The sequence below is a fragment of the Equus asinus genome, chromosome 4 (genome assembly GCF_041296235.1).
Source record: "Equus asinus isolate D_3611 breed Donkey chromosome 4, EquAss-T2T_v2, whole genome shotgun sequence".
Lineage (NCBI taxonomy): Eukaryota > Metazoa > Chordata > Mammalia > Perissodactyla > Equidae > Equus > Equus asinus.
Genome location: NC_091793.1, coordinates 71,213,030 through 71,334,925, shown reverse-complemented (window position 1 = coordinate 71,334,925; position 121,896 = coordinate 71,213,030). Strand labels below are relative to the sequence as shown.

The 121,896-nt window shown below is 46.5% G+C and overlaps 2 protein-coding genes across 11 annotated transcripts; both read left to right on the top strand.

The window, feature by feature from the left end:
• Nucleotides 1-325: 325 nt before the first annotated feature.
• CFAP221 (cilia and flagella associated protein 221) lies at nt 326-92,276 on the top strand. Of its 9 annotated transcripts, none has more exons than XM_070507506.1 (25): nt 326-455; nt 1,975-2,160; nt 4,511-4,611; nt 13,128-13,214; nt 13,371-13,469; nt 15,264-15,364; nt 36,295-36,398; nt 48,041-48,200; nt 51,925-52,045; nt 52,128-52,239; nt 52,434-52,542; nt 55,105-55,192; nt 59,236-59,325; nt 60,671-60,769; nt 63,709-63,814; nt 65,735-65,865; nt 67,850-67,930; nt 68,033-68,080; nt 68,580-68,687; nt 68,777-68,911; nt 77,795-77,953; nt 79,360-79,451; nt 84,574-84,666; nt 87,257-87,352; nt 90,033-90,329. In XM_070507506.1, the coding sequence occupies exons 2-25, from the start codon at nt 2,022-2,024 to the stop codon at nt 90,139-90,141; spliced, it is 2,568 nt and encodes an 855-aa protein (XP_070363607.1). In that variant the 5' UTR covers nt 326-455; nt 1,975-2,021; the 3' UTR covers nt 90,142-90,329. The 9 variants fall into 9 exon arrangements, with proteins under 9 accessions (XP_070363607.1, XP_070363608.1, XP_070363605.1 ...); XM_070507507.1 differs by lacking the exon at nt 90,033-90,329 and adding an exon at nt 92,121-92,276 and having other exon boundaries at nt 377-578; XM_070507504.1 differs by having other exon boundaries at nt 377-578.
• An 18,893-nt stretch (nt 92,277-111,169) lies between these two features.
• Nucleotides 111,170-114,479, top strand: LOC123285308 (transmembrane protein 177-like). 2 transcript variants are annotated; one of them, XR_011502764.1, is made up of 2 exons: nt 111,170-111,286; nt 111,929-112,931. XR_011502764.1 is itself a non-coding variant. In XM_044769100.2 (2 exons), the coding sequence occupies exon 2, from the start codon at nt 113,216-113,218 to the stop codon at nt 114,149-114,151; it is 936 nt and encodes a 311-aa protein (XP_044625035.1). In that variant the 5' UTR covers nt 111,186-111,286; nt 113,194-113,215; the 3' UTR covers nt 114,152-114,479. The 2 variants fall into 2 exon arrangements, 1 of the variants encoding a protein (XP_044625035.1); XM_044769100.2 differs by lacking the exon at nt 111,929-112,931 and adding an exon at nt 113,194-114,479 and having other exon boundaries at nt 111,186-111,286.
• The last annotated feature ends 7,417 nt before the right edge of the window (nt 114,480-121,896 follow it).

The window sequence follows — 121,896 nt, the reverse complement described above, 5'->3', positions numbered from 1 at the left end:
TTGCAAGTGGGTGTTGAAGGTTCATTATACTATCCTGTCCAGCTTTGTACATGTTTGAAACTTACCACAACAGGCAATGTAAAAAAAACTACTTACGCTGAAGTCTGGCGTCCGGAGAAGCTCCACCCCCTGCTCTTGGCTGGCCCCGCCCCTCTGGGTGCGCGCAGGTTTCCAGTTCCCGGTATCTCCCGACTTTCTCATCTCCCCTCGGGAATCCCTTCGCCTCCCACCTCCTAAGTCGCGCTCTGTCTTCTCCTGCAGGCCCCGCAGACTGCTCCGAGTCCCCAGAAGTCACCCATGGCCTCCGGACCTCGAGCCGCGGTCCCGACTTCCCCTCGTGCCCGGGGAGTTTGGTCTCGTCCTGGCGCAGACCCTGGGAGCGCGTCCGCGTCGTCATGGCGACGGGCAGAGCGGGCGCTGGCTCCGGCGAATCCAGCCCGGGAACCAGCTCCAGTGTGAGCCGCCTGGGACCTGGGGCCCAGGGTGGCCCCCTTGGCCGCCGTCGAGCTGCTGAGGCCGCCTGACCTCCAGGCGGGTGTCCAGCTGCAAATCAGCCTGGCCCCGGGGTCGGAGGAGAGGTCGGGCCTAAAGGGTTAAATGGGGCTGCGGGCGGTGCGTGGGTCTGGGGTCGACCCCGGCCCCTGCCAGGGGATGGAGTAACGGCCGCCAAGGGGAGCAGGCGTTTGGCAAGGGTGAGAGGGCCTGCCCCGTGGTGGATTCCGCAAGGGGACCGAGGATGTGGGGGTGTGAAAAGGGAGAAAAGTTCACCCTGGGGGTGAGCGAACTGGAATAGGAGCGTGTGTGAGAACGTTCAGCTGTTGTACCTGCCTGAAGAGGGCAGGGAGTTTGAGGGACCCAGAGAAGGGGCCGGAGAGTGAGCTTGGCGCAGGTGTCTAGGGGCTGGAGGGGAATGGAGCAGGCGGGTGGAGGCTGAGCTGGGAAGGGGGAATCCTCAGCCATGCCAGTGAGAGCAATGGCGAGGGGTGGGGATGACGCAGAAACTTCTTTCAGAAAGTGCTTATTAAGCACTTCCTTCAGTCCAGTCACTCTATTTTGCTTGTTGCTGTAGACTGTTCTGGGAATCTAAAGCTATGAGCATTCTCAGACGAACAGAAAGCAAGCACATAAAGACCCATGCATGATTTTACATTCAATCTGGGGCTTCACAGAGCAGCCCCCAGCCTGTACCAGGGCCCCAAGTTAAGAGACTCAGCTGTGGAAGATATAAAGAGTGTGGGATCTGTAAAGCGCCCTTACAGGGCACTAAATTATTAACACCAGATGAGCAGTAGAGGCAGTAACTGCTAAAGAACCTTAAAGGACGTTGCAATCAGTGTGAACTTTATGAAGAGGGTCAACTTAAAATGAGTGTGTTAGGGGGAGGCAAGTCTGACAAGGGTCCCACGTGACCCAGGACCCTAGATCCTAGGAGAGCCTCCAGGGGGTGGAGGAGCTCTGTGGCTTTCCACCTCTCACCCTGTTAGGAGAGGGGCCCAGGAAGGTGACACATAAATGCCATGTCCTGTAAAGTGTTTCCACATGTTAAGGGGTGTTATGGTCACAGGCATCTAAGAAACTGATTTGGAGAAATCTCAAAGAAGAGGCCTGTTTCACTGTTTCCTTTAACACTTTCCAAACTTACTCAACTGTGAGAGCCTTTCTTTTTCCCTCCACGTGCCCCTATTAACAGCTAAGAAGCACCAGGACCACATTTTGGGAAAAGCTCTTGAAAAGAATTAAGGACCATGGAAGGGTTTTTAGCAATGGCACAATATTGGGTCGTGATGTGTGATGCAAGGAGTTGAATGGGACAGCCATGTCTGGGAATGGAGTGGCCAGCAGAGAGGCCAGAGGCAGGGCAGGCCTGAGCCACAGTAAACCAGGCAGTGACAAGAGGTGCATTTGTCCAGGATTGAGAAAAAGAACGTGTGTGGTTTCCCACGGATGACTAGACTGCTACTGTTTCCTTCCCAGGAAATGACCCTTGGCTCTAAAAAGAGGACCCCATTTTTCATGATAAAATGGCAGCAGTGAAAACCCCCAGCAGAGAACTAAAGAATGCTGAGGAACCGTTTAATAACGTCTCGCCCGTCCTTTTGAAGAGTCTAGTGGAGGAGCCCAAGAGAAGAACAGAAGTACCTAATCACCTCCTAGAATCGAGTAAGTGGTTAGAAAACAGATTTGCTTTACAGCTCACGTCTTCCCAGAGGATCCAAAGTCCAGAAAGCGAAATGGAATTTTTGGTGCTGATTTATCTGTGTTGTTTCATAGGCTCATAATAGTTTTTCTTATTAAGAGCAGTGGTTCTATTTAGGTCCATCCACTTCACTGATAGATTTTTGTGGTGCAGATTATTCACCAGGTTCTGTTGCTTCCACATCCTCAGATATCTTTCCATCTGTCCCCAGTGCCTGTTCCTCATCCTCAGCAGGTCACTAGACTATTGTAGTGCCCTCTTCCCTGGCCACACTCTCCTCGGGACCCCCTTTCACACCCCAGTCAGTTTCCTTTGCAGAGTCCTGGCTCTCTCCTGTCCCTGTCCTGCTCAGATGCGCTCAGCGGTTCCCCTTGCACACAGAATAAAGTTGCAATTCCTTCTCTGGGCATTTGGTCCCCTTTGCTGTTGATCTGAACCGGCCCGCCCAGTGCCATCCCCGTGCCGTCCCCTCTATCCTCAGCTCCAGCCACGCCATCTTACTCCTGCTCCTTCGAGACCACATGCATTTCAGATCTTCTTGCCTTTTTCCAAGCACGTTCCTTAGTGTGAAAAGCCTGGTAAATCCTGTAGCTATTATGTAAAAGCGAATCATTTTGCCTCATTATTCTCACTTAAGCCACATAACCTCATGAGATACGCTCTCCTTCCATTTTACTGTTGGGGAAGCTGAGACTCAGGTCAGATGAGTTCCCCAAGGTGGTGCAGCTAGGTGGCGAGTTGGTGTTCAGCTGATGCCGCGTGATGTCCAGCCGGTCTTCAAGGCCCACCGCAAATGCTGGAAATGTAGTGTTTCGGTGTCGTTCTTTCGTCTCTGTAGAACTTGAGTGCAAGTTAGTATGCTTGACTGTTTCTGGGCATTAACAGAAAAATGCCTGTTTTACATCTATTTTGTGGCCCTAAAAACAAAACCTTCAGCATTAAAAAAAAATTACCAAATACTGTTAATTTCAATACTTAAAAAATTACCAAATAACCTACAGAGATTGTCAGTCCCCCTGAAACACCATCCTTACCCTGTTCCAGCCCTTCAGTTGGGCCCAAAGCTGATGACAGTGACAGCTCAGCTGGTGAGGAGTGGAAACCCCAAACGCTTCACACCCACTTCAGATGTATGCTGGGATCACAGCTAAGGGATGGTGTAAGGCTGTCCGTGCCTCACAGGATTTGGGTACAGCCAAGGCTGAAAGGTTATCATTCGTTAGAAATTGGGCAGTGCTTTCATACTGAGGGAGGCTGCTTGGGGGGGAGTCAGACAGACCTTGGCTTGGTTTTTAACTGCGAGCTGTGGGTGTGTTGCTTAACCTTGTTGAGTCTCAACGTCCTCATCTGCAGAGTGGAAGTGATACCTACCCCGTAGCATAGGACTGGGGACAACAAACAAATGCCTGGTGTAAAGCACTGATGGTGCAGAAACGAGCGTGTAGCGGGTTCTCAGTGCCTGCTCTGCATGGCTCAGCACCTGTTGAGTGAAGAGCTGGGGGGTTTGTAGACCCAGACACTTGTGAGCTCAGCTGTGTTAACCGTGTTCTCAAAACTGGGGGAAAAAAAAGACGTTCATGTTACAACAATAGCAGTTGGAGACTTTCCTGTCCAGAGCAATAATTATTCAGAGCTGTCAGACTACTCTATATCACACTGTAATTCTATTCAGAGGAAATCAGATAATGACAGTTACATAAAGAGTACAGTTGTGCATCGCTTAACACTGGGGATACGTTCTGAGAAATGCGTTGGTAGGCCATGTTCTCTTTGTGTGAACATCACAGAACGTACTTACACAAGGCTGGATGGTATAGCCTACTACACACCTGTGTGTTAGGCTGTGTGGTACTAATCTTGTGAGACCACCATCATATATGTGGTCCGTTGTTGACTGAAACGTCGTTATGCGGCACTTGACGGTAATAAAATTAAACTCTGGTGTTTGGAGTCTTTGAACTGGGTCCTCATTTCGTAGTAAATGATGGCAGTGCTGGAGCAAAGGCAGGGCTTGCGCTCTTCTCGAGCTCGTGTTCTATACGAAGACTCGTATAAAATGTGTGAAGAGCCAATTATTTTAACAGGTAATAAACAGTCGATGTGAGTTTGTATTGTGATGATAATATCTCCAGCTGATGGGTGCAAGTCGAGAGCGAGAAGCAGAACATGCGTTTGGAACTGACCGTTAATCTTGTTGACAGCTGTATCCTCTGTCTGAAAACTTCATATGCTTAAAATATCCTAAATTAAATATCCCTTTCATTTAATATTTTTTTATGTCTCATCTCAGACTTATCTACATTGTTTTTTTAGAGATTTATGCAAAGCTTCTGAATAATAAGGTCATCCAGGCAAAACCTGGCATCCTGCACTTTGGAGGCTATCAAGTAGGAAAACAACACCACCAGGCTCTGGTAAGCACTTTTTAAGTGGGATAATTAATCATCGTAATGAAATGACATGACTGCTCTGCGTTTATGTTATTTGTTCATCTAAAGAGCAGCGTACTCAGCGGAAGGGCAGGTATAAATTGAGCCAGAAAGGCAGTTCTAGAATGAGAAATTTTGAAGTTGCACCAGTGTCCTTGGGCAAATTACTTCCCCTGCCAAGGGCTCCTCCTCTTTCCAAACGGATACCGTTGCTGAGTGACTCTTAGGGGCCAGGAACCGTGCTTGTGTCTCATATGATTCATTTGGGCTTCTACTAGCTCTGTGGAGGTTGTATTATTACTCTCATTATATAGATGAGGAAACCGAGATTCCAAAAGGTTGAATAGTTGGCTCAAGAACGCAGAGCTCCTAAGTGACGGAGACAGACTGACCCCTGGGTTGCCTTCCTCCAGACCAGTGTACCCTTCTCCGTGCCTACATCACCAGGGAGAGGGTGTCCGTTTCCTAGGAGGCTCGAGCGAGGGTTCCATTTCACCTGCTTGGGTCAGATGCTCATGGTTATATCAGTCATCCTGGCCAGAGAGATTCTGGCCAGATCTGGGGCGGCAGGAGTCAGCGCCACTGAACAGGCTCCAGAAGGGACAGATGAAGGGATGGACCGCAAAGCAGCCGAATCCTATAGTGACTGCAGTCCACCCCTGAGCCACACAGAGGTCCAGTCCTTCCTGGGTCCCCTTCAGTGACCTGGATGTTCAGACCATGGTGGGCTCTGGGTGGCTACAGCATTCCTGACTCCCATGCTAAAGGGGACCTGAACATTTAAATCAGCTCTACAACCCCAGTGACCTCACCATGATCCTCTAAAGTCACACTGAGCAGGGCACCAGAGTTACTCCAACAGGGCGCTAGATCTGAGAGCCAAACTGGCCTCTGAGTGTGGACTGGATTCTCTTCACATGGGCCCTGAGACTCTGGCTTTATGTGAGGTCCCCCTCTGGCCCTGTGCCCACATAAAGTCTCGACTTTTAGATGTAGTGCATTCTTAGAAGCCGTGGCTCAAAGTGGATCATTTTAAGGTAGGATTCCGGCTATTGTGTTAGACTGCTCAGGGTGAGAAGAACCACTGGAGGAAACTGACAAATGATAGAGCCGTCAGGAAGTGGAGTTGGGTCTTATCAAGTGTCCCCAACAGCAGAGAATGCCGTTTCCATGAGTCCTGACACACTCAAGTGGGCAGAAAGAGAGTAGATCAAGAGAGGAAGCTGTCAGGTGCCAAGTGTTCCCTCTCAGGAAAGGGTCAGGATCTAAAACTGGTTGGGAACTTCCCTGTCAACTGACAAGGACGCATTTCCTAGAGCGTGGTGTCAAAGACCAAGGTTGATAATTCACCTGGGAGCTTACTTTTCCTGGGTATGAGGTATGCTGTCTAGATTACGGTAGGAAAGATCTAAATAATTATCATTCATAATGTTCATTGTTCATAATGAATAAACAATTCACTCCCCAGCCCCCTCACTCTCCTCATGCCCCCACTCACCCCACCCCCACCCTCAGCAACCACTAATCCACTTTCCATTGGTGTAGATTTGCCTATTCTGGACATTTCATATGAATGGAATCATGTAATACGTGGTCTTTTGTACTAGCTTCTTTCATTTGGCATGATGTTTTCCAGGCTCATTCAATTTGCAGCATCTATCGGTACTTCATTCCTTTTTACGGCTGAATAGTCTTCCGTTGTCTGGGTGTACTGCATTCTGTTTATCTGTTCAGCGGTTGATGGACATTTGGGTTTCTACTTTGGGGCTATCATGAAAAATGCCACTCTTTTTTTTTTTAAAGACTTTATTTTTTTTTCCTTTTTCTCCCCAAAGCCCCCCGGTACATAGTTGTACATTCTTCATTGTGGGTCCTCCTAGTTCTGGCATGTGGGACGCCGCCTCAGCATAGTTTGATGAGCAGTGTCACGTCTGCGCCCAGGATTCAAACCAACGAAACACTGGGCCGCCTGCAGCGGAGCGTGCAAACTTAACCACTCGGCCATGGGGCCAGCCCCATGAATAATGCCACTCTGAACATTTCTGTGCATGTTGTTGTATGGACATATTTTCAGTTCTCTTGGATATATATCAAGGAGTGGAATCATTGGGTTGTATGTTATGTTAGTTTTCTGTGGCTGCCATAGCAAATTACCACAAATTTAGGGCCTTAAAAAGACAGAAATTTATTCTGGAGGCCAGAGACCAAACTCAAGGTGTCGGCAGGGCCATGCCACCTCTGAAGGCTCTTGGGAAGAAGCTTTCCTTGCCTCTTCCAGCTTCTGGTGGCTCCAGGTGTTCTTTGGCTTTATGGCTGCATAACTCCAATCTCTGCCTCCATCTTCACATGGCCTTCTCCTCTGACCCCCTGTATCTTTCCCTCTTCTGTCTCTTAAAAGGACACCTGTCATTGGACTTAGGGCTCATCTGAGTAATCCAGGATGATCTCATCTCAAGGTCCTTAACTAGTAACATCTGCAATGACCCTTTTCCCAAATAAGATCACATTCACACATTTCAGGTCTTAGGATGCAGACATATCTTTTTGAGCCCACCATTCAACTCACTGTTGTTTTGTTTGCATTTCCCTAAAGGCTAATGATATTGAGCGTCTTTTCATGAGCTTACTGGTCATGATGTAAAAAAGCCCTGTGGAAGAGAAGGCATTTGGGGAGAAGGCATTCAAGGCGTAGAGGAAGACATGGAGAGAGGTGCAGGGGGAGCAAGCACGTGGCGTATTTGGAGACCAGCGTGCAGCCTGGTTTACCTGTTGTAGGGTTTGGGAGGGAGATAAAGCTTCATTCTGCTGAAGACGGGAGGCCATCCCTGTTTTCTGTGTAGCACAATGCCTGACGCACAGAGGGCACTCTATAAACATTTGTGGCTGATACTGAACTCACTTTATAGGAAGAGAATAAATTGGCAGACTCACTAATTCCAAGTAAATGCAGGGTAAAGTCTAAATAATGATGCTGCTCCTCTCAGACATTAAAACAGACGGATAGATAAAAGTACAAAATGATTTCATCTTAATAACATCCTGAGAGATCTTGGGCGAGCCAGCCTCCTGTTTCCATCAGCAAAGTTAGCGGAAGCCTAAGGTAATTACCTTGAGATTCTTGCCAAACAAGGGGAAAATCTCCGCTTTTATCTTGGTTTTGCTACAGGAAACTAAGCAAATTGCCCAAGAATGGAATGATTGAATGTGGGTTTAAAACCACAATAACTTGTTCATTAACGTTGGAGATTGATGCAGACCTGGTTAAAGGATTTAAAGCCTTTTACTTGAATTCGTATTGCAATCAATGTTTCGATTTACTTTGAAACTGGAAATAATAGTTCCCAGTTTTCTCAAAACCAAGACCTCTTAAATTCTTTTTGCCTCTGCAGAAAGATTTTGTTTGGGAAACTATACTATTAGGTGAATAATTAATCCATGTTTCCATGGAATAACCAGTGTTACTGCTGCCAGCCCAGAGCAAAGTTGTCAGCCCACACAGCCTTATCTCGCATAAATTAACTGTTCCTCCGGGCTCAGAAATAATAGTATTAGTTTTTAATTCCCTCTTGCAGCCTTTAGAGACCCCCAGCCCCCAGGATCTTGATTCTCAAAATTGGGGCCATGAATCCCACAGCTTCTCAGTGTGTGAACGAGGGTGGGGAGAGTTGGGGCCACAGTATAAACATGGTGCATCTTTCTGGAGCATCAATTTTACTCTCACATTTTGGAGAAATGCATTATAGAGCAAAATTTTAGAGTAAAATGTATAACCAATATGCATTTTAAGATAAAACACTTTAAAGAACTTATGGGGCTGCTTGAATTTTGTCCGCAGATCTCTTGTATTAGGTACTCACCTCTGAGGAGCTATGCCGCTAAGGGAGGCATTAAAAGATTCCAACCTGGAGGCTGAAATGTTGTGTTAGGCAAATACTGTGATAAGTGCTTGGGGTTGAAGGTTAGCCCCTCCCCACCTCAAGCCAAGCCTTCACTAGAGGGTGGGTTTCGCTCTGCCCTGTGGAAGGAGAAGACTAGTTATCTCCTGAGGGGGTGCAGATGGGGGTGTGAGGAGGTATGGGAGGGGGTGGAGAGAGCTGTGAGAATCCTTGGGAAACCCCTGCAGATCTTGAGGAAAAGCTGTTAACCCATGACTACCTCATGTGTGGTTGGTGGTTTTGCTGTGTGTTTACTGTGGGGAGCAGTTCTGAAAAACCGAAGCAGGGGCTGAATTTCATGTTACAGTCAATATGGTGCCCTGTGGAGGTCACGTCAAAGTCACAAGGACCCACAGGGCCAGGACGAGATCAGCTCTCAGGCGAACAGAGAGCTTGGAGGGCCTGGGGCTATCTACTGACCCCAAACGGGAAGGCAGGGTAGGATTTTAGGCAATTTTATCTTGCCTCCCTCAAGGGCCATGCTGGGTTATTCATGTTTTCTTACGCTTTCAAATGAACTTTTAATATTAATTTAAAATACACTTTCTAAACACTTCCTTCATCTTCTCAAGCCTGTTTTTCTTTGAATGATTTTTTTCCCCAGTTTGAATTATAAATGGAAAGGCAGGAATGCCATTTTAGCCCTGAAAGGATATCACTTTTAACAATTTAAGAAATAAAACTCAGGGCCAGCCCAGTGGTATAGTGGTTAAGTTTGCATGCTCTGCTTTGGTGGCCCGGGGTTCACGGGTTCGGATCCCAGGCACAGACCTACACACTGCTGTTCAAGCCATGCTGTTGTGGTGTCCCACATACAAAATAAGGAAGATTGGCACAGATATTAGCTAGTGACAGTTTTCCTCAAGCAAAAAGAGGAAGATTGACAACAGATGTTAGCTCAGGGCCAATCTTCCTAACCAAATAAATAAATAAATAAATAAAACTGACCTGCTGAGAAAGTATGAAAATAAAGATAGGAATGCAGTTTGGGCACCGAGGTTTGCTGAGCTATGAGACAGCAGGACGTAGTGGGAAGAGCCCTAGACCAAGGCTGGAGACCAGGATCCTGGCCCAGCTCTGCCCTTAACCCGTGTGCTGTGAGCAGGACCAACCTCTGCGTCTTCATACAGCAAGGGGACTGTGCTAAATGCCCTCGGTGTCCTTCTAGGGCTCAGACAACAGTCTTCAGCAGCACAAAGAACATGGGTTATGACAGCATGCCGTATATGCAAGCAAAACCTGAGAACTGCACAATTAATTGAATCTCCAGTCTTCCCGATAGATCTTGAAAGTCGGCCTCTTGCATGTTGACTTTCTTTTCTAAAATGTAGAGAGCAAGCTGTTCTTTTTTCGCTTTAATCTGTTAAGTTTTGTTGTTGTTTTGAGTTTATTTTAAAAGCTCATTGGCAAACACGCTCCCTGGGGTTGTCTTAGGCAACGTTTGGTTTAAACGTCCCTGTGAGGAGAAGGATGTTTCCCCCCGCGGCCCCCCGCCCCAACCCAGTCTGTGGACTGCCCTCTCGCATGTCTGCCGCCTGCCAAGCCAGGCAGGGGGGGCGCCCAGCACTTAGTCTCATTTCACTTCAGTTCTCAAGGAAAAGCTGAACGTTTCGTTTTCTTCCTCTTTCCGCACTCCCTTTACCTAAATATCTAAATTTTGTTTGAGTCTGTTGTTTCTTATTTCTCTATTGATCCAAGTGAGTAATTCCAGATCAAGAATCTTTTAAAAGTGAATATGGGAACTGTAGCCAAATAATATGTCTTTTTTTTTTTAAAGATTGGCACCTGAGCTAACATCTGTTACCAATCTTCCTCCTCTTCTTTTGCCCCCAAAGCACCCCAGTACACAGTTGTATATTCTAGTTATAGGTCCTTCTAGTTGTGGCATGTGGGACACCACCTCAGCATGGCTGGATGAACGGTGCCATTGTCCGCACCCAGGGTCCAAACTGGCAAAACCCCAGGCTCCCGAAGCAGAGTGTGTGAATGTAACCGCTCGGCCACAGGGCCGGCCTCTAATATATCTTTGATTATCATGAATGGGATCTTTACTGTTTTATTCTCTAAGAAAATCATTCCATATTTTCTCATTGCTAATTTTCCACTCCCTTGACAATGTAGCCGTCATCTGAAGCCCGGCCTTCATATGGGAGGGTCGTGCGCAGGTTTGCATTTCCTCTGCCACTCTGAGGGGGGAGGAAGCACTGGGTTTCATTATTTTTTTAAATCAAAATCTGGCTCAGCCCCTCCCCTTCAGGCGCTGGCTGGATCTCCAGTCTCAGAGGTTCCAGCTCCTGTTGGACCATTCTGGAATACTGGAGCAACTGAGCCAGCCCAGCAGCTGTGAGGACAGACCTTTTGTCTCTAGCCTGTGAAGCTGCTTGTTGCAAACTAACCTAGACCAGTGAAGTTCTTTCTAACTGTCAGATAGATAATTGAAAATCTGACGGTACTGGGAGCTGGGAGCCATAGGTCCCCTGCCCGACAGCCTTGCTGCTAGGTGGTCTGCTGCAAGGAAAACAGGTCTGAGAAGAGATTCGGCTGTGCATATAAACACATATTAGCAAGCAGGCAAAAAAGACTCATCGAACTTACAATCCCCGAGAAGCCCCAGCCGGAGCTCCTTGCAAGGACACTCTGCTGGCAGCAGATGCCGCAGCTTTCCCTCGGTAGGACTGGCGACCTTCCGACAGGCAGACAGGATTTTTTTGTGAAGTGCAAAACTCGGGATCTAAGGGAGTCCTGGGCCTTTGAATGTCATTCTAAAGGATAATGGCTTCTGGGCTCCCCAGATTCCCATAGCCCTTTTGTTCAAGAGCGGAGATGCCTGCATGATATTCCAGTTAGTCCACATCTCCCAAGTGTCCTCGACGCTCATGTGGAAGAGCCCTGGTGTGATCCAGGGGAGCGTTACTGGAGTGCTCTTAGTGGCCGCCTCTGGAGCGTGGAGTCTGGATGGGGCTTTCAGTGCCCTGGGCCCTCCTGGGGTGCAGATTACTGATTCCTTCTAGGGTAACCACCCCCTGGATGTACGTTAAAACCAGTCCATGCACCCTGTTGGTTGCGCTGTCCTTACTGAATTATTTTACAGTAAATGACAGACAGTATAACCGCTTCTGCTCCCAGGTCTTCCTGCACTCCAGCTCGAGGCCGTCAAGGTCCTCCCTCCACAACAAGCCTAGGGAGAGAGCTCTGTGTCGAGGTTCCAGGCCTGGGGCCGAGTGGTCACCTCACCCTCTCCAGGCAGATCCCACCACCCCAGAGCTCAGATGGCGATGGGCACAGGCTCCAGGCGTCCTGGGTCCCAGCATCCCTGCCCTCCCGGTCTCTCCTGGAAGGACTGCTCTTGTGGATAATGCCCCAGGAGCCCACACCTTCACCAGGACGGCCCCTGTGTAGGGCCCTTGGAGGTTGAGAGAGGCCTGGGCAATATTTGGGTTTTTTTTTTTTTAGGCTTTTAGCATATTAAAAAAGAGAAGAGGGGCCAGCCCTGTGGCCTAGTGGTTAAGTTCAATGCCCTGCTTCGGCGGCCCAGCTTTGGTTCCCGGGCACAGACCTACACCACCTGTCAGTGGCCGTGCTGTGGTGGCAGCCCGCATACAAAATAGAGGAAGACTGGCACAGATGTTAGCTCAGTGAGAATCTTCCTCAGCCAAAAACCAAGAAAAAGAGAAGACATGCCAAAACAGGGTCACAAACACTGTGGTGCTTTAAGAAGGTTCACAGGTGACAAATGAGAACTATTAACAAATGCCAACACCAGTGAGACCTTATCAGGCAATAATGTCTGAAGTCTAATTTAGGGCTTTGATGATCATGAGACCTCGGGCAGTGGGCCCCACGACAGGCCCAGGCTCTGGCCTAGACTTTGGAAACCAAAGGCCTCTTAATGGTCCCCTGGCCCAGGTGAAACCCAGATCCCCAGAACCCAAAGTCCTTGCTCTGCTCCCAGCAGAGGGAGGAAACCCCTCTCCTCAGAGACCTGGGTTCATCCAGCACGTTGTCCTGCCTCACGGGGACAGCCCTCGCTGCCACCGTCAGAGAACTCCTGGCCTCCAGTCCTTTTAGTCTGTCCCTGGATGAATTGGAGGCTGTCCCGGCCACACTCTTCCTGATATTTTGACTGCCTAAGTGTCGCCAGTCTCCAGGACCAGTGGCATTAATCAGAGAAACTATTGGGGTTGGTGGGTGGCTGGCTTCCTAGCTCAGTTGAATCACAGGACTAAGTGAGTTCAACCGAGAGCCTCATGGGGTAGCTGGTCAGGACTGGGAGGAGCGGGTGTGAGGGGACAGTGCGTGCTGGGGCGACCCTGGGGTGCAGGCTCTGCTGAAGCCCCTAAGCCGGGCACAGGGCACATGGCGTATTATTCTTTAGATGGTGATTGTTGTGTTTATTATTCTTTAAATGGTGTAGGATGGATTTTGAATCTTTTAAAAAGTTAAGAAGTGCATTCTATCCCCTCAAATCCCTTTTGGAACAAGATGAGCTGTAAATAAATGAGGAGATGAATATGCAAATGGGTGAGACAGCGTGTATTTTTCTGAATGCTTCTTTTTCTCTCCCAGCATCTGGTTAACGTCTCGAATGAAGACATAGATGTTCATATCTTACCCCCACAAACCAAATACTTTCAGATCAAGTATGTGAAAAAGGTAGGCAGCGGGTGCCAGTTCCTGCCCTGTGTTCCCTGTTGGGTCGAGGCTCTCTGTCCCGGGTCTGCTGGGGCGGCTGTGTGGTGTGTTGTCACCACAGTCCCATGCTCTGTGTGCTCTGGGGCTTGTCCGGACAACAGCCCGCTTGTCTTCTAGGAACACCGCCTTGTCCCTGGCTTGTCCCTCACGGTCACCGTTACATTTTCTCCAGACGAGTGGCGATACTATTATGATTGCATCCGTGTTCACTGTAAGGTAAGCTTCTTCAAATTGCTTTTAGGGGGAGGGGAGGGAGTCAAAACTTACATCCTCCAGGGAGGAAGACAGAGAGAGAGTGACGAGTGTGAATCCTCAGCCCAGGGACTGGGATGCCTCGGGCAGCCGTCTGAGTGGCATGGAGGGTCCTTGTCCAGTGGCGTGGGTCCCAGTTGGGAAAGCATTAGGCCACCGAGGACAGGGCAGAGCCACGAGACCCTGCTTGCTGCGGGTTTTCCGCCAGCCCTGGCCTGAGACCTCATTTATCGTATGGTGCCGGGAGACGACGAAGGCTTTTACAAATAAATTAAACACACTCCTTTAAGTGCGAGGTTAGAAAATTAACAACAGCCTCGAGTTGTGATTATAAACCTCGGAGACTGGACGGTGTCTTGTGCGGGGATTCCCCAGGGGCAGCCCGGGGGTCTGCAGGGAGGTGGCAGCCTGTGGGGCCTGCCCCCAGACGGCTGTGCTGTGCGAGTTCCTGTGAGCCTTTCCTGGGTCACCTAGTCCACCCCTGGGCCTCCAGCCAGAGCCAGCTCCACGTGCTGTCAGTCCTTCTCTTAACACTGTCGCCTCCACCCTTCCCTTTGCTCTGTATTCCAGGCCCAACTCTTGCAAGTTGAGAAGCCTTAAGGTTAACTAAATTTAATTTTTCAAAACTAAAATGGAAGAGTATGTTTTAGTAACAAACACAATTCAAAAGAAAAAAACAAACACAAAAACTGAAAATGAAACTGGAGTACTGCTTTCAGGAGGAACATTCTGTACCAAGAAGAAAGATCCTGGGACAGGATGGCACAGAGGGCCGGGGCCCAGCTCCCGCCACTGAAGAGGATGCTGATGATCCTGGGACAGGACGGCACAGAGGGCCGGGGCCTGGCTCCCCTCACTGAAGAGGATGCTGATGATCCTGGGACAGGACAGCACAGAGGGCCGGGGCCCGGCTCCCGCCACTGAAGAGGATGCTGATGATCCTGGACAGGACGGCACAGAGGGCCGGGGCCTGGCTCCCGCCACTGAAGAGGGTGCTGATGATCCTGGGACGGGATGGCACAGAGGGCCAGGGCCTGGCTCCCGTCACTGAAGAGGATGCTGATGATCCTGGGACAGGACGGCACAGAGGGCCGGGGCCTGGCTCCCGTCACTGAAGAGGATGCTGATGATCCTGGGACAGGACGGCACAGAGGGCCGGGGCCCGGCTCCCGCCACTGAAGAGGATGCTGATGATTCCCGGCCTTCATGAAGGACTTATCACTTTCCAAGGCCATCATCTTCTTGGTTCTTACAGAGCCTATAAGGAAAGGCAGAATTATCCCCATTTTGCAAAGGAAGAAACGAGGCCTGGGGAGGTTAAAGATCTTGAGCCAGGTCACACATTACGCGGGACCAGGAGCAGGCTCTGCGCCCTCTGCCCAGTTCATTGTTTACTGTGCGGCGTTGTCGGGCTCAGCTGACTCTGTGCTGGTTTCTCTCTCTTGGGCCACTGAAGACTGTGTTTCCATATAATTTCCTGAAATAGGAGCAGATAGATTTCTGTCTTTGTATCTACATGAGAGCATCATTATCTTTAGCTTTCCTGGATAAAAATGAATGAAATGTGCTTAAGTGTGTTTCCTACACTTTGTTTATAGCTAAGAAAACTCAGTATTTCTAATGTTGTACTTAAGCACTCAGGTTTCTTAAGGAAATGTTTTTAATGATAGAAAACAAGAAATAAAGCATCTACAAGTTCATCTTTGAACATTATAGTCTTCAATCTGGTAAACTTGACTTTTCTCCCATTAATTTTAGGGAGACGAGACTTTGATTGTTCCCATCCATGCCTATCCTGTCATGAACACACTGGACTTTCCCTCATTTATAAATCTGTCAAATGTTCTCCTTGGTGAAAGGTGAGTTACCAAAATGAACTATCAAAATGTCACAGGATGTGAAAAGTTAAGAGATACGTATGAAAAAACTTAGGTTTGTATTTTTCCTAATAGAAGGCTATCCTTCTAGCTGAATTAGCCTGGACTTGCAAGGTGGACTTGCAAGACTGTGGTTGCAAAGGGACAAAAAACCAAGTCAAAATATCATAAACAAGAAAGGGAGTTTATTAGGCCCTTTAATTGGAAAGGTGCAAGATGGGTCTTCAGGCGTGGCCGGGTCTAAGGGTTTAAGTCAGGTTGCAGAATCTGCCTCTCCCCGTGTCTTGGTTTTGCTGGCCTGTGCAACAGACAGTTCCTCCTCAACAGGCTCCCCGTCATGGGGGCGAGACAGCTGCCAGAAGCCCCGGATACTCCTGGCAACAGGGGAAGTGGATACGGGGAAGGCAAAGACAGGAGAAAGTCACTGTAGAAACCAAATCTCAGCTTCCCTCTTCCTTCTTGTTGGGAAAATAGTTAATAATTCCAATTGTAATTTAAGATATGTCTTGTTTTTTCAGTAAATAGTTGTTAAATACCTACTGCCAGGCATAGTGCTGTTGCCACTAGGGTTACAAAGAAGATGGATATTGAGCTGCTAGATGTTGATATATAATGGGCATGCCAATCATTAAAATCCTAAAATGCTTTTGTGCTTCTTGGGAAATATATCCCATCCTGAGTCCTTCATCCCTGCATCCCAGCTGCCTGGCCCCTCTCCGCCTTCCCCTCGTCTCCCGGTGACTCAGTAACTAAGTTGTTAATACCTAGCAGTTTGCCCCTGCAGGACCTGGCTCCAGCCTTCCATCCATTCTAATTGAGCAGTGCTTGGGAAGTCCCAGTGGATGGATATTTTGAATATCACCCACGGTAAAAAGAATAGACATGAATAGACAAAGATTCTGATTCTGAAGGTCTTCGAGTGTAATTGTGATGGAACCACGTCATCAATTAATTACACCAATTGCTAAGTGCTGTAATAGAGGCGCACAGGGTCCCATGTAGGCCCCGAAGAGGGAGCACGAAACTGCCTGGAGAGATGGGGAAACTCCTCACCCATTTGGGGGTGACATCTGGTTATCCTAAGAGGACACCATGGGATGGAAGGTGACAGTGGCATTCCAGGCATGGAGATACATGTGAAATGTGAAATGGCACAGCACGTCCAGGCCTGTCTAGAACATTCCTGTGACTGGATGTGGGTCACAGGAGCTATGGCAGGGGAAATAGGGAGAAGACTGAGCCAGAAGGCCTCATAGGCTTTGCTGGAATGGTAGATTTTACCCTGAGGCCATCACTGAAAGATTTAAGCAGAGAAATGGCGCAGTCAGATCCAGCTCTGGCGGCCTGTGCAGAGAATCGGAGGGGGCGTGGCCAGGGCACTGTGGTGAGCCAGGCACGAGACAGGAGAGGGCCTGGGACCCTTCAAAAATGGAGAGTAACTGCAAATATTTAAATGTAGCAGTAGTGTCTTAGGTCAGGTCCCTTAGAAGCAGAAACGAGGACACATTGCACATGATTCATTAAGGCATAACCCATAAAGGAGTGAAGAATAGGGATGGGGGCCCAGTCGCCCAGCCAAGGGCACCTTCCTGGAGAAGGTCAAGGTGAGAGTCATCAGCCACAGCACTCTAGAGCACGTGGTGCGTGCAACAGCCGGGGAAGAAGAGTCGACAGCATCCGCTGCAGACCTGCGGCAGCAGACTGTCCTTGATTTACACACCCACTTGTCAGCACTCCGCCTGGCTTCCTCTGGCTCTGCACTTAGACTTTTCTGGAGTGATGGTGTGGATTCCATGAGCAATCGAGCTGATGCGAGCTGTCACCTGGCAGAGGTGATCGTCTCCCAGAGGATTTTGTCATGAATGGATACTGCAGGGCTGACTACGCCAGGCGACCATGTCCAGGCTGCCTTCCCTCCCCAGGACAGACCGGGGCCTGGGAAGGAGGCCCTGGCAGCCTCCCAGGACCCCCATCAGTGGCACACCAAGAGGTGGGTGGTGGGAGTGGTCTGGCCCACATGCAAGCATTAACGGGAGTTCATTGTCTGTAGAAAATTTTAAAAAGGCAGCAAAACCTACTAGAAGTCCTACTGCAAGTCTAAATATTATCAGTGGGAAAATATTCCTCCCTACGAGGGTGGACTTGCTCCCAGCCTTTGCTCTGACGCATCAGAAGCGCTGCCTCATTCGTGATGTCCAGGTTCACTGTGGTCTCCAAGCTTGCCACTCTCAGTTTCATTCCTGTCACAGCGTTTCCTTACCTGTGAGTCCCGTTGGGGCATCTCCCTCAGTGCTGAGCGGCCCTGCCTCCGGCTCCTGCTCTTCCTCTGGCTCAGTGTGAGGCCCTCACCCCCGTATGCACAGGACACCCCCAGCGCTGCTCCATTTATTTCTCGGGCTGCTCGTGAGCTCAGCCTGTGGACAGAAGCAGATGCCCCTCCAGTGCTGCCGCTCTGCGCCTGCCCCGGCTGCTTGGCAGCTTCTGTGCCCGACCTCACCCGGTTTTCCTACCTGCCCCACCCAGAGGGCACCTCCTGGTCAGCGCCTCCTTCAGCTCCACCATCCACTTGTCACTGTGTCTGGGAGATGGGGCATCTGACTCAGCTTTGCCACTGCCTCGTTCCACTCGCCTCTCAACCCCTCAACCTCACTCTTTCCGTTTGTGGCTCCTTATGGAAAACCTAAAGCCCAGGATGGTTTTCTAAGGAATTTTGAGATCATTGGAAGGGAATGAAGAAGTGGTCCATGAATCGTCAAATCTTGTCTGTTGAAGACTGCTTTTAATGCTCAACTTGTCATCACTTCATTCATTCATGCATTCACCCATTCTGAATTTGGCCTGCCTGGCCCCCAGCTTGTGGCTTCTGATTTAATTAAACTGCTGACCTGCTTGGTTTGGTCCACATGGTGGTGGCCCACACAGTTTATTTTTTAAAAACCTTTGAATTAGCGGTCAACATTTAAAAATCAAAAGATTTCAAATGAAAATTAAGTTGCCACTTTTCTTTAAAAAAGAAAAAAGGAAGATCCAGCAATACTGGGCCCACATTTCTGCATGATCACAGTCAGTTCAGCTGGGCCAGAATGGAAGCTGCCTCTTTAGAGGACTATGCCTTTGTCAGCTCACCACAGTCCCCACCACTCCCTATTGCTCACACTCAGCCCTCCACTCATTTTTGTTACCTGCCTGGCCTATGAGGACTTTCAATAAGGAAACTGAAAAGGAGACAAGGCAATGCAGTGTCATGTTTAACAGCATAGACCACTAAGGCTCTGGGGCCATTCTGTCTGGATTCCAATCCAGGCTCTGCTTCAAGATGGCTGTGTGACCCTGAAAAATGACAACCTCTCTGTGCCTCTCAGAACCGTCATCTGTAAAATGCAGCTTATAAGAGTACCTGCCTCATAGAATTGTTCCGAGGATTAAATGAATTAAAATAGAATTTATGAATAGTTAACAATAATAGTTGAAAATTTTTAATACTTAATAGTACTAAGAACAGTGCTTAGCATATAGTTAATGATTTGTATTAGCTATCATCATCATCTTCATCATCATCATCATCACCATCACCAAAGAGATCTTTACCTGGGGAAGGCACAAATGAGACCCAGCCCGTTTGGCTCACACTTTAACAAAGGTAGACAACATACAGAGAAATGGGAGGGAGAGGCTTGGAGTGGGAAGGCTGGCGGCCAGGTTGAAGGTGGGCTTCCAACAATGAGGGACTGGGCTGACAGCCGAGGGGGATGCATGAAGCCCCCAAAAGAGCCTGTCAGGGACTGTGCACAAGCCGGCCCAGTGGCAGCTCCACAGAGGGAGGGGCGGGGCGGGGATTGAGGTGAGGGTGCGGCTGCAGGTCTAGAATGGAGAGCTGCTTTCTTGGCATTTATCCTTAAAACAAAAAATAGTTTTGTTGAGATATAATTCACATATCATAAAATTTACTAATTTAAAATGTGCAAGTCAATGGTTTTTACCATATGCAACCACCACCACAATCAATGTTAGGACATTGTCATCACCCCAAAAAGAAAGCCCATACCCACTCCTCACTCCCCCTCCCAACTTCCCAGCCTCAGGCAAACTCTAACTGACTTTCTGTCTCTATCAGTTTGTCTGTTCTGGACGTTTCATATACATGGAATCATTCATTTTGTGGTCTTCTGTGACTGATCTCTTTCACTTGGCATAATGTTTTCAAGGTTCATGCAACTTGTTGCACATGTCAGGACTTCCTTCCTTTTCATTGCTGAATAGTTGTCCATTGTGTGATGGACTGTGTTCTATTTATCCATTCATCAGCTGATGGACATTGGGTTGTTTCCGCTATTTGGCTATTTTGAATAATGCTGCTGTGAACCTTTGTAAATATGTTTCTATGTGGATATGCGTGTTCATTGCTGTTGAGTGGAATTGCTGTGTTATATGGTAACTCTGTGTTTAACATTTTGAGGAACTGCCAAACTGCTTCCCAAAGTGGCTGTTCATGTCCATTCCTAGCAGCAGTGCATGAAGGTTCTAAGGGCACTGATATTTTTTTTTTATTGAGTTAATGATAGGTTACAATCTTGTGAAATTTCAGTTGTACGCTAATGTTTGTCAGTCACATTGTAGGTGCACCACTTCACCCTTTGTGCCCACCCCCCACCCTACCTTTCCCCTGGTATCCACTAAACTGTTCTTAGTCCATAATTTAAAATTCCTCATATGAGTGGAGTCATACACAGATTATCCTTCTCTCGCTGGCTTATTTCACTTAACATAATTCCCTCAAGGTCCATCCACGCTATTGCAAAGGGAATGATTTTGTTCTGTTTTGCAGCTGAGTAGTATTCCATTGTATATATGTACCACATCTTCTTTATCCATTCGTCTGTTGCTGGGCACTTAGGTTGCTTCCACGTCTTGGCTATTGTAAATAATGCTGCAGTGAACATTGGGGTGCATGGGACTTTTGGAATTGCTGACTTCAAGCTCTTTGGATAGATACCCAGTAGTGGGATAGATGGGTCGTATGGTAGTTCTATTTTTAATTTTTTCAGGAATCTCCAAACTGTTTTCCATAGTGGCTGCGCCAGTTTGCATTCCCACCAGCAGTGCATGAGGCTTCCTTTTCCTCCACAACTTCTCCAACATTTGTTACTTTTTGTTTTGGTTATTTTTGTCATTCTAATGTGTGTAAGGTAATATCTTAGTGTAGTTTTGATTTGCATTTTCCTGATGATCAGCCATGATGAACATCTTTTCATGTGCCTATTGGCCATCCGTATATCTTCTTTGGAGAAATGTCTGTTCATGTCTCCTGCCCATTTTTGGATCGGGTTGTTTCATTTTTGTTGTTGAGTTCTTTATATATTGTGGATATTAAGCCTTTGTTGGATGTATGACTTGCAAATATTTTTTCCCAGTTAGTGGGTTGTTTTTTTGTTTCAATCCTGTTTTCCTTTGCCTTGAAGAAGCTCTTTAGTCTGATGAAGTCCCATTTGTTATTCTTTCTATTGTTTCCCTTGTCTGAGAAGACATGGTGTCTGAAAAGATCCTTTTAATACTGATGTCAAAGAGTGTACTACCTACATTTTCTTCTAGAAGCCTTATGGTTTCAGGTCTCACCTTTAGGTCTTTGATCCATTTTGAGTTTATTTTGGTGAATGGTGAAAAAGAATGGTCAATTTTCATTCTTTTACATGTGGCTTTCCAGTTTTCCCAGCACCATTTGTTGAAAAGACTTTCTTTTCTCCATTGTATGCCCTCAGCTCCTTTGTCAAAGATAAGCTGTCCATAGATGTGTGGTTTGATTTCTGGGCTTTCAATTCTGTTGCATTGATCTGTGCACCTGTTTTTGTACCAGTACCATGCTGTTTTGATTACTGTAGCTTTGTAGTATGTTTTGAAGTCAGGGATTGTGATGCCTCCTGTTTTGTTCTTTTTTCTCTGGATTGCTTTAGCAATTCGGGGTCTTTTGTTGCCCCATATGAATTTTAGGATTCTTTGTTCTAATTCTGTAAAGAATGTCATTGGGATTCTGATTGGGATGGCGTTGAATCTGTAGATTGCTTTAGGTAGAAAGGACATTTTAACTATGTTTATTCTTCCAATCCATGTACATGGAATGCCTTTCCATCTCCTTATGTCATCATCCAATTCTCTCAGAAAGGCCTTGTAATTTTCATTATATAGGTCCTTCACTTCCTTAGTTAAATTTACCCCAAGGTATTTTATTCTTTTTGTTGCGATTGTAAATGGTATTGTATTCTTGAGTTCTTTTTCTGTTGGTTCATTACTGGAGTATAGAAATGCTACTGATTTATGCAAATTGATTTTATACCCTGCAACTTTGCTGTAGTTGTTGATTACTTCTAACAGTTTTCCAATGGATTCTTTGGGGTTTTCTATATATAAGATCATGTCGTCTGCAAACAGCAAGAGTTTCACTTCTTCCCTCCCTATTTGGATTCCTTTTATTCCTTTTTCTTGCCTGATTGCTCTGGCCAGGACCTCCAGTACTATGTTGAATAAGAGTGGTGATAGAGGGCATCCTTGTCTCGTTCCTGTTTTCAGGGGGATGGGGTTCAGTTTTTGCCCATTGAGTACGATGTTGGCTATGGGTTTGTCATATATGGCCTTTATTATGTTGAGGTAGTTTCCTTCTATGCCCATTTTGTTCAGAGTTTTTGTCATAAATGGCTGTTGGATCTTGTCAAATGCCTTCTCTGCATCTATTGAGATGATCATGTGGTTTTTATTCCTCAGTTTGTTGATGTAGTGTATCACGTTGATTGATTTGTGGATGTTGAACCATCCCTGTGTCCCTGGTATGAATCCCACCCGATCCTGATGTATGATTCTTTTGATGAATTGCTGAATTCTGGTTGCCAAAATTTTGTTGAGAATTTTTGCATCTATGTTCATCAGTGATATTGGCCTGTAGTTCTCTTTTTTCGTGGTGTCCTTGTCAGGTTTTGGTATCAGCGTGATGTTGGCCTCATAGAATGTGTTAGGAAGTGTTCCGTCTTCCCTAATTTTTTGGAATAGCTTGAAAAGGATAGGTATTAAATCCTCTCTGAAATTTTGGTAGAATTCCCCAGGAAAGCCATCTGGTCCTGGGGTTTTATTCTTTGGGATGTTTTTTATTGCTGTTTCAATCTCTTTCCTTGTGATTGGTCTGTTCAAATTGTCTGCCTCTTCTTGAGTGAGCTTTGGGAGATTGTAGGAGTCCAAGAATTTATCCATTTCCTCTAGGTTATTCATTCTGTTGGCATATAGTTTTTTGTAGTATTCTCTTATAATCCGTTGTATTTCGGCAGAGTCTGTTGTTATTTCTCCTCGCTCATTTCTGATTTTGTTTATTTGAGCTTTCTCCCTTTTTTCCTTTGTAAGTCTGGCTAGTGGTTTGTCAATTTTATTTATCTTCTCAAAAAACCAGCTCTTTGTCTCATTGATCCTTTCTACTGCCTTTTTCGTTTCAATAGTATTTATTTCTGCTCTGATTTTTATTATTTCTCTCCTTCTGCTGACTTTGGGCTTCATTTGTTCTTTTTTCTCTAGTTCAGTTAGGTGTGCTTTAAGGTTGCTTATTTGGGATTTTTCTTGTTTGTTAAGATGTGCCTGTATTGCGATGAATTTTCCTCTTAATACAGCTTTTGCTGTATCCCAAATGAGTTGGTATGGCATGCTATCATTTTCATTTGTTTCCAGGTATTTTTTAATTTCTTCTTCAATTTCTTCAATGATCCGTTGCTTGTTCAGTAGTGTGTTGTTTAGTCTCCACATCTTTGTGCCTTTCTCAGCTTTTTTCTTGTAATTAATTTCTAGCCTTATAGCACTATGATCTGAGAAGATGCTTGTTATTATTTCCATTTTTTTAAATTTGTAGAGCCTTGCCTTGTTTCCCAACATATGGTCTATCCTAGAGAATGTTCCATGTAAGGGCACTGATATTTTTAAATGGCAGAGTAAAGCAACATTTTCTACAGCTAAAGAAAAATTGCCATACCTTATAGAGAGGTTAGAGGTGAGGGGAGAACACAAATTCAGTGGAAGGTCGATTCAGAAGGATATTTTTTCTCTTTGCATATAGAATTGATTTAGGCAAAATTGCCAGAAGTTGTAGAATCTGCCTTTAATAAATTGCACTGTTTGCTTTCTTACTGCGAGGTTGCTTCCGGGGAGAAGGCCTGGTCTGGGCTGAGCCTCCTTGAGGACTGGGTAGCACCTTGGTACATTTTCCACAAGGTCGTGAGGTGGACTTGTGTATATTCATCACCTGCATTTTCATTGGCTGGATTTGCTGGTTGTACATTCTCCTTGCTGTGATAAAACTCCATGTGGACATTTGCCAACTACTTATAAACAACCTCGGTGGCTTAAGATCTGGTACAATGTATTTTGACAGCTTCTGTAAATAAGAAAAGTTGCATCCAGTTCCGTCCAACATCTCTAAATCGAACGCCATGGGGTGCAGAGGACTGGCAGCTCACTCTCCTTTCCGTGGGTGGAAACTGTGCTTGATAACTAGGTAAACCCAACCATCAGGGCCAGTTAGATTATTTAATCACTTCACATCTTAGAGAACATTGTAGATAAAATACCATCTTACCCTTCCCATATATGCAATAAGAATATGCTTATGTTAGGTACTGAAATTTTTTATCTTTCCATTTCCGTGGTTCTAAAAAGATTTGTGTTAATTCATCATGCTCTGCGGTTTCACCAGCTGTGTCTACCTGGCAGCAAATAACTGGCTGAAATCTAGAGCAAATCCATTCAGTTGAGCGGTTGTTCTCTCCATGTGCATGGACTGATCCTCCTTGCACCAAGCTGACTCCGTTGACCAGCTGGTTAGTGTGCTATCAATAAGCTTACGTGAAAGTCACCCGGGGCCTCCCCTGGATTCCCCTCCCTTCCCCATTTTCCACTCTGGACCTGGTCCCATGGGCAAGGCCGCCATGTTGCTCTCACAGCAAGTGGAACCGTGTGTTCATCTCAGGGCTCCAGGGCGTTCGTAGACCGCGGGGCCATGTGCACAGCCCTGTGAGGAAAGGTCCCCGGCTGCTCCGTTCCAAAGCCGGGATAGTTCAGTCTCTGGAACTTTTACGTCACAAGTTCAGTAATTTACTAAAGGATGCTTTCCTTAAGTGGGGAACCTCATGGCTCATTTCAGAAAGTGGGGGAATAACCAAGGTCAGAATAGGATGTCCGAATAAAATCAAATTCTCTCGCTGCCCCTGGAGTTGAAAGCATCTGGGCCACAGGAGAATGTGCATTCTTGAACCAGTGCTGAGAGGGAAAGACTGACGGTGAGAACTGGCCCCAGCAGAGACAACATCCAGGTCCTGCCTGGCATTGTACCGATAAAGAAAGTCCTTACCGGTGGAGAGGGGCCCGAGAACCAGCTGTCACTGGCTGAGAATGAGGGTGTCAGGATAAAATTAGAAAACTGATCTTCAGAAGGATTTTGTGCAGCCTTCAAAGAGAATAAATTCACCTTTTCCAGCTCAGCAAGGGAAGCAGGCTCCTTACTCTCACTAGGGTCTTGCTCTGTGCGTCCCAAACTCAAGGTTGATTTGAAGGAGCAGGAGCATTTTATGGAAACTTTCTGACAAGGGTGACTGGAGCACGCTGACCCGCTTGTTCTTTACCTCAGCTCTTACGTGGGTATGTGGAGCGGTAGTGAACTTGTGTTTTAAAACTGCTTCAAAACTGATATTCAGACAAAACGACTACAGCCACTCAACAACAGCCTTAATTTTTACTGTATGAAAAATTCTCCCATGTTTTGTAGTTAACATTGCTTTGATTTGATATCCCTTTGCTGACCTGGTTACTCATCTTGGCCCAGTCTGTTTTTATAAATTTTAGCAGGAAAAGAAAATCATCCAACCCCTAAACCACAGGGATCTGTATTAAAAATGAAAAGGCATAAATGCACCCTCCTTCCATTTAGCAGAAGCAAGTGCCAACTTGAGACAGTCAACAAAGGGAACTTTCAATAGAAGACTTACTTTTTATTTTTTTAAGTTTTTCTCACAAAATGGTGAATTCTAGACTTTTGACTCCTGGAGAAAGTGGTCAAAAGGCTGAAAATCCTAAAATGGAGGCAGCGATATTGACCTTATGAAAGCTGAGCTTGAAAATTGTAATACTCTACTTTCTCCCTTTGATTTTGTGCAAATTTGATTTGGAAAATTGCTCGGTTGGTTTGTGTGGGGCTGAGGGATGGAGCAGCACGAATTTGTGATCAGCGTCCAGAGCAGGTGGATGTGTGTATCAGGAGCAGTAATTAAAGGTGGAATAGTTTTCTTATTTAGGGTCTTCTAGTCTTTGTATAAATTCTTGGAATGTTTCGTTAAACACAACAGCATATACATTTTGTGGCTTCTATGAAACTACCACCCTGGTGTCATGGACTAAGCAGTAAGAACCCTAAAATATTTCTTCCGAGAGAAGGAAAGGCCATCAGCAGTGTGTAGTGTCTCCTCTTCTCTTCTCCCAGGAAATGCTGTATTTTCCTCAACAAAAAAAGAAACCAGGAGGCTTTTCATCTACCGTCTCGACTCGCTTTAGCTGCTTCCTTTCCCTGTGAGGTGACTTTCTTCCCACGCCAGACCTCCCTGGTCTCTGCACATGGGCCCTGCTCTGACCCACAGGAGCCACCCTGAATTTCATTCTTTCCCCCATTATCCCACTTTCTCTGCAACTCTGGGGGGTTGTAAGGTGCTATTTTCTATAAAATGTATTGTTTATATCAATACTTTTCATTTATAACTGAAGTTAATATTTAACTTTTAAAAGGCCTTTTATACTGTGTGACTCCACTCGTGTGAGGTAGCTGGAGTCGTCAAATTCAGAGACGGAAAGCAGAATGGCAGTTTTGAGAGACCGGGTGAGGGGGCGGGGGGGTATTGTTTAAAGTGTAGAGAGTTCCAGTTTTGCAAGATGATAAAGGTTCTGTGGATAGATGGTGATGTTTGCACAGTGTGAACGTACTTAATGCCGCTAAACTGTACACTTAAAAATGGTTAAAGTGGGGCCGGCTCCGTGGCCGAGTGGTCAAGTTCGTGCGCTCCGCTGCGGCGGCCCAGGGTTCGGATCCTGGGCGCGGACATGGCACTGCTCGTCAGGCCACGTTGAGGCGGCGTCCCACATCCCACAACTTGAAGGACCTGCAACTAAGATATACAGCTGTGTACGGGGGGGTGGGGGGGTGGCTTTGAGGAGATAAAGCAGAAAAAAAAAAGATTGGCAATGGTTGTTAGCCCAGGTGCCAAAAAAAAAATGGTTAAAATGTTAAATTTTATGTTATGTACATTTATCACAATTTTTAAAGAAGTGACTAGGGTACATATTATCTCTACAGATGACAGGGAACATGTCCTCTGGTCATCTCTAACTTCTCCTGAATTCAGTTCCTTTCCAGCCCCCAGAGAAATGCCGTAATTTCTTTTCCCGAGTATGCAGAGGTGACCTCATTTCATTCCAGTTGTTCCCTAGTGTTTTCGCCAGAATTCCACCTTTTCCTCAACTACAGGAGAGGGTGAGGGTAAGAGGTGGGGTGGTTTCACCAGCAGGGAGGACTCAGTAAGGCTGGGGAGGAACTGAACCACGGGCGAGAAAGGAGCGCGAAGCCCAGGCCAGCTAGAGGGAAAACGTCAGATCTCCCGGACTCTGCCGCTTTATTGGCTTTGCCTTAATCCTGGGGTGAGCTGGGTCTCAAGTTGGGGTGTGGTTTCATTCTCTAGGTGTGTACAATAATTAGATGCCTGTTCCTTGAACATTTCTTTATGTAATTTTGTGTTTAGCTTTGACTGTATCAATAAGGATCATGGGTCACTGTGTTTCTAGTTTGAGGCCCCACTCCCAGTGAGATTGATTGTGTCTTTGAAAATAAGATTTAAAAAAATATGAAATTCATTGGGACATAAATTATCTTAGATAAAAGGGCATCCTTGAAATCTGAAATATAATTTACCTCAACTCTTTATGTCTTTTCAAATTGTTGCCGATCTGTTTGGGGGGTTGGGGGTCTGGCTTATCAGGCAACTAATCATTATGTCTGATTTCTTTTTGTTTTTGTTGGACATTATGAATACAGCAACTACAGCCAAAGCTCAAGGGAAACTCACCAGCCAGTGCCCAGATTTCCTCCTTCCTCTCCATGTGCAGGCTGTTCTTGAGAGGAGGTTGGTAACATTTGAGTAAAGGTCTTGGGATCTTATAGGCCTTTCTTGTTGGTCGGCTAGTTAAAGGAAATGCCTTCTAAAAAGCTCAACAAGTAAGGCACAGAGGATCCGTTTCACAGAGAATGTCAACAGAGAAGAAGACTACAGTGCAAACAATGAAATGTCATTCGCTGTTCCTTAATGTCAGAGATTAGCAGCGGTAACAGTGAAGCAGTTAAGAGGCAGGTTCTAGAGACTTGGTATGAATTTCCACCTCACCCCTTATCAACTGTGTGACCTTGGACCACCCCAAAGGTCAGTTTACTTATCCACAAAATGAGCAAAGTAATAGTACTGAACTCATAGGGATGTTAAGGGGGTTAACTGAAATACAAGCACAATGATTGGTACACATTAAGGGCTAGTAAAAAAAAAAAAGACATTAAAATTGCCAAATTAAGTTGCAACCAGAAATGGGGTTAGGTAATCATTCACTAAAAGGGGCAATGAGGTCAGAGAGAATGCTGTTTGGGCCAGTTTTTCTAATGCTGTGTAACAAACCAACCTAGAAGTAGTGGCTTAAAATAACAACCATCATTTACTTTGCTCCTGGATCTACAGCTTGGACGTGGCTCCACGGAGAAGGCTCGGCTCTGCTTCCTGTAGAGTCAGCTTGGGCTGCTCGGCTGGGGGCTGAAAGTTCTACTTCCAACATGGTCCACTCACGTGCTGGTTATTATCTGGGAGCTCAGCTGGGCTGAGGACTGGGAGCTTTTTCTCTCCATGTAGATCTCTCCACAGGCTGCTTGGGCTTCCTTACAACATGATGGCTAGGTTCTGGAATGAGTATCCCAAGAGAAGCGGGAGATGCCAGTATTTCAGGCTCGGTCTTAAGAAATGGGTACAGCATGATTTGCACTGTATTCTAGTAGTTAAGTAATTATAGAGCCCAGATTCCAGGGAAGAAGACACGACTCCACCTCTCCGTGGAAGGACTGTCAAAGAGTTTATCGGCTTGTTTTAAAACTGTCATAATGTGTGTCCCAAAGCTGGCTCAGCCTCAGTTCTTTCATGAGTCTTCTGTACATTTGGAAGAGAAAGAATGTCACACAGATACATCATTGCTGTTCACATCTTTTGATCTGCAAATGATTTCTATATCAATGAGCAGTTGACAAAGGAAAAGTCCTACTAAATTCATGTTATAGTCTATGTCGTAGTTTAAATTACCCGTACATCTCTGTGGGGAGGCTTCTCATTATCTCGATGGTGTTTCCCTCAAATTTTATACAAGCATAATAGCTAATGGTTAATTTACTGTGCCGCCTGATTCCAGCATCTTGTAGTAAGTGAGCATTTGTCATGCTCGTTGTCAGTTCCCCTTCATTCTCCAACACAGAGTAAAATCATATTTATGGCAAGCTGGCTTGCTCATTCCACTCTGTAGACATTGAGATTTTTGAATTAGGGAGGAAATTTGATTTTATGGTATCTACAATAAGTTCACAAGATCATTCATTCTCTCAAAAAATCCTTGATTACTCTTTTGACAAACACAATGTTAAATTTTAGGGTAAACGATAAAAATAACATCTGAGTAAGGTAAAAACAAATGTTTAGTGGGTTAAATGGAAATTAATGTGATGTCTGGCCCTCTACTAGTATTTATTTAGAGAAGGGACAAGAAAGAAATTTGAATTTATATATTATTTTATGTTTACTTTCTGTAAGGTAAATTTGTACTCTCTTCTAATAGGTGCACAGTTTGTACACGATAATACATGTCTTGTATTTAAAAGGTGTGGACTGGATTTTATTCAAGATAGGGAATAATTCTTTTAAAGTACTTAATATATTTTTGTACATGGCCTTAGCATAATTGATAAGCTGTTTAAATAATAAAGTAACAGAGATAAGCATTATGGTTACCTCCCAAAGTACTAATTTCTGTCTGCTTTAATATTTTAATTGGTTGCTTCCTGTAAGTTATAGAAGAACTCTAATTCAGGCTCCTATTTGCATTTGAGGAATACTAGATGTAAGATATGAATTAATAGGCCTCAGATATGTATATTTATGCATGTTTCTTCATTGTGGATCCGTTTAAATGGTATTTAGCAATGGGAATTTTGTTTAGAATTTTTAAGTCCCGCCCCCCCCCCCCCCCCACCGCCGAGGCTGATGGGATTCTGTTTCTTCAAATATGAAAAACTTCTGTATAAACTAAACTTTATATTTGGCAAAATTCCTTTTGGCCCAAATGAATCTAGACTGCCCTTGATTTATGATTATGGCGGCCATCTACACTAATTTGACATCCATAATACGAACAGCAGCCATGAAAGCAAAGTTCAGTGATTCCACTGAAATGTATTTTACTTGCACTGCTGTGTCTGCTTCTGAATCAAGGTGCTTGGAATACTGTGCCGTTAAGGAATTGTTTGTTTCTCCAGACTGACTAATGCATCAGGAATTTGGCTTCATGTAATCATCATTAAAGAAATACCCTGACACCTTTTCTATGGGAATTATCAAAGCTCTGAAATTAGTTGAAAATTGGGCATATATAAAAAGCCCTAGCAGGTTTTTGTTTTAGTTCAGGAAAATGCAAACGTGCAGCTTTCAGCAGAGGATTCCTGAGCAGCAGACTTTCCCTCGCTGGGGCAGCAGTGAGCAGACCCCTCGGGTTACTGACTGGAGGGCCGTTCAGCCCGTGTGGCTGTAGGAGTCACTGGCCTGATCTTCAGAGACTGGGCATTTGGGGCAGTTTAACGCTTCACATTGACCATTACCCAAGGCTACTTACGTCTTGAGGGGCGAACACAACTTGTAATGTTAGTTTTCTCTACCCAGTGCTGTAGAGTAGCTGATGTTCAGTGGGGCCTGAGTGTCCGTTGTGCTGAATTGCCTTGAAGAGGTAATGACCTTTGTGAACCCTGTGTTTCAGAATTAGGACCCGTCTCAGAGAGTTAAGATGGACTGCATGCTTCTAGTGGAGGCTTATTTAGGACAGGATTTATGATTTTGGTAAAAAACCTGTGAAGTGTTCATCTCACTGTTGGCTGAAGAGATTATTCTGCATTATGACCCTTCTGTAGAATTTATATCAATAGATATAATTGACAAAGTTAATATCTAGAATTTACAAATTAATGAGAGAATAGAAAACCTCATAGAAAAATAGGCAAAGGATATGCACACGCATAGAAGAGGAAACCCAAATGGTTATATATGGATAGAAGCTCAACCTCAAAGAAATGAAAATGAAAATAAAATGAAATACCATTCCACCTCTGTCGGGTTGGAAGCAGTTAAAATGCCTGAAAATCCCGTGTTGGTAAGCAACAGTAACTCGCACACGCTGCTGGTGCAAGTATAAAGCGGTCAAACGGCTTTGCAGAGCATTTTGGCCATATCTAGTAAAGTTGATAGTTTTACTCTGCTGCTAACTAGCAATTCCATTTCTTGGTTATACCTGGAGTAGCTCTGGCGCAGATGCGTAAGGAATCACATACAAAGATTGTCGTTGCCACTTTGCAATGGTGAAAAAGTGCGAACAGCCTAAATGCCCTTCAGCAAGAGAGTCATAAATAAGGAAGATATAGTCATATAGTGGAATACTCATCACTGGTTAAAATGAATGAATCGTTTTATTTATAGTCATTTATCAATGTATCCTCATGCATCAATCTCAAAAGCATAGTGGTGAGCAAAGCTAGCAAGTTTTAGAACAATATTGTTGAAAACAAATAATACAATATTATATATTTTATGGGTACATGTCTATGTGGTGATATTATAAAAATGCATGGGAATGACAGACAGTGACAGGATGGGGTCCCCCCTGGGGAGACAGGAAGGAGCAGAGGACAAGGGAGAGGAGTACAGGGAGTTTGAACTGTTCTGCAATGTTTTATTTCTTTAAAAATAAAACACTGATTACCCAAAGCAAAAAGATTTGCTTGAGCTTGGTAGTGGACAAAGGGATCTTTATTTTATCAGTCTCTGTATTTTTCTTTACATTTGGAATATTTCAGAAATTTTAAAAAGGTAGTGAATTGAAAGCCAAATAAAAATGCTCTTGGCATAATTTTTAAAGCCACATTTGAACCACACTACATCCCCAAAATTGCTACCGAAAGAGTTATTTCGCTTTGCTCCAACAAATATTTACTGAGTGTTCAGTCTTTGTGGGACGCTGGGGTTTTGCTGAGGTGACCCCGGAGAAGCAAGTAGACTCAGCGCTGCCTTCGTGGGGCTCAGAGTCTCCCAAGTAGACAGGTGCTGGGCTGTAAGGAGTGGGGCATCATGGGAAACAGACCCACTGGGTCTGATGCCCAGAAGGCAGCAGACGAGCTGACCCGGCAACTCTGCTCTAAGTGTTACCTCACGAAATTGGGGTTCTCTTGCCCAGTGCTCATAATAAAAAGCCAATTATTACAGCATCAGCTTTTGGGAAAAGAAATGTAGCTTTATTTTGCGAGATCTGCAAGGAGACAGGAGGCATGTGCCCTCAGATCTGTCTCCCTGATCCAGGGCTTGGGTGCTACTTACGGGATGAGGGGCAGGGCAGTCTGAACTGCGGGAATAGACGATTGGAGGCAGGGAGAAGTGAGGTGATTGATAATCTGCGCAGGCGTAGTCAAGCTTCACGGCTCTTCACAGGATGCGTGTTCACAAAACGGAGGCCTGACCGTGATCCGAGGGTGGAATTTTTAGCTCCTTGACACCAAAAAGATCACTTATTGAGCATTTGCAAAGTCCCAGTTGATGAGTTGGTGATCTCAACTGGCCTCAAGTGGACAAGGGGTCTCAATTCCTGAAAGACAACTCTTAATTTTTTTAAAAGATTATTTTATTGAAGTCATATTGGTTTATAACGTTGTGTAGTTTCAAGAGGACATTACCATCTGTCAGTTTCTGTATAGACTGCATAGTGCCCACCACCAATAGTCTACTTTTTTTTTTAAGATTTTATTTTTTCCTTTTTCTCCCCAAAGACCCCTGATACATAGGTGTATATTCTGAGTTTTGGGTCCTTCTAGTTGTGGCATATGGCATGCCACCTCAGCATGGCCTGATGAGCAGTGCCATGTCCATGCCCAGGATTCGAACCAGGGAAACCCCGGGCCACTGCAGCAGAACACATGAACTTAACCACTCAGCCACAGGGCTGGCCCCACCAATAGTCTACTTTTTATCTTTCATCATACATATGTGCCCCTTTACCCCTTTTGTCTACCTCCCCACCCCATTCCTCTCTGGTAATTATTAATCTGTTCTCTTTATCCATGTGTTTGTTTATCTTCCACATATGAGTGAAATCATACAGTGTTTGTCTTTCTCTGTTTCTCTTATTTCACTTAGCATCATACCCTCAAGATCCATCCATGTTGTCACAAATGGCATGATTTTGTCATTTTTTATGGCTGAGTAGTATTCCATTGTATATATATATATACCGCATCTTCTTGATTCATTCATCCAACAATGGGCACTCGAGTTGCTTCCACGTCTTAGCTGTTGTGAATAATGCTGCAACGAACATAGGGCTGCATAAATCTCATTGTATTGTTGATTTCATGCTCTTTGGATAAATACCCAGTAGTAGGATAGCTGGATTGTGTGGTATTTCAATTTTTTTTTTTTTGAGAAATCTCTATACTGTTTTCCATAGTGACTGCTCCAGTTTGCATCCCACCGGCAGTATGTGAGGGTTCCCTTTTCTCCTCATCCTCTCCAACACCTGTTATTTCTTGTCTTGTTAATTATAGTCATTCTGAGGAGTGTGAGGTGGTATCTCATTGTAGTTTTGATTTGTGTTTCCCTAATACTTAGTGATGCTCAGCATCTTTTCATGTGCCTGTTGGCCATCAGTAGATCTTCTTTGGAAAACTGTCTGTTCATATACTATCCATTTTTTGATCAGGTTGTTTCTTTTTTTGTTGTTGAGTTGTATGAGTTCTTTATATATTTTGGAAATTAACCCCTTGTCAGATATATGATTTGCAAACATTTTCTCCCAGTTGGTGGGTTGTCTTTTTGTTTTGTTCATGATTTTATTTGCCTTGAAGAAGATTTTTAGTCTGATGTAGTCCCATTTTTAAATTTTTTCTTCTATTTCCCTTGCCTGAGTAGACATGGTATTTGAAAAGAGGCTGCTAAGCCTGATGTCAAAGAGTGGACTGTCTCTATTTTCTTCTAGGAGTTTTATGGTTTCAGGTCTTACCTTCAAGTCTTTGGTCCCTTTTGAGTTTATTTTTGTGTGTGGTGTAAGATAATGGCCTACTTTCATTCTTTTGCACATGGCTGCCCAGCTTTCCCAGCACCATTTGTTGGAGAGACTTTCCTTTCTCCATTTTATGTTCTTGGCTCCTGTGTCAAAGATTAGCGGTCCACAGATGTATGGTTTTACTTCTGGGCTTTCAATTCTGTTCCATTATCTGTGTGTCTGTTTTTGTGCCAGTACCATGCTGTTTTGATTACTGTAGCTTTGTAGTATGTTTTGAAGTCACGGATTGTGATGCCTCCAGCTTTGTTCTTTTTTCTCAGCATAGCTTTGGTTATTTGGTTTCTTTGGTTGTTCCATATAAATTTTAGGATTCTTTGTTCTATTTCTGTGAAGGATGTCTTTGGGATTCTGACTGGGATTGCATTGAATCTGTAGATTGCTCTAGGTAATATGGACATTTTAACTATATTTATTCTTCCAATCCATGTGCATGGAATGTCTTTCCATTTCTTTATGTCATCATTGATTTCTTTCAATAATGTCTTACAGTTTTCAGGGTATAGGTCTTTCACCTCCTTGGTTAAATTTATTCCCAGATATTTTATTCTTTTTGTTATGATTGTAAATGGGATTGTATTCTCGACTTCTCTTTCTGCTAGTTTGTTATTAGTGTATGGAAATGCAACTGATTTTCATAAGCTGATTTTGTACCCTGAAATTTTGCTGTAGTTGTTGATTATTTCTACTAGTTTTCTGATGGATTCTTTAGGGTTTTCCATATGTAGAATCATGTCATCAACAAAGAGCAAGAGTTTGACTTCTTCCTTTCCAATTTGGATACCTTTTATTTCTATTTCTTGCCTAATTGCTTTGTCCAAAACCTCCAGTACTATATTGAAAAGGAGTGGCAAGAGCAGGCACTCTTGTTCCTGTTCTCAGAGGAATGGCTTTCAATTTTTCACCATTAAGTATGATGTTGGCTGTGGGTTTGTCATATATGGGCTTTATTATGTTGAGGTACTTTCCTTCTATACCCATTTTGTTGAGAGTTTTTATCACAAATGGATGTTGGATCTTGTCAAATGCTTTCTCTACATCTATTGTGATGATCATGTGATTTTTATTCCTCATTTTGTTAATGTGGTGTATCACATGGATTGATTTGTGAATGTTGAACCATCTCTGTGTCCCTGGTATAAATCCCACTTGATCATGGTGTATGATCCTTTTACTGTATTGCTGTATTCACTTCGGCAATATTTTGTTGAGGATTCTTGCATCTATGTTTATCAGTGATGTTGGCCTGTAATTTTGCTTCTTTGTGTTGTCCCTGCTGAAAGACAACTCTAAATTACTCTCTTGATAAGATGGGGTCAGTTGAACTGATCCTGGAGGGCTAGCGATTACACAAGTGATTACAATTGTGTTCTCCCAGGAGTATGAACTGGGAAATGTGAGGGAGGAGAGCAGATGACAGGGAGGGCCCCACCTGAAGTGTTAAGAGTTAGGAACCAGCCTCTGTCTAGGAGGACATGATTGGCCATGAGAGCACAGGAGTTATGAGGTGGAGAGGAGACGCACAGCCCCAAGGAGAAGGGAGGAAGCGCAAGGAAAAGCAGGGACAGAGGGTGTGGCTGAGTCACTTCAAAGAGGAGCTCAATGTCCATCTGATGAAAGGAGCCCAGATAACCTGCCCCAGCTCTGCACAGGATGCCAAGTGACAGCTGGAGAGCTCTGCTTCTCCAGGCCTCGCTCATCCTGCAAACTCTGGCTGACCTGGGCTTGGTCTGATGGAAGGAGGGACATTAGGAGAAGCTCAGGGCTCTCTGAGAGATGCCACTGCTGCGGCAGCTCCTGTGGTGCCGTAAGCAACAACCTCAGACTCACTCAGAAGTCAGCCTTGCCTCGGGTGGGAGCACATTTCTGGATGCACAGACCCTCTCCGGGTCCTCTACTGGTTGTTGGACTTCTAACCAAATAAAGAATCTCTCGCATATTTCAAACACAACCCAAAGTGTGGTTTCTTCGAATCAGCCTAGTTCCAGCTCTGTAACGGCCAGGGCTCCCCAGGCTTTCCGGAGCGCCTGTTTGTTCAGCGTGTCCTGGGTTCTCTGGGGCCTGCTGTGCGGCAGAGACACCTTTTCCCTGTGACTGTGAGTGTCCAACAGGACAAACCTGACAGTCCTCGAGTGGCAGCAAGGACAGAGGTGTTGGAGTGTGGACGCTCGGGACAGTTGCCGTGCATTAAATCTGGCTCTGCACCTTGGGCAGGACACGGACCCTCTCTTGTGCCTCAGCTTCCTCTTCTTCAGGTGAGGAAGTCATAGCACCCCTCACAGGAGCAGAGGAGTTAGTATCTGGGAGGTGTGTAGGATGGCTGACACCCAGGAATTATTGCTTTGGTGTTGACTGTCATCATTGTTGTGGTTTTCATCACATAACATGAATCTGTATTCCTTGATACCAAAAGAGCTAGTCTATAAAGAAAAATAATATTTTCTTCCTCTTTCTTTTTGCAGCAAAAATTATGTTATACCTTTGCAGTGCAGTAGCCCTGTAGATTTCGAGTTTCATATCACTTTGATTCAGTCTCATGAAGCCTTTACTATCGAGCCAACATCAGGTAAGGAGAGTCAATATTTCAAGTTTCCAATCTCTCAGATCAGAGGATTTGGAAGATAGGTCTCAGATTATAAAAAAGAATAAGCCACATTTGAATATGTTATTTTCCAATGTACAACAGTAACAAATTTTACATATCTAACATAATGTAAGTTGTAATTAGACACTTGGTGATAAGGACACTTTGGGATAATTTTGTATCATGCTGATAATTTATAATCTCCAGGTCACTTTCTTCCAAGGTCAAAACTTGGAATCAGAAGTTAATCTGTTCTAATTCTAGTTTTGGCTCTTGGTACATCTTTGGTTTTGTATTCACCTTTTAATTCAAGTAAAATGGGGATGTTATTTCTTCCCAAGCCTTCAGAGTCTTAGTGAAGAGTGTAATGAATTTGTCCTGCACATGGGGAGGACAGTCTGTCTTTGCGTGCCCCGAAGGATAGAGAGCCCAATGAGGCTGAGGACCTTTGAAGGTGGAATCTCCGCCTCGAGTAATTGCTGCTTCCCGGTTTCTGTCTCTTGATTCTGGGTTTGGGATTTAAATATCTGTCCACAGTGGTCTGCAGTGAATGCTAAAGTAGTTTTGTTTTTATTTATGTTTTCAGATTTATTGATGTATCATTGACATATAAGATTATAAGATATTTTAAGTGTACAATGTGATGATTTGACATATGTGTACATTGTGAAAGGATTCCCTCATCAAGTTCATTAACACATCCATCATCTGACATGGTTTTTTTTTTTTTTTTTTGGTAAGAACATTTAAGTTCTACTCTCTTAGCAAATTTCAGTTATACAGTACAGTGTTATCAACTATAGTCACCATGTTATACGTTAGATCCTCAGACCTTATTCATCTTATAACTGAAAGTTTGTACCCTTTTTCCAACCCCCTAAAACCCTGGCAACCAGTTTTCTACTCTCTGTTTCTGTGAGTTCAGCTCTTTTTTCCTTCTAGATTCCACATGTAACTGACACCATGCAGTATTTGCCTTTCTCTGGCTAGATTATTTCACTTAGCATAATGCCCTCCAGGATCCGACACGTTGTTGCAAATGGCAGGATTTCCTTCTTTTTAAGGCTGCACACTACTCCGTTGTGTGTGTGTGTGTGTATATATATATACACACAATTGTTGATTTTTGCGTGTGGTATAAGATAGTGGTTTAATTTCCTTCTGTTGCACGTGGCTGTCCAGTTTTCACAACACCGTTTATTAAAGAGACTACCCTTTTCCCATTGTATTTTCTTGGCTGCTTTGTTGTAAATTAATTAACCATATATGCATGAGTTTATTTCTGGGCTCTTTATTCTGTTCCATGGATCTAAGTGTCTGTTTTTATGCCACTGCCATACTGTTTTTATTACTATAGCTTTGTAATATCGTTTGAAATCAAGAAGTGTGAAGCCTCCAGCTTTGTTCTTCTATCTCAAGATTGCTATAGATATTCTGAGTCTTTCGTGGCTCCATACAAATCTTAAGATTTTTGTTCTATTTCTGTGAAAAAGCCCATTAGAATTTTGATAGGGATTGCATTAAATCTGTATATTGCTTTGGGTAGTATGGACATTTAACAATATAAATTCTTCCAAACCATGAACATGAAGTATCTTTCCATTTATTTGTGTCTTCTTCAGTTTCTTTCATCAATATCTTGTAGTTTTTAGTGTACAAGTCTTTCACCTCCTTGGTTAAATTTATTCCTCATCACAGGGAGAAATTATTTTCTTTCCTTTTTATTGGATCTATATGAGATGATGGATGTTAACTAAACTATTGCTGTAATCATTTCACAATATATGTATAACAAACCATCATGCTGTACACCTTAAACTTATACAGTGATGTGTGTCAATTATTTTTCAATAATTCTGGAAAAAAATTATTCCTGGTTCTTTATTCTTTTTGATGCTATTGTAAATGAGATTGTTTTCTTAATTTCACTTTCTGATAGTGCATTGGTGTATAGAAATGCAACTGATTTTTCTACATTGATTTTGTATCCTGCAACTTTACTGAATTGGTTTATTAATTCTAGCATGTTTTTTTTGGTGAAGTCTTTAGGGTTTTCTATATATAATATCATGTCATTTGCAAATAGAGACAATTTTACTTCTTTCTTTCTGATTTGAATGCCGTTTATTTCTTTTTCTTGCCTGATTGCTTTGGCTAGGAATTCCAGTATTATGCTGAATAGAAGTGGTGAGAGTAGGCATCCTTGTCTTGTTTATAATCTTAGAGGAAAAACTGTGAGCTCTTCACCATTGAGTATGATGTTAACTGTGGACTTGTCATACATGGTGTTTATTATATTGAGGTACATTCCCTCTATACCCAGTTTGTTGAGAGTTTTTAACACAAAAGGATGTTGAGTTTTGTCAAATGCTTTTTCTCCGTCTATTGAGGTGTTTATGTGACTTTTATCCTTCATTTTATTAATGTGGTGTATCACATTGATTCATTTATGGATGGAAACAGAAGGGAGAATTTGGAGACAGTTAGAGATTCTTAGACGAAGCCATACTTCTCTGAAAAACTGCATCCCAAGACACAGAATATTAATTTACCAGAAGGGTTTTGAAACACAACCTGTTCAAAACATGGGGACTGTGCACATGAGCAAATACAGATTGAGCATAGACATAACAAGTTTTTGTGAAACACTTTAAAAAAAACTATGCAGGACGTTTCCCGAGTGCACAGATTATAAATCGCACAGCCACATAATTCGCGAGCTGCTTTGTCCGATCCATCTGATAGGCTTTTCTGGTTGTTCTGGTGCTTTGTTTGTGGCATGTCTTTTGAAGTCCTCCTTTAACTGAAATTAAATCGAACATACCAGTTTGGAGTCAAAGAGAGAGAGGTGAGAGCTAGGGACGTGAATTTAGGCATCGCCCGGGTATTGATGGAACGCACAGCCGTGGGACTGAGAATGAGTCACCCAGGGAGTGAGTGTGGCTGGAGAAGAGAAGCGGCTGAGGACCAGGCCCTGAGCACGCAGCACTCAGAGGACAGCGAGGGGAAGTGGGCCAGGACGGAGACCAAGGAGGAGAATCAGGGGAGTGTGGCGCAAGAGGAGACACGAGAGCGTGAGTGAATGGATGAAGACTCGAGGGCAAGCCGGGGCGCTTGGACTTTGGGGATCCTGCCTTTGTGATTTTAAATGGCCTGCATTATGTAGATGGTGTTGCTGATGTGGCTTTATGAACTGACCTCCCAGGCCGGACCCTTCAGACTCCGCAGTAGCTATTTTATGAGGCGAGTGCATCCCTTGGTCTCTCAGGCAGTTCCCTCCTTTGGTTTCCGGTTTTGTTGAGGTATCAATGCATCTTTTCCATTTTGTTGATGTGTCAGTGCATCTGTCCTGCTTTTCAGGCTATAGAATTCAGTGGTGACTTTTCATCACCTGTGGTAAAAAGCCTTGGCCGCGTGGACAGTGGATGCTGCAGTTCAGGTGCGTGGAGCCCCGGCAGCTCTGGGCTTTCCTGACGTGCCAGGCATCTAGCTGGACTCATAGGCCTTATGGTTGGACAGTCATGGATCACTTTTTGGTGAGGAAGTCATTATTGCCTCCATTTTACAAACTGGGCCCAAATAGGCTGAGAACCACGGGCTAAGCTTATGCATCAGCATGTATATCTGTAGACACTGTTTCGGGCACATCTTTGGTAACCGACTGTCTAAAGGCTGTGGAGACACCCATAGTCTGTGAGGTCGTAAAGCAGCATCTTCTCTAGGAACTAGAAGCATTGTCTGTCCATGCCTTCCAGGCATTTTGTGCTCCAGCTTGCCAAATGAAGAAATTTGAATAAAGCTAATTCTATTTACAAGATATGAATCTGACATAGTGCCCTCAACTTTAACTCAACTCGTTATTTGCCCACTGGGCATCCCTAAGATGCATGTGTGCACTATAGCTGTCAGAAGCCGGATCTGCTGATGGTGCCAAGATGTTCCTGAGACTGGGGAAAAGGAGTAAAGGGTTTTGAGAGCTTCCTTATACTGCTGACAAGAAATCATGTCCAACTAAAACATCCAGAACACTCTGTTGATCATTTTGAAAGAGCCAGCAATACATCACTTTGGCCAAGATCTTATTAGCGTTGGAGACCAGCCAAATGCCACAAAAAAAATTGTTGAACTTGTTTAATTTTGACCACTTTGAGATCCTGGACATTTGCTTGGTGTCGCATATGCTCAGGAAGAATGCATGCAATTCATATAAATGGTAAATGGTAGCGTAAAGTAGATAGTTAAGCAAGAGTTCCTGGGGCCTGTTGCTCAGAGTTCCTATATAAAGTTTCAATCCTTTCATTCTCTTTTTTTTTTCTATTATGAGGGATATATCAGCCATTTACAAATAATTTTATATTTTGCATTTTCTTCTGAAATGCAAGTTTCTTACAACTTTATATTGATTTGGGAGTAATCCCAGCCCCTTGCTTTGGCCTCAGACCACTGTTTGGTTGTAGAGGTCATCCATTGGCCCAGGGCCACTAACCCAGCGGGCAGCACATCCCAGCAAAGAGCAGATTCTCCTTCCCCAGAGTGAGCACTAGGACGCCGTGAAGACGGCACCCTACGTGTCAAAGTCCGAGGCGCCTCTGTGCACCGCCCACTCTGGGTGGCCCGACTAGACTCGACCCCTAGTCCCATCACGTCATCTCCTTTGGACTCAATCATGCTCCTGTGAAACCTGCCATAGTGCTGATCACACCCCAGCATTTTCCTACTTAGGTTTCAGAATGAAGAGAGTGTTAACCCCTTTTTGCCTCTTTCTCCTCCAAAGGCCGCTTGACCCCTGGCTGAGGTATTTTAGCATGTAACCTTTGGGGTCCACGGGCAAAGCCATTCCTTCCAGGCAGAAGTACGCCCTGTTTCTCCTCCTCATGTCACTGTCCACCTGTGGACCCTGAGAGAGAAGACCCCAAACCCCAGCACAAACTGTGCAGGGGACAGGTCAGGATCGTCAAGGGGATGGCCAGACCTTTGGACCTCAGCACGCGAAGCAGGCCCCCATGAGACGTTTCTTACTGGTGCTTAGGACCGTCATGAATAGCTCGGTGCAGAAAATACATGCTGAGTCTATGGTTCATAGAGAAGTGGAAACATGCAGAGACACCGCTGCTGAGTTATAGGAATGAGGGAGATACACCAGCAAAGTGCCTCTGCTAACCTCCCAGTTCAGCAACTGGGAAAGTAGCAGGGGCCACACGTGGGGGTGGGAAAGAATGCTCAGAAGAGGCAAAATCAGGAGATCAAACATTTTTATGACTTTCTAAAGCACCAAACCTAATGGCGAGGAAGTGAGAACAATTAGGGACCGTTAATATACCAAATGCAGATGGGTTCCCTATGTCCCTGATTTACGGACGTAGGTAATTAATTTATAGTGGCCTACTGAAGTGAGCAGGAGAGCTAGACAGGCAGGTGCGATTCTTTATGCACAGTGTCACATTGGCAGCAATGCCGCATTTTACTCGGCACTCCGTATATCCTCGATGGGGGCAGTGGTGGTACATAGTGTGGCTGGCGTAGTGTTAATAATCGCTCCCACCTGCTAATTGTTAACCACATGCTGGGCGCTGCACCAAGCACATTGCATGCACTGCCTCGTCACATCCTATAACTCTATGAGGAGGGAGCTATTATCATTGTCACCTTTTACAGCTGAGGGCTGTGGGGCTCAGAGAGGCCAGATGACTTGCCTGAGGCAACAGGGTCTGTCTGACTTCAGACTCAAGCTCTCAGCCACTGTCCTAACCTGGAAGAGTAGCGATCCCAGGATGCCTTGAAATAAGAGGGGGGGACAGTATTGTGTCACAGACTAAGAGTAAGGAAAATTCTATTTTGTGAGTAAAAAGTTAGAGAAACTAATAATAGCTCTCAACCAGGTCTTGAAGATTCTTTTTGTCCTCAGGGGTCCTGGTATCTCCTGTTAAAGATGACCATTTGGTGGCGTGTCAGTCTGGGCTTCCTGAGCTCAGCTGACCACGGCAGTGTCCAGTGAACTTCACTAAGCACAGTGTCTGTACCTTGACCAAACTCTGTACCTCTACTGCCCATCCAGAAGCGCCGGTCCCGGTGAGGCCCCGAGAGAGGCCAGGATGGCTTGGCCCAGCCCTTTATCCCACGGGGAAAGTCTGTCTTCCTGCAGCCTGGGAGAAAACGCCAGCTCTGATCACAGGAGAGCAGCCCTGGCTGTGGGTCCCACAGGGCTGGTCTGGGAAGGGTGCTATGCCACCAAACAGGCAACAGCAACAACGGAGGGCAAAAAGAATAGCTCTCCGTGTAAATAAGTGTGGGAGATATTGGGTTAAATAACATAAATATGTTTCTTTAAGAAGTGGCTTTATAAAAATGAAATTTATTTGTTTTGAAAAACTCAAGCACTGCAAAATGTACAAAATCTAGTTGAAAAGTATTTCCCAGAATCTCACCAGCCCTGAAATAACCGTCATTAACATTTGTTGAACTCTGTTGCAGACACTGCTCTGTGCTTATGTACAAAGAGAAGAAGGGAAGGGACGCGAGATGCATACAATGCTACAGAGACAGACAAAAATATTAGAAAAATGGGGCTGTATTCTATGTAAAAGTACTGGGTTTGTTACTTGATATTGATTGAAGAAAAGCTGACTGAAGGTGAAGCTGAAGGAATTGACGGCCTTCCTTGATAGTAATATTCATTTCTAAAATTTACTACTAAAATTAAGAAAAGAGATTCTGAAAACATTTAAGAGGTCAGAGCCCCTGCCTTCTTCAACTGCGTGCTTCCACTTCAGCTGGAACGTTGGCTGTGGAAGAAAGAAGGAGCAGCCACGTGTGCGCTTTCTCTCCTTACAACTCCCAGTTGCGTTATAGTATCTTATCTGGATCTATAGCATTGACGTTCTGTTTCGTGGCCATAAATGCCGCAGTTACTTGGGTTCTGTTTAAGTGGAACTAGGGTCTTCCCCTCTGTTCTTGGTTTCATGTTTTCTCCATGCCCAGCCTCTTTATCTCAGCTCTTTTTCTGGTCGTCTGGATTTTGTCATCTGGTGGCTTGTTAACCACAGGCTCCTGGGGGCTGCACACCTAGAGTGTGTGTTTGAGATCGTCTCTCTGCTGCCTGTGATCGTCAAGGACAACTTGACTGGATATAAAAGTCTTGCTTTGCAACTTTGTTCACCTCAGAACTTTGTAGACATTGCTTGCTTCCCCTCTGCTTTGAATTTGCTAGGAATCCAGAGGCTGGTCTGAATCTTTCCCCATCCTAGTAAATTCTGGATGCCCTTAGAATTCTTTTTTTCCCCCCAGTCTTGAGGTTAAGTAATTTACCAGGATATATATTGGTGTTGCTCTGTGTCGTTTTTTTCCCCCGGAACATGCCATGTCCTTTCAATCTGGAGAAAAACGACGTTCATTAGTTTAGGAAATCTTTCAACTGTTAAAACTTTGAATATTTTAATCTTCTGTTTGCTCTTTTCTCTTCCTCAGGAATATCTGTTATGTGTGTATGTTGGTTATCCTTTGCCCTCAGTATCTATTATCTTCTTTAAAATAATTTCTTGTTGTCTGGATTCCTCATTCCTAGCTGCCACGTCTCTGTGTTCAGCACCTGCATGTGTGCATGTGTGTGTTTGTGTGTGTGTGCCTTCCGATGCAGTTTCTACCTCACTGACAGTTCCTTTGCTTTTTTTCATTTGTTTCCTGAGCTCCACCGACGTTCTTTTCATCTCCTTCTAGTGTGTTCTAATAGTGCTTCCTTGAATTCTGGTGACTCCTCTTGTGACAAATCATGCTGTCTGTAATCTCTTTAGGACTCTGGTGACCACCTGCATTCTGAGGTCATCCTCTTGTGATGTGTGTTCTTCACCTGATTTTTCTTATGTTCCTTTCCTCTTTCAAAATGTATTAATTTTTTTTTTTAGGAAGATTAGCCCTGAGCTAACATCTGTCACCAATCCTCCTCTTTTTGCTGAGGAAGACTGGCCCTCAGCTAACATCCATGCCCATCTTCCTCTACTTTATATGTGGGATGCCTGCCACAGCATGGCTTGACAAGAGGTGTGTGGGTCCGCAACCAGGATCTGAACCGGTGAACTCCAGGCCGCCGAAGCAGAACATGCAAACTTAACCACTGGGCAGTGGGGCTGGCCCCAGAAATGTATTAAGAACTCAAATGTCTCAAGTATAAAGTTTTTCCAACAAGTATTTCCTTTTCCTGACGTGTGTGTGTATGTGTGTGTGTGTGCACGCATGTGTGAGGAAGATTGTCACTGAGCTAACATCTGTGCTAATCTTCCTCTGTTTTACATGGGATGCCGCCATAGCACGGTTTGACAAGTGGTGCTAGGTCCGTGCCCAGGACCAGAACCTGGGAACCTTGAGCCACTGAAGCTGAACGCACGGACTTAACCACTACACCACCGGCCCAGCCTCCTCTTCCTGACATTTCTAATGATAGCTTAATACACAATAACTTATTACTTGTTTTATTTGGCAGAATCATTGGGAAGGACACATTTATAGGACACATACTGTGTACCAAGAATTATCCCAGACCCTGTACATTTTCTCCTTTAAGCCTTGTCCCATCTTACAGATGAGAAAACTGAGCCTCAGGTAAAGTGACCAAACCAAGTCACCAAGCTCATGCGAGGACAAACAAGTGTGTGAGGCAGGGTCTGTGTGGTCTCTGAGGCCTTTCCTTGCCCACAGACCCTGGGCAGCAGCGGTGGCCTGCGATTGTCCTGGTGGGTGACATGTGACTCTTGGTAGTGAGTCAGAATGGAATGCCCTAAAGCCCTCCCTTCTGTCATCCAGTGAATCAAAAACACTGTTAGTTTGTCAACAGCTTGTTCGTGGACAATTTTTAAACCATGTAGCTATCAAATTCCCAACTGAGGCTTAGAGCAATTAAGAAGTTTACCCCAATTCACCCAGCTGGTGCAACCCTACATCTTGGGAGATGAAGACCCATCCTTACTAACACTTCAAGCACGTAGGTTAAATGGCTCTGTGACAATTTAGGGAGAATGATCTGTGCTTTCTCAGATTTCTGAAGAAAAAGTTATTTAAAAATTATAACAATATTGTAATAACACTGTAGGGGTGTATAAGAAAGAAGAAATTTTTAAAAATTATCCCCATCCTGGGCTTTACTGCTCTAACAAATAACGCACTTTTATCTTTCCTTCTCCTCTTAGTAACTGCCCATATTTATGCACGGTTTACATAACTGTGATAAGGCAAAGATACAGTGGTATTTTCTGGTGACTTCATTTATCATTATAGCATTTTTAAGTGCTGTCACATTTTCTTCATAATACTCATTTTATGGATAAACCAGGGTTTTCTTAGCTTCCAGTTTATTTCTAAGTTTTGTTCTCCCCTCTCTCTGCCTCACCACCCTCCCTGCCCTGTGATTTCACATTATCCCTGGTGTGTTAAGGGTAGTGATCCGAAATTGATCCCAGGCGAAATTGTACTGAAGCCATAAAATCGTGGTTTGAGTTTTTTAAAATAAAGTGGTAATTTTGGGTGTGCCCTTCTCGCTCTTGAGACGTGACACGTATTCTCCTTCCTGCCACCATCGGTTTTTGCTGGGCAGTAAGCGGTGAGTGCTTGGCACAGCTTTTATAGCTGTTAACATTGGACAATCAGCTGCGACCATGTTCGTTAGCAGAGTCGTGTTAACCTGATCGCTGTTAATGGAAAAAGCAGCGTGCTCCGGTTGCCTGGGGTGCACTCCAGTGCGCTTTACGTATTAGGTCTGGGCTGGGAGCACTTAAAATAAATCAACCAGGTCAAGGCAAACATTAATCTTTGCTCCGGAGTTTGTTCTTATTTTTTTTTAAGTTAACGAGCTGGAGCAGAAACAATAGAATGTTCTCAGCCTAAAGCCCCCAGTGAATTGCCGGTTAGAGGGGTGAATTTTCTGACCAGGTGGGTGGTCAACATATTGAACTCAGTGCATCCTGGAGTTCCATGCGGCTGAGGGTGGGTTGACCAATAGAATAAGCTCTTCTGTGCATGTGCTCTTCCTGCAGCGGGCTCTCAGGTCGCTCCTGAGTGTCCTCTAAAGATTTTGACATCTGCGCTCAGAAATGGACAAATACCTGTTTCTGAGCCTCTGTGCTAGGGATCCGGGCAGATGAAAGACCTTTGGGGCCTGTCCTGTCTGCTCTGTCTGCCTTAGGGGCTTGTAATCCGTTTGGGAGACTCGTAAGCTTTGAGAGGCAGCGATTCGGGTAGCACAGGGTACTGGGGGGCTACCAGAAGTTTAGGGGAGGGCGGGCTCCTGTGAATGAGAGTCAGGAGGAGTTCCTGCAACGCGCAGGTGACGTAGGCTTTGACGTTTGGGTTCATTCACGTTCAACAAGTGTCTCTTGAGCTGGGAACATAGTAATGAGCAGGCACCTACTTTTGTAAAACTCACATTCGAATCCAGGGGAAGGCAGACGGTAAAGAGGTAACTTCAGAGAGCAGGATAAAAAAACGAAAAGATCTGGAGAAAGGGCTCTCTAGGCTGAACAGCAGGTACCCTGAGGGAGCAGGAGCCCAAAGTCTGAGGATTTGCACAAAGGCCCCTCTCCTTCTTCAGGTCCCTTCATCCTGTCTCAATTAGCACTTGCCACTGCGCTCATCTCTCCCCACCTGCTTTATTTTTCTTGTTGGTATTCATGACACGACTTTATGTTTTATATTCTGTGTTTGGTGGTTTTTCTTTGCTGTCCCCAACTAGAATGTAAATGCTATGATGCTTTGTTTTGTTTCTTGCTGTATCTTGAGTGCCTGGAACAGTGCCTGGCACCCCGTAAGTGCTCAGTGAATACTGGATGGCAGAATGGAAGGTCCGTGTGGCTGAGCAGGGAAAGCCAGGGAGAGAGCGGTACAAAATTCAGAGGAGCGTGTAGATGGGAGGGAGTGGACGCTGGGCATTTATGAGGGAATGAGCAAGGTCTCTGCAGGGACAGTGGAAAGACCAGATGCACGGGGGCAGAAGGAACCATCTAGAAGGCAAACCAAAGAGCCTTCGGTGGAGGTCAGAGAGAACGTCAGTCCTTCTCGCGTCTCCTACGTTGCGCCTCCCTTTCTCCCTTCCTCCCTTTGCTGTTCCTTTCCACAGTTTCGAGCACTAACTGTGTTCCAAGCTCCATTGGCACCAGAGATTCGAAGGAAGGACACGGCATGGTAGGATATTTGACTGGAGAGAATGGTAGTCCATCCTGAAGATTTGAAAGAGAATCAAATTACAGAAAAATATAGGAAACTCGATTATTTGCACAGAAACTTTTATGTGTGCTCCTAGGTTTTCCTTGCTGCTTACAGCACTAACATTGACATCCGGCAATTAGCTTAAAGACTGTGGTTCTGGGAAGTCGTTGCTGACTCATTAATGCTGATTGATATGTGTGTTTGTGTAACTGACACAATCAGATGATTGTTGTAGAGCACTAATGGAGTAACTGGTAAATGAGATCAGTGTAAACATGCAGAAGTTGATTCATGTGTATTTAATGAAAAGACTATACAAAGATAATAGAAATGCTTGTGCTTGTCATGGGGAGAATGTGTGTTTGTGTGTGTCAGCCTCGTTGACCGGACTTCGCAAGGAGAGAAAGTATCATGTTTTCTCATTTCTTTCCTTCCAGGAGTAATTCCAGCTAATGGGAGGATGAACGTGACTGTGAAGTTTACACCCTTTCAGTATGGCACTGCACAAATGAGAATGCGCTTATGGATTTCACAGTTCAACTCTCAACCCTACGAATGTGTCTTCACGGGGACGTGCTGTCCCAACATGGCTCTGAAGTATGGCTGCTCTGGGATGTTTGGTTTATTCTTAAAACATTTTTAAAAATCCAAGTCTTCCTTTCTTCCATTCTGTCTTTCTTCCTTGTAACAGAGTGCCATCAGCAACTTACTTAAGATGATGAACTTTTATAAAATACACCTTAAAATATAATAGTGATGCATAGACTCTCTCTATGCTTGTAGCAGTAGTTGCTTCTGCCGGGAGGGGAGGAGATGACAGAGAAAAAGCGGTCTTTGAGGGCTACTTTCTTTCTCTGATTAGTCTCAGTGCGCTGTTGGAATGTTTGACCATATATATGTATTACTGTCCATTCAAAAATTTACATCATGAGGCCGGAACAACATAACTATTTTCAAAGTTCCAATAGAACATTATAATTGAGTGCCTGCTGTTTGCAGTGACTATTGCAAAACCCCATGGGAAATGGTCCATATCCTGAAGATACTCACAACAGAGGGGCCAAATGAAGTCATGTGTAACAAGTGACCTAGACATAAGGCGAAAATGGAAATGTGCCCCATGGGAGTGTTTTTTAAAGCATCGTTAGCTTTCAAGTCAGGGTAAAGATGTGAAATGGGACTAAGTTTTACTTTGTAATAAATTTTTTCTGAACTTCTATTTCCATTTGAATGTGAGCTTTTATTTTTATATACTAATATATCAAGTTAATGTTTGTTTAATACACATTACTTTTATAAAAATTGAAAGGAAAATTTATCACCGTATAAATACTAATCTTGGAAAACCCTCACAAACGTTTTGAAAATGATAAAGAAACAGTTTGATTTTCCTCCTCTTCCCTTCACACACAAATACAAATCACATATCAGCATCATTAGGCATATTAAAAGTGAAGTAACAACCTTATATCAAAATATGAACTAACTCCATGAGTTATTATACGTTTGTATCATTATTTTCTTCCTCAAAATTCACAGCAGTCTAAGTCAACTATAGGATATTAGCGTGGCCCGGTGAACCCACTTCCTGCAAGTAACCGTAGTAGAAATAAAGTCACTCAGGCAGTAAACAGGGAGCATTGGATATAAATACAAAACAGCTCTAATTTTTCTGGTGTCAGATAACTGGCTGAGCGAAATGCTGTTTGCCATCTCATGTCATGGGCTGCAATACGCAAATGGCTTTCTTAGAGACATCACTCGAGTAGGGTTATTGCTTATATGTCCTTGCATGGACGTGTTCTCAAATACAGGAGAGCTTTGTGTGGCAGGAGCACCACGCAAACACAGGCGTATGCTATTTCTAAGCTATTGTATTTTGGTTTTCCAGCTAGAGTTTGGCATCTTATTTAGTGCCCTCTTGTCATTTGCAAGGGCTATGTCTCAAGGGCGTGTCTCCCCAGACTGCAGATAGTACTAGAACATATAAATTCCACCAGAAGGAGAAAATTACCCTGGCCGCAGTGTTCTCTGAAAGTTTCCTAGGTTGCTTCCTCATTTCAGAAGAGCGGGTGTGTTGGACTTTCTCATGTCCTAAATTCGGCACCGCCAAATTCCACCTGTGACTCTTTATTTATCACTGTCTCAGACCCCTTCATTTCCATCGTCAGCACTAGCAGTTAGATTTCTTAAGGAAGCTGGTTTTTAACACCCTCAGAAACTTTTTCTTTTCCTACTATTTACAGCAGAGGGGATGTGGGAGCTATGCTGAGATGCGGATGCTGAGCTGCAGCTCACTCCCCAACCAAGCGCCTCCTCCCTGCGCAGCACAGCCTGTCAGTCAGTGTGTGTCTCCCCAAAGGCCGTGGGCCTCTCAGGACGCTCTTACGCGGGCCATGTTAAATGTGGGATTGCTGGCACAGCGCCCACGTCGGGCAGTGGGGCCTGTTCAGTAGGTGCTCAGCAAACGCATATTGACCATATTGATGCCGTCAGAACGAATGCATGGAAGCATGTCCTTGTCTTATTTCTGTAACGTCCTGGACTTAGGTAATCCTATAACACAAGTCTTCACATATTCCTGCTTAAAGAAATGCTTCGTGGGTAACGCTAAAGAACATAACTTGGTTCTACTGCATCTCGTGATAAGCAACTCCAGCAGCTTCTATAGGGATGTCAGCAGCACTGTCTGTACCTACATTTGTCCAAAGGCAGTTTTCAGTTACAGAAAAAGTCTCAAACATTAGTCTGAATCACTCTTGCAAGATCTTGCTACAAACAGTGGGCATAATCATTCTTTTACTAGGAAGATAAATCAATGTAAGATTTTTTCAATTATTTTATTGAAGTCATGTCAGCTTATAACACTGTAATTTCAGGTGTCCATTATTACATTTCAGTTTCTGTGTAGACTGCATTGTGTTCACCACCAATAGTCTAGTTTTCATCCTTCACCACACGTATGTGCCCTTTTACCCCTTTCGCCCACCCTCCCATCCCCTTCCCCTCTGGTAACCACTAATCTGTTCTCCTTGTCCTTGTGTTTGTTTATCTTCCACATATGAGTGAAATCATGCAGTGTTTGTCTTACTCTGTGCGGTTTATTTCACTTAACATAATACCCTCAAGGTCCATCCATATTGTTGCAAATGGCATGATTTTGACTTTTTTATGGCTGAGTAGTATTCCATTGTATATACATACCACATTTTCTTTATCCATTCATCAGTTGATGGGCACTTGGGGTGCTTACATGTCTTGGCTGTTGTGAATAGTGCTACAATGAATGTAGGGGTGCATATAGCTTTTTGAATTATTGATTTCATGTTCTTTGGATAAATACTCAGAGGTGCAATAGCTGGATCATATGGTAGTTGTGTTTTTAACTTTTTGAAAAATCTCCATACTGTTTTCCATAATGGCTGCACCAGTTTGCATTCCCACCAGCAGTGTATGAGGGTTCCCTTTTCTCCAAATTCTCTACAACACCTATTACTTCTCATCTTGATAATTATAGCCATTCTGACAGGTGTGACGTAATATCTCATTGTAGTTTTGATTTACATTTCCCTAATAATTAGTGATGTTGAACATCGTTTCTTGTGCCTGTTGCCCATCTGTATATTTTCTTTGGAAAAATGTCTGTTCATTTCCTCTGCCAATTTTTTGATCGGGTTGTTCATTTTTTTGTTGTTGAGTTATATGAATTCTTTATATATTTTGGAAATTAACCCCTTATCAGATATATGATTTGCAAATGTTTTCTCCCAGGTGGTGGGTTGTTGTTTCGTTTTGTTGATGGTTTCCTTTGCTAAAATGCAGAAGCGCTTTAGTCTGATGTAGTCCCATTTGTTTATTTTTCTTTTGTTTCCCTTGCCTGAGTAAACATGGTATTCAAAAAGATGCTGCTAAGACCGATGTCAAAGAGCTTATTGCCAATGTTTTCCTCTAAAAGTTTTATGGTTTCAGTTCTTACATTCAAGATTTTCTTAAATTTAGCTATTGAAAACTGACAGCCTAGAAATAAATTATGCTAGCCCATGAGAGCATTTTTCAGCCTGTCATGTTTTCCACTTGTTCTCTTCTTTGAGAATCTAAGGAAAAGGAGCCGTTGGCGGGCTATTTTGAAGTACGTGATTATACTCTGGTGGACTGAGATTGCGTTTCTTTTAATTGACCCGGTTTTAGCACACAGCTTGATTCTCAGCTTAGCTGTAGTAATTAATGGACTGTAAGTCATGGCATTATCAGACGGAACACAAAAATAGGAGCCTTGAGTTGTCGGATTCTATACTAATTGAATATCTGTCTTAAACTATAGATTAGAAGAATTCGAAAGGCTGAATGCTCTTTCTAAGAAAGTAGACATCCCTCCAGAAAAGGCAATGACACGTATAAACTTTCACCGACGGCCAGCCCAGACGAAGCCTCCAAAGCTTAAGGTGAGGTGGGCTCCGTGCTGAGCAGGATGGAGGGAGGGACGGAGAGGCAGAATAACGAGTTTCCCTCCTGATTTGCTCCCAGGAAATTGAATATCAGAACTTGAGATTTCCAGTAGACTTATCAAATCCATTTGCTGTGGCAACCGTTTTAAACCAAGAACCAGGAAAATTGAAGATTAAAGAATTGAGAGAAGGTAACAAGCTGGCCCACCATCAGTCAGCCCCTGGGCAGAATAGGAGAGAATTATTGCTCGTCACGTGTGCTGTTTACGGACGACACACAACCCTGTCAGGGCGCTCTGAGGTTTTGCTATTAGAAATTGTTTTTCTCTCGGCCAACGATTGTGTTTTGGTTACTGGTATAATCATTGTTTGCTCCTTCCCTCAGTTTTGGACCAAGGCAATGAGATTTCAAGGACAAGACAGATGAAGGAAGCACTCTTTGAACAGAAAGTCAGACAGGACACTTATGAAGAGATCAAAAATCACCTTAAGTGGTAAGTGTTGAGCAATGATTTGTATCAAGTGACAGTGCAATGTTTTGAGTAATGGCGTTTTATACCTAAGGCACAATGAAACGTAATGAGTTTTAATGCCCTTCGAAAATTTGACTATTCTCTCCCCTCCGCGCGGCCTTGTATTTCAGAATGAAGTTTCTGTTAGCAATAAATCAATGTGACCAACCATGCTCTTTCCTCAGTGTGACCAGACAGTGGCAGAATCAGAGTGAACTGTGGGAGGAGCTGGGACACTGCTCCTTGCTGTCCACTGCTGCCAGTACCCCTCTTGCTCCAGGACAGAGCTGGGTGACGCAGGTGCCCCAAATCTCACCCCACTGTGAGCCCCCTGTGCCCTGTGCTGTGTGCCCCAAGGGCCTTATGGGGAGCCTGGCTCCTACACTCAAAGTAGAGCCCTTTTCACAGTTTTTTACCAGATCATACCAGGCGTATCGGTGTATACAGTTTCAGCGAAAGTAAACTTGAAACACTCTTGAATTGAGCTAAAAAAGAGACTCCTGGGAAAGGTCCTTGAGAGGCTGCCTCATCCATGCCCCTGCCTCCACGCTTCCCAGACAACAGAACTCGCCCTGAGCTCAGGGCCTTCCCAGGTGTCCCCCACCCTATCACCCTGCTGGCACGAGGTCATGCCCTTTGTTTCCCTCTGCGACAGTGTGGGTCTCTACTCAGGGTCTGGCCTCAAGTATGCCAAGTAACTGAAGGTCATTTAAAAAATACTCTTTTCCTGTTATAAAAAATGGACACGTTGTCATTGTAGAAAACCTGAAAAATATTTTTTTTATTTTTTAAATAAATATTTTAATTTTTTTTTGAAGTATAGAGAGGGGAAAAAACCACTATAGTGCAATGATCACTGTCACCACTGGTATATTTCCTTCCTTCTATGCTTTTTTGTAACATACTTGAAATCACATCCTAAATTCAATTTTGAATGCTGGATTGTTCACTTAGCATTTTCTCCCTTTTTGTTGAAAGATTTTAAATCTGCAAGTAACACCCATATACGCTTGACGTAGTTTCCTCAGTTGTTAACTTTGTGCCACATGCACTTCCCCTCACTCTCTATGTGTACACACATTTGTGCACGCGTGCACAGATGCACACACGTCCTTTATTTTCCTGAACCATTTGAAGTAAGTTGACGATACCTTGAGGCCTAAAGACTGTCGCATGTAGCCTAAGAACAGCACGTGCTCCAGCGTTACCGTAACTACTTCTAAGAAATTTAACATTGATGCAATATGAAATAATCAGCCACGTTCAAATTTACCCAGGCGTCCCAATACTGCCCTTTTTACCTGGGCTTTTTGTCTGTGGAGAGGAGGGATCCAGGGTCCAATCAAGGATTATACAATTTGTGTTTGGTTTTCATGTGTCTTTAGTCTCCTTTAATCTAAACCAGCTCTCCAGACACCCCCTCCCCTTTCTAAATCCTAGCTACCTATTTATTTTGAACATGCACGAGGCTCCATGATAGACACATTACGTACCAGAGTTTTTTAAACTGGGATAATATTTACATAACATAAAATTCATCATTTTAACCATTTTAAAGTGTACAATGCAGAGGTTTTAGTATTTTCACAATGTTGTGTAACCATCATCACTACTTAGTTCTAGAACATTTGCATGACTCCAAAAAGAAACCCCATGCCCATTAAGCAGTCACTCCTCAGTTCCCTTTCCCCCCCAGCCTCTGGCAACCGCTGATCTACTGTCTATCTCTATAGATTTGCCTACTATACACATTTCATATAAATGGAATCACACAATATAGGGCCTTTCTTAACTGACTTCTTTCATTCAACACACTTTTAAGTCTCTTCCACATCGTAGCATCTGTCAGTACTTCATTCCTTTTTACGGCGGAATAACATTCCATTGGGTGGACATAGTACGTTTTGTTTATTCATTCATCAGTTGACAGACATTTGGGTGGTTTCCACCTTTTGGCTATTATAACTAATTCTGCTATGAACATTTAGTCACAAGTTTTTGTGGGATCATATCTTTTCGGTTCTTTTGGCTATATACCCAGGAGTGGAATTGCTGGGTCACGTGGTAACTCTATGTTTGACTTTTTGAGGAGCAGCCAAACTGTTTTCCATGGTGGCTGCACCATTTTACACTCCCATCATCAATGTACAAGGGTTCCAATTTGTCTACATCCTTGGCAATACCTGTTACTTTCCTTTGTTATTAGTATCATCATCCTCCTCCTCATCATAGCCATCTTAGTAGGCGTGAAGTGCTGCATCACCGTGGTTTTGATATGCATTTCCCAATGACTGATGATGTTGAGCATCAAGATTTTCTGTTCACAAATATTTTAGCGCATGTCACTAGAAGATAAGCTTCCTTTTGCAGAGCACTTTGTTCATCTTGGTTATGTTGTTGAAGTGTCTATGACGTCTCTCCCCATGGTGTCTCCTCTGATATCTCAGCCTCCCTTTTCAGTGGTGGAGTGTCGCTAAGACACTCCATCCTAAAGTTGATGATGGTATTCTGATGGGTTCTGAAAGTTGGGTTTTTTCTCCCTAGGCAAGTGCACCTTGGTAAAGATCAAATGTCTTTTAAATTCAAAACAGACCTTACAGAAGAGCGGCAAAGAGTAAACACCAAATATAAGGTCAGAATTACTGCTAATTTGATATCATTTATTTCACCAAATATCTTGAATTCCTGTTACGTGCAAGATGCCGTGTCAAGAGGAAGAAAACTTCTAGTTTAGTTGGGGGGGAAGGAGGCTGATGACAAGTTAGTTGTTAACATAAATCAAGGCTGCTGTAAGTGTCACGAGAGCCCTCTACTAAGCATTGTAGGGATTCAGATCCAGAGAGGAGAGAGAGCTCATCTAATTGGAAAGCTTCCTGGAGGACATGGTACAATTTTGAAAAGTAGTAAAGAGGACAGAGAGGCATTCAGTTCAGGGAGGGAAAGGCTCAAATTCTGGCTGGAATTCTGAGCACGAGGTGCACCCGTCCCATGATCTGCAGAGCATGAAGGTCAGAGAGACCCACAGACAGTGACCAGGAGCCACCCCAGTGCCAGATCCACACCAAGTTCCAAGTCAGAGATGCTCAAAGGGGCTGAGCAGAAAGGGGAAAACTGAGGGAGGGGCCGTACCTGGGTCGCCAAGGCAGCACCTGTAAGTTCAGGGAGAGGGAGGGTGGACGCGGGACCTGTGGGACTGTACGAAACCCCTGGGCGCACCGTGGCGTGAGAGACATTGTTACACGCAGGACGGGTGCAGAGAACCCCGGGGACAGGTCCATAAGGACTCAAGCACACGACACACATGGGGCAGAGGAGAGAGGATCCAGCTTGGGCTTCGTGTCACAGGGGCTTGGACTTAATTGGTAGGATTTGTGGAACCATCACATATTTCTTAGTTTGCAGGGGCTGCAGTAACAAAGCACCACAGGCTGGGTGCCATAGGCAACAGAGATTTATTTCCTCACAGTTCTGGAGGCCGGAAGTCCAAGATGGAGGTGTTGGCACAGTGGCTTCCTTCTGAGGGACGTGAGGGAAGGATCCGTTCTCTTCTTAGCTTGTAGATGACCGAGTGCCTCCACATTGTCTCCTTTCTCTTCTTGTAGGACACTAGTCACATCGGATTAGGGCCCACCCTAATGACCTCATTTTAACTCAATTACCTTTTTAAAGACCGTATCTCCAAATACAGTCACCTCCTGAGGTACCAGGGTTAGGATTTCAACATATGGAGCTTGGAGGGACACAATTCAGCCATAACACGTAGATTTAAGCTGGGGGTGTGAGCTTCCCACACTCGGCGCTGCACACGCGGGCAGGGGTAGGAGGGGCTGGGGAACAACACTCTGTTGTCAGATATGAATGCATTTCTCATATGGAATACATTTTTCTTCCTATTTGGAGTCCAAATAAGATATTTGAATAAATTTGTCTTATTTTATTTTTCATAAGACAAGCAAAAGAATATACAATCATTACATTGGTAAATCGTAGCATTCAGGAAAAGCACACATTAGATTGGCATTTAAATGTAGTGTGATGTGTTCAGATTCTTTGCATGGGATTTTAAAAACAAAATATCAAGTATTTTCCTCAGCCCCACGAGGGAATGATTTTTTCTGTTTTCAAGATGAAGGTGATACAGACGTGGCAGAGCAGGTCAGTGTGTGAGTTAAGGCTGTAACTGCCAGCGTTTGGTTGACAGGCAGACCCAGCCGTTGATTCGTTTAGTGAACGCCCGTTGTATGGAAGATTCTGTGCTAGTGAATAAGCCACGGTCTCTGCCCTCGAGAAGGTCACAGTCCAGAAGGGGCTGCAACATTAAGAGAGGATTTAAAGTGCTAAGGGCACGGATAGAGTTGAACTTGTAGATAAATGGGAGGTGAGGGGTAAGGAGAGCGAGAAGGTAGAGTGATGCCCAGGTTTGCAGCTTGGGTGCGTGGTGGTGGTTTTACGTGAAATCTCAGAGACCGAAGAAAAGCTGGCTTAAGGGGAAGATGAAAAGTTTAATTTGGGACATGTTACATCTGGGGTGACTGGGGTCATCCAGGTGGCGGCTGAAGGAACAGAGCTGGAGACAGAGACTTGGGAGTGTGCAGCATCGAGGTAGAGATTGAGAGCACGGAACAAGCGTGGTGACCTGGGGAACATGAATAGTGTGAGAAAGGCAGTAGCTCACGGCAGGAAATCTGCAGAACTTCTTACTTAAGGGGAGGGCAGCAGGACCACTAAGGAGACAGGAGAGGAATGGTCAGGGAGGTCAGAGGTCAGAGGTCCAGAGAACACAGAGGAAGCAGCCCGGGAGGGATCAGTCAAATGCAAGGGCTCCAGGACAATAAGGCCTGAAAAGTACACCTTGGATTGGGTGGATTGGAGGTCCTTGTGTGCCTCAGGGACAGCGATTCCAGTAGATTCGTGGAGGTAAAATGCCAAATTGTAGTGGCTTGAGGAATGTGTAGATGTGAGTCGATAGTTGAGAAGTTGAGATGAGTAATGACGTGGACCATTGTGGGGCGACGGGTCAAGGCAGGGGTTTTTGAGGTGCAAGAACTTGAGCACATTATAGGCTGAGGGCAAAGAGCAATCACGGAGGAAAAGGTTGAAGAAGCTTGGGAAGAGGCCGTGGTCAGAGGAAAGATGGTGTCTGAACAGGAGGAAGGACTGGAGAAGCCGAGGAAGGACGGACTCGGGGTACAGTCAGGTTTGCATGCAGAGAGGGGTCTGTAGAAGGCTGCGCGTGGCCTTGTCTTCCGGCTGATCCAGGAAGCAAGGCCAGCTGCAGAGACTGTGCTGAACAGGGACTGGAGAGGGGCCGGGGGTAGTGGTGAGCATTTGCACAGGTGAGTGAGGGGAGCTGGAAACGAGCCATCACATCCTTAGGATCACTCACCAGGACCCCGAGGCCCCAGCATAGTAGGAAAGCAAGTGTTGCAGGGACTTGACTGTGTGTCCAGGAGATTTTACTGGCTGCTGAATCCCGGCAGGCGGCCCAGTGGCAAGAAAAACCTGGAGGCCCAAGGCATATGGTAGAAAGCCAGAAAAAGAGAGCTGGATGGAGGATGTGGGGGAGTCAGCGTTGTAGCTGGACAGCATGAACCCTCGAGGATAATGAGCTTTTACTCAGAGGAGACGGTCAATAATCCTAAATTCTGAGACGTTCGTTATAAATGAGTAGAGTCTTGATAAAGACATCAGAAATCTCCCTCCTCTTTCTTCTACTAACAACCTCTTTGCCAATCCCTCTTTAAATTGCCTGTTTTATTTTGCTTTTAGTGGGGAGCTGTGGGGTGTGGTCTGAGGCTCTCCCCATGAAATCTGTATTTAAACCTGAGGTCCACGGTCTCAAACTCAACTTCCTGATATGTGCAAATCGGAGCTAGACAGCTCCCCACCTCGGCGACAACAATAGAACTCTCTTACTTCTGAATAGGGTGTTAATGTGGTGATCAGAATAGATGTCTTTCAGTGAAGTCTCTAAAAATGATTGTGAACAATGTACCTAAGAGCCAAGCTAGTTTTAGAAGTCACCTAACAAACAAATATGAAAAACCGCAGGTAGACATAAGCTAACAAGTTTTTGCAGTTTGCACGGCCCCCTTTTCCATGGAGGCATGTGGGTATCGCCACTGACCCAGGCCCAGCCTGCCTTCCTGGGAGTGACCCATGACCCCTGGGGAAGAGGAAAGAGCTCAGGGGCCATCGGGGAAGGGAGCAGCCTGGGGGACGCTTACTCCAGGGAAGAGACAGACCTGGTCCACCACCGGGAAAGGGGAGGAACCACATACCTTTGTTACAATCTGGATAATCAGCTCAGAGGAGCTTAAAACTTCACTGGGACATTAAGTTTCTTTTAAATGAAAGCTCTATACTCCCATGGTTACATGGTTTCCTGAAATCCTTTCTGTGAGTTTTAAATGCCTCAGAAATCGTTTCCAGAGACACTGTCCTCTAATTACAAAAAGAAGGTATTGGGTTTGTGCCTCTATAGAATATCCCTGTGTTTAAACAGTAAGTTAGATCATAACGATCATTATAACTGACTTCCGTCATCACCACTCCCAACGGGAACTCCATGGGTAGGTTTGTCCAATTGCTTAATGGGTTTCTGCCAGTTTTAAAGAGAAATAAAGTTGGTACACTTGTATTCAATTTTAATGTTTTTGATGATTAAAAACCCAGCTGGATAGAGGAGATCCTGTTTTGGATGAGGAATTTCAGCGACTCAAGACAGAAGTTAACCACACACGGGTTGTTCGCAATCTGGAAGAAGTGGGTAACTTTCCTTTCCTTGAAATCTAATTATTGGGAGCTCTTTATATGCTTATTTTTAAAATGCTAAACAGTTTTATAGAAATCCTTTTACCAAGAGACATTTAGTAATTTTTAACGTGCTTACACTTGCAGAGTGTTTTTTCTTACGTATTGCGAGTAAAGCATCAAAACTCGTAATTAATGCTTCCCTTGAAATGAACGGCATTATATACTTCGGCTCCTCCTTTCCACCCCTCTACTTTCTCCTTCTGGATCTCTTTTTTTGTTTCCCTTTGCTCTGCAAGCCCATCTGCGGGTGCTCCTGGTGGGTCCCTGGGCCTCTGTTCCTTGCCCCGTCCCCTTGTGGGAAGGATACGAGACAGGAGGTCAGAAGCCAGAGTTCTGGTCCCAGCTCTACTACCGATTTGGGACCTAGGAGAAGCCCTCTCAGCCTTGAAGCCTCAGTGTCCTCAAACCTAGAATGGGGACAGTAGCCCCTCCATCTGAGTATCTCTGTCATATGATAGTTTCTGGTTAAAACCCCAATTTTTAATTTTAACAATGAAACAATTCTTCCTAATCTCCCCCACCTCCGTCATTCCCACTTTTCTTTTCTGGGTTTGCCACATCTGAATTATTTCTACCTCTTTTCTTCTCCCCCACATTTAGTCTGGCCACGAAGTCTTGCCGTAGCTCTTCCACAAGCCCACACCCAAGCCCGGCCTTCGTGGCTCACCCTCAGCTAATCCAACAGCTTGTTTGTTCCTGTATCCGCCCCTCCTCCCTCTCCTCTCCAGCCCACTGCGTGGGCCAGCGTGAGATGAGTTCACTTCTGATGCCTTTTCCTTTATATCGTTTCCCTGTTCGAGAAGCTCCAGTGCCTGAGGCTGTGGCAGGCATCCTTTCCTCCGCATTCATTTACTGACCTACGCACACTGCACTCCATACATAGGCCCTGTGCTGGTGCTCGGTGCAGGGCCGAACAAAACAGTCCTCCTTCTCTGCTGGGATCCCACAGCCCACTGTTCTCGATTCTGGATGCTGTGCCAGCACCCCCAGCGTGGCATTGGTTTCTGTGTGTCTTTATTCTTCTTCCTCAGGGTCACATGTGTTTCCTTGAGCTTCCCTAACCAGACTGTAAATCTCTTAAAACCCAAATCTTGTCTTCCACTTTTGACCCCCAACCCAAGAAGCATTCCCTATAATGCTCTGTACACTAGAAGTGCTTAATAAGTGTTCATTAAATGGCAGGACAAATAAATAATAACTTGATTTGAGATCAAACTCTAAAACATTTTTATTAAATGTTTATGCCAGGAGTTAAAATTTAAATCTAAGATGTGTCTATATTTTGTGTTCACAGAAAATCCAGGAATTTCATCCCAGTTTTGATCCACTCATGAATAATACTTGGGTCAACAGGTTCAGGGCGCAAAGACGGTTTCAACAAGCAGCACGCAAGGTAAGTCTCAGGACCAGACTGAAACCGCAATGTGTTTAGTCATCAGCACAGGGAAATTGAACGGTGAGTTTGTTATGACAGCTTTATTGAGATATAATTCACATGCCATAAAATTCACTCTTGGAAACTGGACGATTCAGTAGTTTTCAGTGTATTCACAGCAGCACTGTCTAACCTTAGACCATTTTTATCGCTGCACAAAGAACCCACGTTCCCGCGAGCAGCCTCTCGCTCCCGCAGTTGCTGCACCGCTCGTCTGCTTCCTGCCTCCGTGGATTTGCCTCTTCTGCACATTTGGCAGAAATAGGATCACACACACACGGCCTTTCGTAGCTGGCTTCTTTCTCTTAATGTGTTTTCGAGGTATGGATGTCCCACATTTTGTTTATCCATCCTTGGAAACATTTGGGTTGTTGTCACTTTTTGGCTGTTATGAATAATGATACTGTGAACATTTGTGTACAATTTGTGCACATGCGTTTTCAATTCTCTTGTGTATATATCTAGGAGTAGAATTGCCAGGTCATATGGTAACTCTAGAACAATTGGATGTTGATCAGTTATTTCTAGAAAGGACAATTGAGAATTCCTGTGGAATCCTGTCTCCAACATCCAGGCTTATGGCTTCCCCTTCACGGTGTCATCTCACTGCTGTGCCTTCTTCACCCTCACGCTGGTCTTCCACCCAGCACATTGCGAGCCTCCAGTGGCTTCCTGTGATCAAAATAAAATGACCTCTTAGCCTTGAATGCCAATAAAGGGTGGAAGGTGAGCCGCTGGTCTGGCTGCACCCACACCCCCTCCAGCTGCCTCCTGTTCTCTAGGTTGTCTCAGTCCTTGTCTTCTTCCAAACACACCAGCTCATTCCCTGCTACAAACCTGTGTTTCTGCCCCTTGCCCATCAACTGAGATGCCATTCCATCTCCATCTGTCAGTGACTGTCCTTTGAGCCAGCGCAGTCTACCTTTCCTCCAAGAAACAGTCCTTGTAAGCTTCAGCACTTAGCGAACTCTGTGGTGCCTCTTGCATCGTATGCTGCCTGTAGATCTCTTGTCCTTGACACTAGAGTGGCTCCCTCAGTGGGCAGAGCCGCCCCTCAAGCAGGGGAGAGCAGTGGTAAAGACTTGGACTCTGGAGCCAGACTGCCCGCACTTAATTCTTGGTGCTACTTCTTAGGAGCTTTCTGATCTTGGACAAGTTATATAACCTCTGGGCCTCTGTTTCCCCATCTGTAACTGAGGATGACAGTAAGACCTGTCTCACAGGGTTGTCCATGAGGATTAAATGTGTGAATATGTACAGGGGACTCCAAAGTTTATGGTACCAATGATCTTTCCAGCAGCGCTTTCAGCCGGGACTGCTGACGGTCCAGGCAGAGGCAGAGCTTGCAGCATCAATGACCTGCTCACCAACCTCCAAGGCCCCATGGAACCTGCATCCCTGCTGAAGCTCTGTCTTGGTGGGCTCTGTGTATATGCAGAACAGAGGTGCCGCAAGATGCTGACCGTGGGGAGAAATGTGGTGCAAAGAGGCAGCACGAAGCTGTGCTCTGAGGGAAGAGAGCACAGCTGCCAACAACAGGCAAACAGCAGCAAGATACTGGCCGGGCTGGCTTCCCACTAATGGGACCACCCTGGACATTCTGGAGAAAACCCTCCAGCTTGAAAAAAGTACCGTCCGCAGCTACATGCTTCGCTCTGAGTGATGGCTCAGTCTTGTGCTCACACTCCCCAGCAAGTACTGTCAGTTCGGTGTGCAAATATAGTCCCAGCCTGATGACTTCCAGCCATCTCCTCAGCTCAGCCACCCCCTCATCTCTCACCTGGACCACTGCAACAGATCTTCCTGCTTCCCGTCCCCACACAGCAGCCAGAGTAGTACCCCCAAAGCTTGAAGATGGTAATACCTCTCCCCTGGCGAAACCCTCCAAAGGCTTCACATTGCAGTTAGAATCAGACGCACAATTTTTATCAAGGCTACACGACCACATGGATTTCTCTCTGTCCCTTAAACCATCTCCTTGGTTTCTGAATCAGGATCTTTGTATTTGCTTGTTCCTCTGGCCAGAACTCTCTTCCCAAGATCATCGTCGTTGATCATCCTTCAAGTCTCAGATCAAATCTCACCTCCTCCGCGCGGCCTTCACTCATCATCCCTGCCAGTCCGACCCCCTTCAGCCCCTCAGTCATGCCCTCATGCATTTACTGTCTTTTATTTTCTTCATGGCGTTCACCATGTTTATTTGGTCAAGTGTCTGTTGCCATCCCACCCCCACCCATACACACACACGGGAACATTGGCTCCCTCGGGCAGCACGTGGTCTGCCCCTCCTGTATCTCCAGGACCTTGCACAGAACTGGCCACACAGTAGCCACTTGATAATATTTGTTAACAAGAGAGTCCTTTACAGGATGGAAAGGAGTGTTAATCATGGCATGAAGGGTCCCCTCAGCCACAGCTCTGTGCACAGGGAGTGCTCACCTTCAGTAGCATCTGCTCGGAATGCAGAGCACAGCGGTGTACGCTGAGCACTGCCCAAAGTCCAGAGCCCTGTTTCTACAGAATCGCCCCTTCAGTTTGTCCCTCAATTCTGCAGCTAACACAGTGGGAGCGTTACTATTCAGATGTACCGAAAAGAAAGAACGTAGAACTAGTCATTCTTTCCACCCTGGAAATAGAGAAAACCAGAGCTCATAAATTGGGTGGGACAAGGCCAAATGGCAACCTGGTCTTTTTTTGTATTCAGGCAGGTCAGTGTTACCCAGACCTTGATGTCCCCATGGCCTCAGCCTAGGGCAGCGTGCCACTCTCCCTGTGAATTCTGACTTAGAGTGGTGGCCTCAGCCCTTAGTTGTGGTTGGGGAAAGTGAGTTAAATTGAATGCCAAAATGAGCATGTACCAATTAATAATTTGAGATCATTATTCTTTCTAATTCCAGATCATGGTTCATCGACGACTACTCAGTATGTTGAGTGCTGTTCATGACATGGACAAAGGGACCATCCTCAGAAGGCTCACTAAAGGACGACAGTCAATAGCACCAGGTAAAGTACAGCTGTGAAGAATCGCAACGCCTTGACCAGTAAGTCCTCTGAGCACGAGGTTTCTTTATAATGAAGTTAGCTGTGTAGAAATAAAATATTTTCATGAATCAAATGCATTAGTTTTTTTTATGGGTACTGTAACAGATCACCCCAAACATAATGGCTTAAAACAACACGGATTTACTATCTTACAGTTCTGGAGATCAGAAGTCTCAAGTCAAGGTGTCAGCAGGGCTGCTTCCTTCTGGAGGCTCCAGGGGAGAGTCTGTTCCTGGCCTTTTCCAGCTTCTGGAGGCCGCCTGCCTTCCTTGGCTTGTGGCCCCTTCCTCGCATCACTCTGACCTCTTGCTTCAGTCATCACGTCTCCTTCTCTGACGCTGACCCTCCTGTCTCCCTCTTCTGTGGACCCTGTGATGACCCTGGGCCCACCTGGATTCCCTGGGACACTCTCCCCATCTCAAGACCGTTAACTTAATCACATCTGCAAAGTCCCTTTTACCATGTGAGGTGACGTAGTTACAGGTTCTGGGGAACAGAATGGGGACACCTTGGAGGGGCCATTATTCAACCCACCAGTGACAAATCAGACCACCATGGCAGCTTTGGGTGAAATACCTGCCCAACTGGTAGTAGGCAGGGTCAACCGACCTGACCAAGTTGTAACCTCATTGAAGGGTGGCGGTGGTTCAACCTCCTGTTTTGTGCCCTCTGTTCTTTCTTGTCACCCGAGAGAATAAGATAGTCATCGTTTATACTGTCGATTGGCTGCATCTTGTCTCAATCTAGCATTTGCACATAAAGTTTTTTATATTGTATGATCTTTGCTACTTAAAGAACTTCCCATCCTCTGATCCCCAGGGTGGCCGGGGCTGTTAGACACCCACTCTCAGTAGATTCTGGGAGCCCAAAAGCCATGTCCCGTATTCTCCATCGGTGGCTCGTGTGCAGATCCACAGGCAGGCCCTGATCCTCTGGCGCTCTTCCTCCCCTCCCGAGCCTGAGCCCCTGAGCCTGGCTCCACTTCCCTGCCCCCAGGAGCAGCCCCTCTCCTCCTCTTCCTCCAGGACCCAGAGGGGTACTTTGTTTTTCATAGCACTGTGTTGATTTTTAATTTTTTTTTTACTTAGTCCAGTGCTGTTTATTAAGTCCATCATCAGAGGCAAGAAAAGACTTCCATTCATTGCCAAGGGGGTGGGCTGAGCTCCACCATGGGGGGTGGGGGCTGGTGGGGGTGCTCGGAGCCCCGCAGAGCACAGGCAGTGGGCGGGCCCTTCAGTCCGGTCACACCAGCAGGACCCCATCCCTCCTCCACGGGTAGTGCCCCAAACCAGGGCCGGGGAGCGAGACCAGACAGCCCCAAGGGAAGGAGGGGCCCGGGGGCCTCAGGCTCAGGCCCTCGGTCCCCAGCAGCACCCCCTCCCCTCTGCTTCCTCTCCTTTAAGATCCAGTGGGTATTTTGTTTTTCATAACGTTTTATTGCATTTTAATTATTCTTTTTTCCCTCCTTTATTATTTCTGTCTCTGGTATTCAAGTTTCTAATAAAGAAACTCTTTTAAAAAAATGCTGTAACATTTACCTGTGAAGTATGTATGGATACCTGGAAAATGTCTTCAATATGCTTCTTTAATTTAATCTTTTTCTTTGCTGACGAGGACAGGGAATATTCATCAGAGATACTTTCATTTGGAATTATTGTTTTTTAGAAGTAAAAGTAAAATAAAATTTTAAAAAATTGGAGAGGGTGTTGAGGTAAAGAACAAAAGAGAAACTAAAAATGGGTCTAATACATACATCCATCGATATTCTTTTGGAAATGCTGTGTGGCAAGTACCCACTAATTCAATACGCAACCACAGACGGTGGTTTCACAGAGAAATGCCTTAAGAACGCCCCAAAAGTGCTGTTTGTTTCACCCGTAGACAAGAGTCCCTCCAGATTTCTGCCGCTGATCGGTCACGACGATTATTCCAGGCGGTTTTCGGTGTCGCCCAGGGAAGTCCTGCCCTTCGCCTTCCCGTCCCACAGTGCTCCTCAGGACTCCAACGAGTTGGTGGGTGCTGCGAGGCTGGGGGTGGCGCCCGGGCATGATCGGATGGTTGTGAGGCAGAGATAGTTGTTGGGCTCAGTCCCTTCACCTCCTCCTCAGAGGCTCCCAAGGGAGACCTGTGCCCAGGGAATTGTGACCAATGGGAAACCAGATATCAGCTACTGTCACCTGCCTGGCACCTGATACACCTGTGCAGAGCTCCTGGGTAAACTGGGCTGGGTCCTTCCTGGCCTGGAACCCAGCAAGAGCCCTGAGCCCCACCTGACTGCCTGGGAACCAGGCCTCACAGCAGACGGGCAGACAGAGAAACAAGACGGCCTGGCCTGGCCCCAGGAGACAGGCCCTGCTCAGCTGACGGAGAGGCCAGAGAAGGGCAGCCCCCAGGTCCATGACCTGACCTAGGAATGAGGGAACATGGCCCCAGAATCTCACAATCTAACCCATCAGACTCAGAATTCCTCCTCTCTCTCTCTCCCTCTCTCTCTTTCTCTCTCTCTGTGTCTCTCAGTGGCAAGAGGCGTGACAGTTCATCCCTCTTGCCCCATGGGGCACTAATGCATTATAGGAAATGCAGTAGCTATCCTTACACTGCATTTTCCATGAGTCGGGCAGTGTCTTAATGCTTCAGTTGTATCAGTTGACTTCCTCTTCAGTAAATCTACGTGGTAAGATTATCATCTACAGATGAGGAGGAACCTGAGGCATAAGGTCACATAGCCAGTAATAAAATGTTGCCCAAGTTCAGTAGTTAGCAATAAAAAGTGTGTTTAAATTGATACTGAAAGTGCATATGCAACATAATTCTTTTAGTTTCAAAGAATAAACTTGCCATTCGCATCCTATCGGGTGCGTTAAGCATTGCAGGTTAATCCTCTCAAGGGTTACAGAACTGACTTTAGAAATTCCATGTGTTTTTTGCATTAGATAATTAAACAACTTAAAAGATCAGAATATTTAGCTCCTAGGAAAAAATAAATCTGTGATTTTTAAGCAATAATAAATATCTGGCAGTCAATAATTAGCGGAGTGGACAGGATGGCAGGGATGAAGAGAGAGCATCACTGTGCTGTGGGCCCAGCTCCTTGTTTTGGTATAGTTCAAAGCTTACACATTTCACTTGATATTTTAGTTAGTTCTGTAAAGACCTCTGTGTTGCTCAGGGTTGATGAAAAACAGAATTCTCAGCATTCTTGTCTATAAAGAATTTTTTAGTTCCATAAATACTATATTTCATCGATTCTAAGATCACTTTTTTGAGAGATGTCTTATAATTGATGGCATGTTAGCATTGTATCCTACTAATTTAATGATGGTGTCTTAGATTAGGTGAAATACCGTATTTATTGAATGCCCATAAAATGTCAGGCGCTGGTCCAGGTGCTCCGGTGTCCAAGCAGATTAGCATGCAGGAGGGTCATTAGGTAGTGCTTTGGGATGGGACCTGTGGAGGGGACGTGGCGGGGGCAGGAGTGCACAGAGCGACGCAGGGCGGCAATCCTGACAAAGGCCTCGCTGAACTCCTGAGGGGTTCCAAAGCTGGGACTGTGAGAGGACCTGGCCTTTACACCTTCGCTTCAACCTGTCACTGGAGACGGGCTGCCCAGGAGGGGCACGTGATGAGTGAGGCGGCTCCCTTCAGCCAAGGCAACTCCTGGGGAGGGCTGACCCCTGGGAGCTGTTCTACCAACGGGACTCCTAGCAGCTGGGGCACTAAATCCTTGAAGCCCGAAGGGGACTCTGGGTGGCATGTTGCAGTGTCCACAACAGTAGAAAATAAAAAAGAAGAATCACGTTCACTAAGAGACGAGGAGGAGGGGTGGCCACGCTGCCTCCAGGCGCCACACATCAAGAAGCACCTGTGGTCGTGGGAAGGGGCACTTTGAGAGCAGAGCTGTTCATTTAATATTGGAAATGTATGAAAATAGAAGCATGGGCGCTTTTGCTCAATGTTGATTATGTGTCAATTTTTGGAATTCTCACATTTTAGGCTCCCGACGGCCTTGGCCCAGTCCCAATCAAATCTTCAGAAATTCCAATCAAGCAGAGTTATTCCTTCCTCAAGCTGCAGGTCAGAACTGTCATATGGTATTAGTTAATTGGGTTTCTTATAAAGTGAACAAAATATTCTTGATCTGAACTGCATTATTTTATTAGTTTTGTTCCATTACAGATCATACTGTGTGGAATACTGTGTGTATTTTTCTGCTGTTATTTTACGGTATGTGTGAGGTATAACAGATTCTTTTTTCCCAACGTGGCTTATGGAAACCAGGGTCTTTATTCTGTGATTATACCCTCTATTATGCATACATGAAGCTATCTGAACTTCACATCTTAGAAACTTTAAGAAAAACACAAGATAGTGAACAAAAGTTAGTCAGCCTTTCTTGAGGTGTGTGACCACTTCTGCTCTTGAGAATATAAACACTTTAAATGGACAAACTAGTGTTTGGTGTATGTCTGCAGTTAAGCCATATGCTGTGGGAGGGTAATTGTGAAGGCTCGTGTGTGCTGGGACCAAGAACAGGGCTCAGGACTTGCACTAAAGTCCCTCCAGTGCTGGTCCAAAGTGGTAACTGCCACGATGTGATGGTTACAACATGGCGCTTATTTCCTTTTACTGTCAGGCAGCTCAGAAACGCTGTTGAGAAGTAGATCCCCCTAAACGGTGACAGGCTTTTAAGGACATGCCGTCAGCCGTCTCCTTTCGCCCTCAGGTTCCTGAGCTGTACAAAATCAAGGGGTATCAGCCATTCTGTGTCCAGAAGTCTTCCACAAGTTACAGACCTCAAAAGCTTGCTCGAGCCCTGAAGCAAGGAGCTGAGGTAACACAGCCCCGCCTTCTAGAGTCATGCCCACCTTTCCCCTCTTGTCCTGGCATCAAAACTAACACGCCGCTCTCGGTCCTGCGCAGGATGAAGCCACCACCATCATAGCCCTGCCGAGCCAGGAGGCCGCACCTCAGCTGGCCGGCAAGACCTCGGTCCTGAGCATGAAACCCCCAGAGGCCTTAGCCAGCTCTCCAGACTACGACCCGCTTTATATTTTTGTAAGTGACAATCGGCAGAGGGCTTGTGTTCCACGTTCCTTGACTTCAGCAGTTACTTTATAAGAAAACAGAAGCATTATTTGGGAATACTTTTCTCTCTTTGGAATTTCAAATGTTAAACAATATGTCACCCCTTTGAAATTACTTGCCAGCACTTATTATTTGGAGAATATCAGTGTTTCTATCTTTTAAAAATGCCAGCATTTATTTTTATTACAGTAGCTTTATGATCTTTCTAATTATGTATAATATTTAAGTATATGTAATGAATATGAATATCTATGAATATATGTGTGTATACACACACACACACACACACACACACACATAGAAAGTTTTAAAAAAAGTAGAAAGGGAAAAGAAAACACAACAGAAAAAGAAACTAAAATCACCCGAACTCCGTTCCCCGCAGCTTTGCCGATTCCTCAGTCCATCCCTGGGTGGCATGTCCCTTCCACGTTTGCCCCTCTGCCGCCCACTTTCCTCTGTTCTGGTTCGTTCCTGCTCCTGCGCTTGGCTAGCCTCGCTGAAGCACACCCTGGCCAGGCCCCCGTCCTGCTCAGCGCTCCTCAATGACTCTCCATTTCCTACAGATTAAGTCCCAGCTCCTGACTGCGAGGCCAGCAATAAACACCACGTTCTCCCTGCGCCCCGGCCACACTCTGTGCACTCCCCTCCCGGCACCCTGCCTTCCCTTACGCTGACCTGCCCTCATGGATCCCCTTGTCTACCCTTCTATTTCCACCTACTCAAATCCTAAATGACTGCAAGCCAGACTGGACCTCTGATGAGGTTCTATTAATAATGGAGTCATCGGTGAAATGCCACAGTAGTTGCCCAAGTCATGGTCTGTTTTTGTTTTGTTTTGTTTTCCTTTTTTTTTTTTTTTTGAGGAAGATTAGCCCTGAGCTAACATCCACTGCCTTTTTGCTGAGGAAGGTGGGCCCTGAGCTAACACCCATGCCCATCTTCCCCTATTTTATATGTGGGACCCCTGCCACAGCATGGCTTGACAAGCAGTGCATAGGCCCACACCCAGGATCCGAACCAGTGAACCCCAGGCCTCCGAAGCAGAGCATGTGAACTTAACTGCTGCACCACCAGGCCAGCCCCTGGTCTGCTTTTCTAAGGGCAAACACACGCATGCACACAGAATTAAGGACCTTAGATGCTACTGGAGAAAGTCTCCGTTGTGAGGCTCTCCAGATGAGAATCTGGATCTCTAAGGCGGGCAGAGATGCTGCTAGTCACACCCAGGGGGGCTCAGCCAGTTTGCGAAGAGCTGGGACAGACACCTGCCTGTTTCCTGGCTGTTGGCCTGGGGCTCTTCCTCTGCCCTCTGCTGCTTTCCTACAGACAGCTGCGCTGTGTGCGTCTTGGCCACGAGGGGGCATTTTCTCTTAGTCTCATGGCATTTTCTCATAGGCTCATTGGTTGAGAGGAGTGTTCCCAGAGACAGAGAATTTTAGAGCCGGGACCACCTCACAGGACATTTAACTCAGTGATTTTCAAATTTCATTTAGCCCAGAACCCTCTCATCCACCAAAATTTTACATAGAAAGGCAATACATAAAATAAAGTCCTAGTTGCTCTCTCCACCCCTCCACTTCCCTCAGGGTGTCCCCTGAGGAGGATGACCCTGCAAAACCCAAGGTTCCCCACAGCAAGGTTTGAGAACCACTCTCCAGTCTCCTGTCCCCCAGACCCACCCACTCTCACTCCCTTACCATTTTAAACGTGAGAAAACTGGTGTGGAGAAGTTAAGGGAATGTTCCATAGTCACGCTCATACTTCCTTGGAAAATATCAGTAGTTATTAATTGATTAATTCCACAAATACTCAGGGCGCACCTGCTCTGTATAGGACAGGAACCTAAGGTCGGGGCAGTTCATCGAAGGGACACAACAATCCTAAATGCTTACCCACCTAACACTGGAGCCTCAAAATACCTGAAACAAAAACAGATCGAACTGCAAAGGAAAAATAGACAACTCCACAGTTATAGTTGGTGATTTCAACACCCCTCTCTCAATAATTGGTAGAAGAAGTAAACAGAAAATCAGTAAGGACATAACGGACAAATACCACTCCGGATCGACTTGACCTAACTGACGCTGCAAGAACGCACTACCCTCAAACAGCAGACTACAGATTCTCTGCAGATGTGCACAGAAGGTTTGCCAAGATAGACCAAATTTTGGTTCCTAAAACAAGGCTCAATAAAATTGAAAAGATTCAAATCATATAAAGTATTTTTTCTGACTTTGATGGAATTAAATCAGAAATGGATAGCATAATACTATCTAGAAAATCCCCCCAAAATTTCGAAGCTAAATTATATACTTTAAGATAGCCTACAGGGACAAACCCCGCGGCCTAGTGGTTGAGTTCAGTGTGCTCTGCTTCAGTGGCCCAGTTTCATGGGTTTGGATCCAGGGCACGGACCTGTATCACTCATCAGCCATGCTTTGGTGGCGAACCACACACAAAATAGAGGAAGACTGGCCCAAATGTCAGCTCAGGGCTAATCTTCCTCAAGCGAAAAAAAGCCCATAGTCCAAAGAAGAAATCAAAACAGAAATTAGAAAGTATTTTTAACTGAGCGAAAATGAAAGCACAACACAAAAATTTTGGGGGGAATTAAGACATTAGAGGATAGGTCTCACATTAGTGCCCTCACTAACCCTTTAAGAAACTCAGAAAAAGGAGCAGACGAAACCCAAATTAAGCAGAGAAGAGAAATAGTAACGATCATACTGAAAATCAATAAAGTTGAAAACAGAAAAACAATAGAGAAAAACTGGTTCTTTGAATATCAATAAAATGGATAAACCTGTACCTAAATGATCAGGAAAAAAAGGTGAAAGACATAAATTACCAATATCAGGAATGAGAGAGGTGACATCCTTACATATTCTACAGATATTAAAAAGGTAATAAATTGGTATTATGAAAAATTTTATGCCAATAAGTTCAACAACTTAAGTTAAATGGCCAAATTCCTTAAAAGGTACAAACTATTAAATCTTAGTCAAAAAGAGATAGATAACTCTACTAGTTCTATCTCTATTAAAGAATTTGAATTGGTGGTTAAAAACCTTCCCACAAAGAAAACTCCAGACCCAGATGCCTTCACTGAAGAATTCTCTCAAACATGTAGTACAAAATCCACGAAAATAATAATACCAAATCCATAAGAAATCTTCCAGAAAATGGAAGAGGAGGGATTACTTTCCAACTCACTCTAGAAGCCAGTCTTACTCCGAAACCAAAGCGGGACAGAGACATTACAGGAAAAGAAAAGGATAGACCAATATCCTTCATGAACATAGATGGAAAAAAAAAATCAAAATTTTAACAAATCAAATTCATCATAATATAAAAGGGGTAATGTATCATGAGCAAATAGGGGCTTATGCCAGGAATACAAGATTGATTTAACATTCCAAACTCAAGGTAATTCACCATATTAACAGACTAAAAAAGAAAAACAATATGATCATCTCGACAAATGCAGAAAAATTATCTGACAGCACTCCTGATAAGTACTCTCAGCAAGTAAGGGACAGAAGGGAACTTTCTCAACCTGATAAAGGGCATCTATTACAAACCTGGAGCTGACATCATACTGAATGGTAAATGACTGAATGCTTCTCCTGTAAGGTCAGGAATAAGGCAAAGATGTCTACTCTTACTAATTCTATTCAAGATTGTAACTATCGCCATTGCAACAAGGCAAGGGAAAGAAAGAAAAAGCATCTACATTTGAAAGGAAAAAGTAAAACTGCCTTTATTCACAAACGAAACTGTTATCTATGTAGAAGATACAATGAATCTACCCAAAAATCTACTAAAACTAATAAGTGAATTTACCAAGATTGCAGGAAACAGGATCAATATACAAAAATCAGCTATATTTCTAAATACTAGCAACAATCAAAAATTGAAATTTTAAAAAGCCATCTCACTTAACAATTGCATCAAAAAATATGAAACAGGGATAAATCTGACAAAAATATATGACTGATACACAGAAAATTATAAAACATTGCTGAGAGAAATCAAAGAAGACCTAAATAAATGGAGAAATATACCATGTGGGTGGATCGGGAGATTTAACATTGTTAAGATGCCAGTTCTTTCCAAACTAATCTAAAAATTCAACACAATCCCAATCAAACGCTAGCAGGCTTTTCTGGTAGAAATTGACAGATTTATTCAAAAAGTTATATGGAATGCAAATATATCCAAAACAACTTTGAAGAATAAAGTCAAAGGATTTACACTACCTAACTTTAAAGCTTATTTGAAAGCTATAGTGCTCCAGACAGTATGGTATTGGCATAAAAAGAGACAAACAGATCAGTGAAACAGAATAAGGAATCCAGAAATATATGCATTCATAATATATGGTCAACTGATATTTGACAAAGGTCAAAGACAATTCATTGGGGAAAAGACAGTCTTTTCAACAAATACTGCTGGAACATTTGGATATCCATTTACCAAAAATAAAAATAACTAGAAATAAAAGAACTTCAATCTGTACCTCATGCCATTTACAAAAATTAACACAAAATGGATCATAGACCTAAATATAAAACCTAAACTGGAAAACACATAGGAGAATGTCTTTGTGACGTTGGGTAAGACAAAGATTTCTTAGATACAACATCAAAGCCACAATCCATAAGTGAAAAAAAATGGATTAATTGGACTTTGTCCAAATTAAGAATTTCTGCCTTTCTAAAGACATTGTTAAGAAAATGAAAAGATAAATCACAGACTTGGATAAACTATTTGAAAATCACGTATCTGATAAAAGACTTGTACCTAAAATGTATAAAGAACACTCAAAACTCAATAGTAAGAAAACAAACAACCCAATTTTAAAATGGGCAAAAGATTTGAACAGACATCTCATCAAAGGATGGCAAACACAACATGAAAAGATGCTCAAAATAATGCATCAGTAGCAAAATGTAAATTAAAACCATAATAGGATACCTCTGTCAGAATATCTAAAATTAAAAAGACTGCTGGTGAGAATGTAAAGTGGTACAATTACTTTAGAAAAAAGTTTGACAGTTTCTTACAAACTAAAAAGTTAGTAGTAAACATAGACCTACCATATGATCCAGCCATTCTGCCCCTAGGTATTTACCCAAGATAAATGGAAGCGTAAGACTTGTCCAGGAATATTCACAGCAGCTTCATATGTTCCCCAAACTGGAAAGAAGTGTCCATCAACAGGTTGACAGACAAACTGTGGTATTACCGTACAATGGAATATTCTTCAGTAACAGAAAGGAGTGAACTCTTGATACATATAATAACATGGATGATTCTCAGAATAGTTATGCTGGGTAAAGAAATCAGACCAAAAAATATACATACTATGTGATTCCATTTATTTAAAAGTCTAGAACATCTAAAGTAACCTGTACAGACGGAAAGCAGATTATGTCCACCTGGGGCTTGGGTGAGTGGATGGTATGGAGAGCTGGCGGGATCACCCAGGGGCAAGAGGAAACTTTGGGGAGTGATGAAGATGTTCGTTATTTTTATGGCAGTAATGGTTTTGCAGATGTAACATATGTCAAACATACCAAATTATATACTTTTAATATGTCCAATTTATTGTATATCAATTATATCTCAATATAGCTATAAAAGAAAGAATTTGAAACCCTAAGAAAAGAAACAAAAGTAAAAGGAAAGATGTCACCGTTACAATTGGTAAAGTGTTATAGTGAAGTCTTGGATGATATCTGCGCATTAAGCTCAGAGGAGAGAGGGTGAAGGGCTCTGGGAAAGAGGTGTCAAAGGAAGGGTGTGCTCCATGCATGAACAGTGCAGTGGGAAGGATGGAGACACCTGAGGATCTTATAAAGGCACGTCATTCAAGCAAAAAAAGGCCATTATAAACTCCAGGAGGAAAAATCAACTAAAAATCAGTCTGTGTTCCAAATAGGAAAACAAATTAAAATTTGGCATGCTTTTTAAGAGTTGGAAAATTTTTAAATATAGAACCCATTTTGGGGTTCTTGATACTAGAACTGTCCTCTCTCAGTGACCCACAGACCATGATATTGAATCTTCACAAAAAAACTATAGTACGAGCCTTTTCTTTGCCTGGCAGAGAAACATATCTATACCATTAAGACAAAATAAATGCCATTTACTAATTTTCAGCTTTTAGAGACAGCTTATGAACAAAGCATGAAGGTCTTGGTGTGGTTCCAGAATGCAAATGTCAATCATCTCAATAATATAAAAGTAAATTGTGGAAGAGAGGAGGAAAGGTACAAGAAAGTGTAGGAATGCTAATGCTTTCATTTTACCTGAGGAGGAGTTGAAATACTCAACTAAAGACGAGGAAACAAGAAATAGGAGTATAAATGCATCATTTCAGGTCACAAAGATAACCAACAGCAGGACTAAAAATTATAATGTAATTTTCAAAATTGGGAGGAAGACGTTTGGAAGGAGCAGTTGTGTACAGGAGCAAAATCCTTATCTTGCTTAGTAAAGCGTCAACTGGCTTTATCTGAGGTTGATAATTGAGAGAGGAAAAATAAGCATAATGTTTAGAGTTAGAATAGTCACCATCACAGACACAAAACCCAGAAATAATGGGAAAAAACAGCCTCTGGCTGGGCCTGGGGATAGGAAGGGCCTGCAGGAGCCTTGTTGCTTTCGTCACTAATCCTTCCAGCGTGGGTGAGTTGCTACTGTATGCATGCATTAGTTTGAGGAAAATTCAGATCAAAATAATCATGGGGTGACCACTCAGACCACTTACTCTGGTAGCGATGGCCACCCAGGGGGATCTGAAGTATAACAACTCTTTGAGACAGTGATATTACCATTTCCAAAAAGATGTCATTCATTACACTTGGCCCAAGGCAGATCAAGACAGTTGGCCACACAGCAAGTTCACCCAGCCTCCATCAAGCAGAGTAGGAGGCACTCCTGGAGGCCACAGCTCGTTCCCCTCCCTGGTGTGGTGCACCTTGCCCCATCACCACCCCCATAGGGCATGGCCAGCCTCCTCCCCTCACGCTGCCTCCCAGTCACACCATGACTAGGCCCAGCTGGGGTCTCTGTCACTCCTGCCCCAGTTCCCTCTGGGATCCCTTCCCAGATGCTGTGCTGATTGGCCTTTTGTCACCACAAGGATGACTCTTGGTGACGGCGGTCAGCAGTTTTCAGATTCCTACACTCCAGTTGCTCCCTTTACCCAGGAAGTGGAGCCGGGTTCCTTTTTCCCTTCTTCAGTCCTGCCTGTCTCCCCACTTCCTGGCTGGGGGCCTAGGCTCTCCTCGCTCTACTTCTGGATGTGTTGTGACTACGACAGAGGATCTGGTGGGCCTGGTGGGGCAGAGGTGGCGCTCGCTCTGCTTCTGTCCTTTGGTTCTCCTTCCATAAGAGCTTACTTAAGGGGACACGCACGGGAACAGGAGCTGTCCCCACTTCCCCCCCACCACCCTCCTTGCTGTCCTTCCTCTCCACCCACCTGCCTCGGTATCCTCAGGCCTCCCCTGCTTTGGCTCACCTGGGGCCCACCTTTCACCTTGCTCCCTTCCAACCCTCTAGCCCGTCTGGGTAAAGGGTCTTCTCTCAAGCTTCAGGGGGTGGAACCCAATGTTTACATTCTCTCCATCTCTGTTCCCACCCCATGCAGCGCTTGAGGAGCAGCAAAGAATCTGCTGTTGTAAAAAAAAAATATATATATATATATGTACCCTTACCTTCCCTCACCTGCAGGTGCTCATCGAGGTGTCTCTTTCTGCATGACTGTGAGCGCTGCAGACCCCCTCAGTGGCCATCGTTGCCTCTCTGCCCTTGTCCTTCCTCTACATCCATGAGTTCAGGCAAGAGCCCTCCCCTGTCTTTCTCCCAGGCCCTAACTCAGTCAGCCTCTCTGCTCTCAGAGCTCACGGTCTCCCCAGCCTTCCTGACTGGAGCACACGGAATACCTACACCACACCTGGGCTCTCCCAGCTCTTGCGCCTGGGTGCTGTAATGCTCCTTGGTCAAGCTGCATTTCCTTTAAATTGCAGGGGACATTTGTTTCTTGGCAGTGAGACTGGGTTTCCATAAGCCGTGTGGAGTTTTATTGTTTTTTAAAAAATTTTTTTAAAAACAAACAAACAAAAAGAACACAATTTCTACTTAATGGTTCTTAAGCATCTGAAATTAAACAACTGCGAGGGCAAAAGCTATGTTGTCGTTTGGAACAAGAATAGGGTTTTTGTCGGACAAGCCCAGGAAGGAACATTAAAAGGCTCTATATTTTCGTATTTTCATATAATTGCCCTGTGTCTCCATTACCTCTGCTGGAAAATTAGTGAAAAACAGGCTCCCCCTTAACATCAGATCCGACATCCAAATGGAGCCTTCTTGAAGGAAAAACATGATCAAAACAATGTGAAATGTTGACGTTTCCTGAGATATCCAACGTCACCCTCTTGTCCTCCGTTTAGTTTTTAAGAAGCTATTTTTGTTTTCAAAACCAGAAGCTTATTTGATTTTTAAAACCAGTTTGCTTATTTAATAAATCCCCTTAATTCATCATATTTAGAAACAAATTCTTTAGGCCATTTTAAGCTGTGATTTCAGTTGTCCTTGTTTCCACGTGAGTTTAATAAACCCATGTAGTATGTCATGAAGCTCAAACCAGAAAAGGGACATTTATGAATGGCTGTGACTGCTGCCAATTGAAGACCCCCCTGCTCCCCTGCTTCTCTTTCCCAGACGAGCCGACATGGAATCAGAGTGTTGGTGCTAGTGCCGAGAGCTGTAGCTGACGCCTGTCCTATGCCTGGCTTAGAAACTGGTCAACAGAAGAGAATCTTTTTTCCTCTCTGTCTTCTACAGAATCCCAGTCCAGGAGTATTTGCTGTAAAGCACCCTCTGACCTACGCAGAAACCTTGATAGATTACCACCTGTGTTCTCACCCCAAGTACAAGGTCACCAAGGAGTCCCACGATGGGTCCAGCACTCCTCTCACCCAAAAGCAGTTTCTCCATCACACGGTAACGCCATCACCAGGCTCGCTGGCAGGGCTGGCCCTGGGCTGCAGGGAAGGTCAGGGGACAAGGATGGAGGGTCACAGTTGGAATTGAGAAAGACGGTTTGCAGCCACAGCTGCAGAACAGGAATGGTAACAATGGCGGCTGTGTACACTCTACAGGGGTCCGGGTGGGAGACGCAGCATCACTCTTGTCCTGCCCATACCCACCTCTCAGCCCGCACGTTGCCCTTTCCCCTTTCCTCAACATTCTCACTCTTTTTCCCTTGAAGGCTACGCCTAATATTCATTTTATCTGTATTTCAACCATGTAAAAACAGTCACATGGCGGGCATAACCCCATGGTCTCACTTCCTCTTTCTTTGTCCCCAACCTTTATAGACATAGCAGAATGGACAAGGTGGCGATATGACAAATGCACAGGAAGGAGGAGGCTCCAAAGAATTCCTTCTCCCCCTACATCACCAAACTGACCTGAATAGCCAGCGCCATTTCTTGGCAGTTGCCCTCAGGCCCTTCAAATTCAATAAGTCCCTAACTCAGATCATTATCTCCACCCACCTCTGCCAACCACACCTCAAACTGCCTCCTCTTCCTGTATTACCTCCTTGCCTTTTTGTTCTGTGACTTGTGCAATGACCATGACCTACGTGATCCTTGAGCCTTCCTCTCCCTCATTCCCCATATTTGACCATCACTGGATTCCCCCAGTCTGCCTCGAACAGCCTGTGACGCTCCCTCTACTCCACTCCATGGCCCCCCACCATGCAGTCAGCCCTCCCTAGAAATCTTCCTTCAACATAAATCTGATCGTGTTGTTTTCTAGGTTGAAAGCCCTCAGCGGTCCCTGCTTTCCGTAGGAGCACCTGCAAGCTCATTAGCTTGGTCACCAAGGCCCTTCGTGACCAAGCTCCCTCTCCTGCCTCATTTCCCGTCAGTCCCCATTACACCCCCTGCACTCAGCTTTGGGAGCTGGCATCTCACGATAGCACCCTCCTTGCATCTCCATGCATTCGCACGTGCTTCCCCTGCCTGGAATGCCATTTGATGAAGGTCCCATCCTCTTTGAATGTTGCATTAGCATCCCATTCATAATAATCGAAACAGATTGTAAGGCCAAATCTGCCCTCCATCCCCAGGACATGTTGCTTATGTGCCTAATGAACAGGGGGAAGAAAAACTCTCCTTTGTCCCCACTTTAACTCCAGGTTGCATTGTTTAGTGCCCTTTGCTGGTGCGATTGTCTTTTAGCATCAGAAAAATTGAATCAAACTTACTGCAATGATACATTTTGGAGCTAAAATTTTAGGACAGGACAGTCACAGTTGAATGAAATGGAAGTCCTTCCTGGACTTCACCTCACCAGACGGCTCCTTTACATGTAGCACCCTGTGCCGGCTTTCATTACAGGACATAATTCCTGGAATAATGCACTGGAAGAGGTTCCAGCCCCTGGTTTTCTCATCCCTGCCTGAAACCTCTAAGGTAGAGACCACACAAAGGTAAGCCACTGCTCATTGTTTATCTCCCAGGAGTACGTTTGCCCCACGGATTAAAGAGGCTGTGATCCCAACAAGTTAAAATGCCAACAATAGGTCAAATTATACTTTTAGTGCATGAGGGAAGTTTGCTAGTCAGAGAAATATGATGATGTATAACTGATTTTCATATTTTGAATGTATCTTGAGATACACTTTTTAAAAAATTAATGTCACAGGTGACTAGTTGGCCGTACTTAATAAAAGTAGACAATGAATCCATACAATTCAGCTGAAATATTCATGGTCAATTTTTAACATTTATAAATTGCCAAGATCAACCTTCTACACCCTCCATATCCAATTCCAGAGGATCCACTTCTCTCTCATGCCACAGCCTGGCATTCACTGTTGGGTCCCATGGCTGTCATCATACAGAGACATTAGAACTCAGCTCCAGAAACAGAGTGGGTAGATGAGAATATTGTTGGGCGAAGGAAAGAAGAAATTTAGAGTAACCACATTTTTGCTAATTTGCTTATTTAAAACCTCTTCAAAGCCCTATGATATCAAACAAGGAGACTACTGCCTTTTCTTTAGGACTCTGCCTGGTCCATAAGCCATTGCTAAGCCCTTGAATCTGCTTCTTTAGTCTGTTGTCCTTATAAACATAGTTAAATGGGTTACCGGTGAGCAAATGTGACTAGTACCCCAAAATGATTATCATCAGCAGGCACCTTTTGTTCAAATCCTTTGATCCAGAATGAGGCCCACCCCAAGGGGACAGAGCCCTATCATGGCCCCAGGAGTGGTCAGGAAACCTGAGCTCTACCACCAACCAAGATCAGCAGGTGACCTTTATACCCCCGATTCCCACCCGCATGTCCTGGATCCTCTGACACAGAAACTCAAGTTCCTCTCCCTCACCAGAATGCCACATGGCCTCCAGGAGCTGTGTGACGTTGGCACGCTCCTCGGCCACCTGTCTGGGCCCAGTCCTCTTGTCCAGAAGACAAGGGGATTGGACTTTTTGCGAAGACCCTTCTCAGCCTTAACATTTTAATTTTAGTTGGAGCAGGAAAGCTCACCCAATGTGCTGTGACTCCATTTAGACTACCATCCACCCGCCTCTCCCCAAGTATTTGAGGAGACAGTTGAAATCCAGTGTGTGACTCCAGAACACTTAATTTGACTTCTTCCTTCATTGCCAGCAGAGAAGCTCTTCCTGAATTAAGCAAATTCCAGTCTCACTTCCAGACGCTTGCCCGTTGGATTATTTCCTTAGTGCTTCTCTATGACCCTCCTTTGCCTGGAGATTAACATGAGACCAGGCACAGGATTGGGGATATGGTGGCAGCTCAAAAATATTAGTTCCTTTTCCATGAGTTCATTCATACCTCATCCAGCCCGCTGCCATCTCAAAATAAACTGAGCATCTTTGTTCTTCATTTTAGCACATTTCTACTGAAATCTCCAGAGTCGGAGGGGATTCTGTAGAGAGAACAAACACTTGGGTGTCCAGAGACCTGCCTCCATTCCTCACTAGCTGTGCCACCCGCTCCATGTTCTTGGGCAAGTTACTTCTTACTGAAGCCCTGTGAGCAATAGTTTGTTCGTCTGTGAAACGGGAATGGTGATGGCATCCTCACCGCTGTTGTGAGGTTAAAGTAAAATGACGACATGAAGCATATAGCGCCATCTTTAATAACTCTTCTGCTCCTCTACCCTCTACCCCCACCCACTAAACCTTGCAATCTCTCTGTTGCCACCAGATGGCGATGGTCCGTCACCACCTTGACACGCTGCCTCATTTTGCTGTGGGCTGAGGACACTTCAAAATTGACTCACATCATTGGTGAATCAAACATAGCTGGCTGTAGGGTACCATCAGGCGTCTGATTAACCAAAATGAGAAGTGGTGAAAAGCAGAGACTACCTGAGTCCCCAACCGTCAGCACGCACAGGTCTCAAGAATTAAGAAAAAAAAAATTATCTTTTTTCCAAAGCAGTGTCCTTGGAAAAAATCTCCCGAGGCTGTCCTTTCAAAAAGCAATCAGAATGCAGTTACCTTGGGCTTGAATTAAGCATGAATTAACCGTGAATTCTGCACAAACTAAAGAAAATCTCCAACACTAGCTGTTACCTTCAGCTTCTGTGTCTGAGTGTTCTGTGGGCCAGTTTGTTTATAAATAAACCATAATTGCGTAGCAGATTATAAAATCAAGAGAGAGTTCTATATTTCCTTAGGAATTTCCATGATGTAAGATTCAAGATCCTGTTTTTATTTCTAGAAGCAGTTACAAAATAAAAATCGCATTCCTTTTTTAAGTTCCTATAAGTCCATCAATGATACCTCAACTTTGCAGTCATTTTGCTTGAATAAACTTCCTGTTACTTATGAGGTACTTCCCTCGTGTCTTTTGTCCCTGAGACTTAGCTGTTTGTCGTTAAACCATGCAATATGGTTATTTAGTATTTATTTACTCCAAGTCATTTTTGTATTCATAACAATCAAAACAGCTCACTTAGTTTCTTTGCTGTTTAACAAATTCAGAGACCTGATTGAGTCTCCAGGACTTCCATAAAATCTAAGAGGCAGCAGCAGCTGAAGACACTGTCTAACCCGGTAGTTCCCAGACTTCCAGATTTTATCAACTAGTAGAATGTCCAGGAATGCCCAACCACCATCTATTGTCGCCACCATTTCCATTTCAGAAGAACATATGAACACACAAAAAACGAGAGGAATAGGGTCTCAGAATTTAAAAATGGGATGTTTTATCTCATGAAAGGCTCTTGGTTGTTGCCATTCCGTCTTCCCGGACCAGCCTGGTCTCTGGAGAGAAGTCCAGCCTTTCAACTTCTCAGTCCCTCTTCTCTTCTCGGCAGGAAGCCCCTCTCCTCCAGCTGCAGGCCTTCTGAAGTTTCAGGGATTGGCAGTTAGAACCTGCATTCTTCGTCATGACATCAGTAAATGGGACTAATCTCTGGGGGGTGGAGCCCAGGCTCCTTTTAGTGAGGAATGGTGTTAAAGACCAAAATCTGGGTGCCAGGTGTACACATAGCTAGCAGGGGGTTTTGTTCCTTGGCCTCCTCAGCAGACAAGCCAGGGGTGTATGTGGGGAAATATGTATAAATATACACACACACACACACACATATATACGTGTGCATACCAAAATACATGCACACATACATGAATACAGTCACGTGCTGCATAATAACGTTTCAGTCGGCGATGGACCGCGTGTATGACACTGGTCCCATGAGATTAGTAGCGTATAGCCTAGGTGTGTCGTGGGCTATGCCATCCAGGTTTGTGTAGGTACACACTGACGTTTGCACAATGATGAAATCGTGTAACGATGCATTTCTCAGAACATATCCCCTCGTTAAGCGACACCTGACTGTACACATATGTGCAGATACATGTGCACATGGCCACACATGTACACATGCATGTACATATCTCATAAACCATGAGTTCACATCAATGCTTATAATTCCAGTCAACGTCCATAGTTATTGCTTGCTCGCCCCCATTCCATATTTGTGCCCCTTCTCCCACGGGGAGGGCCCTGGCTCCTAACACATTTACTGAATGTTACAGTACATCTAAAATGGTTTCAGAATCCCTTCACCTATAACCACTTTAATAAACAAGCATAATAAACAGAGTTCAGATTTATTTGCAGTTTTCCCCTACCCCCATCCCGTCCTAGACTGAATATGGAGTCAAATACTGTATTTATAAGTTACTTGCATTACTTCTCTTCCTTCTTTCCTTCCTTCCTTCCACCCATCCTTCCTTCTTTCCTTCCTTCCTTCCACCCATCCTTCCTTCTTTGTTTCTTTTTCTCTCTCTTTCCCTCCGGTGTGATGATGGAATTCATGTGAAATATTGTTTCAGTTTACTTTCAGTTTGGGATTTTTTCTTCACTTTCTCACTGATTTCATTTTTTGAATATGTAGAACATTAACATGCTTTCCAAGCTCAAAGCTACACTGAAAGGCAGCTCAGCGAAGTGTCACTCCGCCCCGTCTCCCTCCCGCCCCTTGTCCCGCCACAGCTTGGTCCTCTAACATCCTCCCTGTGTTTCTCTTTGTAATGCTAAGCAGAATACGTGTATTTTTCTTCTTTTCCCTTTTCTTGTACAAAAAGTGGCGCACTAGGTATGCTCTTGTGCACTCTGCTTTTCCACTTACAGTCTCTCCTGAAAGTCTCCCCATATCAGAGCATAGGTTCCTCCCGCCCTCTCTTTTACGGCTGTAAACGCCGCGTGCCACAGTTTTATTCAGCCAGTCTCCATACCTGGCGAGCAGGTGCATATTTGCACAAGAAAAGAACCAGAGGAAACGTGTCCCGCAGACACGTGCGCACGCAGGCGGCTTCGCTGGGCCCCGCGGCGTCCGTTCCCGCCGCGCCCGCCCGTCCGCCGCCCCGCCGGCCCGAGGAGGCCGGTCCCTCCCGCGCGGCCGCGCTCCGTCCTTCTTTCCTCTTCAGGAGACGACTCTCCCCGGCGTCCAGGAGAGTGTTGGAAACTTGCATCCATTTATGTCTTTTCTCCTGTTCTTCGCTGTTGTGCGTTCAGTTTTTATTCCTTTAATATCATTGCAAAGGTTTATAAGGAGTCGAGACCAAAAGAAAAAAAAAACAAAGAGCGAGTGCTTGTTCCACCATCTCGGAACAGAAGTCGGCCGCCAACTGTTAAAATGACAATATATTTTTTCTCCCTATCTGAATTCTTTTACTGTCCTCAACAGCCAGGAATTTTTCTAGAAAGCTCTGAGTTTATAACACCAAACAATACATAAGGGGGTAGGGAGGAAGGCTGAAGTCACACAGAACTGAGGAGGACACTGGGGAACGGATTAGGCACAGAAAGTGGGCCATCTGACGACTCCCCCGGGAAGTAACCTAACTTCAGACACCACGCGCCCAACCTCCCGCCCCGACTCCGGGAGAGGCCTCGCCGGCGACGGGCCCGGAGCTGAGCGGCTCCCCGTCCTCCGCCCGCGGGGCGCCGAGCGGCTCCGGAGGGCGCCAGGGCTGGGCCTCCCCGGGCGGAGCCGGCGCGTCGGGAGGCCGGGTGAGGGCCGGGACTGCGGACGAGCCGCTCACCGGGCCGCCTGTGTCCTCCCACAGCTGCGACCCCTTCGAGGTGGCCCTGCTGCCCGCGCACGTGCCCGCCACGCTGGACGCCCTGCCCGAGGAGGACAGACTGGAAGCCGCCGAACGGTACCTGCGACCGTCGGGCTGGACGCGGTCCGCTTCCCGGCGCCTGAGCCCGCGGCCCGACTGAGGGGACGCTGGGTTCGGGCCCAGAGTAGGCGGCCTCTGGGCTCGCGCCCGCCGGGCTGTCGGCTCCGGGAGCTGGAGGGCGGGGCGGAGGGGGCGCTGAAGGGGCCCAGGGGTCTCCCGGTCTCAGGGGCGGGGCTGGGCCGAGGTGGGGGGGGGGGGCTGAAGGGGCCTCCTGGTCGGGGCGGGGGCGGGGCTTGCGCGGTGGGCGGGGCTTGGAGGGGCGTGGAGAATCCGGCCCCAGACCGCAGCGCTTGCGTTGATTTGACGGTGAACGTCGGACAGCCGGTGGAGGCGCGTCCTTGGGCCTGCCGTCGCCGTGCGCGCTTACACGTCGTTCCACGCGCACAGTGCGTGAGTGAGATCCTCACCATCTGAGGCGCACACCCGGGTTTGTGGGACACGTCCATGGGCACCGTCCTTGGCGACACTCGCGCGGCAGAGCTCGGAGTCCCGGGCTGAGAGGGAGGCCTAGCGTCTGTCCTCTCGCCGCCGCCTGAGGCGCTTCCCCGCGAGGCCGCCCCGGCGCAGGACGCGCCCGGTTCCGTGAGGCTCGAGGGACAGTCCTGTCTGCTGGGGCCGCCGGGGAGCCGCTCGGCTGCCCGAAACCCGGCTGCCCTCGTCCCTTCGGCGCTCGGGTGCGGACCGCGGTGACTCCGGGTCCTCGTGTCTGCGGCGGGAACTGTAGCCCCCGGCACAGGGGCTGTCAGTCAGGGGAGCTCGTGGGGACCGGCGAGCCGGGCGGTCACCAGAGGGGCGACGCGGACGGAGCGCTCGTGGGAAACCGACGGGGCCTCGGCGGTCTCGCCTCAGCCCGCGCCATGACCCCCGCGCCCAGGGCCGCGCCCCCTCAGGGACAAGGACCCCGCGCCCAGGGCCCGCGCCCCCTCAGGGACAAGGACCCCGCGCCCCCTCAGGGGAGGACCCTGCGCCCCCTCTGGGACAAGAACCCCGCGCCCCCTCAGGGGAGGACCCCGCGCCCCCTCAGGGACAAGGACCCCGCGCCCCCTCAGGGGAGGACCCCGCGCCCCCTCAGGGACAAGGACCCCGCGCCCCCTTAGGGACAAGGACCCCGCGCCCCCTCTGGGACAAGAACCCCGCGCCCCCTCAGGGCGAGGACGCGCCGGCGGGAAGACGGTGTCCGCGGAGCAGCGGGCGGTGATGGTCCAGCGGCTGCCGCGCCGTGTGGCACCGGGACGGCTCTTCACAGTTTGCACGGGCGTTTCCCCGCCCGGAGGCCGCCCGCCCGCCTCGCTGTGTGTCCGCGTGCGGGGCTCCTGCTGGAACCCACGCTGGGCGCCTCTGCTTCGGAAGCGCTTCTCTTGAAGTGAGCGGGCGGAGCTGCTGCCGTCGAAATGCCGCCGCCGCCTCGGAAGCGACGCAGATGTTGAGACTGGAGGCCAGATCTCCCAGCCGCCCTTGCAGTGAAGTCCCCGTTTGGCCAGGCCCTTGTCAGAGGGGGTGACAGACCGAGCCGTCGTCCTGAGGCCGGGACCCGGATGCAGCGAGCAGGCGCCCTGGCACCCTCCCTGCCTGCTCCGCTCCGCTGCAGCCCGGCCACCGAGCAGCTGGGGCCGGCGACCACGGCCCACGGCCGAACCTGGCCTGCCGGCTGTTCTTAAACAGGGTTCGATCGTCGCCGTTCGCTTACGTGTCCTCTGTGACTCCTCTCCTGCTGCAACAGCCAAGCTGAGCAGTTGTGAGAGACCAGATGACGGCCACGCCCTTGACGGAAAAGTGTGCCCCTGCTCTGGGGACAGCAGGCCGCCGGAAGATGAAAATTGCCCGGGTCCTTTTCATTTCTTCTTTCATCCATAGATTATCTAGAAATAGATCATTTAATTTTTAAAGCAGTTGTGGGTTTTTTTAGTTATCTTCTTTACTGCTGGTTTTTGTTTGAATTCCGTTGTGGCCGTAGAACATACGCTGAAGGATTTCAGTCTTTTGAATTCATTCGGGCTTTCTTTATGGTCCAAGATAGAGCCAATATTGGTAAATCTTCTGTGTGCACTGGAAAAGAATATGAATTCTGTAACCCCATTTTAAAAATTGCTTTTTATTCTCTGGTTATAAATAACTATTCCTGGGCGGGCCCTTGGCCCAGCGGTTAGGTGGCACGCTGGCTTCGGAGGCCCGGGGTTCGCTGGTTCGGATCCCGGATGAGGACGTGGCACAGCTTGGCACGCCATGCTGTGGTAGGCATCCCACATATAAAGTAGAGGAAGATGGGCACAGATGTTGGCTCAGGGCCAGTCTTCCTCAGTGAAAAAAGGAGGATTGGCAGCAGATGTTAGCTCAGGGCTAATCATCCTGGAAAAAAAAAAAGAAAAGAAAAAAAACCATTCCTACCACTGTTTGTTGATGGAAACAATATACAGCCTCATGCTTCTCTTAACACAGACTCAACAGAGTAGGTGGAACTGACCTTGAAAGCCACAAGAATTGCGTAACTCTTAAACAGTGACAATATTTCTCTGTTTTATTCTGGGAAGGAAAAACCATTCCAGCTAAACATCTTATTCCTTTTCAGTGAGCTCTGTGAACAGAATATAGAAATTACATTGACTCCAGAAATGATCGCAGCAGAATTCCCCCTGTTGGACTCCAAGGACACCAAGAAGGAGAAGTAAGTGGATGATTTTATGCCTCAGTAAGAGGTGACCTTGGCTAAAATCTGTCCTACGTGACAAACAGAACTGTCGTATTGTCTGAACCTAAAAACGTGTCAAAAGAAACACATTTCTGATGCTTTAGATATTTAGATGTGTATTTACTTTACGCACAGTTATGCTCTCTCAAATGTTGGCAAGTAAACATTTAAAAACTGAATCCAATTTTCCCATCGACTTGTCATTTAATTTCGGAGATGTGTTTGTTTCTTATTAACAGCTGAACGAGTTTCATTCAGTGTCAGGAACCCAGGCTCTGGAGCCAGATGAGACCTGGGGCTGAATCCCAGCTCCATCATTTATTACACGTGAGATCTCCAGCCACGTTACTTACCTTCGGTAACGGGGCCTCGGTTTCTCACTGTAACAGGCAGAAAATAAAATCTCTCTCACGGGTGGTCGTGAGGATGAAACGAGATGCCAGTGTGAAGACATCAAGCCAGTTGCTTGATGTGAAATAGCTGCTCAGCAAATGTTCGTTCTTCCCTCCGCCTCTCCATCAGGGGCCAACCAGCTAAACAGACGTCATCCTCCCCCTCCTTCAAAAAACGGGTTGTAAAGAATACTGTTGTAATGTAAATAACCACCTATAGTTCATATGGTTTATAAGTTTGAAATTCAAGTATACTTTTTAAAATTCCTTTTCTTTTAAAAAATGCCTTTTTTATTATTAAAAAATCAGAAAATATGTAAAACTATAAGGAATAAAATAAAAACAATAATTCTATCACTCAGAAACAATAACTTGTACATTTTGATGTATGGTCTTCCAAGTATCTATTTATATATATGTATTTTTCAATTTATATATAGTTGAACAAAATTCAATGATATTATATATATTGCTTTGTCCTCTACACTTTTATTTAGCAATACATCATAAACATATATTTATAAATGCAGATAAACATCATTATAATTCACTGATAGATGGACCGTAATTTACCTAACCAACCCTCTACTGATGATCACGTAAACCCTTTTCAGCATTTTGCTCGTCCCAAAAGTGCTGCAACCAACATCCTTGGGCCATAATTCGTTGCAAACTTATCAGACCATTTCCTTAGAATAAATTCCTAGAAACGTAAATGCTAGATCAATGTGCATTTTAAGGTTTTAAAATATACTGCTTCATTGCCATCCAGGAAGTCCATCAACACACCTCCCACCAGCAGAGGTCAGGACTGCCCACATTCAAATGCCCCGAACAACACAGAATGCTATCATTGTTTTTTCTTCTTTACCAATATGATAGATGAACAAATGACCATCTTACTCTTTTAAATTCTCTGTTTACAAGTGATGTTAAAATTTTTCCTATGCTTATGAGCTATTTTTCTTTTTTTATGAGGGGTTCTGCCTATTTTGTAGGAAGTGTTTATCTTTTTCTTGTTTATTTGCAAGAGTCCCTCATATATTAAGGAGAATCAGCGTTGTCAGTTTCTGAGTTTGTCTTTGACTTGGTTGAGGTGTTTTGGGAGGCCCTGCCTTTTCTGAAAGGAGTGTCTTGGAGGGGTGTGGGGTCCTTCGGTCTGTTTGTGACAGTGTCAGAGTCCTACAGCCTCCAGCACTTGTGAGAAAATAGGTTGGCACTTTCTGGTGAAAGAAAATTTAGGAAATAAAAATTTTAAGTGGAATTTCAGTGAGCATCTGTTTTGATAAAATACCATATTACAAGACGCAGCACATAGAACCTGAGAGTGACGTTAGCTGCTGACATGCCATCCACACTCCTCAGAACATCACAGTATCACTGAATCACTAATGTCTTTAGAGGAAGAAGTGATCCCATATATATTTTAAAATTGATTCCATAAAATAGTACCAATTAATTTTTTAAATTATATGCATTAGGGAACATTTTAATTCTGTTTTCAGATATTTCTGCTTTTTCAAAACTGCCACGCACTTGCCAGAACTTACCATGTCACCTTCTTCAGAGAATGGTTCAGAAGCCCTTGATCCCTTGATCTTACATTGTGTCTCCCATGCAGGCAGATCAGGTAGCTGTGCTCCCCGTCTTTAGACATCTGTCCTTCCCATCAAATGCTCTCCTCGTTTCCTCCCAGAATTTTGGAAAGTTCTACCCAGCAACCCCTTGCACACCAGGCAAAGGTTTGGGCTCCATGTCAACCACTGCTTGATCCAGGTGCATAACCTCCCTCTTGATTCCCACCCTTCTGGAGCCGTTGTCAGAGTCAGAGATACTGTGTGTCTGCTTTATTCACAAATGTGAAGAGTCAGCTGATGCTGCCTGAGCATTGAGAGGACATCACGCTAGGAGGTCTATGAATAACTTCTCGTTTCATCTTCGCAACAATCCTGGGAGACGGGAATTGCCACCATTCGTACCTCTGGACACGGAGACTGAAAGCTGGGTAACTGGGCCGCACTGAGAACACTGGTGCGGCTGAGTGTGGAAGCCGGTTTGAATCACTTACTAGCGAACTGTTTCCACTGGTAACTAAATTATCGCTAAATACAGTGAAAACCTTCTTTATATAGATCTATGTAAACAACTCCTCCAGCCTTCCCTGAGGTGCCCCTGGCAGTGCTGGCCCTGCAGCAGGGCGTTGGTGGGTGACCTGAGTGTCCCGTGACATGCCCTGATGTGTCCCTGTTGGGTTTTGTGTTTAGAGAGGTGAGAGACCAAGCACCGCCGATGGAGAAGCCCGGAGAAAAGGTGCTGGAGGAGATGAAGAATCTGCGGGCCAAGGCGCTCAACCCACACCTGATTCTAGAGTAAAAGTCACCACAGGGTCAGGTCCTGTCCTGTGCTTTCTGCAAGTCACTGCGGTCCTCTGTGTCCGTTTATGTTCCCGCCATTTTTGGAATTAAAGTTTCTAGAGAAGAAAATTGAAATGTAGATAATGTATATATTTTTAAATTATAATTTTTGTTTTTAAAAATAAAATTGTCCTTAGTATGATGTCGATGTTTGTACCAAGTTCCTCTGGGAAATGCCCTTGGGAGGGGACACCAACAGCGGGAGGCAGAGCCAAGTGGCCACTCCTCAAAGCTAGGGTTGCCAAAACAATGCTCGGTTAAAATTGGAGTTCAGATAGACAACCATTAATGTTTTAGTGTCTGCCTGTCCCAATAGTGTATGTCCTATTCAGAACGTATTACACCAAAAAAATAATTCATTGTTTATCTGAAGCTCATATTTAACTGGGCATTGTATATTTTTATTTTCTGCATCTAGCAACACTACTCAAACCCAGCAGTCCTTTGAGAGACATCGTATGCTGCACAGTTGAATGACTGAATGAGACAGAGGCGGTCGTTAACAGGGAGTTTTGTGTGAGGTTTGAGACAGGCTTTCCAACCAACTAGAAGAAGGACAGTCAGAGTCCCCTGGGTCGAGCATGTGCCAGGCCCTCTGCTGGCCCATAATGGGGTGCGGCTCCTTCTGTCCTCACACCCTCCCTGGGCAGAGGCCGCATTACCCCTGCTCCCCAGGGGAGGAACCCCAGGGTCCCAGAGCCGGGTGATTCCCCGAGCTGGTGAAGACCCAGGAGGCCTGGGTGACTTCCAGGCCTGGGCAGAATCAGGGAGGGATTCTTTGGGCGCCCAGAACTCAGAGCCGATCAGTTGGCTGGCAAGAGGGGCCGTCGGACACAGGGACACTGCCTGCCACTGCCTGAGGACACCAGAGCCTTCATGCCAGACTTCCCCACAACAGACTGTGTTTTCTTTCTCTGCCTCTGCCTCCTCCTCCTCCTCCTCTTCTTCCCTTTTTAAGCTACCAATTGGTCCCACCTCATCAGTTTAAGGGATAAAATGAAGTCATGTTACTTTTTCTACTCAAAGTTCACAACTTATGTCTCCCATCCCACCCATAACACAAATGGCACACTTGCCTTCCAGGGCTTCCTTTTCCTTCCTAGGATGAGTCCAAGCGTCCCAGGGGATTTTACTCGGCCCGAGAGACTGGTCCTGATGACCACTAAGGAGCCCTGGCCTTTGGCTGCCCCAGCACAGGGTGTCTCTGCAGGCTGGCCTCTGATGGGTGCCCATCTGCTGTGGGGACAGAGCCTCACACCACCGTTGCTGGCCAGGCAGTGGTTCCCCAGTGCAGAAGGGAGGTGGCCTCTCCGTGCTGAGGCAGGCCTGGGCGATGGCACATGTGCATACGTGCAGATGCACACAGATATGCACACCGCGATGTACACAGAAAATTCAGAAGCATTGCTGAGTGCCATCCAGGAGCCAGGCACAGACCTGGGCCAGGAAGGGACACCAGCCCAAGCCTGCCCCGTGGCAAAGGGGACACACTGTCAAAAAAACCCAGATTTACATGTGTCGTATGGCATGAGGTCATAAGAAGTGCTAGAAAGGAAGACTAAAGGTTGGCAAGGGCAGAGGGGGTGGCCACCCAGGCCCCTCAGAGGAGTGTCATTGAGCAGAGACCTGGCTTAAGGATGGAGCAAGCCGGACAGTCACTTGGGGACAGAGCTTTCCAGGTGGAGCCAGCACGTGTGGAGGCCCTCCAAGGCGGTGTGCCCGGCCCGCTGGAGGATCAGTGCGCAGACTGGGCAGCCAAACAGAGAGAGCTGGGAGGAGGGCGGGGAATGAACGTGGGGCTGGCCAGGAGCCAGGTCACGTGGGGTCCTGTGGCCAGGACAGGGACTTTAGATCCGGGATTTCATGCTAAGAGAGGTGGGGAGTCCTTGGAGAGCTTTGAGTAGGGGAGTGACATGAGCCGTCTTCTGTTCTAAACAGACTTCATGGGCTGTGTTGGGGGAGACCCAACCACAGGAAGCAGGGGTGCAAAAAGGAAGACTAGTGAGGAGACCGTGAGAGGAATCGGCGCCAGAATGTTCCAGTCACAGTTCCTGCTGTCTGGCACCAAGGCCATTTTTGAGGACAGGCTAGTCAGACTCATCTCAGGGTCAGACACTTTATTTTGCCAAAGGTGGGTGCCCCGGGCTGGAGCTGTGGGGACAGGTGGGGAGAAGAGGCCCTGGGACGCACCTGCCCGGTCCGCCACCCCAGCCAGGCTCCCGCAGGGCAGGGTCATCCTCCAGGGCTCGGGCGTGGCATGGACGCGGCCAGGCTGCATTCCGGGGAATGAGTCCGCTGCTCATCGGAGAGGGAGAGCCCTCAGCCTGGCTGCACATCAGAATCACTTGCAGAGCTTCACACGATGCCTGAGCCCCAGCTCAGAGCTGCCGAATCAGACTCTGGGCAGGACACAGGCAATAACGGCTTTTAAAGCTCCCCGCAGGGACCTTTGTGCAGCCAGGGCTGAGAACCACTGGCCTCTGGGATAAAGTCCAAATTCCTTACCAGGGACCCCAGGCCCTCGCGTCTCAATGCTTTGCCTTTGGTTTTCTTCTGCAGCCTCTTCCGTCTCTGGAGGGAAGAGGGAAGAGCCTGGCTTTGGAGCCTGACTGGGGGCACTTGGATCCCAGCCCTTCTCTTACTGGGTGGCTTCCTTAGCGTCTCTGAGGTTCCATTTTCCCATGAGCGAAGACAGGCTTCAGTACTTACTTCGTGGGGGGCTGTGAGGATTAAATTAGGAAATATGGAAACCTGGGGTTAAACAGTAGCTCAAAAATAGGAGTTCCTCTTAACTCACAGGCATCAGTAATTGTTAAAAATTTTTTATTTTGAAATAACTTTAGACAAGAAAAATTTGTAAAACTAGTACAGAGCATTCCTGTATATATTTTACCAGATTCCCCCAATGTTAGCATCTACTGTGTACAATTTTCATAAACAGGAAATTAATGTCGGCACAGCACTGCTGACTGATGCCCTTCACTGTTCCAGGATGTCATGTTGCATTTGGTCCTCGAGTCTCCTTAGTCTGTTCTACTCTGTGACCGTCCTTCTGCAGTCTCTCCTTATCGTCCACGACCTTGACAGCTTCGGACAGCTGCTCCTTCAGTGTGGGTTTGTCTAATGTTTTCTCATGATTAAGACAAGGTTATGCGTTTTTGCAAGAATTCCACAGGAAGGATGTGTCATTCTTGGTGCATCTTATCAAGTGGTACGACGAGATGTCGATGAGACTTATTACTGGTCATGTTTCTCTTGATCACTTGGTTAAAGTGCTGTCTGCTGAGTTTCTCCACTGAAAAATTACTACTTTTCCCTTGGTAATTAATAAATATCTTAGAGGAGATCATTTGAGATTATGCAAACATCCTATTTGTACTCAACTTTGTTCCCACTCATTTTAGCATCCATCAGTGGACCCTGTCTACAACAGTTACCACCATGCTGGTTTCTTAATGATGATTTCCATGGGCTGCCTTCCTCCCTCATTCGTTCATTCATTTTTATTGATATCAGAATGGAATAATGGGTATCTATTTTATTATATGGGTTATAATTCAACACTATCGTTGTTTATTTTGTCACTCAAATTGTTACCACTTGGACACTGGGAGCTCCTTCAGATTGGCGCCTGTGTCCTTTCGCCTCGCCCCCATCCTTTTAAAGCACATCCTTACTTTCTGGCATTACAAGACATTCCAGGTTCATCTTGTACCTTCTCTGCCTCAGCCTTGGAGTCAACCATTTCTCCAAGAAGCCCTGGCTCCTTTTATTGGAGAATGATGCTTAGAAACTAAGACCTGGGCGCTCATCACTGCTGGGTTCTCAGTGCTTCTGGGCTCTCTCAGTGGACAGAGCTCGGAAATATATGTATTTACACTAACCCACACATGTACGTACATCTGTATCTCCGTGTCTGTCTATCTACACAGCCAAACACGAACTGATATGATACTTCTGATTGCAGTTCAGCACCAGGTTCATTCAGCCTCCCCGTCCTCATTTGTGACTTCTTCCTCCTACAGTGATTAACTCCACTCTCAGTATCTACAATACATTTACTGATTTGTTAATCTTAGTGTATCCATAAAGTAATGTGGGAATTGCTAACTTCTATCTCTGCGAGATACACATGTACTAACTAGATTATAGTATTTGTGTTCTAGTTACTTAGGTTAGTTGTTTTATTTTTTTTCTCCACTCCCATCAATGTGGTTACATCAATGATTTGGGATAGAGTTAAGTTCACTGTTACTGTTTGCATTCCATCCTGGGCTCCCCCACATCCTCGCTGGTTTTCATTATTTGTTTGGATCTGGGCTCTGTGAAGGTGTGTGGAGCGTTCCTAGGGGTCTAAGAGCCAGAGCTGCACAGGAGGACACGCCCAGAGTCGTGTCACTGCCGCCTCCTTCCCGCTCTCCCGTCCCGTTATTCCCTCATCTTATTACCCCGTTCACACTAGTCCCCTGTAGGTAGCCGATCTCTTTAGTTTCTAGTTTGTCCTTCCCACTGGTAATGTTTTCAAAGCTCCAGAGGCCGAGACCCCGCTCTCACCTCTCATTCCTTCTCTACCTTCGCTGGTCTCAGCAGCTTCCTCGACGGGGCGCACCGTTCACATCCTGCGCCTTCGTGCCGGCTGTTGCGCGGACTCCGCCGCCTTCGGGCCTTCGTGCCGTCTCAGCTCAGCTTCCCCAGCCTGGGCCCTCGGGGCCGCGCTCCATCCGAAGGAGGGACTAAGTCCTTCATCTCTGGGAGCCTAGGCCCTGCCACTGCGGAGGAGGGAGGGGCCCAGTCGGTGCTCGTCCGGGGACCGCTGCCCTCGGCATCCAGACTCGACACCGCTTCGTCCCCTTGGCTTCGTGAGCAGGTGCAGCCGGCAGTCCCCGAGCCCCTGGCTGACCCCACCTGCCCCGCCGCCCTCCTTCCCGGGCGCCCAGCTTTGCGTTATTGTGTGAACCTTCTTGCTCAGGGCTTGTTACATGCTTTGAGCCTGTTCTCACGTCACTGCATGTGTTTACGTCCACCTCGGTTTCCCCACCCATAAACAAGAGCCGATTTCTTTTATTTCTCGCTCTGCCTTCCAAGCGCCCTCGTACACCTGCGGCCTCTTGGAAAGGCTGTGTGACTGTGTTGGGGATCTGGTGCCACCTGGTGGACGCCACAAGAAAGGCCTCTTCTTCCTCCCAAGGTGTGGCCTCGGGTTCCTGCCATGAACCAAAACAACTTTCAAACACAGAATATCATCTGTGTTTTTCTTTCTTCTTTAAGACCACCTCTAAGTGGAAAAAGGCAAGGAAACCATATATGTATTGTCTTCTGTGACCAATCCATGAAAAAGTTCCGTCGGTGAAATCACAGACCACTTGAAGTTTAGGAGTTTCCTGTGGGATCAGTTAACCAGGCTCCAGATTATATCCGGGGTCTTAGGGATCCTGGGTGAAATCCAGGGCCGGCTGCGTGAATGAGGAGCTCAGGGTTAGACAGCTGTCTCTGAAGAGCTGCCAGCTCCCCGCTCTTGCACTGACTCAGATTATCACATCAGTCTCTCTCTAAAGCCAAAGAAACATAAAACCAATGGACCTCAGGATAATTCACTGCAGTTGCTTCATCTGACAAGTAATTATCATCGCTTCCTTTCTTAGGACTTTCCATTTGGGATGTATTTTCTCAATGATCCTCGCAGCATTCTGAGACACACAGAGTAGCTGTTGTTATCATGACATAATATATGAATTATCATGAGATATATAGATATATAGATACACATATATATATGGGGAAACTAAGGCCCATGGACTTGCCCAATTAGTAGAAGAGCCAGGTTTGGGCAGAAACGAGGTTTCCTGATTCCCAACCCACTCTTATCTCTAACACATGGTAATCAATGGAAATATTACAAATTTGCATCTCTTCACTTTTTATTTAAGCTTTCAGATTTGGGGTCTCTAAGTGTAAATATATTACGTAATATTTATATTTTACTTATTTATCCCTTAAGATATATATTATGGAAAAAATATAAATTAGCAAATGTCCTAGCTCTAAAGCAGTCAGTCTGGATGTGCAGAAATCAGGGGCGCGTTTGCCTCACAGGGGCAGTGGCCGCGTCTTCTCATTCTGCGCCCCCAGCACACGGCAAGGTGTTGGCACAATGTAGACTCTCAGTAAATGTTTGTTGCATCAAAGAATATGCAAGAAATGTGAAGACTATGTGTTTAATACCCATTTAATTTTCATGGACGTGTGTGTTTATAGAGTATGCGCTACAGGAAAATTAGGAGCTGAACCTAATGGATGAGTTTAGAATCTAGAACATCAGAGATGGAAGGACGTGGAATGTCATCTGGCCCCGTCCTGGTAAATATGGGTGTAGTCCCTGCAAATTTCACAAGTACATGCAGTTTCCTTGCCTTTTATTAAATAGGGGGAAACAACAGTATTGACTTTATGGGATTGTCGTGGGGTTAAATGCGATGACAATGATCTGGGCATGAAAGAGAACTTTCCAGATGGTAAGGGGGATGAAACATTGCACTAGGAACACTGAGGCTCTCTCTTTGAGCAGGGTTTGGGGGATGGGTCAGGGTGAATGTTTAAAGAGTGGGACGGCTGGAGTGTGGGCCTCCCTGAAGGCAGAGGCTCGATGCTCTCTCACATCCCTTCCACTGACGTGGAGGACTCGGTCTCAGGACTCCTTGTCCAGACCTTGCAGCCTTCTCTTTGTGGTCAGACCACAGGCCATTTGCCCTTCTCTCACTCGATGGCACCACAGAGAGGGTTTTGTCACAAAGGCAAGGAGCCCTGCTTCTCCTGAGGACGTCTCACAGAAGGCCCCCTTACCCAGGAGCACTGAGGAAAGGGGCAGCCACTTCCCTTGGACATGGAGAGCCCACAGCGCCCTCCCCTTCCTCCTCACAGTGCAGCCCGTCAGAGCAAGCACCTCAGCCAAAGGCTGTGGGCAACAGGCAGACCAGGAGGCAAAGCCTGGCATTAAAAGATGGGCAGAGCCGCTCTCTCAGGAAGCTGGACCAGGGAGTAGAGACTGTGCAAGTTAGCAACAGGGACAGAAGCTGGACGGTTATGAAGTAGAGGGGTTGAGTGGGGCAGACACGCTGGGCCCAGAGCAACTGAAGTTAGGATGCAGTGAGGACATGGGTTTGTGGCATTTGGAAAACACAAGAGATAAAGCAGATGCACCAACAGACAGCAAGAGGCGGGTCAGGATGGAACCCAAGCGTGCCTATCCCAAGCTGCCCACTCCGAGCCAGCCCAGTACCAGGGCCCGGCTGACCACAACCCTCTTTTTTCTGAAGAAGTTGAAGGGAGTCTGCTCCTTATCACCAAAGAGGCTACTCAGATCTCAGGACTTAGCCAAGGCACGGACACCAGCAACTAGTGACACATTCTCCAACAGTCGTGTCTTCAAAAAGTGTTTCTTTACAGACCCTCTGTTTGCAGGAAGTTAGTTAAAGCCATTGTGAAAAGACTTTAGAGGAAGCAACGCAAAAGAAAGACCTTGAGGTGTATATAGAAGGTCATCAAACGATGCTTACTGCCCCAGTAACCAACAGTGCAAGCCCTTACACACACACACACACACACACACACACGCCCTGCCCCAGGTCCAGCTGTCAATATCTCAACAGCTAGAGGCCCATAAAAGGTGGGCCCCTTCTTTATGTGCTTACTCTCTGATGACAGAAGTTCACCTGGGTCAAGGCCAAACCTAGGGACAGGCTACGCTAAAGATCCCCATTGCCTGGAGCTCCAAGCTGGCCACCCTGGGGGCACCAATGGTTCTGCCGCTGTCCCTGACACCATGGTCTTCCAGAAGCTCTAGCTTCAGCTTCAGGCTGATGCATCCGCATCCAATTACAAGGCTGACCCGATGCGCGGGGTCTGTCCTGTAACTTCCAGCTAATTACTCTGGACCTTTAACTGAACCGTTTACCCACATTTCCCTAGATCCTAAGTCTAGAGTACTTACCAAGACTAATCTCATCTCATCCCAGAGTGCTGTTTACCTCCACCACCACCAGAAAACATGCTGGATTAGCAGAGAGGCTAACAGAAGAGACAGGAACTTGGTTACTACCCACATCGGCTGTTCACGTTATGACCCACAAGTAGGAGGACCACCAATGAGCAGTCAGGTAAGGAAACATCTTTTTTCTCTTTCCCATCCTTCCTACCCAATGAATAAGCCCCAGGAAAGAGCTATGGGAGGGACAGCAGACCACATACCCCACTCGAAGCTGTTGGAGCCACAGGTCTAGTCTACACTGGGGGTGGGGTGCTGACGTGGTAGAGGCAGCTCTGTGTGAACTAAGGGACTGAAGTTTTAAAACAGACAATGAGACTGAGTCTTAACCAACATGATAATGTCTCATAATGGATATTGACTGACAAATTATAGATTTGGACTGTGCATCATTAGGGAGCCTGCTAGTAAGCAGGAAATCAGATAGTTTAAATATAGTTGGTAGCAATCATTGGAAAAAGAAAGTCATTTCATTTCTCCCTCTATGAGCTGATATTACTCAAACTATTCACACTATAGTCATCACCAGAAGTCCCAGCTTCTGATGTCAAAAAGACATTAAAGAATGATAGTTGGTGGAAAAACAAGGATCATGGAAGTTAAGGGGGGTGTGCAGTGCAGCTGAGGCAAGGGACCCAGGATCTGATTTGGTCCCCTCAGTCAGTATTACAATACACAGTGTGGCGTGTTAAAGTTAGTAAGAGAATGTTGTATATTGTGGCAGTAATGGAAGCTGGTACCTCAGAAAAGACAAGAAAAAAGAAAATCTTTTGTATTAGAACAAGATTTGTGTAAGTATTTAGATAAGTTGGAGTTAAATTGAAAATAATGATATGATTCCATGACATTTTAAAAACATATCTTTTCTGGGTCTGCCTCTGGAGCAGCTGCTGTGCTGTTGCCCTCCCCCAGTATCAAGCAGATGGATCGAACGTGTGCCTAAAGCACCTCGATTTTGGTCTCAAATACCATTCCCCAGCAAAAGGAATCAGGGAGCCCTGGAAAGTATGTGATTCTACACCTTGGAACAAGGATAATGAAGATGGGCCTGGAGCGTCAATTTGTTGTCAGAATGACGGTATGCTTCCAAACCAACCAGGGCAATTTTAAAGGATAAAGGAGCAGGTTTAAAGGGGCTCCCACTGAGCAAGCTGTAACAATCTTGGCATTAGAAAGAAGTCAGTAGTTCTCTGCAGAGTCAATAAGGCACGCCAAAAAGAAAAGAAAAGAAAAGGCATGTACAAGTTTTCAATAATGTTTACAGTATGTTGACAAGGCCAAACTATGTGTATACGATATTCAAGTTTTTATCAACATCAAAATTTCATAATTGCAAATCAAACAGCTAAAATGTTCATTTGTGGTCCTGGTAGGGGATGCAGAATCTCATCAGCTCTACTAAGGTGACAAAATGAGAACTTGTGTAAGATTTCACTAATACAAAAAAAAGAAAGATATAGTTTGCAAAGTCCAGTTACCTCCACAGTGACTCAGCCTAATAGACACCAACTCATGATGAATCACCCTGGAAACCATTCTGGACCCCCGTCCTGGGCAAGAATATCCCACCAAGAGTTCAACCCACAGCACCTCAGTGTGAAGTGGCCTGAGATGATGGTTCTGTGCCCCTAGGTTGGGAGAGCATGTTTGTAATGTCAGGATGAATAACAGAATCTATCCGACTTGATACTTTGGTGTTGGTTAGGTTATTGTAATAACAAGTTTCATTCCACTGCTTAATATGTACTTCAATTTAATTTGTGTGAAACAGGTAAGAGAATGTTACATTTCTGAGTCTATTTTATTAGATTTACAAGAGTTGCTTAATGGTCTAGGAAGATTTTGCCTATTAGATTTAAAAGACTACTGGGGGGTGTTGGTGTATTTAAGAGAATCACCTAAATTAAATTCGCAAGTATGGTTTGAAATGTCTAAGGGAATTTGATCAATTAAGTACAGAAGTGGTGTGGTATAATTAAGGAGGATTTAATCTGTTAAATCCATGGCTAATTGAAAGTTAATCAAAGAACACGTAGAAAAAAATCTTATTTTTATACAAAAAATACTGGATTTAGTAATAAGATAACTATACTTGTAAATTGAGGTTTTAGGCTTAGAAGACATGGGATATTTAAACTTGATATTTTTAATCAACTGAATAGTAATGAAAACATAAGTAACTCTCAGGGCCAGCCCAGTGGCTTAGTGGTTAAGTTCATATGCTCTGCTTTGGCATCCTGGGGTTTGTAGGTTCAGATCCCAGGCACAGACCCATACACCACTCATCAAGCCATGCTGTGGTGGCGTCCTGCATACAAAATGGAGGAAGATTGGCACAGATGTTAGCTCAGAGACAATTTTCCTCAAGCAAAAAGAGGAAGATTAGCAACAGATGTTAGCTCAGGGCCAGTCTTGCTCATCAAAAAAAAAAAGGTAACTCGAGTATTCCTTTCATGCTCAAAAGCCCCCTCAGAAAATTTTCTATGAAGAAATAGAAAACTTGAAAAGGAGATTGAATCAGTAATCAAAAGTTCCCAACAAAGAAAAGCCCTGGAACTGATGGCTTCACTGATGAATTCTACCAAATACTTAAAGAAGAACTAAGACAAATCCTTCTCAAACTTTTCTAAAAAATTGAAGTGGAGGGAACACTTCCTAACTCATTCTATGGACCAGCACTACCCTGATACAAATGCCAGACAAAAGTCACTACAAGAAAAGAAACTTCAAGCCAATATCCCTTATGAACCTTGATGCAAAAGTCCTCAAAAAATACTAGCAAACCAAAATCAGCAGCATGTTAAAGGGGTTAGACTAAGTGGGATTTACTCCTCAATGCAAGGATGGTTCAACATACAAAATTCGATCAATGTAATCACCACATTAACAGAATGGAGGATAAAAAGTGCAGGATCATCTCAATTGATGCAGGAAAAACATTTGACAAAATTCAACACCCTTTCATGAAAAAAACACTCCACCAACTCAGAAGAGAAGGAAATTACCTGAACATAATAAAGGCCATATATGAAAAACCCACAGCAAACATCATACTCAATGGTGAAAGACTGAAAGCTTTTCCTCTAAGATCTGGAACAAGACAAGGGTGCCTACTCCCACCAGTTCTATTCACTATAGTAATAGAAGTTCTAGCCAGAGCAATTAGGCAAGGAAAAGAAATAAAATGTACCTAAACTGGAAAGGAAGAAGTAAAATTATTTCTGTTCACAGATGATATGATCTCATACGTAGAAAACCCAAAAAACCTGTTAAAGCGAATAAATGATTTCAGCAAACTAGCAGGATACAAAGTCAACACACAAAAATCAGTTGCTCTACACTAACAATGCATAATCTGAAAAGGAAATTATGAAAACAATTCCATTTACAATAACAACAAAAAGAATGAAATACTTAAGAATGAACTTAAACAAAGAGATACAATGAAAACTACAAAACCTTGCTGAAAGAAATTGAAGACATAAACAAATGGAAACACATCCCATGTTCATGGATTGGAGGACTGAATATTGTTAAGATGTCAATAGTACTGAAAGCAATCTACACATTCAATGCAATCCTTATCAAAATCCCAATGATATTTTTTGAAGAAATAGAAAAATCTATCCTAAAATTTGTATGGAATCTCAAGGGACCCTGAATAGCCAAAACAATCTTGAAAAAGAACAAAGCTGAAGGAAAGCGTGAGATCACACTTTCTGATTTCAAACTTGTTACAAAGCTACAGTAATCAAAACAATGTGGTACTGGCATAAAGACAGACATATAGACCAATGGGACAGAAAAGACAGTCCAGAAATAACCCTTGCATATGGTCAAATGATTTTTGACAAAGTGCTAAGACCATTCAGTGAGGAAATGACAGTTTTTTGAACAAATGTTTCTGGGAAAACTGGATATCCACTTGCAAAAGAATGAAATAGGACCCTTACCTAACACCATATATAGAAAATTAACTCAAAATGGATCAAAGACCTAAATTTAAGACCTAAAACTATACAACTCTTAGAAGAAAACATAGGGCAAATACTTCACGACACTGGATTTGGCAATGATGTTTTAGATTTGGCACTGGAAATAAAAGAAAAAATAGACAAATTGGACTTTATGAAAATTTTAAAGTTTTGTGCATCAAAAGACACTATCCACAGAGTAAAAAGGCAACCCACAGAATAGGAGAAAATATGTGCAAATCATATATCCAATAAGAGATTACTATCCAGAGTATACTGAGAACTCCTCAAACTCAACCACACACACACACAAACCCAACTCAAAAATGAGCAAAGGACTTGAATAAACATTTCTCCAAAGAAGATGTACAAAGTCCAATAAGCACATGAGAAGATGCTCGACATCACTAATTATCATGTAGATGCATTTCAAAACTACTCACACCCATTAGGATGGCTACTATCAAAAGAACAGAAAATAACAAGTGTTGACGAAGATGTGGAGAAATTGGAACCCTTGTGCACTGCTGGTGAGAATGAAGATGGTACAGCCTCTGTGGAAAACAGTATGCTGGATCCTCAAAAAATTTAAAATAGAATTACCATGTGGTTCAGCAATTCCACTTCTGGGCATACACCCGAGAGAATTGAAAGCAGGGTCTTGAAGAGATATTTGCACACTCATGTTCACAGCAGCATCATTCACAGTAGCTAAAAGGTGGAAGCAACCCAAGTGTCCATCAGCAGATGAATGGATAAGCAAAATGTGGTAAATACATACAATGGAATATTACTCAGCCTTAAAAAGGAAGGAAATTCTGATATATGCTACATGGAAGAATCTTGAGGACGTTATGCTAAGTAAAATAAGCCACTCACAAAAAGAGAAATACTGTATGATTCCATTTATAGGAGATACTTAAAATAGTCAAAATTATAGAGACAAGAATGTAGAATAGTGGTTGCCAGGGGCTCAGGGTAGGGGCACTGGAAGTGGGGAGTTACTGTTTAATGGGTACAGAGTTTCAGTTTTACAGGATGGAAGGTTATGGAGGTGGAGAGTGGTGATGTTTGCACAACATTATGAATGTATTTAGTATACTTCAGTCCAAAAAGTCAAGACGGTAGATATGTATATTTTGCCACAATGAAAAACAACCACCACCATCAGATGACCTGTAAGCCATCATTCCCTGGGTGCCAGTCCCTGTATTTATTTCCCGTTTCTCCCCTAATCTAGTCCCAGTCACCCACCCCTCGCAGGCCTCCCAAACCTCACTGTGACCTTTAGAATGCTTGATCGACCATCACCGAATTCCCCACACTGTCACCTCCTCTGAACATTCCCTTCTCTGGCTTGCTCTTCCCGAAGCTTGGCTCTCTTCCCTGAGGACACCCTAGCCGCCTCAAGTGAAGCCATTTTCTTCCCTGTGCTCCCTGGAAATCAGGGTAGAATAGGTGTCCTCTTTGCTCCCCGTGGCCATTTTCTCCTTCACAAAGCCCGGCTTCTTTGAAATGCACGCCATCAGACCATTCCAGTACACTCCCCATCCTTGCTGCTGTTACCAACCCACCTCCTGGTCGCTCTCTCTCATTCTTGACTTATTTTAGTACCCGGATCCCTGTATTCTTTACCCCTTCCCTTTCACCACTCTTGCCAACTTCAACATTGGCAGAGACAATCCACCCAACATCTTGGCCTCTTGTAACCGAGCCTCTGTTTTTTATTGTACCTGGGATTTAATTTATAGAGGTGATTAAGGAACAACATAGAAAGGTCAGTACCGTTGAAAGAAGCATTTAGAGGAGGGGGCCGCCATGCCATGCAGGACCACATGGGGAACTTCCACGGTCCGTTAAGAAGCAGAAGGAGCGAGTGGAAAACATGGCCCAGAGCTTTAACTGTGGTTTCCACGGGAAGGAATGGCAAGGCAGGGGAGGGGAGTTTAAGCGCGTTTAGAATTGGATAGTTTGAATAATTTTGGGGGGGCTATGGGGGCGGTCTCTAGTTGGCCGGTACCTGACCCTGGGGTCATTTAGAGGAGGGGACAGACTGGCTTGGCTGTGAGGGTTAGGTAAAGGAGGCAGTTGGGGGTGTGGGCTCTGGACTGATTGGTTTGCATATGAAAGGTGTGCTTGGGGTGGTGGGGGGGAGTCCTCTGCTGTCTCTAGGAATTAGCTAGTCCTGGGAGGGGCAGTCTCTCCGTGAATAGCAAGGCCCCTAAACTGTCATAAAATGTAGAAAATAAAAAATATGATTAATACAATTCTCAATTCTTAATAATCTCTTCCACCCCACCTCAGGCATGGACTTCCACAGTCATACTCTTGACTTGCCATCACCAATATTGATGCCACCTCTGGAGTGTCCATTTCAAGCCTCCCACCCTCTAATCACCACCTCCTTATGCTTTTGCTTGGCTTACTCTCGTGACCCCATTCCAACAATCCTTACGTTCCACTGGGCCAATGATCTTGCCACTTCTTCCCTCTGTAAAGTGCTTGGAAACAGTGCTGGGCACGTGGTACGCACCATCTAAGTGTTAAGCACATAGATCACCCCCAGGCCCTCACTATCCTCCTTTGCAAACGTTCTCACCTCCTTCGCCCGTTTCTCCTCACTCTGTACTTGACTGCCAAACTCCAGCTCTGGTTAAACCCTTCAGCTACCCATCCACCCATCCCTGCACCTGAGCGCCTGAACATTGTTGGAGAAAATCACACGACCGCACTAACTAGTCTTGCATTGCGTCTTTGACCCAGATCTCAAACGGGCACTCGATGCTGTCCAACAACCATTAGATTTTCCTGGGGATTCTTTCTCCCTCTTCAAATGGAAAGTTCACATCTTTTCTGCTTTCTTCAAACCTTCACCGCCCCCCCCCCACTACACTCTCAGCTGATGACCTCACTCCATATGTCACCGAGAACAAAGAAGCAGTCAGATAAGAACCACCTCATCTTCCCTCATAAAATCACCAGCCTGGGCCCTTGACCACAGCCTCCCCCTGTGTTTTCCAGTTTTATTGAGATATAATTGACATACAGCATCCTGTACGTCTAAGTGTACACGTGACGGTTTGACTGCAGCTTCCTCTTGTAACAGTGAAGAACTGCCTGATTTCTCTCCTCTCCCACTCGTGCCCTGGACCCCGTCCCCTCTCACCCACCCAGGGAATTCCTTCCTGCGGTGACCCCTCTCTCTGGCATCATCAATTTGTCTCTCTCAATGAGATCATCTCAATAACAGTATTCCTCAGTGAGATAATCATCATACAAGCACAACTTACAGAACAAACCCAAACCCTTCTCAGAGCCATTCTTCACAGCGAGGGCTGCTGTGCTCCCTGCCTTCACTTCCTCCCACTCTCTCTCATCCTGTCAAACTACCCTGCTCACCTTCCACAAACAGCTCCTGCCGAGGTCACCAAGGACCGGCCACTGCCATTAGAATAAAATGCAAGGGCCTCTCTCGGGCTGCCAGAGCCCAGCGATCTAGCCCCTGCCTACCTCTCCCCCTCCCCTCCTGGCTTCTCCTCTCACCACACTGTCTTCCAGCCACACTGGACTTTCCGCTCCTCAAACACACTGTCTCATTCCTATCCTTGGGCCTTGGAACTAACCACCTTCTCTGCTGGGGACGTCGTTCACACAGATCTCCATCCAATCTCTCCCACCACTCAGGACTCAGCCCAAACACCCCCTCTTCAGAGAGGCCTTGCCTAGCCGCCTTAGCTAAAGAATGCCCTTCCCCACAGCTGTATTTCCTTAGTAGCCTTGCCCTGCTGGAAATTATCTTATTTTCTTATGTTGCTAAATAAATAAGGTGCTAAATAAATGAGAATATTAAATAAATGTGTTGACTGAATAAGCAAACTTTTACTGAAAGTTTCACCAAACACACAAGTAGCAGAAAGGAGGTGTGGTGAGGAGTCAGAGCTGGGGTGAGCAGGGCCAGGGCCTTCACTTTTTTTTTGCTGAGGAAGATTTGCCCTGAGCTAAGATCTGTTGCCAATCTTATTTTATTTTATTTTATTTTTAATGTGAGCCACTGCCACAGCATGGCCACTAACAGCTGAGTGGTGTGGTTCCACGCCCAGGAATCGAACCTGGACCACTAAAGTGGAGTATCCTGAATTTTAACCACTAGGCCACTGGAGCTGGCCCAGGGCCTTCACTTTTGCCCCTAAAATGCCTAGCCAGCCAACAGCCCAGAAGCACCATTCGTGGACACATTTGTGGGCCTAGTTCACAAGGGCCAGGTTCACAACCCCCCAGTCACTCCTGGGCACTGTCCCTGGTCAGGGCCAGCTGGCAGGAAGAGGACAGCAGCTCCACGGCAGGAGCAGGCCCTTGCCCCCGGCCTATCTGGCCCACCTTCAGGCCTGCCCCTCCCAGACTCGGAGCAGGGCATTCCTGAAAAGAAGGAGAATCCCAGCAGAGGAGGAGAAGGAGCAAGAGAACCCACCAGACGGCAGCAGCAAAGTGCCGACGGACAGCAGCCTGGGGAGCCTGGGCCAATGGCGCTGGACGCCGGCCACCCTCCAGCCTCACCTGAGGGCTTTGTAAGGAGGCTTTGGGACTGTGCAGGCCTCAGCTCAGAGAGCCTTCCCCATGAACCCCAAGTCCCCCGAGGGGCCTCTCTCCAGGGCCTTTCCTTTCTTGTCATGGCTGCTCCCCCTCACCCTTTATGCCCCGTTCACTCTCACACTCAGAAGGGATCCGGCTGAGAAGCCTCGCTGGCTCCTGAAACAAGAGACCCAGTTTCTGCAGGGAAAGCGCCCCCACCTGCCTCCTTGTCCTGCCAGCGAGTTCCTACGAATCTTCCTGAGCCCAGACACAAGGGCACCTCCCTGAGGACGACATGCATTCTCTCCATGGTGGCCCCACCACAGGAGGAGGGGAGAGCTGTCTGCCCACGTGGGTTTGTTTGTGGTTTTGCTTTCTTGACTTGGAAGCTGCTTGAGGGCCGCGGCTCTTTCTTGTCCGTGTGTTACCCCAGCACTTGGCACAGGGCAGGAGCTGCATGAACAAGTGAACGGACACCCTGGGAGTGCTGAGGGAGGAGTGGGTGGGGGTAGTCGTGTCCTCAAGCACACGATGGAGATGACCACATACTCTTTTTGGAAGCCCAGCCTTAAGCAAAACACCTGCCTATCTCGTGGGTTCCCGCTCCCCATCCCTGAACGCTAACCCTATGGGGCGCTTTAGTTGAATGAGTGATAAATGTTCTACCAGCTCTGCAGTGGGGTTGGTCAGCCTACTTTTCTTAATATACATTTTTTGTTGAGGTAAAATTCACCGTTTTAAAGTGTACAATTCAGTGGTTCTGAGTATACTCACAATATGGTGCAACCAGCACGGCCACCTAGTTCCAGCTCACGCGCATCACTCCTAAAAGAAACCGGCACCGTTAGCAGTCACTCCTCCTCCCCCTCCCCCACCCCTTGACAACCGCTAATCTGCTTTCAGTCTCAATGGATTTGCTTTTCTGCACATTTTACAAAAGCGAATCATACAAAACATGGCCTTTTGTGATGGGCTTCTTTCACTTAGCATGTGTTCAAGGTCGTCCATGTGGGGCATGTATCAGCACTACATTCCTTTTCATGACCAAATAATGTCCCATCGTGTGGAATATGCCATATTCTGTTTGTCCATCCATCAACTGATGGACATTTGGGTTGTTTCCACCTTTTGGTTATTGTGATTACATGAACATTTGTGTACAAGTTTCTGAGTACCTGCTCTCAATGCTTTGGGGCTTTGTTCCTAGGAGTGGAATGGCTGGATCACATGGTCGTTCTACGTTCAGCTCTGTGAGGAGCTCCAAACAGCTCTCTACGGTGGCTGAACCACTTTACATCCCCCAGGTAACGTTTGAGAGGCTCAGCTTCTCCACGTCCTCGCGCTTGTTATTTTCTGTGGGTTGCTTTGCTTTGTTTTGTTTTTATGGCCGTCCTAGTGGTTGTGAACTGGTATCTCATTGTGGATTTGACTTGTATTTCCCTAATAACTAATGACACTGAGCATCTTCTCATGTGCTTGTTGGAGAAATGTCTATCAATGTGTTTGCCGATTTTTTAATTGGATTGTTTCTTTTTGTCATTGAGTTGTTAGGGGGTTCTTTTTTTTTAAAGATTTTATTTTTTCTTTTTCTCCCCAAAGCCCCCCGGTACATAGTTGTGAATTTTTAGTTGTGGGTCCTTCTAGTGTGGTACGTGGGATGCCACCTCAGCATGGCCTGATGAGCGGTGCCATGTCCGTGCCCAGGATTCGAACTGGTGAAGCCCTGGGCTGCCGAATCGCAGTGTGCAAACTTAACCACTCGGCCACGGGGCCAGCCCCTGTTAGAGGTTCTTGATATATTCTGAATATATATCTATCTATGATTATATCTATGATTTGCAAATATTCTCTGGTATTAGCTGGACTGTCTTTTCACTTTTTTTGATAATTTTCTTTGATGTGTAAATGTTTTGAATTTGAGGAAGTCCAGTTGGTCACCCTACTTTTAAAGACACATATTTGAAAACCTTTTTATTATGGAAATTTCCAAACCTACAAAAAAGTAAAGCATAGTATAATGACCTCCCCTGAACTTGTCATGAAGCTTCAACAACTACCAACATTTTGTCATGTTGTTTCATCTAAGCCCCTGCTTTTTGCTTGTTCTGTTTTGGCTGGAATGTTTTGAACTAACAGCAGACATCATGTCTGCACCTGTAAATACTTCAGCATGCAAAAAGACTTTTCGGTTTACAGAGACATTATGCTTCATCCCACCTAACAAAATAATTCATTAATAACACCTAGTACTCAGTTCATATTCAGATTTCCCAAGTTGTCTCAAATATGTCTTTTTTACAGTTAGTGAACTAACTCCTGATTCAGCATCCCAACAAAAGGCGCATATTGCATTAAACTGCTATGTCTTTCAAGTCTGTTTTATTTTATGTCTCCTTTCTCTCCTTGTTTTTCATGCCATTGATTTGTTAGAGAAAGCACATCATTTGCCTTGTAGAATATCTCACATTCTGGATCTGGCTGGGGTCACATATTAAAACATTGTGTAACACTATTTACATAGACAACTGAGCAGCCAAAGTTGGAGTCTCAGAAGCAGAACAGATCTTAACAACAACGGTTAATTGCTATCCGGCACAAACTCTGCTGGGCACTGTGCATACATGACTCCCTGAATCCCCGCAACAACCCCAGGAGGGAGGTAGTACTCTCATCCACATTTTACAGGTGAGAACTCGAGGCCCAGAGAGCTTAACCTGCCCAAAGTCACACAGCTAGTAAGGGCTGGAGCCGGGACTTCACCCAGCAGTCTGGCTCCAGCATCCCTGCTCCTCACCATCGCCAGATTTCCATCTGATCCGGGAAGCCCTTTGTGACAGACAGGGTGCCTTTCACGGCCAAGACTGAAAGGAAACCCCAAGTCCTGTTCAGAGGCAAGTGAGTTGAAGTGTCATCCCCCCCTTAGTTATGCAAATGAGAGCGTCTAGGCAGGTTCTAGGACTAGAGGATAACAGGGCCCTTCGAGACAGGTATTATTATCCTGACTTTAGAGACCAGGAAACTGAGGTCCAGAGAGGTGACATCCTTCACCCAAAGTCCCCCTGCTTCCTAAGGAAGGTCTCTTTCCCTGGGCTGCAGCCTCCCTAAGCACTGATTCTGGGCTGAAGGACTGGCCCAGGGCTGGGGGGCAGCAACCCAAGGCCTAGCTTCTCCCCTAGTGACAGCAGGGTCCTCTCTGCCTGACCAGCCCACGACTCCACAAGGCACTGCTGGGCCAAGCCCGAGGACAGGGAACGCTGACCCCAAGGTGCCCCTATAGGATGCTCTACCAGCGGATTACCTGTGACTCAGGTGTGATCCTGACTGACCCACTGCATTCGGTCCCTTTGTGTCGGGAGCCCTGCAGCCAGGGCTGAGCAGCTGATTTGTCTGGAGACACACTGGTCCACAGGCTGCTAACCTTCCAAAGCCCCACCCCAATGCCCACACCTTCTGGGGCTCCTTACATCCTCACCTTTCCACCCGGGAGGTGAGCCATACTTTTCTCCTCCACTGGGGGCTGGAACTAAGAGAAAGCCAGACACAGAGGCCAGATCCACTTGGGAGAACTGGCCAGACCCAGTGGGGAGAATCTGTAGTAAGCAGGAGCCGTAATGGGAAATGGACAGGGAGAGGCGTCCCATCTTGTTCCAGGGCTAGCTGGGGAGACAGGAGCTGGGCACCCTGCCCAAGCGAGATGCCTCAGGTTCCTCATCTGTAAAATGGGGATAATCTACTTCAAGAGTCTGCAGTCTTTTTTCGTAGAGGGCCGGACAGTACATATTTTAGGCTTCCCAGGCCAGACTGTCTCTGATCCACCCACGCAACTCTGTCCCCCCGGGGACGCAGGCAGGGACCACCCGCAAAGGAACGGGCCTAGCTGGGTCCCAGTAAGCGGCGCGCTGGGCTAGGGCGCAGGCACGTCCATCCCTGATCTTCGCACTCATGGAGCTTCAGGGAAGGTGAGGCGACAGATGTGTCGCTGCTCTGTGGGCTGTACAGTGAGGATCACATGGCGGGCGGCGAACGTGATAATAAAGCTCAGAGCCCCGCAGGCGAAGGCGGTTCCAGACAGGAAAGTACACGGACGGGCAGTCAGGCGGACGTGGGCTCTGCCACAGGCCTCCTGCTGACCCCCGCGGGGCCACCGTCCCCTCGAGGCCAGAACGGGACGATCAAGGCCGCCGCTCAGGCGCAGAGAAGGACCCCTGCCCGCGCCGCTCTGCCCGCGGCCGGCGACCACTCAAGGCGCGGACCCGCCCCCAGGCGCCCAGTGGGGGCGGAGCCTGCCGCGCGGGCAGGAGCCCCAGACGGCCCCGCCCCTGTCCACCGGCCCCGCCCCGAGCGTCCCTCGCCCCTGGCCCCGCCCCCAGGGCGCTCTGCGCCTGGACCCGCCCCTCTGAGCCCCCACCCCAGAATGTGCTTCGTTGAGCCTGGCCCCGCCCCCAGGTCCCCGGCCGGCGTGCTTTGCGCCTGGCCCCGCCCGGCGCACGTGTCGTGGCGTTTAAGCTGCGGCGCAGGAGGTGAGCGCGTGGGAAGGGGCGGGCAGGTGTGCGGGGCGGAGGGGTCGTCTGGCCACCTCTCTCACCCTCCCTGGGGTCGTTCCCCTTTCCCGGTGTCGTGCCTGCCGTGTATTAGAGCCGCCAACCGTAGCTGGGCGGGATGGAAGCCCCGTGGGAAGCCCTCTGCGAGGGTCCTGCAGCCGCTCTTGTCCCAGCCGCCTGCGGGATGCGCCGCATCGTCTCCGAGGGCGACCTGGAGCGCAGGTTTGGCGCTCGGGGCCCTGGGGGCGCTGGGACCTTGCCCAGGACCCATCCTTTCCGAACCTCAGTTTCCTCATTGGAAAAAAGGCCCAAGTGATGTGACTCTTTAAGAGATTCTTATTAAAATAGGCCAAGCGGTACCCCGTCTTGTTTGCCTCAGCCTATTTGCTAATTAAACATTTTTCAGACAGGAACACAGTAAACTTCAACCAAATTAAATAATTGCGAATTTTTACTGACGTATTTACGGATGAAATAATACGATGCCCGGGATGTGTTTTAAAAGAAAGCAGTTGGAGGGGGAATGTGGGTGGGAGTAGAGATGAGATGAGATTGGCCATGAGTTGATGATTCTGTCTGCTTTTGTATGTGTTTGTAATTTAGCATTAAAATTTTTTCTAGGGCCTGGCCCCATGGCCGAGTGGTTAACATGAACTCTGCTTCAGTGGCCCAGGGTTTCGCAGGTTGGATCCTGGGCTGCGGATCTAGCACCGCTCATCAAGCCATGCTGAGGTGGCGTCCCACATAGCTCTTCTAGAAGGACCTACAACTAGAATATGCAACTATGTACTGGGGGCCTTTGGGGAGAAGAAGGAAAAAAAAAGATTGGCAACAGATGTTAGCTCAGGGCTAACATGGGAAAAAAAAATTCTAAAATGAAAGATTTCCTGTGGACGTCTGACAGCCTGTGTTCAATACTGTGCCTGCGTTATTCTGCTAGGGCTTCCCTGCAAGCAGTGCATGGCTTAAACCACAGAAATTTATTCTCTCAGGGTTCTGGAGGCTGGAAGCCCAAGGTGGAGGTGTCCGAGGGCTGGTTTTCCTGAGGTCTCTCTCCTTGGCTTGTAAATGGCCCCCTTCTGGCTTGTGTCCTCTCAGGGTCTCTCCTCTGTGTATCCTCACCCCCTGTTCTCATAAGGACACCTGTCATATTGGATTAGGACCCACCCTGGTGAACTCATTTTAACTTAATTACCCCTTTAAAGACACTGTCTCTAAATGCAGTCACATTGTGAGGTACTGGGAGTTAGGACTTCAGTGTGTGAATTTGAGGGGAGAGTTCAGCCCGTAACGCTGCCACTTTACCAATTGGGGCTTTTGACCAGTTTGCTTAGCCTGTCTGTGCCTCTGTTTTCACTGCTTTAAAATAGGAGCAACAGTGGTCATTAGGTCGTGGGGTTGTGAGGATTCAGTTGTTGGATGGTGTGTTTAAAGCTCTCAGAACCTTGTCTAGCTCACAGGAAGTTCTCTGTAAGTTGAACATACATTTCCTCTATTAATTAGCTATCCCGGGGCCTCACTATGGGGTGAACAGTGGGTGAGGCAGTTGGGTACTTAGTCCTGGGCCTAGTCAGGGGAATAAAGGTAATCATCACAGCCATCATCACAGGGCTGTGTGCTGCTGTGCCAGGTGCTGATTGTTTTATGTCTGTCCATCATTTCCTCGTCACAGCCACCGTAGTGCTGGGCCATCGTCACGTGCCCATTTGGCAGATGGGGAAGGCGCTGCACAGGGCTGGAGCTGGGGTTTGAACTCAGGCTCTGGAGCCCGTGCTCTCAACCTCTGGGCTGTATTCCCTCCGTTAAAAAGGATGTGGCCCTGGGGATGCTCAGTCTGCAGGCAGACCCAGGGAACTGTTGGCTGACTTCTCTTGTTTTTGGCCCAGGTTTCCAGTGGTGGCAGCACTCATGGCGGGTCCCCTGTGGCGGGCCTCAGCATTTGTGCAGAGACACAGGACAGGCCTGTTGGTGGGTTCCTGTGCAGGCCTGTTTGGGGCCCAAATCTCGTACCACCTCTTCCCAGATCCTGTGGTCCAATGGCTGTACCAGTACTGGCCTCAGGGCCAGCCAGCCCCGCTCTCCCCAGAGCTGCAGAGACTCTTTCAGGAGGTGCTCCAGGACATGGGCGTCCCCTCAGGCCATTGCTACGAGGCCTTCACCACCTTCACCTTCCAGCCTGTGAGTGCTGGCTTCCCGAGACTCCCTGCGGGGGCCGTGGTGGGCATCCCCGCCAGCTTCCTGGGTGGCCCAGTGACCCACAGCGACCAGCCTGTGATCGTCCATGGGCACAGAGTGAACTGGCAGAGCCCAGCAGACGCCCGGCTGAGAGATGCCCTGACCCTGTCCCGTGACGCCCAGAAGTTTGCCTTGGCCAGGGAGGTGGTGTACCTGGAGAGCGCTGCAGCCGCCCTGCAGGCCCTGCCGGCCCCCGCTTGCCTGGCAGGAACCTGGGCCCTGGGTGTGGGTGCCAAGCATGACCTGGGGCTCTATGGGGGCCCCATGAACTTACGGGCCGCCTTCAACTTGGTGGCAGCAGTGGCAGGCTTTGCGGCCTACGCCTTCTCCACGGACTCTCTCACTCATGCCCTGGAAGCCTGGCTGGACCACCTCACGGCCTCCCTGTCTGCAGCGTATGCCCGGGGCGGCGTGGAGTTCAACGAGAAGGTTCTGTCGGGCATCCTGGCCCTGCGAGGCCTCTTGGGCTGGCCTGGAGAGAAGCTGTACACAGCCAGCGGGAATGTCGCTCCCAGGCACTGGTTCCGCGTCAAACACTTACCCTACACGACCCGCCGGGACTCTGTGCTGCAGCTTTGGAGGGTGATGCTCACCCCAGGCAGCTCCTGAGGGGCTCACCTCGAGGACAGTGCCAGCTCGCACACGAGCCGCCCCGCCGCTGCCTCTGGGGGCTCTCTTGGCGCCTCTGCACCAACACACAGCCCAGCGTCAGAAAAATCACATGCTTTTGAGTTCAACAGCCGAGATTCTACCCCAGCCCACCACTCATGGTCGCAGTGCCCTTGGGCAAGTCTCTGGATGAGTCGGAGCCTTGGTTCCGTCCACTGTGAGAAGGGGAAGGGATAAGCCTCCTGGCAGGATTGTGGGGTTGTGTGAGAAGTGAACGCGAGCATCTGGCAGGGAGGGCTTGCCGTAAATAAATGGGACGCCCCTCCTGCTTGGTCTTTGAGTGCCAGGGGGCTGTGGGAGTGAGGCCACATCTCGCCAGCAGAGAGGCAAACATGTTCCTACAGCAAAGGACTACCCCGGAGTTTGCCTGGCTGGCAAATCACGTTTTCTTCTATGCTGGTGGAGGTGAAAGGCGCTGAGAGGCCCAGGGAGAAGCTGCCATGGGCCGCGAGGCTGGGAGCTGGAGCCTGTGGTGCAGCTTTACGGGAGGTGTGTCCGCCAGGGTTCTGCGAGAGCCGATGGCACACTCCAAGAGGCTGGGCAGCCAGCACGCGGTGGGGCCCCAGGAGAGCCCCCGGACCTGAGGGGAGAGACAGTGTTGCCGGAACCTTGCGAGAGCTGTGGTGTGGGAGACCTGGCAGAGCTCTGGCTGAAGGAAGAGGAGGGGACAAGCCGAGGCCCTGCAGGGAGGGAGCCCACACAATCCCGAGCTGTCAGCCTCCTGGGGACAGAGCACAGTCAGCTTGCAGAGGAGAGGGAGAGAGGTGGGGGCAGGGAGGGGAGGCAGAGCTGGGGGCGGGCTTGGCTCACAGGGGATGGTGAGGAGAGCAGGTGGCTGGAGGGGGCAGTGGACATTAGGCACCCAGGGGGAGGCTGCACCTTTGCCCTGCTTGTTTCCCTTGAGCCCTCTGGCGGTGGACAAAGCAGACCCCACTTTTGATCCTTGGACAGGAGACCCCAGCAGGAAAAGTCAGGAAAGTTGGGCTCAGCAAGCCAGGCTTGCTTGGCCCTTCGTGTATTTTGTCGGTGGTTGTCTTTTCCCTGGAAGAGGTGAATGATTCAGGCCTGGTGCCAGTGTGACTCTGGCAGAGATCAGGCCACACCCAAGGAGGGGCACAGAGCAGTCCCGGGAGGCCCAGTCAGTGGGGGCAGGCAGTTCCTGCAGGAGACCGGGAATGGAGAGTGAGCTGGCGGGGATGGCATGCCTTCCTGCTGGGTCCTGGCTCCATTCTGTGCCAGCCTGTGGGTCCCTGCATCGGGCCTCTGTAGACTGAGTTCCTGAGGGCAGAGCACCCTGTGTCTTGTCCCTGGGATGGCGTTGGGCACGGGCTTGATGGATACACGGATGGATGGATGAAACCATGGGAAATACCTCTTAAAGGGGCCCCTGGCATGTCACCGGCTGCTGCTACATGGGACTGTCTGATCATAGCTGTAGAAGTGTCGTTTGGGGTCTGGATTTGGTAAGCTCCACCTTCTCACCCCTCCCCAACCATTCTCGAGATTGCAGGAGCCGAGACAGTGGCACCAGGCCTTCCTGCTGATCTGCCAAAATGGTAAGGTGAGGGAGCCCTAGTCAGGGAGCGATCCCCTGGAATGGCTTACTTGGCTCCTCTTCTCTAGGTGACAAACTTTGGCTCCACTCAGGCTGTTCCCATCCCCACACGTGCTTTTAGGTGGCTGCCTCCAGACTTCCACTCACGGAGACTGCGCCCTGCACGCCACCCCTCCCCTTCATGTGTTCTGCTTGTTCTGAGATCTGGCTCAGGCCCAGCCACCCTGACCATCTGTAGCCCCTCTGCAGCCCCTCCCCTGGCAGGCAGGCAGGCAGGCAGCAGCTCTTGCTGAGAACCTGCTTTGGGCTCGGCAGGCCTCCCTCGCCCCCCAACCCCACCTCGTGGCTAAACCCGCACCCAGCCTGGGCGATTCCCTGCCCAGCAACTCTGAGCTCCATCCTTGCCCTCCCCAGGCCGGTCCTCACTGGGCTTCCTGGCACTTGTCCCCACCTCTCCCAGCTCTTCAAAGTGCATGTCTGACTGGGTTCTCTCCTGCTTAAAACTCTTTGTGGTCATCCCCTTGCATTTGGCTAAAGTTGAATCTCTGAGCCTAGGCCTGCTGGCCTCCCCAGTTGTCCTGCATGTGTGCCCACACCGTCACCAACTCTCTGGATTCTGGCCTCACGAGCTCTCTGGTTCCTTAACTGCCTTCCCCATCCTTTGCACCCTGCACTTCTCCAGCCCTTACTGCTAATTGTAATTAAGTAACTAGGTTACCGAGGAGTTCGAGGAGTTCCAGCTTAGCGTCTCCACTGCTGAGATGTGCTCTCTACAAGGGTGGGGTGTGTGTCTGTTTATAGCTCTGGATTAAGGCTCTCCATGATGTAATAAATGAACAGTGCTGTGACAGACAGTATCAGTTCCCTAGAGTCTATGAGCAATGACAGTAAGGCTGGCTGGCTGCCCTGGGCGAGGCCAGTATAAATCGGATGTGACCTTGTCCTGTCTTCCCAGCTTGGGGCTTTCCAAGGGCAGGGCCCGGCCCCGATCTTCCATGACTGCTGACTTCAATGGGGAAACCAGGACACTTCTGGTCACTTTCAACAGGGCATAGATTACTACTTAGGCCACCAGAGACCCCAAGAGCTTTAGCAGGAAGGTGACCCTCAAAATTTTGTGATATATTGTGCCCCTGCACACAGATTCAGGGTTTGATCCCAGAAAGATTAAGAAACATGGCCTCGGGCTTCACAGATGGGCCAGGTGGCAGGAAGTGACCCTGTAAGTGTTGCCTTGCACCTTCCCTTCTAGGTACCTGCTGCACACCTCAGTCGTCGGCATTCGACCCTGGATCCCTAGAGAACATTGTTCTGTTGAATCGTAGCCCCCACTTGTTCTTGGTTCTCTGGGTGTGAATGTGGTGCCCGACAGCCAGAACAATCATGACAGACCCAGAACTAGGCTGACTTACAGGGGCTGTGTCAGCCCCCCAATACCACACGCATTCACACAGCCAGAATGTGAGGAGGGGAGTCCCTGAGTCACGTGCTGCCATTGGCTCTGCCCATCCTTGACCCTAGACAGGCCCCACTGCCTCCATCCCCACCAGCCAGTGTCCACAGTGCAAGACACCGTGCAGCCATGCCTGGAGCTGGGCACACATGTGGACCCCGATACCCTGTGTGCGTGTGTCACAGGCTGGTCTCAGATCGATGCACGACTCCTCCCCCGGTGCGGCCTCGGGCTCCCTCCTACCCCCACGTCCCTCCAGTAATGTGTGTGGGGCCTTGATTGTGCACCAGACACTGTGCTGGGCTCTTAGAGGCAGGTTTTCATTTATCTCCAAATTGGAACACGTAGTTCGTAATATTATTTCAATTTTACAGCAAGGAAATAGTACAAAAAGGTGAAGAAATTTGCCCCAAATCAGAAAGCTTTGTAAGTAGCAGAACCTGAATTTGTCGCTGGCAGTCTGGTTCCAGATCCCATTTGTAAACCGTACATTTATCCTGTCCTGTTTATGCTGAGGGTTTCATGATGCAAACCCGTACTGTGGCCTCCACAGCCTTTCTCCCCATGCGGGTTAGAGGTGAATTTCTAGGCTCACCTCTTGTATCAGGAAAAAATGGTCACTGAGCAGAGCCTTCTGGAACTGCCAGGAGAGACCCCTTTCAGCTAAGTGAAGAGGAAGGGGCACCCCCTCGATCAGTGTTAGTGCTAAGGTGGGAATGGCACAGAAGGGCGTAGTGTTACGGAGCCCTGGGAGGCCCACTGAGAACACGGGCACCGTAGGAGGCAGAGAGAGCACAGACTGGGCAGCCAGCTATGGGTTCAAATCCGGGTCCTGTCACTGGAGCAGAGTGACCTTGAACAAGTGACCTCACATCTCTGACCCTGCGTTTCCTATCTGTAAAATGGGGATATTGATAGGTATGTTACAGCCTTGTTTTGACAATGAAACTGAAATAAAGTTTGCGAAATGTGAAGCCGACTACGGGTGTGTAGTGAGCTGTACAAGAGGATTGGGTTCCTAATTTTAGTGCTTTTAAGTGATCCAGGTGCCCGGGTGCTCAGGCCTTGGAGCTGCTGCCCAAATACCAGCAATTCCTTGAGGTGGGAGCCCTGCTGGGAGCTCACTCCTGCTGAACATGGGTCTACGCGCACAGCTTTTCAAAGGCCCGGGTAGGCCACTGCTTTAGGTTGCTATCCGTTGACGCCTTTTGGGAAATTTCTTGGCAGCAACTGAGAGCAAAGGACCCAGGTGACCCCAGGGGGAGATCCCAGGCTGGAGAAGAGGGCATTAAAATGGGAGACAGTGATTTACACCTACTCTGCTAGTAGTTTTTAAATACTGGACCATTCAGTGTAAGTGAGGTTGTGGTAAGATTGGGCCAAGCGTATAGTCTTGGTGACAGTTGTAGTGGGCGACCTCCAAGATGGCCCCCAATGATCCCTGCTCCTGGTATTCTTGGCCTTGTCATCCTCTCCCCTTGTTCCTGTGATTCAAAACAGTAGAGTACAGCAACGTAAAGGGGATGTCACTTCTGTGATGAAGTTACAAAAGATTGTGACTTCTGTCTTGCTAGCAGACTGTCACCTTCTTGGATGTATGCGTTGATGAAGCAAGTTGCCACGTTGGAGAGGCCCACATGACAAGGAGCTAAGGGTGGGCCCTGACCAACAGCGGGCTAAGAACTGAGGCCCTCAGTCCAACAGCCCACGAGGAACTGAATCCTGACACCCACCACGTGAGCTTAGAAGAGAATCCTTCCCCAGTCAAGCTTTCAGATGAGACCCCAGCCCCAGCTGACACCTTCCCCGCGGCCTCTGAGAGACCTGAAGCGAAGGACACAGTTAAGCCGTGCCCAGACCCCTGACCCACAAAAACAGCGAGACAGTAAACGTGGGTTGTATTAAGCTACTTAGTTTTATGGTAATTTTTTATGCAATAATAGATAACTAGTACACATGATTAATTGATGTAATTTTTTAGAAAGCAATTTGGCAAAACTTGATACAATCACAAAACTGTATTGTTTGATCCAGTAACTTCAGATCTAGAAATGTATCCTAGAGCTGTAACCCAACAGGAAATAGTATATGCCCAAAGGTACATAAGAGCGTTAGCTAGAATACAAAAAAAAAAAAAAAAATAGAAGTAATGGGAATATTGAATAGCAATGACTTAGGAAATTGTGGTACATCCCTTTGTCGAATATCGTTCAGGCACTAAAAAGTGTAATTATGAAGACTGGTAGAAACGTGTAGAGCTATTAGTTATAAATATCAAATTTTTAAAAAAATATGGAGTACTACCTGCATGATGATTGCAATAATGAAAATATGGTAATAATTGAAAGGAAATTCACAAAATTTCTGAAATTCAGAATTTCGTAACAGGAAGTAGTTCTGTTACGGTGAAATATTGAAGGAATTTATTCACTAATATAAATAAGGGCTCACCACTGTATATATTTGTATACATATGGAGGCTTACTCAGGGGGTCCGTGGCCCCGCTCCCTCTCCCTGCATCAAGGTGACGGATTCTGGCATCACTGCCTTTGGCCCTGTGTCCTTGGGGTGTGGCCAACCTTCTGTCTGTTGTCAGTTCCTGTGGCGGCCGTGGAAATGTGCTGCTCAGATCTGCCGCAGGAGCAGAGCTGACTGACAGCCCAGCTGTTGTTTCTCTAGATCCACCAGCACATTTGCGCTGAGGCTGCGCCTCCCACAGGCTGCCTTCAGCCAACGACTGATCGACTGATCGTGGTGGCAGTCCTAATGCAGACCCTTCCGGTGAGGCAGGACCCCTCCAGTGAGGGGCTCGAGGACTCCACAGTGGCCTGGGCAGATCTTCTTGGAACTACTCCAAAGTCTGGGACCCTTCCTTCCCGATCCTCCTTCCTTCCCGCTCTCCCTTGTGGTTTCAGGCCTGCATCGTGGTGGGAAGGCTCTCCCACCTTCTCAGGTTCCCTCCCGCTTTGTCCCCTGCAGGCATTTCCCCCAGCACATCTCTCTCTCATGTCACCTGCCTTGGTGTCTGTTTCCCAGAGCACCTGGACTGACACGGTTACGCCCTCACTCAGTTGGGTGCAGTGTGAGGTCCTGTGGCACACCCCTGCCCTCACGAAGCTGGTTGTCCCTCGGAAGCAGCTATCTGACAGGACACCTGCAGGGACAGCACAGTGAGGTCGGTGCAGCGAGGGCGTGAGGGCCAGATCAGTGCAGGAGCACAGGGGACGCCCCCACCCCAGCCTGGGATGGGAGGTGGTCACGAAGGCCTTCCTGGAAGAGGGGACCCTGTTACTAGAACCCCTGAGTGTGAGCTGAAAGAAGCTAATGCTAATAGCATCAAAGACCTCTATAACCGTGATGTGCCGAAACCGTTACAGATATTAATTCGTGTAATCCGCCCAATGATCCTCACATCCCCATTTTACAGGTAGGGAGAGCAAGGCACAGAGGTGAGACAGAACTGGGGCAGTCTGTGTGGTTTTGTGTCAGTCAGGGCCCAGCCTGGAGACGGAAGCCCACAGTGATTGGAACAGGGGAAGTTTAATGTGAAGAATTATTACTCTGTGAGGAATCATTACACTATTATAACAGGGTTGGAGGGAAGCAAGAGGAGTGTGTAAGAAATCAGGAGAGCTCTGCGTGCATGAAGACCAGCTGGAAGGAACAGCCCTGCCCTGCCGGGGCTCGGATGCAGACCTCAGTGGAGGCGTGCCCGCGGGGCTCACTCATGTGAGACGAGGCTCAGTCAGGCGCCACACTGGCGGAACTCGCTGGAAGTCCCCCGTCGGGGGTAACAGGGAAGCCATCCACAGCAGGTGCCCCACCTCAGAACTCGGTACAAAGCCGCCTGAGGGAATGCTGGGAAGTGGCCCACGAGGAGGGGCCTCAGCAGTGGCGCTCCACTGCGAAGCCTCTGAAGGGGTTTCAGGGCACTGCCAGGGTGGGCACACTGCAGGCTCTGGACCCCGGGAGACGGTGCTCTGGAGGAGCCCACTGTGGGAGAAACTGCCCTGCGAGAGCCTGACAAGAGGAGTGCACTGGAGCCAGGAAGAGAAAACTCCAGTCCCACTCCAGTGTCCCGCCAGCGCCCTCCACGGACAACAATCAGCACGTGCCGGTTGGAGAGAAATGTTCAGAGGGTCCGTCTCCATGTTCTCAGAGCAGGCGGTGAAGGATGGATTCGCAGTTGATAACTGGGCCAGGTGTCAGAGAACAACACTCAGCATGGCTGGCACAGAGTGCAAGGGAGGGTGTGGGAGAGGAGGCCGAAGGGCCTGGCGGGGCCCGGAGCGCGTGGGGCCTTGTGGGCGTGGTGAGGCGTCTAGACTTCACTCTGGCCACTGTGGGAGCCTTTGAGAATGCAGCAAGAGCAGGACGTGGGCATGCTTGATTTCAGAACGTGACTTCAGTGTGGACAATGGGTTGAGGGGGCAGAGTGACCAGTTTGATGGGGGAGGGGACATTGTGGTAAGGCAGCAGAGATGATAGTGGCCTGAACTTGGTGGTGGCAGTGGAGACAGGCAGGAGCAGGACGGGCCACATCTAGGAGGTAGTATTGACGGCATTTGGTGGTGGACTGAGTCTGGGGCTGTGGGAGGGGAATGTCAGAGGTCAAAGGTCAGGAATGTCTCCCGGTTCCATCTTGGGAGCTGTGTGTCTTGGGCACGTCCTTTGCC

Coding starts and splice junctions, on each gene's coding strand:
- LOC123285308 (XM_044769100.2), top strand. CDS start 113,216: ATGGCGGGTCCCCTGTGGCGGGCCTCAGCATTTGTGCAGAGACACAGG.
- CFAP221 (XM_070507506.1), top strand. CDS start 2,022: ATGGCAGCAGTGAAAACCCCCAGCAGAGAACTAAAGAATGCTGAGGAA. Junction 68,912..77,794: donor ACGACCCGCTTTATATTTTT/GTAAGTGACAAT, acceptor TGTCTTCTACAG/AATCCCAGTCCAGGAGTATT. Junction 77,954..79,359: donor AGCAGTTTCTCCATCACACG/GTAACGCCATCA, acceptor CTTTCATTACAG/GACATAATTCCTGGAATAAT.